This window comes from Phocoena sinus, chromosome 19 (assembly GCF_008692025.1).
Source record: "Phocoena sinus isolate mPhoSin1 chromosome 19, mPhoSin1.pri, whole genome shotgun sequence".
NCBI lineage: Eukaryota > Metazoa > Chordata > Mammalia > Artiodactyla > Phocoenidae > Phocoena > Phocoena sinus.
The window spans coordinates 25,502,723-25,645,486 of record NC_045781.1 but is presented as its reverse complement, the minus strand read 5'-3'; the positions used below and the strand labels follow the sequence as shown (position 1 = coordinate 25,645,486).

Sequence of the window (142,764 nt, the reverse complement as noted above, 5' to 3'; positions counted from 1 at the left end):
ATCAAATACTGCTTACTTTATATATTCAGCAATATGTCTCACACTTTTATTCCGTATTGACTTTGTATTTAAGTGGTTTCCATAAAGAAAAACAAAACTTCCAACAGTGACAAGGGCGTGAACAATTCCTTTATTGGTTATTCCTGAAAACAACCTTAATATTTCAAATGTTATCCTAAGACTGGAATGTGAAATAAAGAGGTGAGAAATCGCTGCATAAGTCATTTCCAAGTTCCATTTGTCAGAGGCGTGCCTGTAGCTCCCACCCTGTGCGTGCTCCTCACTGCTGAATGGTGCTGTGACTACAGTTGGACAAATCATTGTCAGAAAAGCACTGAGTCCTTCATTTAGCTATTCTTTGTTTCAAGCAGCAAAGTCACTATTGTGAAAAAAATCACTCAAAATGGGACTTACTAAGGGTACCCTGCAGTGCATTGTGAGGCCTGCAGCAGCTTTCCTGGACCTCCTATTTGTGCCAGCTAATTTACATGGGGTCAGGGTTGGGACTGAAGAGCTTTCTAGGAGAGAGCCAGGATCCAGGTTTGGGCATATTCAGGCCGTTAACTGGCTGAGAGGCTTGTGGCAGATGTCAAATCCTGAGACAAGAAGGGTCTCTCTCTCTCTCTCTCTCTCTCTGCCCCCGCCCCAACTCCTTCCTACCCAGAATCTAATGTCCTTCCTATTTTGAAACAACATCCCTTGTTCCTGGACTCTGCCCTTTACGTCAAAGGGCTCCAACCTTCTATTGATTCTATGAGCAACCAACGTTCTTCCCTTCCATTCCTCATCTGCTTAAGTTTGTCATCGCCCATTTCTGTTGTATGAAACCAGAACGCAGACTGAACTGGGACCCCGAAAATATAAATCCTCCTGAAGGAAAGAAAACTCTGTTGTTATAAGCCAAACTTGGCAACTGAGCCTGAGAGCGGGAGAGGAAAAATGGTTCTTACCCTGCTGGCTCTTATTCAAGCTCCTTCAAAGCCAGCCATTGTGGCAACAAGAGCTGAGACACCAGGGGCTCAAGCATCTCTGCTGCGGGTCCCTCTGACTCAGTCCAGGGGCTGATTCCCCTACACATTTCCTGTGGAACATGAGGCCAGCAGTTCACTGGGTGGCAGCCAAGGGGGGCCAGGAAAGGGGGGCCCAGACCAGCACCAGATAGTGGCCTGAAGACACAGGATACCCTTGAGGGCAGCTGCCTGAGTAGAACAGGGGGAGCGTGGCTTTCGCAGAGGGCCCAGGAGGGGAGGAAGTAGTGGCTCAGAGGCTATGGCACGAGAAGATTGAGCCACTAGGCGGTGTGAGTTGACGGTGAAGGAGAGAGGCTCTGGAGACAGCATTCACAGAGTTTAATATCAGCATGGCCACTTCCCAACTATGTATCCTTGAACAAGTAACTTCCCCTCTCTGTGTCTCCATTTCCTCATGTGTAAAATGGGATGATATTGGGTTGGCCAAAAAGTCCGTTCGGGTTTTCACAAGATGGTACAGAAAAACCCGAACGATCTTTTTGGCCAACCCAATATTAAATGTACTTGCGTCAAAGGGTTGTTGTGGGGATTAAATCAACTAATTCTTCTTCAGTGCTTGTACCACATACCTAGCAAGTCCTCAGTAAATGTTGTCATTAGGAGTGATTGATAAATGCACTCTTTTAGTATCTATGGTTCTATGGAGGAAGGCGGGAAGGGAGGAGCTAGCCAATCAGGGAAAGCCCACTAGATGTGTTAGGGTGACATCATTTGAACCCACAGGCTGGTGAAGCTTAAGGATATTCAGAACACCTGAAAACTCAGCTGGTTGCAACACTAATGCAGTCTAGAGCAAACGGAACTCTCACGCACTGGGATGGGAACATAAACTGTTTGGCAGCATCTAACTAGAGCTAAACATTTGCTCCTCTAGGACTCAAATATTATACACCTACATATACACCCAACAGAGATTCATGCATGTGGCCACCAAGAGACCCATGTAAGAATGTTCATAGAAGCGTTATGCACAATAGTCCCAAAAACGGAAGCTACCTAAATGCCCAGCAACAGTGGAATGGATAAATTCAACTGTGATCTCTATCTATCTATCAATAGGTAGATAGATATCACAGTTGAATTTATTTATTTAAATTAAATTACTAATTTATTTATTTATATATGTGAGACTATGTATATATAGTATATATAGTATTGTATACAGTCTCACATATATAGTGAGGAAATACACACACACACACACACACACACACACACACACATATATATACACTTCTTCAGTAATGAAAAGAAGCAAACTAAAACTATGCCCAACCAACAACATGGATGAGTCTCAAACATAATGTTGAGTAAAAGACACCGAGAAAGCACCAAAGAATGCTCACTGATGATTCCATTTATAGAAAGTTCAAGTTCACAACCAGGCAAAACTGATTTATGCTATTAGAAGCCAGGAGAGTGGGAGGTATCTGGCTGGGAGGGGACGTGAAAGGAGTTTCTGGGGTGCAGGTGCAGTTCTATTTCTTGATCTAGGTGCTAATGGGTATGCTCACTTTGTGAAAATTTATCATACTCTGATGATTTGTGTATTATCCTGTATGTACATTACACGTCAATAAAGATTTACTTTTTTTAAATGGCTGGAAAACGTTGCTTTTAATTAGTTCATGTTCAAGCAGCTTATTTGCTTCTCCCCATTAAATGTCAGGCATAGAGAAAGGAGAAGATGGCGAAAGAGTAAGACGCGGAGATCACCTTCCTCACCACAGATACATCAGAAATACATCTACAGGTGGAACTGCTCCTATAGAACACCTACTGAACGCTGGCAGAAGACCTCAGACCTTCCAAAAGGCAAGAAACTCCCCACGTACCTGGGTAGGGCAAAAGAAAAAAGAATAAACAGAGACAAAAGAATAGGGACGGGACCTGCACCAGTGGGAGGGAGCTGTGAAGGAGGAAAGGTTTCCACACACTAGAAGCCCCTTCGCGGGCAGAGACCGTGGGTGGTGGAGGGGGAAGCTTCAGAGCTACGGAGGAAAGTGCAGCAACAGGGGTGCAGAGGGCAAAGCGGAGAGATTCCCGCACAGAGGATCGGTGCCGACCAGCACTCCCCGGCCCGAGAGGCTTGTCTGCTCACCCGCCGGGACGGGCGGGGGCTGGGAGCTGAGGCTTGGGCTTCGGTCGGAGCGCAGGGAGAGGACTGGGGTTGGTGGCATGAACACAGCCTGAAGGGGGGCTAGTATGCCACGGCTAGCCGGAAGGGAGTCCGGGAAGAAGTCTGGACCTGCCGAAGAGGCAAGAGACTTTGTCTTGCCTCTTTGTTTCCTGGTGCGCGAGGAGAGGGGATTAAAAGCGCCGCTTAAAGGAGCTCCAGAGATGGGCGCAAGCCGCGGCTAACAGTGTGGACCCCAGAGACGGGCATGAGACGTGAAGGCTGCTGCTGCCGCCACCAAGAAGACTGTGTGCGAGCACAGGTCACTATCCACACCTCCCCTCCCGGGAGCCTGTGCAGCCCGCCACTGCCAGGGTCCCGTGGTCCAGGGACAACATCCCCCGGAGAACGCATGGTGCGCCTCAGGCTGGTGCAACGTCACGCCGGCCTCTGCCACCGCAGGCTCACCCCGCATCCGTACCCCTCCCTCCCCCCGGCCTAAGTGAGCCAGAGCCCCCGAATCAGCGGCTCCTTTAACTGGGTCCTGTCTGAGCAAAGAACAGACGCCCTCAGGCGACCTACATGCAGAGGTGGGGCCAAATCCAAAGCTGAACCCCGGGAGGTGTGTGAACAAAGAAGAGAAAGGGAAATCTCTCCCAGCAGCCTCAGAAGCAGCGGATTAAATCTCCACAATAAACCTGATGTACCCTGCATCTGTGAAATACATGAATAGACAACAAATCATCCCAAATTGAGGAGGTGGACTTTGGGAGCAAGATATGTTATTTTTTCCCCTTCTCCTCTTTTTGTGAGTGTGTATGTGTATGCTTCTGTGTGAGATTTTGTCTGTGTAGCTTTGCTTTCACCATTTGTCCTAGGATTTTGTCAATCCATTCTATTTTTCTTTTTTTTTTACTTTGAAATTTTTTCATAATAATTATTTTTTATTTTAATTATTTTATTTTATCTTATTTTATCCTCATTCTTTCTTTCTTTCTTTCTATTTTTTTCTCCCTTTTATTCTGAGCCGTGTGGGTGAAAAGCTCTTGGTGCTCCAGTCAGGCGTCAGAGCCATGCCACTGAGGTAGGAGAGCCAACTTCAGGACACTGGTCCACAAGAGACCCCTCAGCTCCACATAATATCAAACAGCGAAAATCTCCCAGAGATCTCCATCTCAACACCAAGACCCAGCTTCACTCAACGACCAGCAAGCTACAGTGCTGGACACCCTATGCCAAACAACTAGCAAGACAGGAACACAGCCCCATCCATTAGCAGAGAAGCTGCCTAAAATCATAATAAGGCCACAGACACCCCAAAACACACCACCAGACGTGGACCTGCCCACCAGAAAGACAAGATCCAGCCTTATCCACCAGAACACAAGCACTAGTCCCCTCCACCAGGAAGCCTACACAACCCACTGAACCAACCTTAGCCACTGGGGACAGACACCAAAAACAACGGGAACTATGAACCTGCAGCCTGCAAAAAGGAGACCCCAAACACAGTAAGATGAACAAAATGAGAAGACAGAAAAACACACAGCAGATGAAGGAGCAAGGTAAAAACCCACCAGACCTAACAAATGAAGAGGAAATAGGCAGTCTACCTGAAAAAGAATTCAGAATAATGATAGTAAAGATGATCCAAAATCTTGGAAACAGAATAGAGAAAATGCAAGAAACATTTAACAAGAACCTAAAAGAACTAAAGAGGAAACAAGCATTGTTGAACAACACAATAAATGAAATTAAAAATACTCTAGAAGGGCTCAATAGCAGAATAACTGCAGCAGAAGAATGGATAAGTGACCTGGAAGATAAAACAGTGGAAATAACTACTGCAGAGCAGAATAAAGAAAAAAGAATGAAAAAAATTCAGGACACTCTCAGGGACCTCTGGGACAACATTAAATGCAACAACATTCGAATTTTAGGGGTCCCAGAAGAAGAAGAGAAAATGAAAGGGACTGAGAAAATATTTGAAGAGATTATAGTTGAAAACTTCCCTAATATGGGAAAGGAAACAGTTAATCAAGTCCAGGAAGCACAGAGAGTCCCATATAGGATAAATCCAAGGGGAAACACACCAAGACACATATTAATCAAACTATCAAAAATTAAATACAAAGAACACATATTAAAAGCGGCAAGGGAAAAACAACAAATAACACACAAGGGAATCCTCATAAGGTTAACAGCTGATCTTCCAGCAGAAACTCTGCAAGCCAGAAGGGAGTGGCAGGACATATTTAAAGTGATGAAGGAGAAAAAGCTACCAAGATTACTCTACCCAGCAAGGATCTCATTCAGATTTCATGGAGAAATTAAAACCTTTACAGACAAGCAAAAGCTGAGAGAGTTCAGCACCACCAAACCAGCTTTACAACAAATGCTAAAGGAACTTCTCTAGGCAAGAAATACAAAAGAAGGAAAAGACCTACAATAACAAACCCAAAACAATTAAGAAAATGGGAATAGGAACATACATATCGATAATTACCTTAAATGAAAATGGATTAAATGCTCCCACCAAAAGACAGAGATTGGCTGAATGGATACAAAAACAAGACCCATATATATGCTGTCTACAAGAGACCCACTTCAGACCTAGGGACACATAAAAACTGAAAGTGAGGGGATGGAAAAAAATATTCCATGCAAGTGGAAATCAGAAGAAAGCTGGAGTAGCAATTCTCAAGTCAGACAAAATAGACTTTAAAATAAAGACTATTACAAGAGACAAAGAAGGACACTATATAATGATCAAAGGATCGATCCAAGAAGAAGATATAACAATTGTAAATATTTATGCACCCAACATAGGAGCACCTCAGTACATAAGGCAAATACTAACAGCCATAAAAGGGGAAATCGACAGTAACAATCATAGTAGGGGACTTTAACACCTCACTTTCAGCAATGAACAGATCATCCAAGATGAAAATAAATAAGGAAACACAAGCTTTAAATGATACATTAAAGAAGATGGACTTAATTAATATTTATAGGACATTCCATCCAAAAACAACAGAATGCACATTTTTCTCAAGTGTTCATGGAACATTCTCCAGGATAGATCATATCTTGGTCACAAATCAAGCCTTGGTAAATTTAAGAAAATTGAAATCGTATCAAGTATCTTTTCCAACCACAACTCTATGAGGCTAGATATCAATTACAGGAAAAGATCTGTAAAAAATACAGACACATGGAGGCTAAACAATACACTACTTAATAACCAAGAGATCACTGAGGAAATCAAAGAGGAAACCAAAAAATACCTAGAAACAAATGACAATGAAAACACGATGACCCAAAACCTATGGGATGCAGCAAAAGCAGTTCTAACAGGGAAGTTTATAGCAATACAATCCTACCTTAAGAAGCAGGAAACATCTCAAATAAACAACCTAACCTTGCACCTAGAGCAATTAGAGAAAGAAGAACAAAAAAACCCCAAAGTTAGCAGAAGGAAAGAAATCATAAAGATCAGATCAGAAATAAATGAAAAAGAAATGAAGGAAACGATAGCAAAGATCAATAAAACTAAAAGCTGGTTCTTTGAGAAGATAAACAAAATTGATAAACCATTAGCCAGACTCATCAAGAAAAAAAGGGAGAAGACTCAAATCAATAGACTTAGAAATGAAAAAGGAGAAGTAACAACTGACACTGCAGAAATACAAAGGATCATGAGAGATTACTACAAGCAACTCCATGCCAATAAAATGGACAACCTGGAAGAAATGGACAAATTCTTAGAAATGCACAACCTGCCGAGACTGAACCAGGAAGAAATAGAAAATATGAACAGACCAATCACAAGCACTGAAATTGAAACTGTAATTTAAAATCTTCCAACAAACAAAAGCCCAGGACCAGACGGCTTCACAGGCGAATTCTATCAAACATTTAGAGAAGAGCTAACACATATCCTTCTCAAACTCTTCCAAAACATAGCAGAGGGAGGAACACTCCCAAACTCATTCTATGAGGCCACCATCACCCCGATACCAAAACCAGACAAAGATGTCACAAAGAAAGAAAACTACAGGCCAATATCTCTGATGAACTTAGATGCAAAAATCCTCAACAAAATACTAGCAAACAGAATCCAACAGCACATTAAAATGATCATACACCATGATCAAGTGGGGCTTATCCCAGGAATGCAAGGATTCTTCAATATACGCAAATCAATCAATGTGATACACCATATTAACACATCGAAGGAGAAAAACCATATGGTCATCTCAATACATGCAGGGAAAGCTTTTGACAAAATTCAACACCCATTTATGATAAAAACCCTGCAGAAAGTAGGCATAGAGGGAACTTTCCTCAACATAATAAAGGCCATATATGACAAACCTACAGCCAAGATCGTCCTCAATGGTGAAAAACTGAAACCATTTCCACTAAGATCAGGAACAAGACAAGGTTGCCCACTCTCACCACTATTATTCAACATAGTTTTGGAAGTTTTAGCCACAGCAATCAGAGAAGAAAAAGAAATAAAATGAATCCAAATCGGAAAAGAAGAAGTAAAGCTGTCACTCTTTGCAGATGACATGATACTATACATACAGAATCCTAAATATGCTACCAGAAAACTACTAGAGCTAATCAATGAATTTGGTAAAGTAGCAGGATACAAAATTAATGCACAGAAATCTCTGGCATTCCTATACACTAAGGATGAAAAATCTGAAAGTGAAATTAAGAAAACACTCCCATTTACCCTTACAACAAAAAGAATAAAATATCTAGGAATAAACCTACCTAAGGAGACAAAAGACCTGTATGTAGAAAATTATAAGACAGTGATGAAAGAAATTAAAGATGATACAAATAGATGGAGAGACATACCATGTTCTTGGATTGGAAGAATCAGCATTGTGGAAATGACTCTACTACCCAAAGCAATCTACAGATTCAGTGCAATCCCTATCAAACTACCACTGACATTTTTCACAGAAATAGCACAAAAAATTTCACAATTTGTGTGGAAGCACAAAAGACCCCAAATAGCCAAAGCAATTTGAGAACAAAAAATGGAGCTGGAGGAATCAGGCTCCCTGACCTCAGACTATACTACAAAGCTAAAGTAATCAAGACAGTATGGTACTGGCACAGAAACAGAAATATAGACCAATGGAACAGAATAGAAGCCCAGAGATAAATCCATGCACATATGGTCACCTTATCTTTGATAAAGGAGGCAAGAATATACAGTGGAGAAAAGACAGCCTCGTCAATAAGTGGTGCTGGGAAAATTGGACAGTTACATGTAAAAGTATGAAATTAGAACACTCCCTAACACCATACACAAAAATAAACTCAAAATGGATTAAAGACCTAAATGTAAGGCCAGAAACTACCAAACTCTTAGAGGAAAACATAGGCAGAACACTCTATGACATAAATCACAGCAAGATCCTTTTTGACCCACCTCCTAGAGAAATGGAAATCAAAACAATAATAAACAAATGGGACCTATTGAAACTTCAAAGCTTTTGCACAGCAAAGGAAACCATAAACAAGACCAAAAAACAAGCCTCAGAATGGGAGAAAATATTTGCAAATGAAGAAACTGACAAAGGATTAATCTCCAAAATTTACAAGCAGCTCATGCAGCTCAATAACAAAAAACAAACAATCCAATCCAAAAATGGGCAGAAGACTTAAATAGACATTTCTCCAAAGAAGATTTACAGATTGCCAACAAACACATGAAGGAATGCTCAACATCATTAATCATTAGAGAAATGCAAATCAAAACTACAATGAGATATCATCTCACACTGGTCAGAATGGCCATCATCAAAAAATCTAGAAACAGTAAATGCTGGAGAGGGTGTGAAGAAAAGGGAACACTCTTGCACTGTTGGTGGGAATGTAAATTGGTACAGCCACTATGGAGAACAGTATGGAGGGTCCTTAAAAAACTAAAAATAGAATTACCATACGACCCAGCAAACCCACTACTGGGCATATACCCTGAGAAAACCATAATTCAAAAAGAGTCATGTACCAAAATGTTCATTGCAGCTCTATTTACAATAGCCAGGACATGGAAGCAACCTAAGTGTCCATCAACAGATGAATGGATAAAGAAGATGTGGCACATATATACAATGGAATATTACTCAGCCGTAGAAAGAAATGAAACTGAGTTATTTGTAGTGAGGTGGATGGACCTAGAGTCTGTCATACAGAGTGAAGTAAGTCAGAAAGAGAAAAACAAATACCGTATGCTAACACATATATATGGAATCTAAGAAGAAAAAAAAGAAAAGGTCATGAATAACCTAGGGGTAAGACCGGAATAAAGACACAGACCTACTAGAGAATGGACTTGAGGATATGGGGAGGGGGAAGGGTAAGCTGTGACAAAGTGAGAGAGTGGCATGGACATATATACACTACCAAACGTAAGGTAGGTAGCTAGTGGGAAGCAGCCGCATAGCACAGGGAGATCAGCTTAGTGCTTTGTGACCACCTGGAGGGGTGGGATGGGGGGGAGGGGGACGCAAGAGGGAAGATATATGGGAGCATATGTATATGTATAACTGATTCACTTTGTTATAAAGCAGAAACTAACACACCGTTGTAAAGCAATTATACTCCAAGATGTTAAAAAAAAAAATGTCAGGCACAGCACTAAGCACAGAGGGGATCCAAGGTGGCGCAGACACAGCCCTGACTCCTCAACACGGCACATGTGATTGAGCCTCTGCCCTCTCTGGTCCAAGTCCTTCCCTCGTCGCAGGCCTGGGTCTCGGGTTGCTGATTCCACAGAGGAGTTTTCCACCATGGGCTTGAGTATCGGAACTGTCAGAGCAGGCCCCTTATCCAGAGACACCCCCAAGTTTCCTATCAGCTCCTTCCCCTTCCTGCTCTGCACCCTCCTACCTCCCATTTACTGTGTGCCAGGTGCTGTGCTAAGTACTTTACATGGACGAGCCCCCACTTGAACTTCCTGGACCTTCTTCTGCTGGGCCCAGCCCTCCCCACACACCCCCAGGAAGAGAGATTGGAGTGGAATTCAACTTGGCTTTAAAAAGATGTGGTTTCATGCGCTGGTTCTACCTTGTCCTAGCCACGTGACTTGGGCAAGTCATTCCACCTACCTGAGCCTTTGTTCCCTCATCTGGTAAAGAAAATTCCACTGGTACCTACTTCACAGGGTCGTTGGGGTTACCAAGGGGGCTAATACATGTAAAATGCTTAGCACAGCACCTGGCACACACTAAATGGTAGTGACAATGGTCCAAATGTCCCAGATACACACTAATTTAAATTTCACAGGGAAAGGTCTCAAACAACAGATGTAAACAGCCCAAATGTCACAGTGAAAGAAAGTCTTAGCCAGAGGATGAGGGCAGAGGCACGGGCCCCCTTGCCTCCTCCTTGCCCTCTGAATCAATGACTTGGAGAATTCTGTTAGGAGGACATGGGGAAACAGGAATTCATGGGCATTGCTGACAGGAGAATAGACTGTGTAGCCAATCTGAGAGCAACTGGAGGGATTCAGCAACGTTAGGTCTACTTATGACCTGGTTCAGGGGTCTACAAACTTGCAGGCCAAATCTGACCAGACCCTGTCTTTGTAAATAAGTATTTACTAGAACGTAACTATGCACATTCACTTACATATGGCCTATGGCTGCCTTAGTGCTACAACGGCAGAGTTGGGTAATTGCAACAGAGCTGTATGGACCAAAAAGTCAAAAATATCTACTATCTCACTCTTTATGGAAAATTTGCCAATAGATACAAGTTTATGTGTAACTGAATCACTTTTCTGTACACCTGAAACTAACACAACATTGCTAATCAACTATACTCCAATATAAAATAAAATTTTAAAATAAATAAATAAAAAAAAAGAAAGAAAGAAAATTTGCAAACCCTGACCTAGGACGCGTTGACCCCACTCCTGCAGGGAGAAATCCTGCTGATCTGCACGAGATGCTCACTGTTACATTGCCGATTGGGGGTCCATCTCTAGGGACTCAAAAAGTAAAATGTAGGCAATACACAATGTGGAATAAAATTAAAAGCAAAGAACCAGATATACATACAGCAGTATGGGTGGTTCTCAATATTGGGCTGAGTGATAGAAAACCAAAAAATGAGAAATAGAATAATGAAAATAGCTAACTTTTTTTTTTTTTTTTGCAGTACGCGGGCTTCTCACTGTTGTGGCCTCTCCCATTGTGGAGCACAGACTCTGGATGTGCAGGCTCAGCGGCCATGGCTCACGGGCCCAGCCACTCCGCGGCATGTGGGACCTTCCCAGACCGGGGCACGAACCTGTGTCCCCTGTATCGGCAGGCAGACTCTCAACCACTGCGCCACCAGGGAAGCCCAACATTTTTTGAGCATTTAGCATATGCCAGGCAGTGTTCTGAGTGCTCCGTATTACCTCATTTAATCTTCCAGATAGTTCTATGACGTGGGAACAAATATACCATCCCATTTCACAGATGGAGACATTGAGCCACCAAATGGCTAGTGAGAGACAAAGCTGGGGTTTTGAACTCAGGCAGTTTGAGTCCAGAGCCTGTACTCTTAACTGCTACACTGTACAGAACACAGTACTTCTCTCTATATTAAAATTACGTACACCAAAAAGGTAAATTTTATGTGTATTTAACCACAATTAAGAATAAAAAAAGAAACACACATCCACATACAAAGCAACATTATGTGTTCAGGATGTTTACGCAACACGCTGAGAAGGCTGCCTCCCTGCTGGCAGAATGGGGGAAGGGATGAAAGTGACGTGACGCGGTGCGGGGGAGGGGGTATAAAACACAGACAAATGGTAGTAGCCTGCTACGAACTGAGACTCCATTCGGCGCACCTGAGATCCATACTGTCTTCAGCTTTAAGATGTTTAAAGAGAATTCTAGCACTCCCAGTCCAGCATGAGGGTCCGATCGCAGACCGTGCCCGGTGCTGCCAGCCGCCTGGTCCCCCACCCTCCTCGCCCTCACCTGCGGCCTGGCAGCTCGGTGGGCTGTCCCGGCAGCCACCAGCAGTGCGGGAACTGGGGCTGGCACAGGGGGCCTGGCGGGGCACGGCGGGCTGGCTGACTTATCGCGCCGGACAGAACAAACAGCGTGGGGCCTGACACGGGCCTTCCCCGTGGCCGCAGCGGGGCAGCCAGCTTTTTTTCCTGACCATCTTTGAGCTCGAGATCAGACACAGGGAAAGATTAAAACAAATATGAATTTAATCAAGGGATTCTGCTGTCCTGGGGTGGAAACAGGAGCCTGCTGACATAAAGAGGGGCTGAAGCGCTGGGGAGCCAGAGTTGAATCAAAGCTGCTTGCTTACCACTAACGGCTCAGATGATCCATATCATAACAAGAAAAACAATTATTTATTCTTTTTGATGTTGCAGCTCAGCAGCAACTTGCTTTTTGAAGAGAGCAAGGTCAAAACCAAGTTATTGTTTTTGCCTGAAACTTTGACAAGAGCTCTGAGTTCTTCCGTGTGACCTACTTAGATGAGGGATGTGGGAAACTTGGAGATGTTCATTTCTTCTGGGCCACGGATTAGGGCCTCCTTTCTTCTCCTGCCCTCCCTCCTCCTCTCCGTTCCTCGAGCCCCTCTCTTCCCGTTAAGGACCTGAATAAGATGTCCTGGGGAACACAGAGGCCGCCAAGCAAAAGTTGTCTCCTCCAGGAGAGTCTGAAGCCAAGCTCTCTGGATGCACTCCTCCGGGCCAGGCCAGAGAAAAGTCACCCTTCCACTGCCTGAGTCACTCCCCAGACACTACTACATCCCCAAAGGCCAGGGACACGACCAGGAACAAATCAGATGCGGCCCCTGTTCGAAGAGGGTTCACCTCGCATGAGAGCAACGTGATTAAACAACAGGTTATAATCCAGGGGATTACATCACCACAGGGGTTCCTGAGAAAACAGGCTCCTGTAATCCAGACCAGGGATCCAGAGGCACCCGCTCCGTGGAAATGGCATTTAAGCTAAACCTCAAGGATGAATCGAGGTTGGCCAGGGGAGGTGGGAGGAAGTGTTGGGGGCAGAGAGAAAGCAAGCGTTAGGCTAGCAGGTGAAAGAAAGTGAGTCCAAGGAACTGAAGTCACTTCTGCCCTGTGGGCATGGGCCTCCAGGTGTTAAGGGGAGGGGAGAGCCTGGGGCCTGGAGGTTGGACAGGGACCAGCTCCTGGGATGGGGGCGGTGGGGAGCTTGTTAGACCACAGCAAGGAGTTTGAGTTTCCTCTTCACTGAGATGCGGAGCCACAGCCGAGGCCTTTCAGCAGGCAGCAATGTGGCCAAGGTTGCTTCAGAAGGGGGGGTTGCAGGGTCACAAGACTGGAGATGAGAGGTGATGCTGGCAGGGGCCAGAGAGGTGTCAGGGGAGGTGGGGAGAAGTGGAGAGCTTTGGGAAGGATGCACAGAGGACCAAAACAAGACCCTGTGTGACCGCCGGAGAGAGGGGTTGGCTGCAGTGTCTGCCTTCGTTGCCTGAGAGGAGGCATGCTGGGCGGGGAGGCGGGGGAGGGGTGATAAATTACATTTTGAGCTTCGGCCCAGGTGGAGGCATCTGGTCGGACGCTTGGGTCTGGAGCTCAGGAGACAGGGGCCTGGGCATGCAGATTTAAGAGGACACAGCACCTGTAGACCGCATCGTCCCTGTCTGCCCTTCAGCCTTTAGCTGGTGCCTCCTTGGATCTGGACTTTGAAGTTGAAACCCTGGTGAGTCCCTCACACTGTGCCAAGCCCTGAGGGGAATCAAAAAGCACCATCAGACACAACTCCCACCCCATCAGATTAGTCTCGTTCAGAAGCCAAGAGGCATGGCACACCGTGTCCCAGGATGGGCTCCCCCGAAGCAGAGCCTGAGACAAGAATATGACTAACAGGGAAGTGGTCCCAGGAAGCCCCGGTAGGGACGTGGGGAAGCGAGGCGAGAGGAGAAGCCAGCCAATACGAGAGGGGTTACTGAGCAGGTGACTGCTGCTGTGGGCGAAATGGGTTCCATCCCGACCAGACCCCTGGGACCTGCCTGAGGGGTGTCCCACCCAAGGCGTAATGAAGCTGAGAGATTCATCCACCATTTGCCAACAGTCCTCCATTAAGGCTGCTCCTGGGACACTTCGGACCCGTCCCACGTGGGGCCAGTCACCCTCTGGCATTCAGAGAATGAGTTCAGATAGTTGCACAGTTCTTTGTGGTGAGAAGCCAGAAGTGGGAGCTGTGAGTAGCAGGGCATCCACCATGTCTGCTGCAGGCAGCAAATCACCAAAATGAGTGAGTTCCCAATAAATGAATGGATTTTTGCTATTTAAAAAAAAAAAAAACTACAGAGAGCATTTTCTCCAGACTCCCAACCACAAGAAGGAAATATAAGAAGGCATAAGAAAAAGCAAGAAATAAATATAATTGACCCCATTTCCACCCCATCGAGGGCCAGACAGAAGCCCAGAGAAGGACTCATCTGAAAATATTCAAGAGAAACACCTCCATATCCAGAGAACAACAAAATGGTTTTATTGAATGTGTTAAAGATGTTTACTACATTTCTTGCTCGAGGGAAGCAGGTAATGTTTCTTTCAACGCAGGAGTAGTATGCTGGAGGAGAACGGGGTCCAGAAGCTGGTGAGGGGACCCTGGAGGCTGGCATGTTGGATGCTTCATTCTTTTATTTTTTAGAAAAGTGAATTTTTTTTAATAAAAATGCAAAATTCAAGGTTTTTTTTAACTGTTAGATTTAACAGATATACAATTACTCTGGCAAATTGCTAGCAAAGTTTCTCAATGCTTATTCTTAATGCTATACTTATCTCCCCATGCACCAGTAACTGGCACCTGTCTAAGGACCATATGTTGAAGAGTACATATTGCTAAAGAGGTTGTATTATCTCATTTAGCCCTCGTAGAAATCCTACGATGTAGTTAATATTTCCATTCTACAGATGAGGAAACCGAGGCACAAAGCAGTTATCTTGCTAATGAGGCCAAATTAGATCCTTCAGCAGTCAATTAGCTTTGCAAAGAGGAAAATCTCTATTTTATAGCCGTGGAAGTGTAGCTCACCTAGTCATTGTAAAATTAAGAGTAGCTTAAGAAAAACAGGATGCTGCATTCTTTGCTCACAACTCTCCAGTGGCCCCCATGGCAGACCTTACCATTTCCACATCCGCTGTGGCCCAACTGGCAACTTCCAGCCCCTGTGCAACCAGAGACCCGGCCAGAAGTGCCAGAGAATTACCATCCCCTAGGGAATAGCCCCCCACCCCAAACAATGGACGGGGAGTTGGTGGGTGGTTACCCCAGCCCTTCTCCCCATGAGGTAACACAGAGGCCTGTGCTTCACGCCATTTCCAGCCGTCCCAGTGGTACTGAGCTCTAGGGGCTTGCCTTGGAAGCTGGCTTCCGGCCACCTTCCTTCCCTGCCTCACTTACAGAGGTGTGCTGAAGCCAGCTCAGACCAGCCCATGAGAACCCATTTCCCCCATCTCTTCCCATCTCCTCATTCAGGTACATCATGCCAGTAGCTTGAAATCAACCATGGTGGAAACATTTACACCATGAAAATTGGCAGACACTGGAAATCAGGGTGGTTTTTTTTTTTCCAGAGAGCCAGTTTACTAGCACAGCATGACTCCCCTATCAGTGTTTCTTGGCATTACCTCCCAGATAAATTAACTTGCGCCCAAACCCTTGCTCAGGTTCTGCTCCTGAGGAAACGAAAATGAAGACAGCTCCCCTGAGTCTGGAGACCGAGAATGGCCATCTGGGTCACACGGTGGTGTCACAGAGGCAGGAGGCCTTTTTCCAGTCCTTACATTATACTCCAGCCTCTTCTCCTGCAGGCCCTCCTTCCCTGCTACCCACACACCCAGCACAACACATCCCGGCCCCCTCCCTCCCAACACCCTCAGTGGACATCTGTTGTTTATACTCACTCAGTAACCATTCTCTTTCTGCTACTGACAGTGCCCTGGTTTTCTTTAGGGAAGGTGCTGATTTGTTTCCATGGTCCCAATTCTTCTCCCCTCTCCACATCTAAACCCTTCACCTTCGGACTTCATAGTTTATCTCATCAAAGAAGCAAAGTGTATATTCCCACCCCTGGAATCTGGGCAGAGTCCTGTGACTTGCTCTGGGCAATGAAATGAGGCAGAACGGATGGTGTGTCCAGTCCAAGCCTAGGCCTTATGAGGGATCACTGTTTCTCATCTTGTGACTTTGCTGTCACCCCGAGGAGGGCATTCTGGGCTGCTCAGCTGGTTCCAGGAGGAGAAGAAGAGAATATGGGAACAGAGGCATCCCACCTAACTGCCTCAGATAAGCCCAGCCCGAAGCAGAGCCTCCAGCCAAACCACAGACATGCGAGCAATAAACATTTCCTGTTGCAGGCTACCAGGTTCTGTGGTTGTTTGATACGATAGGGAACCATCCCCACCCATTCTCAGTCCACGTGGTTCAGGGGGAGAGAGAGCTGACCCCATCTCCCAGCTCCAGAAAGGACAGGTACCAATCAGTACACTCTGTGCCCCGGCACCCTGGCCTCAGTTGCTACTTCACAAAAGGGCATGTGATCCAAGCCAGGCCAATAAGACCCAACCCTGGGACATTTTCTGGGACTCCTGCAAAAGAGGCACTTGCTTCCCACTGGGGTTGCATAGGTGCTGGGATGTCAACCAGTTGCTGTGAGCAGACTTCTTGCCACTACAAAGGAAGTGGCTTCTGGAGAATGGAGCCATTGTGTGCTTGTGAACTAGCTCTCCTCCCACAAAGAAAAAAGAAGAAGAAGAAGGAAAGAAAGCCCTGGTTTGCAGCATTTGCCAGTTTCCATGATATAAATACTCTCACCATAGCCAATTTCATGCTACCAATGATTTAACAACACTGCCCAAAATTCCTGAATGTTTTACAGTTGGCTCCAGCACACGCCTGGAATGGAACCTATACCATGGAAAACAGAGCCAAAAGATGGAGAGATAGACAGTATCCTGGTGATATTATTTGAGCCTCTGGATCAAGCCGTGCCTGAAATTCATTAGCACCCTTAGACTTTACTCTCATGTGAGCCAACAACTTCCTTTTGTTTTTTAAGCCAGTCTGATTTGGTTTTCTTTTATTCGCAGCTGAAAGAAGACTGATTAATACACACCCCCTCATGCTCCTCCATGCTTCCATACCTTGAGAAATAATAATAAATAATTTAAAAAATAATAACAGTAACAAAGCAAGACTTTATTGAGCACCAACTATGTGCCAAGCACTTTATAGAAAAGTTCAACCTTACAAGACAGACATCATTGTGTCCACTTCTTAGATAAGCAAACTGAGGCATGGAGAGGAACTTGCCTTAAGGTCATCCACTTGAGCCATTCTGCCTCATGGGGGCCCCCAAAGCTCCAGACTCACTTCCTCTCGGCCGTAGGTCTACTGGAAGATAGAATTCCCTTTCCCTAACTCACAAAATAGTGGGCCTGAACTTCATTGCCCCAGATTGGGACAATGGGCATACTTGAACCATTTCCTGTGATCGTGGGATGGATATATGAGTTAGCTTAGGCCAGGGTCACAATCGATGCCCTAGGTCTGGGTGTGAGGTCAGTCCCACCCACACTCTACAGACTGATTTTGGAGGAGGAGTGGTTTCCCCAAGGAAAATGGGAACATTCTTACCAGAAGAAGCAAGAATGATTGCTGAACATAAAAGCAACAAATTCCCATGATATCCATATCCATTCTAGGCCACCATCCAACTCTAGACGGCCATTATTTCTCACACGGTCTCTGGACAACTCTCAACTTCATCCTCCCCATCTTAACTGTCCTCTACACAGCTCTGCATCTTTCCAATTCACTCCAAAAGAAAAAAACAAACACACACTTCAATGGCTCTCTGTTGTCTAACCCATAAAAAATCCAAGGCCCTAGACCTGAAACTCAAGACCTTCCCTGCTCTGACCCCAACAAAACTCTCCAGCCTCATTGCCTCCAGGTTTCCTTTCCCCACTTACCTGACATTTCATCCAAACCAAACTAGCTGCTGTTCTTCTAATCTATGTTTTCTCTCCTCTGAGCCTTTATAGCTCATGCATTGCCCTTCCCCTGGAATGCTCACCTGTTCCCCTCTTCGTTTCTCTGAGACCCTGAAATCAAGCCCATCAGGAGGGTTCATATTCTGCTGAATCCATGCCAACTCCAATTCTCCAGCCCAGCCACTCTTGCTTCTGACTCCCAGCCCTTCATCATCTGGTCCTCCTCAGCGTTCGTCTCCTGGTGTAGCTTCTCTGTTGAGGAAGCTATGAGTTCCTGTGAGTGACAGTAGCGTGAGCATGAGATCAGGCCTCCTAGGCAATCAAGCCAGCCTTGCCATTGATCAGGACTCTTTCAATTGCAAGAAACCCAAGTCAAACGCTTTAAGTGCAAACAGCGATTGGCTCAGCCATACACACACGCAAAATGGGGATACCTGCACAGCTGGATTCAGGGTTTCATTCTCTCTCCCCCCTTCCTGTGTTGTTTCTCCTTTCCCTAACCAGATGGCCTCATTTCCTCCTACTGTAGCTTCCTTTATGCAGCTGGACAAGGTGGTCTCTAGGGATTCCAGCTTACAGCATCCTTAGAACTTGGGTCTCAGAAGATGGAAAACCATCTTTCCTGACAATTCTGGCAGCAAAATTCGGGGTGGACTCTGGCCTGGTTTGGGTCCTATGACCCCCTTAAGCCAGTCGATCACTCTGGCCTGAGGAGTAAGGTTCTCTGATTGGCCAGGCCTGTGTCACATGGGCCCAGCAGGTGCCACATCCGCTCTAGAACTACACGGAATAGGCCCCCAGGAAAGAGGGCCTGTTGTCAGAAGACAAGGAGAGAGAGAAAAAAGACAGTTGACTTACCCCAATAACCCAACAACACCCAAGCAGGAGAACTGGTTCACAGTGTGGATTGTCAACTGGGTTGTTGCTGACAATGATGGCTGAAGAGATTTAGATGGGGACAACAACAGTAGTTCAGATTTGTTGAGTACCAGTGTGTGGGCACTATTCTAAGCACTTTACATATCATAAATCATTTATTCGTCATAACAATCCTATGAGCTAAGTACAGTTATTAGTCCCATTTTACAGATAAGAAAAGTGAGGCACAAAAAGGGTAAGTCATTTTCCCAAGGTCCCCCAGTTAAAAAGTTGAGGAGCCAGGATTCAAACTTCAGGAATGTGGTCCCAGAGCCTGTGACCCCCCCCCAATGTGCTTTACTGTCCACAAGGGGAGCTTGGTGGTATCAGGTGTGCACCATACACACAGGAGAGCAGGAGAAATCCACCCCCACACAGTTAGAACCTGTAATCTGCCCAAATTCTCCTTCATTAAAATAGCCCAGGGGCCTGGCAGGCCACTTCTGCCTGGCTCTGCCCCAAGGGAGGAAGAGCGATGTGACATGCCAGCCCTTGCCACAGCACCACCCCCCTCCCCCTCCAGCGAGCCTGCACCCCTCCGTATCCAGAGGTTCTCCACCTCTCAGCACCCCAAGCTCCTCACTCAGCAACAGGCGCAGTAGGGAGATGAGGCACCTGAAGTACTGGGAGGCTACGGGGACACAGGAGGCTACAGAGGCCCCAGTGTCAAGAAAAAAAACCAGAGCCCCACAGACATCATGGGAGAGGGATGGGGAAGAGACAGGCAGACAGACAGACAGACAAAGTGGGAGACACACAGGGAAAGAGCAAAGGCAGAAAGTAAGAGAAAGAGATAGGACTACCGCCTCCCTCGTCCACCTGTCAACACATCTAACTCTCCCCTCACTGGGGCTGAGAACAAGATGGGGAAAAAGGAAGACCTTTTAACACTAGCAGGTGAACGTTGGGCGGCTACTTTTCTTTAGTTTCAACTCTCCTCAAGTCTCAGACGCACAGCAAGAGCCTCCAGAGGAGGAGTGAGTAAAGACACGCCCATGGGGGGATGCCCCTCACTTGACCACACCCTGGGCAAGGGACCTGATGCTCAGGGAGCCCCAGGAACACCTCTCGGCCAAGGCTCCAGAGGCCAAAGCCCATGGACAGTGCGGAGGGAATGTGCCAGACCCTGTCCAACTCTCTCATCAGGTTCTGAACTCCCTTCTGACCCCACGTCACACAAGTCCCTCATTCTCACAGAATATCTGAGTCCTCCTGTGGAACATGGACTTGAGGGCTTGCTTGTCCCTAACCTGCCGTGTGACCTTGATTAAGCCCCTCCCCTCCCAGGACCTCAGTCTGCCACCTGTATAGTGAGGTCCCTTTTAGGGCTGGCGTTCTGGGGGGCCTGTGAGTCTGTCAGCCTTCACCAACCTTCAAAGCCAGTGATGCCTTCACAAGGAGGGCATCCCCCAAATGTCCACCCGGCCCCTCCCCTGGAAGCCCCCTTACACAGTCCAGTTTTCTGCCTCTTTCCTTCCCCGCCTATCAAATCTTAGCTGTCCCATTCCCACAAGGCCTTGCCTAGGAGCTGACCAACCATCCACAGGGACTAAATGGGAGGGGAGGCAGGAGCCGAGTGTAGCCCGGTGCACCCCCCTGCTGGAGAACACGGCGGCTGCACAGGACAGGCCTGGCCTTTTGGCTGATGGTGGGCATTTAAGACAGTACGTGCCGTGGAAGGACGTCTATAGGCTCCCCCACCCCTCTGAGTCCCCTAGAACAGCGGTCCCCAACCTTTCTGGCACCAGGGACGGGTTTCCTGGAAGACAATTTTTCCACGTGGTGGTCGGGGGCAGGGGTTCAGGCGGCAATGCAAGCGACGGGGAGTACAGATGAAGCTTCGCTTGCTTCCCCGCCGCTCACCTCCTGCTGTGCGGCCCGGTTCCTTGGTTCCTAACAGGCCGAGGACCGCTACTGGTCCGCAGCCCGGGGGTTGGGGACCCCCGGCCTAGAACAGGGCTGATCCCTAGCTGAGAGAGTGTGTGCGGGCAGAATCGCAGGTCAGAAAACCCCTCCCCGGGTCCTGAGAGACAAACCTTGAAACCTTAAAGAAGGGCGAGCAGGAAGGGAGGCTCCGTGGGCACCTTGCCGTTCTTCTCACGGATGACGGGCGTTGGCGGCCAGCGAGGGCGCTCGGACCCTTATGTGATGGAACGACGCATCACACAACACAGCCTGTGCCAAATGTCAGGCACGTGGCACAGCTCCCCGCCCCCATTCCCAAAAACCAAAGGCATCCCTTCCAGAGAAGAAAGAGGAGGAAGCCTCATCATTAACAGCGCTGGCGGCAAGGTAAAGGCACCCGCCCAGCGCACCCTCGCCCATAATTACGCCAGCCAGTCTTTCATCCCCACGCGCACGTGGAAAGTTTATTGTTGTATTGAGGCCTTTTTTCAGTCTTCTCTGCCTTTTATGCAAGGGGAAGGGTGCTGAGGGGTCAAAGCATCCTCCCCCAGCTCCTCTCCTTGCTTCAGTCCTTTTAGAAAAACACCCAAAGCCATAATTTGTCTTAGAATTTCTTTTGAAACAGCTACAAGAAAGACTAACGACTGCTCCTTTCCCTGTGTTTCTGATTCCAGCCATCCCTTTATCTGGCTTTCATTAGAGCCTCGGCCGCACCTCTTTTGTGGGAGAGACTTGAGGGAGCCGAGGCAGTTTCCCAGCCTCTGTGATGTTGCTAAAGATTAAAAAGGAGCTTTGAAGCTGCACCAGTTCTCTCTGCGCCCCCTCGGTACAGGACCTCAGAAAGACCCAAGCCATCTGGCAAACCTGACATAAAGACAAAATAAAGTGATTGAAACAGTCTCTTCAAAGCCACAATGGCAGATTTGTTGATTTGGGCGTTATCTTTCATGCGAGGCTCTCAGAAGTCACCAGAACACCTAGGTAATCTCAGGCAGGCCTGACTGCAGTGGATGGAGCCTTCCAGGCCGAGGCTCAGAGACGGGCCTGGCCATGCCGGGCGGGACTGAGGGATGGATGGAAGGCCGCTGGAGGTGGGCCCTGCGCCCCCAGGGAGACTCCACAGTTGGATCCAGAGCCAGGCCCTGGCAATGGTTTCCAGTTAGGCCTGCTCATCCGGGCCCCCCTCTGATGTCCCACCTCAGGAGGGGCGCCTGCCACCGGCCAGACAGAGTCAGGACAGGACGGGAAGGTGATGCGAGGCTGTCCTTAGCAGGAGGGGAGTGGCAGGGAGATGAAAGGCCGCTGCCCTAATTGCAACCGACAGCCCGTTAGTAACGCCCTGGCAGCTTCCACATCAGAACCTGCTTCACACAGCTCCTGGCTGGGTGAAACCCGGGCAGATGGCTGTCTGCCAGGGCCCTTGGGAGGGTCTCCATTGGCCGACTGAGCCTGGGACAAGCGAAAATCTGGAGGAACAGAACCAAAGGCAACTCTGACCCAATGCTGCATTAACACCCTGGCTGACATCCACGTAATCCAGAGGCTGGCCCTCTTGGGACCTCAGATGGCCCTCCTGCAAAAGGGACAGGGCCTACCCTCACAGGCAGAATTTCTCTTATCCTGTTGGGTAGCAGTGCCCAGAGACCAAAGCCTTGGTCATGGGTGTTCCACTGGCCCAGATGGGGAGCCTGGAGGAGCTGGCACCACAGCCAGTAGTACAAATGAATAGACACCCCCATCCACACTGACTTTCAGTCCAGGAATTTGGGAGATATCACCCCGCATACCCATTACTGATGCAACTTCAGACAAATCATTCCTCTCTCAGTGCCTCGGTTATCCTAGTAAAACCTGAGAATTGGAGCTCACCAGAGACATTCAGGTGCTGGGAAGAATGGGGTTCTATGAACATTCCTCAGGGGGCCAAGGTGGGGTCGAGAGAAAGCTGAGCGGGCAGTCCTCTGGGTCCCTGCTTCCCTGCTTTTATCTGTTCAACACATTAGGCTTCAGGTAAAATCTCCAGGCTTGTTTCAAGGTCCTGCTGATAAAAACACACATATAATTTAGAAGTCGCAGCTCTAGAGGGTCTCTGCTCCTTCCTTCTGACCTCCTTGAAGCTGTGATTCTAACTGGACCCTGATGAACTCAACTAAGAGCTACACTTCATTCTACCCAGTTTTAGAAAAATGATGAATTCGCAAAGTCTGACCATTGATCAACAACCAAGAATCTATGGAAGACCTACTCTGTACTTCCACCCAGGAGAATGTAGCACCTGCCTGTCTCCAGAAAAGATATCTAAGGGATGTCCACACTCACAGGGGGATGCAATAAACTGCCCTCTGTTTTCGAAACCACAAAGAGAGGGCTACTGGTCACGGGTCTGGGGGACAACTCGCCCATCCCCATCTTTCTTGACCTCCTCCTTCTGACTAGATGCAGGACTTGGGTCCCAGCTCCTCCTCCACTGCCCTGCCCTTTGCAGAGGGCCCAAGAGGAAATTTCTCATCAGAGCTGGCCCCCAACCACCCTTCCTTCTTCCTAGAAGCCCAGCTGGCCCTGGCGCCAGGATGGAGGCTCACAGCAGAGACTTCCTGGCATCTCGGCAGTGATGTGCCAGCATAAGATTAGGCTGTGTGTCCTCTCGAAGAGAGGGAGGAAGTCCAGCTCCCGGAAAGGCAGGGCCACAGAAGAGCACATGAGGGAGGGGGCAGCTGCCCAAAAACCCCATATGGGAGTCTTCCAAGTAGACAAAACATCTCTCCTTTTCTAACCATGCCTCCTCATCTTCTTTGTCTGGTGAACTCCTACTCATACTTCAAAACCCATATCCAATGTCGCTCATTCTTTGAAGCCCTTCTCTCCCTCATTTCACATGCCACTTCATACACACCAGTCTTAGGTAGCTCTGAAATTAAATGACAGTAATTTTTCCACAAAGAGGTCCTATGTCTGGAAATCAAAGAACCTCAGTTCAAATCTCAACTCCCTTATTTATCAGCTGTGAGACCTTGGACAGGTCTCTGAGCCCCAAGTTCTTCATCTGTAAAGTGGAGAAAATAAAACTTTTCCTCTAGGGTGGTTTTGAGGATTAAATAAGGTAATATACATTAAAGAGCCTGAAATTGTGTCCAGTGCATACAGGTATGCAAGAAAAGTGAGCTTCATTCCTTCCCTAGCAGAGGGTGAGCATCTCAAGGGCAGAAACCAGGTCTTCATTCATTCATTCATTCATCATTCAGCCATCATCACTGAGCTCCTGACAAGGAGCAAGCCCTGAGCCAAAAGCTAGGTTCTCCAGCAGGTCGCAAGACAGACACTGGCCGGATGCCCATCAATCTCACAGTTGGTCTTCTCCTCCATGTATCTCCAGCACCCACTTTGGCTGACGCTGTCCCACCCTTCCCAGGTGGTTGGCTAAGGGCAGGCCTGCAGAGTCCAGGATGAAAGCTGCCTGCCCACTAGGATTGTCCACAGACATTTCTCCGACACTAGACATCCGTTGCAGACAGATCCTTGTCTGAACACTCTTGGAAGAGAGAGATGAAGAGATGCCATCACCCCACTCTCAGGGAGCTCCTGGTCCGATGCGGGAGACACTCACTTCATCCCTGGGGAGTTTTCAGCCTAATGGAAGAGACAAATACATAGTTCTCGACCTTGAAAACGCCCAATCTGATGAGAGAGTCACATTTTCCTTGGGGAACTCCTAGTCTGAGAGCTGAGAGCAGACTCTCATTTTTCCCAATGGCAGAGACATATTTATCCCTGGACTGTAGAACTCCAAGTCTGATGCAGGAGACACATGGCTCCTAATCTTGGCCCAGTGTATCACTGATGGGGATGAGATTGTTCCTGTCACAGGAGGGCACCTCCTCTGATGGGAAAGGCAGTCTGTGCCCACAGATAGCTTGAGAGCCAGATAAAACAACATGCACGGAAAAAAGAGATCAATCTAGAGTCCCTTTGAAAAGCTAGCCGTGCAGTGTCTCTGTTTGTCTGTAGCCTCAGAAGTGATATTCCTGGCTCTGCACATGCACCATATGCTAATCCACAGGGCTGGACACAGATGACGCAGAATGGTCTGCCTCACAAGCATCCAGCCAAGACCCCTCGCCAGAATCCCAGCCAGAGCTGGCCTGAGGCCCCCATCGCTGGCATCTTATGCCAGGCTTGCCACGGGAGCCTTTCTCAAGATCAGGGACATCTGGGCTGGCCCAGCTCCCAGAGGCCACCGACATGAAAAGAGAGGGGTCGGCGGAAACGCCATCTGCACATCATAAAGCCTCTTGGTGGTTCCCAGAGGCTGTCTCCAGCTGTGGCTGTGCTGCCCGGAAAAGCAGAGGAAGGTACCAAGTGACCACGAGGGGGAGAGGGGGAAGGATGGCCAAGAGGAGAAAGCTGGGCTGCATTTCTTCCACCCAGCACCTGACACGCTTTGTAAATGAATGTCACCTGTTTGTCTCCCTGTCACTGCCCGGGACCACAGGTCATGCTTATCCTTCGAAGGTGACTTGGTGACATGCGCAGTGTACAGTAGTGGTCATGCACTCCGATTTTAGAGTTGTACTGCCTCGGTTCAAATCCCAGATCCACTCTCTAGGCGAGTGAATGGACCTTGCTGAGCCTGTTTTCATACCTGTACATTAAAGATAATAATCATCACACCCATAATCATGGAGTTGCTAGAAGAATTGCAAGAAATAATACACGTATTGAGCTGTACGCTTTATATTCGGGCACTTGTTATACTCTGATAAAATTTCATTATGAAAGAGGTAACGTGGGCTTCCCTGGTGGCGCGGTGGTTGGGAGTCCGCCTGCCGATGAGGGGGGCGCGGGTTCGTGCCCCGGTCCGGGAGGATCCCGCGTGCCGCGGAGCGACTGGGCCTGTGGGCCATGGCCGCTGGGCCTGCGCGTCCGGAGCCTGTGCTCCGCGACGGGAGAGGCCGCGACGGTGAGAGGCCCACGTACCAAAAAAAAAAAAAAAAAAAAAGAGGTAACGTGTGTCCCGTGCCTGATTTAAAGAAGTACTCAGTCACTACTGACTCTTATTATCATTGTCTTCCCTCCCAGATACTGTCCTGAGGCTCAGGAAGCGGGCACCTAAAAGGGGTGGAGCTGTTGGGGATATTTCATTGGCCACCCACCCCCAAGGCCTCGCCCCCAGCACCAAGGCTACAGCTGATTGGACAAGAGGTGGGACCTGGTCCAAGGGAAGCTAGATATTGGCAGTTGAGCAGAGCCTGTCAGATTCTCCGTGGAGAATTTGAACTGGGGTCAGTCTGTTAGGTCGTGTGGATCAATGGTCCTCTGAAGAACAGAGGAAGAAGACAGAGAGGAGGAGAAAGATACAGAAAATTGAGAACAGCAGAGATGAGAGAAACAAAAGGTTCGTAAGAGACAGGAAGAGATGGGGGGAGCCCCCGGTTTGGGGTTCTCACGTGATTTCCCAGTAGACAAATTTGTTCCGTACCTCCTGACTTTGGAGCCTGTGAGATGGATCCTGCCAAGAAGCACAAACACATGTGCACAAACACAAGAAGAGTACACACATGTGCACATACCACACACACACACCATACCCCATCCTACCAACGTTCACGCACTCCTTTTTACTTTTTCTTGACAATTCCCTCCCACATCTGAGCAACGTCCGGAATGGTAAATCTCAAAGGAGACTCATTTTGTTGAGTGGGTGCAAAAGCTGAGAGACGGAGATCAATCATTCTGGACAATAGAATTTTTGGAGAAGGCAGAGAGAGAAGAGAGGAGGTGGCTGGCTGTAGGAGAGAAAATACCGGTGCACAGAGAGATCTCATGGGGAATTTCATAAAGTGTCTGAACTGTGGTGTGTGATCCTAATAGCAAAACTTCATTAAAATCACCTCACTTGAGTAGCACGGACATATATACACTACCAAATGTACAATGGATGGCTAGTGGGAAGCAGCCACATAGCACAGGGAGATCAGCTCGGTGCTTTGTGACCACCTAGAGGGGTGGGATGGGAGGGTGGGAGGGAGGCTCAAGAGGGAGGGGAGATGGGGACATATGTATACATAGAGCTGATTCACTTTGTTGTACAGCAGAGACTAACACAATATTGTAAAGCAATTGTACTCCAAAAAAGATGTAAAAAAAAAAAAAAATCACCTCACTTGCCAACTCGGTCCTGCTCACCTCCGTGTCGGCTCCATTCTTGAAGGATCTGCCCCCCATGACTGGCAAGACAGCTGCTGCAGCATCTCCTAGAGCTGCATCATCCCTTAACCGTAGCCAACAGGTGTCTTGGTTTGGGTTCCCCCAGAAGCAGACCCCGAGAAAAGGATTTGAATACGAGTCATTTATTAGGAAGTGATCACAGGAAATGCTGGTAGGGGAATGAGAAAGTGAGCCAGGGAGGGAAAAGAAGCCAATAAAGGATGTATTACTGAGCTAGTTATCTCTGCAGGCGTCCAGAGCCTAATCTTACTGAGGAGTTGTGAGAAACAGGGTAAAGCATGCATCCGAAAGGGAATTGCAGCATTTATCTACCAGCCCCCATCAGCCATTGGTTGAGGGCTGCTCCAGGGCTGGGCCTAGGACTCCTTACATTTTACACACGAGGCACGCCACTCTCCTCACCCGAATCCCAGCCCTGGCAGCTCCCTAGTAGAACTGACTCTGGTACTTTGGCCTGCTGCACACACGAGCACAGTGGGCTCCAGCAGCCTGAGAGAGCCCTCAGGCAGAGTCCCAAACACTGGCAGTTGGAAGTTCAGCCAGCGTTCATGGAAATGGCAGATGCCAGGGGGCTATGGTGGAGGCACAGACAGCAGCTACACCGACAAAAGTCTCATTGTATCTCAAAGGTTCTGATTGGGTCATATGTTCATCCCTGGACCAATCACTGAGGCCAGAGTGATGTGCTATGCTAATTATATTAGGCATGGGGTGGGGTGGGAGGGGGGAGGTCGGGGGGCAGGCACATGAGAAGGTGGTGAGGAGGTGTTCCCTCTGTATTTCATTTAAATGGGTGAGGGTGGACCACAGCAGCCCTCAGCAATAAGGTTGATGGATGCTAGGTGGCCAGAAAAACAAATCACGCAAAGGACCACTCCTCAATCGCCAAGTTAATTGGAAGGTGAGAAGGTTATGTTTGGCTTGTCAAAAGCCCTTCTGGTCGAACATTTGAGCTGGCCACTTGCGCTTATCAGAGTATAAAGCATTAATTGAGTGCTGATTTGTGCCAGACACTGTGCCAGGCTCTGAGGAGGCACACACAAAAAGGTGTCACTTCTATTCTCTGAAAACTCCTGGGCAAGGGTAGCAGTCGGGGAGGAAAAGACAATGACTACTGTTTCAACTACCATCTCATCATATCTGTTCATGAGATGCCCCTGATTGCAATACACACAGTTTTTGTGAACCACCAAGCAAAACTAAAAGCCACCAATTAAATTATGTTACACCACGGATTGTAATTCCTTCCAATTTCAGAAATAGGAAATGTTTAAAAAACCCATCTTAGAACTGATGGATTACAGTAATATTTTCATAGTTCATACAGGGTTTTTCCCAGGCATTATCCCATTAGATGCTTTCTACAAACCTATCAGGGGTAATATCGCTGCTATTTCCATTCCATGAAAATGCACTCAGAGAGGTCAAGTGACTTGCCCAAGGTCGTTAAGCTACTAAATGGTCAGAACAAGACTCCACCCCAGGTCTGTAGCTGCAGAACCAGGATACCAACAACCCTGCCTAGCAAACTTCTTTGAATCCTGGTTCTTCTTTTTCCCAGATGTCGACTCCTCCCACCTCTGCTTCCGTGCTGCTCAAAACTGACAGGCAGCCCAACGAGCACCACCTCTTTCTGCTACCACCCACCCACTTGCCCAAGCTTGAGATATTTCCAGTCCTAGAACGCTTACTCCTGAGAATATCTTCAATTAGAACTTCTTATTAAAGGTTTTTATGATAGTTTCCTCACGCATATGCCTAAGTGGTCCCAGGCTGAGAACCAGGGCTGGGAGGAAGGTAGAATAGGCAAGGTCCCAGGACAGATGGTCATGCCGCACAATTACCACCAGAGGGCAGCTCTGCCTGGAGACAATGGTAAACAGGAGGTTAACACTAGAGGGCTGTCAGTGACTCCCATCCCTGCCTCAGAATAGCAAATAATAATACTTACTGCCAACCCTTACTAAGCCCAGCCCTGTCCTAAGCACTTTCCGTGCATCAACTCACTGAATTATCACCAATGTGGTTGGTACATTTATTACCCCGTCCCACAGATGAGGAAACTGAGGCTTTGAAAAAGTTAAGTAATGGGTCCAAGGTCATACAACTAGAAAGGCGTAAGTCATGTATCTGTTCTACTAAAATCTGAGCTTCCTGAGCTCAGGCGCTGTGTCTTGTTCTTGTCTGAGGCCCCACAGACTCTAACACAATCACTATTTGCTTAATGAATTCTGTTAAAGTGAGAGCCTAGGGGCTCAGGGGCTGTTGCTGCATTCCCCCCCTCCCCCCACCCCCGCACTCATCCCTGCCCCTGAAGGAGATCACTAGGCTTAGTTCAGGTACTACCTCATCTAGGTGTGCTGTCTCTTGGACAATGATTCTTAGAGCTTGTCCTGGCTCTGTTGTGCCAGAATCTCAGGATCCACAACTCACCAGTAAAAGAGAGAGTTTTACATTTTGCAGTGGCTTGGCAACTCTGAAGTCTCATCCTGTAGGTTGCTATCTTTGCCACTTCCAAGAGTTGCTGGCTATGCAGTTGTGGGGGCGGGGGAAGAGCACAGGTAATATGAATTTGTTCAGCAATCCCCACTGGGCTCCCGCTGTGAGCCAAACGCCAGGTAAGTGGCTTGAGGGAGACAGCAGTAAGTGTGACACAATCCCTAGTCCCCTCTTGGAAGAAAAAATCAGCCACAGCCAGAAGGAAGAAGACAGAAGGAAGTCCTGCCTACCCTAAGAGAGAACCCCAACTCTCTAATCATTTGGGCAACAAAAATGTATTATGCAGAGGCTAAGTGCCAGCTGCAGGGGATATAGCAGTAAACACAAAAGAAACAGAACAGCTCTTGCCCTCATGAAGCTCTCTGTCTAATGGGGAGACTGATAATAAATAAATATGCACTTGCAAACGTGATGTATTTAAAGGAAACAGGAAATGCAGAGTGGTAGGAAAGAAACTATTGATAAAGGAGGCTCATGTCAGCAGGGTTTAGGGGGTTACCTTTCTGAGAATGATAAGAAGGAACCCGCTGTATGAAGAATGTGGGAACAGCTTTCCAGAATAAGAGAACAGCATGTGTGAAGGCCATGCATTTAGAAGCATGTGGCATGTTTAAGACTAAAATTAGGGATATTGGGCTTCCCTGGTGGCGCAGTGGTTGAGAGTCCGCCTGCTGATGCAGGGGACACGGCTTCGTGCCCCAGTCCGGGACGATCCCACATGCCGCGGAGCGGCTGGACCCGTGAGCCATGGCCGCTGAGCCTGCGCGTCCGGAGTCTGTGCCTCCGCAACAGGAGAGGCCACAACAGTGAGAGGCCCGCGTACCACAAAAAAGAAAAGAAAAGAAAAGAAATTAGGATATTATATCTGGAGTACAACGGGTCAAATGGATTACAGCACAAGACTGGGTCAGAGAGGAGGGCCCAGGACAAAAGCTCAGGTTTTTATAATTCAGAGATACATGCACCCCTATCTATGTTCATAGCAGCACTATTCACAATAGCCAAAACACGGAAACAACCTAAATGTCCATCGATGGATAAATGGATAAAGAAGATGTGGTACACATATACCCTGGAATACTACTCAGCCATAAAAAAGCACAAAATAATGCCATTTGCAGCAACGTGAATGCAACTCGAGATTATCATACCAAGTGGAGTAAGTCAGAAAGAGAAAGACAAATACCAAATGATATCACTTATATGTGGAATCTAAAATATGGCATACATGAACCTATCTACAAAACAGAAACAGACTCATAGATACAGAGAACAGACTTGTGGTTGCCAAGGGGGGCGGGAGAGAGAGGGATGGACTGGAGTTTGGGGTTTGTAGATGCAAACGATTACATTTAGAAGGGATAAACCACAAGGTCCTACCGTATAGAACAGGGAACTATACCCAATGTCCTGTGATAAACCATAATGGAAAAGAATATAAAAAAAGAATGTCTATACGTGTATAACTGAGTCACTTCGCTGCACAGCAGAGATTGCCACAACATTGTAAATCAACTAGACTTCAATTTTTAAAAAGCTCAGGTTTTATTTTATTTTATTTTTTATTTTCTTGGCTGCGCTGCATGGCATGCAAGATCTTAGTTTCCCAACCGGGGAATCAAACCCGTGCCCCATGCTCCAGCGGAAGCTCAGAGTCCTAACCACTGGACGGCCAGGAATTCCCCCAAAGCTCAGGTTTTATCTGAGTGTGAAGGAAGGCCACCGAAGGGTTAGGAACAGGGTGAGGTTATGGTCCAAGCTAATCTGTGTTTGTAAGGTCACTCTGGCTGTCATGGGGAGAGTGGATGGAGAGTGAAGCAGAGTGGAAGCTGGGAAACATGGCGGCTCATGCTAAGTCAATGTCAAGGACACATAGATGAGGGGGTTATTCCCTCCTAATGGGGACATATGGGAAGGCTTTGAGGAGGGGATTTTTCCCCAAGTGAAAGCTCAAGAGGGCAAAAGAAAAAGGAGAAGGCTGCATTCCCCCTTCCAAGCTTTTTCCTCCTGAATAAAGGAAAACTTGTTTTTCCTTTTTCTGCCTCAGAAACTAGAAAGAGATGAGCATTCATCAATAAGTACCTTCCAAATCACCTACACGGAGGATTAAACAACAATTATAACAAACCATCGGCAGTTCCAAGTGAGAATAACCCAATGACATTATCAAATTTGGCATAAATAGACCTGGCTGAGCCTCACAAATTTTGTCCTGGGGCTGACAATGTCAGCAATTCCAAGTCTGATCCCCGCTGGCCTCTGAAAGACAAGATCACAGGAGAGAGAGAGGCAGAAAAAGCCTCCCTGGTTGCATTTCCCTGAGCAAATGGGCACATTTGCCTCCGGGATGAGCAGGGCAGTGTCAACGAAGCCGATCAGAATGTGATTAGTCAGGAAGAGTCTTTCTGCCAGCCCTTCATTGGTGACCAGCCTCATGAGAGCCAAGAGCTCACATTTTGTGAAACCTGTTGTGTTCATTAAATACCGTATGTTTCTGTTCAACCAGGTATTGCTGCCAGCCAAGTTTGCACAGCAACCTGCCTCCAGGCTGCATCCATCTCAGGACAGGTACCAGTCCCCCCCTGTTGTCTACATCCTCCTCTCACTGGACCCTCACAACAGTGGTCCCCTCAAGGCAAGGAGAGAAACTGAGTTTAGAAACTGTTTTGTTTTTGTTTCTACTAAATTGCTTTGCCTATCCAGCATCCATTCTCCAATCCTGTGGTAACAGCTCCCTAATTTTTCTTGGGGATCTCAACTTAGGCCACATGGTTTAGGTGGCACCGGCCTCCCACCCAAGTTCCAGGGTGGACTTACGATCTAGACTTGGCTTGTCATTCAAATCCACCACTCAGGGCCACCTCCCCCCCAACCCTGCCCCGTCATGGTAATTGGTTCAGAGTGGACACATGATCTAAATCAGTTCAATCAGATAACCCCATGACTTTTTGCTGGACCCCTGGGGGAAGGAGCATTCTCTTTTCTCTGAATTAGGATCTCTGAGGATGTCAGCGTGGAGCTGCTGGAGGCCATTAGAGCCTGTCTGAGAATAGGACCAGTGCAGAGCCAAGAGATAGAGAAAGCATGAATTTTTGACATCATTTGAGCTTCTGAATGGAGCCATACCTAAAGCACAACCTCATTAGGGGTGGGTTTCTGACACTGTCAAAAAAAAAGCATTCTGACTTTCACATGAAGGCTACAATACAAGGATGAAGACCAGGCATTCTGATTTCTAGTCCAGTGCTCTTACCCTATATCATGTTCCAGGTGACTTTATCCAACCACATATCCAAACTTGAATAATCTGTGTGGTTTTACGGTTTACTAAAAGATAAATGTTTTTAAAACAAAAACATCTGACCACAACATTGTTTAATCTAACTGAATCACAGAGCCTTGGGAGGATCCCTGGAGATCATATCATTGAGTGGTTTTCAAAGATTTTTAGCAACTTCTTATTTCAAATGAAATATTAAGCAGAGCTCTTGTGTGTAAGAAATAAAAGCAGTGTCTCTTTAGTGCAAATGTATTTTATCTTTTAAGTTAAAAGTTTTAACATTTACTTTTTTAATAATCAATGACCTAGGGGCTTCCCTGGTGGCACAGTGGTTAAGAATCTGCCTGCCAATGCAGGGGACACGGGTTCGAGCCCTGGTCTGGGAAGATCCCACATGCCGCGGAGCAACTAAGCCCACGTGCCACAACGACCAAGCCTGCACTCTAAAGCCCGTGAGCCACAACTACTGAAGCCTGTGTGCCTAGAGCCTGTGCTCCGCAATAAGAGAAGCCACCACAACAAAGAGTAGCCCCCCTAAAGAAAACCTGCACGCAGCAACAAAGACCCAAGGCAGCCAAAAGTAAATAAATAAAAAAATAAAGAAATTAAAAAAAAATAATCAGTGACCTAAATTTCAATGTGTTTGTTTCCAAGGTGTAAAAATTGGTTAAATAGGGAATCAATAGAGAAAAATCAATGAAACCAAAAGCTAGTTCTTTGAAAAAAAAATAAATAAATCAATAAGCCTCTAGTCAGGCTAAGAAAAAAAGAGACACAAATTACTAGTGTCAGAAATGAAAGGGGGGGTGGGAGGAATTGGGAGATTGGGATTGACACATATACACTATTGATACTATGTATAAAATAGACAACTAATGAGAACATACTGTATAGCACAGGGAACTCTACTTAATGTACTGTGGTGACCTAAACGGGAAAGAAATCCAAAAAAGAGGGGAATATGTATATGTATGGCTGATTCATTTTGCTGTACAGTAGAAACATAATATTGTAGAGCAACTATACTCCAATAAAAGTTAATTTAAAAAAAACAAAAAAGGAATGAAAGAGGGGATATCGTTACAGCTTGTACAGGCATTAAAAGGATAATAAAGGAATACAATGTACAACTATATGCCCACAAACCTGATAACCTGGATGAAATGGACCAATTGCTTGAAAGATGAAATTTGCCAAACTCACAAAAGAAGAAATAGACCATCTGAATAGGTCCATATCTATTAAAGAAATTGAATCAATAATTAATAACCTTCCAAAAGAGAAAGCATCGGGCCCAAATGGGTTCACTGCTGAAATCTACCAGAAATTTAAGAAAGAAAATATACAAATTCTCTATAATCTCTTTTAGAGGATAGAAGCAGAGGGAGTATTTCCTAACTCATTCTATGAGGCCAGCATTAGCCCAATACCAGCACCAGTCAAAAACATTATAAGGGGCTTCCCTGGTGCGCAGTGGTTGAGAGTCCACCTGCCAATGCAGGGGACACGGGTTCGTACCCCGGTCCGGGAAGATCCCACATGCCACGGAGCGGCTGGGCCCGTGAGCCATGGCTGCTGAGCCTGCACATCTGGAGCCTGTGCTCCACAACGGGAGAGGCCACAACAGTGAGAGGCCCACGTACCGCAAAAAATAAATAAATAAATAAAAAGAACAGCTACCAAAAAAATCTACAGCTAACATCATACCTAATGGTGAGAAACTCGAAGCTTTCCCTCTAAGATCAGGTACGAGGCAAGGGTGTCCCTTCTCACCACTCCTTTTCAACATTATACTGGAAATTCGAACCAATGCAACAAGACAAGACAAGAAAATACAGATTTGGAAGAAGAAATTGTCTTTGTTCACAGATTACATGATCATCTGTGTAGAAAATCTGAAAGAATTGTTTAAAAAGCTGGAACTAATAAGTGATCATAGCAGGTTGCAGGAATTAAGGTCAATATATAAAAGGCAATCCTTTTCCTATATACTATCAATGAACAAGTGGAATTTGAAATTAAAAATACAATACCATTTATACTAGCACCGCCCCTAGAAAAATGAACTACTTAGGTATAAATCTAACAAAATATGTACAAGGCCCATATGAGGAAAACTACAAAACTCTGATGAAAGGGATCAAAAAAGAACTAAATTAATGGAGAGATATTCCATGTTCACAGATAGGAAGACTCAATATTATCAAGATGTCAGTTGTTCCCAACTTGATGTATAGATTCAATGCAATCCCAGTCAAAATTGCAGCAAATTATTTTGTGGATATTGACAAACTGATTCTAAAGTTTATATGGAGAGGCAAAAGACCCAGAGTAGCCAACACAATACTAAAGAAGAACAAAGCTGGAAAACACAAAGAGACCTCCCTGGTGGTCCAGTTACTACTGGACCAGAATCCACCTTCCAATGCAGGAGATGCAGGTTCAATCCCTGGTCAGGGAACTAAGATCCCGCATGCTGTGGGCCAACTAAGCCCGCACGCCACAACTACTGAGCTCGCGTGCTTCAACTAGGGAGCCTGCATGCTGCAAACTACAGAGCCCACACGCTCTGGAACCCGCACTCCACAACTACAGAGCCCTGGAGCCTGCATGCCACAACTACAGAGCCCTGGAGCCTGCACATCACAACGAGAGAGAGAAAACACGCAAGCCACAACTAGAGAGAAGCCCGAACGCTGCAACGAAAGATCCCACGTGCTGCAGCTAAGACCCAACACAGCCAAAATAAATAAATAAATATTTCTTAAAAAATAGTTGGAAGACACACTACTCAACTTCAAGACTTACTATAAAGCCACAGTAATCAAGACAGTGTGGTGTTGATGAAAGTACAGACAAATAGATCGGTGGAACAGAATTGATAACACAGAAACAGATGCCTATAAATATAATCTACTAACAGGAGTAAAGGCAGCATAATGGAGAAAAGAATCTTTTCAACAAATGGTCCTGGAACAACTGAACATCCATATGTAAAACAATGAATCAGGACAGAAACCTTACACCCTTCGCAAAGGTTAACTCATGTTTCCTATTTGATCGAGGGCTCCAGGTTTATCTTTATCATGGCAGAATCTGAGTCCAAATGACTTTGCGGTTGTCTGCAATGGGCGCCGTGGCTTGGACTTACTGCACTTGAGCAAGCAGCTCCGAGGCCACAAGGGCAGAGGCAGCCCAGGATAGCTACGTGGACAGCTGTCATCTGCCACCTCTCTTTTGTTCACTCAGAGGCAGGCGGCTGGGGCCTCATGAACAACCCTGGAAGCTGCACCATCGACAGCCTGTCACAGTGAATCACCTCAGGCCGCTGCATCCCCAAAGAGCTGCTCATCGACCCAGCCTCAGCCCCCTCTGGGGCTCTCCCAGCAGCACAAACAGGCTGGTGCCAGGTAGGCCCATCCCTGCTGCCAAACTGGGGCACACGCTCCAGCTGCTGGGGGTCTGGGCTCGGGAAATGCCACCTCCCCCTTTTCCCCTGGGGACAGAGTGCAGGGCACCCCCAGAGCATCTGGGAGAACAGCAGTTTCCTGCTCCATTATATTTACTTGGGAAGGCTTTCACTGTGCAAGAAGCCTTTTCACTTACCCTGACCCTCATGCCAACAACGCAGGCAGCACAGGGCAGGTTCTGCCCATTCCTCACAGGAGAACACTGAGGCTCAGACAAAGAAAGACAAGAGAAGAAGTAGTAGCCTGAGGACAACTGGTCATGGGAGATCTTTTCCCTGCCTCACTGCTGCATTAGGGGGCTTTGGGGAACACAGCAGGGCAGAGGGGAAGGTCGTGGGAGCCCCTGATGTTCAGGCCTTTCAGTGTGTCTGGATCAGGGGGTCGGCTCCCAGTAAGCCTTTTTCATCTGGCAGCTATAAGGGGATTCCTGTAAAGGGTCCCCACCAGCTCTCCCAGAACTGTCCCAACCAAGGGAGACCACACTCTATCCCAGGGTCAGGTGTCTGGGACATTAGCTGTGTCCCAGGGCGCCCTCTCCACAGAGGCGCCAAGGTCAGAAAGAAGGCCCAGCTGTGGTGGGAGCCTGGCACACCTCAAGGTAATGAGTCTGCTCAGGGCCTGGCCTGCCCCGGCCTCAGTCCCACTGGGCAGCTGCAGAGAGGCCTGGGCCTGAGAGAGCCGGTCAGAGGCCATTTCCTGGGAATGCCACACCCCCCAGTGGCCAGCCTTCCCCAGTGCCTCTCTCCCCCTCCTCATTCTCAGATTCCCCCAGAGGCCACCAGTTACCTCCTGTCCCCAACTAAAAGACCCTCGGGGAGGACAGAGACGGGGGAATCATCTCACAAAACAGTGGTAATTATTCATTCCTTCATCCAACAAATATTTGAGGGCCTGTGCTGAGCCTGGCACTGTGCTAGGTGCAGAGGACACAGTGTAAGGGAGACAGATCCAGTCCCTGTCCCCAAGGAGCTGGGAGTCCAGTGGGGAGAGTGGACAAAGGCACACACAGACAGGTAACTGACACGTAACTCCACGAAGAGGAGCAAAGCCACGGGGGGCTGAGGAGTCAGAAGCCTGCTGAGGCAGTCACCCTGGAGCCCAGGATGGCCTGAGGGCAGGAGCCAGGCCAGGAGCTGAGGGGAGAGCATTCCAGGCACAGGGAAGAGCAGAGGCTGTGGTCCTGGGTGTGTCAGAACAAGTGAGGAGGCCGGTGTGGCCCAGCCACAGTGACAGGGGCAAGAAGTGCGGCTGGAGAGATAATGAGGCCAGATCAGGCCCTGAAAGCCAAGGTAAGGGTTTGGCTTTGACTCTGAGGAAGATGGAGAGGCACGAGACAGTTTTGAGCAGGAGAGTGACATTATCTGAATCACGTTTTTAAAGCATCATAGAATATTTTAAAATTAGCACTTCCCTGGTGGCGCAGTGGTTAAGAATCTGCCTGCCAATACAGGGGACACGGGTTCGAGCCCTGGTCCGGGAAGATCCCACAGGCCGCGGAGCCACTAAGCCCATGCGCCAAAACTACTGAGCCTGTGCTCTAGAGCCCACGAGCCACAACTACTGAGCCTGCGGGCCACAACTACTGGAGCCCACACGCCTAGAGCCCGTGCTCCGCAACAAGAGAAGCCACCACAATGAGAAGCCCGCACACACAACAGAGTAGCCACCACTAGCCGCAACTAGAGAAAGCCCGCACGCAGCAATGAAGACCCAATGCAGCCAAAAGTAAATAAATAAATAAATTTATTTAAAAAAATTAATGCTAGCAGCTGACATTTACTGAGCACTTACTCTACACCAGGTCTCACTCTCGGTGTTTTGATTCTGACTTCCACCCTCTAGCTGTGTAACATAGATAGCTCCTGTCTGGTCCTGATGCTGCCTCTGTAAGATGGACACGCTATCTCCTCTTCTGGGTGTTGCAGGGAGGACACTGAGGAAGGGTCCAGGCTGGTGAGTGCACAGCAGATGCTCAACAGGCGTCACAGCAGTTATTCATGCCCAAAGCATCAGGGGCTGTGTTCTAGGAATCTGGTAAAATGCATCAGGCCAGTCCACCTTGGAAGGAGAAAGCATCCATCCAGCCTCCACGACGGAGGTGCAGCAAACCAGGCTGCAAGGGAAGTGACAGAGGCCCACAGATGTAGGAAGGTGCTGGGTGGGACTAAGCAAGGTACAGAGCCAGACTTGTCCTCTCCCACTGTGCTCCTCCTTTTCCACCAATAAGGATGCACGAGAGAGAAGCTCCCTCTCCTTATGAGGGGTGACCAGCTGCTGGCAAGGAGCCTCCCCTTGCAGCCCAGGTCAGAACCAGGCCCCTACACAGGTCTCATAAAACCTGAAGTTTGGGGACTTCCCTGGTGGTCCAGTGGTTAAGCATCCCCCTTCCAATGCAGGGGACGCGGGTTCGATCCCTGGTCGGGGAACTAAGATTCCCACATGCCGCGGGGCAACTAAGCCCACGCACTCCAGAGCCTGTTTGCCACAACTAGACAGAAGCCCTCGCACCACAAGGAAAGAGCCCACATACCACAACTAAGACCCGACGCAGCCAAAAAAATAAATAAATACTAAAAAAAAAAAAACAACTGAAGTTTGGTCATTAGAGAGCTGATCCATCAAGTCAAGCAGTCATTTTTTTTTTTTTTTTTGCGGTGTGCGGGCCTCTCACTGCTGTGGCCTTTCCCACTGCGGAGCACAGGCTCCAGACGCGCAGGCTCAGTGGCCATGGCTCATGGGCCCAGCCGCTCCGCAGCATGTGGGATCCTCCCGGACTGGGGCACGAACCCGTGTCCCCTGTATCGGCAGGCGGACTCTCAACCACTGCGCCACCAGGGAAGCCCAAGCAGTCACCTTTTATTGGTCAACTTCCCCTTGTTCCATAACAGCAAAACTATTTCCGTTCTTCAACTTACCTTCTGATCCTTTTGAAGGCACAAACATCCATTTCTACACTTTTATGTGAGTATATGCATCTTCTTCTGGAATTGTTTTCATCTAACGCTACTCCAAACATGCGGGAAGGGACTTTGGAGATTATCTGACCCTCTTTTTGAAGAGCAGTGTGACCTAATGGTGAGAATGTGGGGTTTGGAGGTAGGCAGACAAGGATTCAGATCCCAGACAGGCGAGCTGTGTGACCTCGCATAAACCACCTGACTTCTGCAGGCCTCAGTTTCCTCACCTGTGGGACAGGGATAAGAGTGCTCTCCTCACCCACCTAGAAGAGGTTGAAAGGAGATGGCAGCATGGGCAACACTCCAGCCAAGTCCCCTGCACAGGCAATTGCTCAGTTTCTGTCATTTCAGTCCTTCTTATTGACATACGTAAGAGGCTCAGAAGGCTTATTTGTATAAACTTTTTATACAAATACCATATAACAAATTACACTACGACTTGGTGGTTTAAGTAGACATACGTTTATTATCTTACAGTTCCTGTGGGTCATGAGCCTGAGCATAGTTTCCCTGGGTCTTCTGCTTTGGGGTCTCTCCAAGTCTGTAATCAAGGTGTGAGCCAGGGCAGAGGTCTCATCTGAATGCTCCACCGAGGAAGGATTCACTTTGAAGCTCGGGTGGTTGTTGGCAGGACCAATGGCTCAAGGGCTGCTGGACTGACAGCCTCAGCTCTTGGGGGTGCTGGTTAGAGGCTGCCCTCCATTCCTTGCACGTGAGCCTATCCAAAATGACAGCTTGCTTCACCGAAGCGTGCAAGCCAAGAAGACAACAGAGCCGGCTAACAAGACGAAAGCCACAATCTTCTGGAACCAGATCACAGAAGTGACATCTCATCACTTTTGCCATATTCTGTGGTCAGAAGTAAGTCTCTAGGCCAGTCCACGGTCAATTGGAGGAAGTGACACCAGGAGGCAGGAATTTTTAGGGGTCATTTTAGACTCTGCCTGACTCTACAATGTTCACTTCAACTAGAATTTTCTGGTGCCTTTTAGGTGCCAGGCACTATCCTTGGGCTGGGAATAAAAAAGTAGATGAGTTGAGGTTTCTGTCTCCCAGGAACTTTCTTCTGTGAAGTGTTCTCTGCTTCAGGTTCTTACTCACTTTTCACTGCTGGGAATACTTTGGGACCTAGGTAAGATCTCTGTTGAGAAAAGGAGGGAAATTACTAACTCCCTAATGTAAATGAGTTAACTGGACCCTTTCCCTCCATCACAGGGCGCTCAGAGGGAAGACACACACACACAAACACACACAGAGTGAGCTAGTTCTGAGGGGCCTTTGCAGAGTAGTGGTCACTGTGCTGGGTGCTATGGACATAAAGGTCCTGTGCTCCCCAGACCAAACCCTGCCCTGGGGGAGCATACTGGGTGATGAGGAGAAGGCCGTAAAACTCACAGGTTCAGCCTGGAATGAGGCCAGACCCATAAGGGGAGCTGGCATAGCAGTTCTCCTTAAAGCAAAAACAGTTATAGCCAGTAGTTGAAAAGCTGAAACGAAGCTTTGCTCTATACTTAGGGGGCTTTGGTGGCTTGATTTCAGAGCAACAGAGGTTCCCTTCGCCAACACCTCTCTTGCTCCACTCTGATATCCACCTCACAGATGACAGAGAGGCGTGTTACAGAGAGCTAACAGACACAAACTCTTAGCCTTTGTGAAAAAGCAGCTCCCCTCTTCTAAAGGAACCTCATCTTCACTGACTAATCACTGGGGTCTGGTGGGGACTGCCAGTCATAGACTCTTAACTCCTCTTGGCCATAGGGGTGGACTTGGTATACAAGCTGGATCACTTGGTATCCAAGCTGGATGAATCTCCCATTCCCTTGCCTATAAAACATGTGACCCAAGCCAAGCCAGTCAGAGCCTTCCCCTGAAATTTTTTCCTGGGTGAAGCTGATAGGGAAGAAAGAGACCCATTTCCCAATTGGTCAGGATACAGCTGCTGGTAACAGTGTTTTCAGCCATGTAGGGGGAAAAAACTGGAGCCCAAAAAAATGGAGCCCAAGGGATGAGACAAAGAAAGAGAGAGAGACGTCACAGCATCAAATCCCTGGTTCCCATCTTTCTTCAGGTGACCTTTACTCCTGTCCTTCCTGGACATGTGACCCAATACATCTTTTTTATTTACTTGAAATAATTCAAACTGGATTTCTGTCATTATCCAACCATAGGGCTCTGAATTACAAGTCTACCATTTCACCACTGCAGTTCAGGTTAAAGCTACAGATCTTCCTGGGAGAAGCAATCCCAAGGTCCAAACTCTTACTCAAGTATAAATGATTAACGTCAGCTCCTTTCTTGAGAGCAAACTGTGATTACAGGTTTATCTGAAAACAAACAGGGCACTGTAACTCTAAAGGTAGAGACAATCAAGACCTCCTTCATCAGGTTCACAAGCTTATGATTCAGATTCAGAAAACCTGGATTTGAAGCCTGGCTCTACCGCTAACTGGCAACTTACTTAATTTCTCTGGGTATCCATTTCCTCATCTGTAAAATGGGAATAAGAATATTTCTGCCCTTCCTACCTTACAAGGTTGTCATGTAGAAAAATATCAACATCATTTTGTTTCCCTGCAGCCATAATCCCTGGATGTGCTATCTTAAACACACCTTAACATTTTATTCAGGTAAATGCCAGTGAGCAAAAATGTGAATAATTCATCTCACCAGTAAGGCTCAGCATCTAAGGATAAAAGTGAATGAGAAGAAGGGCTTAAAACAGGATTGAGGAGTGGACATCCATCTACAGAGCAATAGTGTTAGTCCGGACCCCCACTTGGTGTGGATCCAGATATATTTTCAACATTTTTTCAATCTAATTTCTAAATTTTCTTTCTTTTTAATTCAAAATAATTAAACATGCACATGAGAACCTTTTCAAGCCATACAGAGAAGCATAAAACTAAACCAATCCACTCCACCTCCAGTCCTATTCACCTGAGATAACCACTGTTAACAGTTCTTGTGTATCCATCACAGCCTTTTAATCCAGATGACAACATTTATTTCCATACATGCATCTTACCAAATACACTCTGCTCCGTACTTTGTTGATGTTGTTTTAATTAAGGTCTTGGAGGCCTTTATATATCATCACGTAAGTTTTCTGTTGTTGTTTTTTAAGTTACAATCCTTCAGTTACCGAGGTGCTGGATTTGCTGGATCTGGCATCCAGTACAGGGTTCAACAAATACTGCTAAAGGGAAGATAGAAGCTAGGGAAAGTGGGAAAAAAGGGAGGATTCAGGAAAGGAGGAAGGGTGATGAAAAGAAAAAGGAAGAAAGGAAGGAGGGGGCGAGGAGGAGGGAGGGAGGGAGGGAAGGCATCAAGGGAGGCAAGAAAGAGAGAGAGATGAAGAGGAAGGAAGGGAGAGTGACGGAGAAAAAAGAGAGTGTCAGAGCGGTGGGTCCCACCCTGGCCCCGCCCCCGGGCCGGACTCCGCCCCCGGGCCGCAGGCTGCAGCGCTACCTCCAGCCGCCAGGGGCCGCCACGCGCAGCCGGCCGCTCTCTGCGCGCGCGGCAGGCCCTCTCTCCCGCCTCCGCCGGCCGCTCGCCGACCCGCAGCCGCTCTCGGGCTCCGGCTGGGTCTCGCGCGCTCGGGCGCTGCTGGGTCTCTTCGTGAGAGGCCTCGCGCCGTTCGGCGCGTGCCGTACCCCTGCCTCGAGGCGCGGGGTCTCGTGGGCCCCGCTCCCGCCCTCCGCTCGCCTGGCCCGGACCGGAAGCGGCGCCGCACGGCCTGGGCCTGGCGAGGGGGGCGGGCACCGGGGCCCGGTCCGACATGGGCAAGAAGCACAAGAAGCACAAGTCGGACAAACACCTATACGAGGGTAAGGAGTGGGCCGCGGTGGAGGGTGGCGAGCCCGCGGCGGCTCGGTGGGGTTTTCGTGCCTTCGAGACTACCTTCGAGCGTTCGAGGCGGGCCGGGGGCCACGCCTCCCGCGGGCAGGACCGGACCCGCGAAGGGGACGCGACCCGTCTGAGCCGCGCAGACCCCAGGCTAGGGCGGCATTCGAACCCGGGACCCCCGGTCCGGGCGGGTCTCTTGTTGAGAGGTGTGAGGCGGCCCGGGAACGTTCGGGGCGTCCACTCGGCGAGTGCCCGTCATTCAACAGGTGCTTCGTGGGGCGCCCACTGCGTGCCCCGGGCCGCCTCGGCCTGTGCGCCTCCTTCTCTCCCGTCTAGCGGTCACTCTTCGTTGTGGATACTGCCCCGCGAGGGCCTCCTTTAATTGAAACCCTTTCCTTTCATTTTAAAGAGTATGTAGAGAAGCCCTTGAAGCTGGTCCTCAAAGTGGGAGGGAACGAAGTCACCGAACTCTCCACGGGCAGCTCCGGGCACGACTCCAGCCTCTTAGAAGACAAAAACGATCATGACAAACACAAGGACCGAAAGCGGAAAAAGAGAAAGAAAGGAGAGAAGCAGGTTCCAGGGGAGGAAAAGGGGAGGAAACGGAGACGAATAAAGGTAAAGGTCGTTGCGTTGCTTCAGCTTTGCAGGTGGTACCAGTTTCTGAGGGTTGCCGCCTCCCGCTGTCAGCCTTGCTTTATTTTCTTTGTGTCTAGTGAGATGCTGAAACGCTTGTAAAATCGGACTTGTTTTGAGCAGGAGCAGGGCAGAATAGGAACATGAATCATCTGAGTTTCAACAGCTCTGTCTTTAATTATACTCTTAGTTGTACTCACACATCAGGTGAGTGAGCAGCTAAGTCCTGATTTTCAGGAGCTGCTTCCTACCACTTAGGAAAGGTAAAAGTCATGCTCAAGAAAGCCTCAGTGTTCGAGGTTTGTGGAAAATAGTCATTTCAAAAGTAAATGGGGGGCTTCCCTGGTGGCGCAGTGGTTGGGAGTCCGCCTGCCGATGCAGGGGACATGGGTTCGTGCCCCGGTCCGTGAAGATCCCACAGGCCGCGGAGCGGCTGGGCCCGTGAGCCATGGCCGCTGAGCCTGCGCGTCCGGAGCCTGTGCTCCCCAACGGGAGAGACCACAACAGTGAGAGGCCCGCGTACCGCAAAAAAAAAAAAAAAAAAAAAAAAAAAAAAAAAGTAAATGGGATCTATTGGGATTCAAGTTTTGTTCTGAAATAAATACTATAATGCCAAATACTTAATGAACAACGTTCATATTTTAGAACAAAGTTTGAGTCTACTGATGAGATAATTTGATCAGAGACCTTTAAGGCATATGACACCAGTGATGAAAATAAGCATTTTCTTAACCATTTGCAGCTAATAGAACGTAAAAAAGAAAGTAGCTGCCATCTCTATATAAATAGTAGTAATAATTAACTTTCCTTCCAAGGATGATCACATACATACCTGGAATTGTCCTAGACTTCTTCGGCACTTCCCAAATTTAACCTGTCACGAAGTGACTTGTTGAATCAGTTACTGGATCTTGAAGCTAGATTTCTGTAGGTTTAGTCTTATAATTTTTTTTATATTTATATATACAACAGAAATGTTCTAGTCCCTGTGATTAAACACATGGGTAAGTCACTAAATCTTAGAGATTCTCTTTTTGGAATTTCTTAATTATATGCCTTTCTGCCCCAGTGTTTATTGCCTTTTGTCTAGATTGTGCCAATATATAGAACTGTCTAATTTTTTTTCCCCTAAACTATAAAAGCCATATATGCCTATGATTTTTTTTTTAAAGAAATTCAAGTAATACAGAAGTGAACAAAATGGAAGGGAAAAAGTTTTGCTCACTCAGGTACCTCATTTAATCTTCCTCTTCAGAGGTAACAAGTTTTGTTTCGTTTTTTTAAAATTATTTACTGTTAGGAGTAAGGTAATTCATGAGTAGGTTTGACATACATACACTACCATGTGTGAAATAGATAGCTAATGGGAACCTGCGGTACAGGGAGCTCAGCTCGTTGCTCTGTGATGACCTAGATGGGGGGAAGGGGGGGAGGGAGGGGATATATATATATATACATATAGCTGAGTCACTTCGTTGTACAGCAGAAACTAACACAGCATTGTAAAGCAGTTATACTCCAATTGAAAAAAATTACATTAAAAAAAATGTAAAGAGTACTACAAGGCTTTTAACATAAAAGCGGTGTCCTGCTCCATCCTGGAGTTTTACTTCCCAAACTTTTTTTTTCTTTGGATGTTTATCTCCATTTCTAAATGTAGGTTTATATTGCTGTTTACTGATTTATGTGTACATCTTTTACTGACATCCTGTTGCAAAAGATGAGAATTTAAATTAGCATCCTTATATTGCTTCACGCCCCCAATTTCCCTTCCTGCATTCTCCCAGTGTAGATACAGCTCAATATTCAGTGTTTATTTCTAATTATTCTTCACTGGAGACAAATGGAATATACAAATACAGATCTGATCTTGACCAGTTAATTAATTGCTTTCGTTTGTTTAGTTATCATGTACTAATTCTTCCCAAACTTCTAACAGATTTGTAAAACCCATCTGATTTCTGTTTTTCACATGGTCAGACACTTTCCCTTTTTTGGAAACATCCATCTTGCAGCCCTCTGTCCCCTCCTGCTCTAATCTGGACTAGCTGTTCTCTAGGCCTCCTTTGCATTCTTTCTGGATCCCATGTCTTCTTCTTGATTTACTCCTTTGTTCTGGTGGAGTCTTAACTCTACGAACTTCCTAAGAAAGCATTCATAGGAGGTAGATTTTTGTAAGTTCTTACATGTTTGAACATCTTTATTCTACTCCCATATACTCTCCTCATGTAGATTGATGGTTTGACTCAGCATGGAACTCCAAATTGGAAATTACTTTCTCCCAGAATTTTGAAAGCATTGCGTGTTGTTTTCTGGCTTCTAGATTTGCTGTTGAGAAGTCTGTTGCCTTCTGATACTTAGTCCTTTGTACATGACCAGTATGTGCTCTCTCAAAATGTTTAGAATCTTCCCCTTTATCTTCAGTAGTCTGTTGCACAACGGATATTCTTGCCTTCAGGTCTGAGATGTTTGCTTGAAGTATTTCTGTGATAGCTTCCTTCCCTCCATTCTCTCTCTTCTCTCTTTCTAGAACCCCTGCCATTTAGATGTTGGACTTCTGGACTGATCCTCTAATTTTCTTATGTTTTTTTCTCCTCTTTTTCCTCTTTGTTCTTTGTGTTCTACCTTCAAAGAGAGTTCCTAAACTTTGTCTTCTGGCTCTGCTCTTGAATTTTATTTCAGACCTTGTATTTTGAATTTCCAAGAACTTTTTCATGTTTTCTAACTGTCCTTGTTTTAATAACATCCTGTTCTTGTTTTTACATGCAGGATCTTTTATTTCTCTGAAATATTAATTGATGAGTTTTTTTGATATTTTTCTTCTAAGTTTTTTTTTTGTTCCTTGCACTGTCTCTATTTCCCCTCAAGTTCTTCATTTTATCTGGTCTCTTCCTTTTGTGTTAAAAGCATCAGTTAGTTATCTGTTGAGCGTTTGTAATCTATTTGTATTTAAATGTGAAGCACAAAAAGGCTGATTATATGCTTTGTGCCTAGACAAAGTTTGTCAGCTGATGGACTTCACTGTGGGCATCACTAAACAGAGACCTGATCATTTTGATTGGGAGCCGCCAAAGTTTTGTGCTTTTCCAGGTTTCTGGGGTTAGAACTTTTCTCAGAGGTGTCTCCCTCCTTGCATGCAGGGGGTATCTTCTCTGATCTGCAGACTTCTCTCCCAAGTGTGTTGATATCTTTCACCTACTGTCGTCTCTTCTGTACTCTTTTCCCACCATCATCTCGTTTAACTGGAAGTTGAACCCCTTTTAACCACTTCTGGGTTTAGTTCTGGCAGTTTCTACCATTATGCCAGCTGATATACTCCTACTCCTCTTTTCTTGTTTTATCAATTATCTCATCTTTTTATTAACTACATTGTATTTGGTTATATTACTGTACCATATTTTATTTTATATAACTTGTGAATGTTACAAATAATACTGCATTGAACCTCATTGTTCACATCGCTTTGTATACTTTTATAAGGATATCTTCAGGATAGGTTCCTGGAAGTCTCCCCCTCTGCCCTTTCTTGACGGTGGCTCTAAGTATCATTAGCCACCTATATATTTTTATTTCATTGCAAATTAACATGCTTTCGCATCCACAGTTTCATTTGGAAATAACACCCAAAGTAGGGCAGGGAGGTGGATGATTTCCATTGTACAGAAGGTAAAGTGGAAACTCAGAATTGAAATGAATTTGCCCAAGGTCCCACTTCCCCAGGACTCAGGGCTAGGGACTGTGGGATACTTCTGGGGTGTCACTGGTTCTGTAGAGCCTGTTTGGGTTATCTCTTTCCTCCAGGCTGGACTGGGGAGGGGGAAGAGGGGTTCCTTTGCTAGGGAGACTCCAGAAGGACACCTTTCTCTGAGCTGTACTCTGGATCTCCAGGGAGTTTTAGGAACAGCAGTTGCTTCTGGTCTTTTCTTGGGGAAAGTCAGCCATGTGACACCTGTGGGCCTGAAAGGGGCTAGAGTATGTGTGGTTCTGAGGGACTGGTGACTCTTCTGTTAGTTCATGTAGCAGGAAGGGGGAAGGGCACAAGAAAAAGATAAAACATGTCCTTTCCCTTTTAAAGTGTTTTTCTAAAAGGCATTCATAACTTCTGCTTATATTTCATTAGCCAGAACTTAATCACTTAGCCACCCTTGCTGCTAGGGAGGCTGGGAAATGTCTTAGTTTAGGGAAAGGGTTGGGGGCATTAAATCCTAATAAAAATCAGGAATCTTTTACTTAGGAAAATAAGGAGAAGATAAAGTTTTGGGAAAGCACAGATGTTTACAACACAAAACCCTGTAATTTCTCAAAGATGTCATATAAAGTTAAGTAATATTCTTCTTTTGAGTAGGAAGGCTCTGATTATACTAGTTTAAAATACCCCAACAGATAGGATCAGTATTGTTTCTCCCTGTAGAGCAGTGGTATTTAATACCAGCCACAGCATTAAAAGCACACCATGCTTTAGTTTTGTTTTTTTTTTTTGGGGGGGGGGGTGGTTTTTTGTTTTTTTAAGATTTTTTTGATGTGGACCATTTTTTAACGTCTTTATTGAATTTTTTACAATATTGCTTCTGTTTTATGTTTTGTTTTTTTGGCCACGAGGCATGTGGGATCTTAGCTCCCTGACCAGGGATCGAACCCGTACGCCCTGCATTGGAAGGCGATGTCTTAACCACTGGACTGCCAGGGAAGTCCCCATGCTTTAGTTTTAATCATACCATAATCTGCACAACACCGGTGTGTTGGCTTTTTTTTTTCTTAAACATTTGAATGCCAAGCAGGTGGCAAAGTATTTGCCTGCTGGCATAACTCTAGTCTTTAGAAATCAGAGTACAGTGATGTTAACTCTACAGCCAACATGGGGTCAACTATGTATTCTGAGCTATTACTGCAGTGTAGTAGAAATATTCTTTTCATATCATACTATTATATAAAGGATCATATGTATAAAGCCATGAGTATTATACTTTATGGGCTACTTCAGATATTTTCAAAGGTAACCTGACAACCCACTTTCCATTTATATGCTGACTTGAGAAGCTGATACCTGAACAGAATGGTACATTACTGCAGAAGTAAGGAAGCTTGCACACCGTGTGGAGAACTAAGAACAATAGCATGAAAGTGGGCAAATGTGAGGGTGTGTACAAGGGACATAAAGTAGTTCTGTTTTTGAAGCACAGAATACGTGAAGAGGAGTATGGGATAAGATCTGAGAGGCAGTTGAGATGGCAGAGTAGGGAGTTTGAACTTGAATATGTAAGCAGTAGAGAGTCAAAAACTTTCTGAGTGGAAGAATGATAAAATGTTGAGCCTTAGTAACGGTAATCTGTTAACAGTATCTAGCAGATATTGAAGAGAGTAGAGACTGGGTGTAAGGAGACCTACTTAGAAGGCTTTTTATTGAAGTAGCTCAGATGAGAGGTCTAAATTCTTTCAGTGAAACTCAGACCTGTTCTTCAGAAAAGCATAATCCTAACCCGAATTCTGTCTCAACAACTTTGCGAGTCAGCTTCAGGTTTAGATGCTCAAAGAAGTTAGGCTAGTCCCGTTGCTCGGGATGTTATCAAAATAAAATGACAGGTGTTTTTCTTTAAATTTTTTAAAATCATGAGCATTAAATATATAGGATATTATTCACAATGCTAGAGTTAAGTAAAATTTTGTTTTATTGATTTATTTTTTATTGATGTAACATTAGTTGATAACATTATATCAGTTTCATGTGTACAGCATTATATTTCTACTTTTGTATACAGTACAGCATGCCCACCACCAAAAGTTTAGTTTCCATCCATCACCATACAGTTGATTCTTTTTACCCATTTCACCCTCCTCCCGTTCCCCTCTGGTAACCACTACTCTGTGCTTTGTATCTATGTGTTCAGGGTTTTTTTGTTTGATTTGTTCATTTATTTTGTTTTCTTGTTTGTTTTTTGTATTCCACATATGGGTGGAATCATAACAATATTTGTCTTTCTCCATCTGACTTGTTTCACTTAGCATAATATCCTCAAGGTCCATCCATATTGTTGCAAATGGCAAGATTTCGTCTTTTTTTATGGCTGAGTAATATTTCATCGTGTATGTATACATATGTATATATACACACACGTGTGTGTGTATATATGCATCCTTTTTTTTCCATTCGTCCATTGATAGGCACTCAGATTGTTTCCATATCTTGGCTATTATAAATAATGCTGCACTGAACATAGGAGTGCATATATCTTTTCAAATTAAGTAAAACTTTAAAATTTTTATTTATTTACTTTTTTCGGCCGCGCCAGGCGGCATGTGGAATGTGGGATCTTAGTTCCCCGACCAGGGATCGAACCCACGTCCCCTACAGTGGAAGCGTGGTGTCTTAACCACTGGACACCAGGGAAGTCCCAGTGTAAGTAAGACTTTTAATGAAAATTTAAAACTTATTCATATACAATAAATTCCTGTTTTTATTAAACACTATACTAGGTCCCAAGGGGCATACATACTATAAAAACTAACATTTGAGTGTTTACTATATGCTAGGCATTGTTCTGATTTCTTTATATTTACTCTTTTAATACTTAATAGCTTTATGGGGTAGGTACTGTTAGTATCTCATTTTGTTGCTGAGTTAACTGTAAAGTAGCTTACAACTAGAGAGGAGAAATGAATGACTGTAATTGTTGAGCAATGTGGGAATTCTCTCAAAACACAATTCATTGACTTCTTTTGTATGAATCTGCCATACCCAAGGTCTCAGGGCTGCTATGGCTTATTTGGGCTGGCAGAAAATCCTCTCCGCTTTTTCCCATTTTGCTGTTCCCTCCTGAGGTGGTCCTCTTTCTTTTTTTTTTTTTAAATAAATTTATTATTATTTTTTTTTTGGCTGCATTGCGTCTTCATTGCTGCGCGCAGGCTTTCTCTAGTTGCAGCAAGCAGGGGCTACTCTTCGTTGTGGTGCGCAGGCTTCTCATTGCGGTGGCTTCTCTTGTTGCTGGCACAGCTCTAGGCTTACGGGCTTCAGTAGTTGTGGCTTGCGGGCTCTAGAGCGCAGGCTCAGTAGCTGTGGCGCACAAGCTCAGTTGCTCCACGGCATGTGGGATCTTCCCGGACCAGGGCTCGAACCCGTGTCCTCTGCCTTGACAGGCGGATTCTCAACCACTGCCCCACCAGGGAAGCCCTCTGAGGTGGTCCTCTTAATCACAGAAGATCTTCCCAGAGAAGAAAGGACTCTGACTAAGGGCATAAGAGTAGTGTTGGTCCTCTGATAGAAGGATTATTTATTTTTTTGTTTATTCAACAAATATCTACCAGAAACCTATGATGCACTGGACTCAAATGATAAATAAAATATAGTTCCTGCTCTGCAGGAGCTCAGAGTTGGGCTGGGAAATCAGACACAAAAGGATAAATAAACTTCATGGCCTGGTAAGTTCTAATAGAGGTATGAATAAAGTGTTCTGGGAGTCCAGAGGAAAGTGTTTCTCATTATGCCTTGGGGAAGTAGGGGAAAGCATCATAGAGGTAAGAGCTAAATTATGTGGCAGATGCAACGGAGGGCCAAAGATGAGGTGTAGCTTCAAAGTAATAAAACTGATTTTTTCAGTTGAATTCTAAAATCAGCTGTTAAAACAAAGCAAAGTTCTGAAATTGTTTTGTACACTGGAAGCATTATTTGAATATAGACATAGATATCTATGTATGTATACCTCTCCAACAAAAGTGACCAATGTGAAGGATAGTACCTAGAACTTCAGCTGTTACTTCTCATGCTTTCACGTTACCATTTCACGCTGTCTCTTGTGATTAATTAATTCTACAAATATTATGTATTAGGCATTATTGAGCTTGGGGGTACAGAGCTGAATAAGACTTGGGCCTCTGCCCACCAGGAACTCCAGAAAGAGGCAAATGTGTCTATGACATGCAATGAGTGTTATAATATTAATAATATGAGCAAAGATTTACTTCAGAGGTGTTATGAATTAATAAAATAACTTGCCATTGAGTCATGGATAAATGAGAATCTAGTCTGACATAAATGCAATGTGTTTGTAGTTATGGAAATAGCCACTGTTTTTCTCTCCTGCCTCAGACCTTCATACACACAGGATATTTACTCTCCCTGGAATTCTGTTCCCACCCCCAACCTGGCTAAATTTTCTCTCCTTCAGATCTCAACTCAGATGTTACTTCTTTATAGAAGCTTTCCCATACTTCTCCAGTCTAAATTAGATTCACCCAACAGTTATCCTCTCCTTGAAATCTGTTTGGGTTTCTTTTACTAAGTTGTTTGATGTCTGTGGCTTTTTACCCTGTTGGCTTCCTAAGGGCAGGGCTGTGTTTGTTTATCCACCAGTAAATATCCACACAGTAGAACCTCATTTATTTATTGAATGCATGAATGAATGAGTGTTCACCATGTGCTAGGTAGGCACTGTGCTAAACATTCACATACACTATCTTATTTAATCCTCAAAACACTCTTCTGAGGTAGGTATTGTTGTGTCTATTTTAGGGATGAGGAAATCAGTCCCCCCACAAAAATTATGTACTTGATCCATGATCTCATAGCTAATAAGTGGCAAAGCCAGAATTTGAACCCATTTTATAAACTGAAATTATAAACCCTCCTACCTGAAGTTAAATGGCTTTAGTATTTTTGTTCAGTTTTCTCTATGTAATTAGAAAAATAAACCGCTCTTAACCAGAACTGTGTTAACTTCCGGTTTTACGTTATCTATTACAAGTGACGTTAACAGTAGGGTTCTATAGTATTTTTAAATCATAAAAAAAAATTGGAAGGTAGGAATCAGAATGTTAGGTGGAGAGAGAACTATAGAGATCAGAGCCTCTTGTTTTACAGGTAAAACAAAGACTAAAACAGTGGAATAACTTGTTCAGGTTTACATTCTGGTAAATTAGAAGCTAGATCTCCTAATATCTAGTCTGGCAATAACATGTTACAATATCTCCTTTCACTTTAGGGTAGTTTCCAAGTATATGTTTTTTATATTCTTTTTTTCTTTTGGACTCTGGCCCAGAAGGCAGTATTCTCTTGCCATACCAAATAGTAAAGTGGTCACTGTAGACCAGTCTAACTAGATAAAGTTACCAGATAGGGGTAGTACAGAGACATTATACCTTCCTTTGGTACTTTTTCAGCTTTTCTGTTTCATGGTCATTTCACCATCTCATAAACTCTAAAATAAGAATCAACAGTTGAATCTCTATCTTGCAGGTGATAAAGAGGCCTAGTGAGAGTAAACGAGTGCCTAAGAAGGTCAGAGTGTGTTAAGGATGAAGCTAGAGCAAGAACTTGAGCCTCTAGACCATGTGTCAGCAAACTAGAGCAAGCACCACCTGATTCTGTAAATAAAGTTTTATTAGAACATAGCCACACCCATTCATTTACATATTGTCTGTGGCTGCTTTCCTGCTATACCAGCAAAGGTTAGTAGTTGCGACAGACATCATGGACCACAAAGCATAAATTATGCTACCTGGCCGTTCACAAAAAAAAAAAAAAGTTTGCCAACCCCTACTCCAGACTTCTTGTACTATGGCCTTCTTTCCACCTAGGAGAGTGCTTACTGCCTTTTCAGGCTGTCCTCTATCCACAATTTATGTTTAATAGGAAGAGATCTTGTCTCTGAGGGTCTTTTTTCCATTGAACAGTTGTTCTAAACCTGCCAACCTATAAAAGATTCATACTAGTTTTTCTGGGGAAAAGATACAAAACTTTCCTGAGTCAAAAATTGCTGCTCAGGGCTTCCCCGGTGGCGCAGTGGTTGAGAGTCCGCCTGCCGATGCAGGGGACACGGGTTCGTGCCCCGGTCCGGGAAGATCCCACGTGCCGCGGAGCGGCTGGGCCCGTGAGCCATGGCCACTGAGGCTGCGTGTCCAGAGCCTGTGCTCCGCAATGGGAGAGGCCACAACAGTGAGAGGCCCGCGTACCACAAAAAAAAAAAAAAAAAAAAAATTGCTGCTCCAAAATATGAGGCCATAAAAAAGATAGCAGTCAACTTAATGGAAACTGACATCAAGTGCACAATGAGTACAGTTTATAACATTGTTCTCTGGAGCTTCAGTCAGTCATATATTCTGTATTAGATGCTTTGGGCTCTGAGAATAGAATGTGAAGTTCTGTATCAGTGATACTCAAAGTGTGATCACTGCACTGGCAACACCCACATAGCCTAGAAACTTGTTAGTAATGCAGATTCAGAGGCTCTACTCTAGACCTACTGGATCGGTAATTCTGGGGACAGGGCCTAGTCATTGGTGTTTTCTTTGTTTGTTTGTTTTTTGTTTGTTTTTTGGTGGTACGCGGGCCTCTCACTGTTGTGGCCTCTCCCGTTGCGGAGCACAGGCTCCGGACGCACAGGCTCAGTGACCACGGCTCACGGGCCCAGCCGCTCTGCGGCATGTGGGATCTTCCTGGACCGGAGCACGAACCCGTGTCCCCTGCATCAGCAGGCGGACTCTCAACCACTGCGCCACCAGGGAAGCCCGTCATTGGTGTTTTAACAAGACCTTCAGGTGATTCTGATGCACACTGAAGCTTGAGAACCATAGTGAGACCTCAGAGTTTGCATTTCTAGCAGTTTCCCAGATGATGCTGATGTTGCTGGTCTGGGAACCACACTTTGAGAACCACTGCTCTAGATACTAGAACAAGAAATTTGGACATAGGCCAAGAAAATTAAGATCCCATTGAGAATCTTGAGCATAAAATAGACATTTTGGGACAATTTTACTATAAAATTTAATTTTTAAAATTCAAAGAACAGAGAATTAAAAAAATAAAAAAAAATAAAAAAAAAAAAAAAAACAAAAACTACCACCTGGATACCAACCATTCAGCTTTAACAAATCGTAACATTTTGCCTTTTGCTCGTATTTTTGGGTTTTGTTTTTTTTAAGAAATTAGAGTATAGACACAGATGAAGCTTTCTGTGTACCCTGCCAGAATCCATTCCTCTTCCTCATTCCCTACAGAGGACCATGAATTTGGTGTGCATCACATGAAAACTTGTTTTTATAATTTTACTCCTTCTGCATACGTTTGTAAAATACACTAATATATTTTCAAAACTTGCGTAACTAATCTGGTAATAATTCTCAACTTTTTCCTCCAGAAATTATGTTTCTGAATATAATACCTGCTGATACAGTGTAACTTCAGACTATTAATATTACTTGCTATGTAAATATGCCATAATTTATTAATCCATTTTCCTTTTAGCGGGTTGTTCCTAATTTTTTACTATTTCACAGAGTCCTGTAATAAACTTGCCACATGTGTACATGTACACTTGTGAAAGGAAGTTTCTCTAGGGTATATGCCCAGGAGTAGAATAGCTGAGAAGTAGGATAAAGGTAGCTTCAGCTTCATTAGATATTGTTTATTGTTCTCCTAATGGTTGTACCTATTTACTCACCCATCTGCAAGGTATGAGAGCCCCATTTCTCCACATTTTTATCAAAACTTGACATTTTTAGACATTTTAATTTTTACCAATCATAGAGATGTGAAATGCCTTCCAGTTTTTAAATTCATAATTCCCAGAGTTCCAGGAAGCCTGAAGCTAGTTTTCATGTTTCTTAACATTTCCAGTTTTTTTTCTGGGAATTACTTATGATACCCTTTACCCATTTTCTATTGGGTTATTTACCTTTTTACATGAATCTGTAGGTGCTCTTTATGTAATCTTTGCTAATACTTTGAGTTATTTGTGTTTCTCAGTCAATAGGCTAGTCTTTTAGCTTTATAGATAAGAAAATCCCTCCTCTCGAGTCATAAAGATTCTTTTACTTTATCTCAAGTTTAAAATTAAGTCTAATTTATCTGAAATTTACTTTTACATGTGGTATGAGGTGGAGATCTAATTTCATATTCTTTTTAAATGTAGATAACCAGTTGTCCCAGCACTACCCTTTTGTTATTGATTTGTAATGCCAATCTGTGATACATCGAAGACTTTTCTATGTGCATGGGTCTGTTTCTGGGCTCTTTGATACGTTCTATAGGTCCGTTTGTCCCTGTGTCAGACCCACATTGTCTTGATTATCACTTTATACAAATACTTAATATCTGATAAGACATTTTATTGTGACCTTTTTCAAAACTGTTCTGAATATTCTTGATGACTCACTCTTCAAGGTAGATTATACAATTGGCTTATCAAATTTCATGAAAAATCCTGTCTCGCAATTTTGATAGGCATTACATTTTATTTATAGATTACTTTGGAGCAAATTGACTATCTTTCAGTTCATGAACATGGTATATCTCCTTTATTCAGATCTTCCACAGTGGCCTTTCAGTAATTTTTCATAATTTTTCCTAAAAGGTATTGCTCATCTTTTATTAGATTTACTCCTGGGTATATTATCTTGCTTTTGTGAATAGTATTATTTTTCTAATTGGTTGTTTCTACCATATAGAAGCACTTTTTTTTTCCCCTTTGTGAACATATTATTCTCTCATTTTCCAGTAGATGGCAGTAAAATACATTAAGATTTCATTATTAATAACCTTTTCAGTGGTGTCTTCTTTTTTTCCACTGAAATTAAAATGATTTGTTTTAGAGGTATTGATTCTGGAGTATTTCTAAATTATCTCCCTTTGTTCCATTTAGGAAGATAAAAAGAAGCGAGATCGAGACCGCGTGGACAATGAGGCAGAAAAAGACCTCCAGTGTCAGGCCCCTGTAGGATTAGACTTGCCTCCTGAGAAGCCTCTTGCAAGCTCTTTAGCCAAACAAGAAGGTTGGAATAACTCTGAATTAACTGTCCTGAATGAGGAGGCTGAAATTATTTTAAAGATGGTAGCCAGGGAAAGTGACTGGGTTTTTAGCTTTTAAGTTAAAGTTTAAAAGCTGTTAAATTAAATTTTTTTTAAGTTTTCTTATTTATATCACTGCTTAAGAGCTTTAAATCAGCTTCAGTTTTAAACTTGATATTCTCATACTTTACCATATTTGAAAGATAAATGGAATTTCTCTGAGATATTTAATGATGGGCATGAGATAAGTCATATATAGAAAGAAAATAAGCTAAACAATACTCTCTAGAATCTTCCTTTTTAAAGCACTCTTTTCCTTTCTTCTTTACTTTAGAAGTAGAACAGACACCCCTTCAAGAAGCTTTGAATCAACTGATGAGACAACTGCAGAGGTGAATGTTTTTTCCAACATTTTTATAACATGGAAATTGAAATGGGAAATACAGGATCCAAACCACGTCTTTTTATTATTATTATTTGTTAAAGCCATATTTTATGGCCTGTATCCAAATGTACTTGATTTTAAAGTGGATGATAAATATTTTGCCTGGCAATAGAAGTACTCCAAGAGGCTGACTTCTAGATGTTCTCATTTGGTTTGTTTTAAATGGCAGCTTGCAGAGTGTTACTTAATACTCTTAATGGAAAATTTCTCCTTAATCTAAAGTAACTTCTGATGTTAAAGCTTTAAACCAGGATTAAACAGTATAGATATTTCCATTTGCTAATACATAAACACACCTTCTGTATGTTTGTGCAGTGCTTATCACTGCTGTCAATATTCAACAATTACCAAGTCTGGGAGAAGAGACAAAATGCCATAAATAAGATTTGTGACCCTCTCTTAAATGCAGAAATTTGTTCTAAAAATTACAATATCTTGATAACACTAATGTTAAGTTCTTAGAAAAGAATAACATGATCTTCATTAAAATATTTGTTTTGATACCTCTCTTTACTCAGAATTTGAATTCTCAGCTCAAAGACATTTACGTTATTGGCAGAGGATTCATGGGTATAGGGCATGCATTCTCACAGTGAGTTTTCTTCTTACCATGTTGGCCTTATATGTCAACCCCAGAACATATCATAAATAATTTTTTAAGGTAAAGCCTCTACTGCTATCTGTATTCAACACCAATTCAGCTTTGCAGTGAAAATCAGAAATTAGTGGCCTCTCTTCCTTTTTGGTGTTACAGAACAATTGAGATATTTACATCTCAAGTCTTTACACTTGAGTAAATCATTCAATCATTCATTACTTGTCCCAAAGGAGTGAACAGGTAAGTATTAAGCATTCCAACTCAATTAGAATGTATGACTATAAAGCATTTTGGCTACCTTTTAATTTTGTTTCTTACAACGTAAGACCGGAATGTAGGGTAATGACGTCTCCTTAAAAGAAATCTACTTATCAGGGTCTCTCTTAGTCTAAGGATGTTCACATTGCTCAGAACATTTTGGAAATTAGAATCCAGAGCCACATTTTTTTGGAATAGCCTCAGTGATTCTTCATCCTTGAGGCTCAGCGCAAATGCTGGTAAAGAATATAGTTGACCAAGTTTAATAATAGCATTTTTGGTCAAACCAAGTGGGACTCTATATTAAAATGACTGATTCTAGGAGGTATAGATAATTTGCTCTGAAGAGGCCCTCCAGAGATGCTTCATGGTGTTATTCACAGTAGCTTTCATGGATAATATGCATTTGGATGTATAAGTTCCAGACTGGGCTTTTTTGCTTATTCTCGGTACTTTTTAATCTCACTGCTTAGGCGTCCTGCTGGGAAGAACAAAGGCAGATTCACACACACCTAAATTCAGATTCCATCTCTGTATTTTATCAGATTTATGACCTAGAACAAATCATTTGACCTCTGAGCCTCAGTATTCTCATCTCTAAGTGAGGATACCACCTCCTTGATGGCTTTTGTGAGGATTAGATATAAAATACTTCAATTCCCTACCACTGGCCCTGGCATGTGCTAAATACATCTTTTAAATTGTTGCTATGCTTATTTTTAAATAATAATAAATATATTTATTTAATAATAACCATTTTTATTGATGTGATTATTTGGAGTAAGAAAGCTTTGATATGCCAGATTTCCAGAGGAAAATAACAGTCTAATGAACTAATCTTATAGAGCAGTGGTTCTCAACCCTGTCTATCCTGGAAATACCAAATTCAACCCTAGACAAACCATTGCCTGGACCACCCTCCTATAAGAGATTCTCATATAGTGGGTCTAGGGTAAGCCTCCCACCCCACTGGAATTTTTTTAAAGCTCCTCTAATGATTCTCATGCACAGCCAGAGTTAAGAACCTATGATGGAAAGCACTGGGTCTCAAGTATGGGTGTATTATGAGGACCTTTTTAATGTCAGTTTTTTGAGACCCCCCCCCACCTACACACACAGTAGAAGTTGTATCCATTGATTAAGAAAATATATATAGTCATCCCTTGGTATCCACAGGGGATTGATTCCAGGAGCCCCCGTAGATACCAGAATCCAAGGATGCTCAGGTCCCTTATATAAAATGACAGCAGTCCAGTGAATACAGTCAGCCCTCCATATCCACATTGAGAAACCCACGGATACAGAGGGCCAGCTGTACTCGTGAGGAAGCAACAGCTCTGTGGCCCAAGAGTCCAAGCCTAATTAGAAACCAATATGGAAGATTGCAGGTGTGCATTCATTGTTATTATTTCTGCTTTTTCCTCTATGATTGATAAAAATACATAGTACTAATCTTCCAGAGTACAAGATATCGGTTAGTTAATCTAGATTTCTTATTTTGTTTCATCTTTCCCTGTGTTGGAGATGCTATGGATTAATTAAACTGCATATTTAAAAGATTCTCTGTCTTAAGGGTACAATTTATATGTAAAGCATCTTAACCTTATTAAATAGTTAGTAGTCTTTAAAATCGTTACTTCAGTTTTCAGTGAAAAACGCATTAGCCTACTACAAATTCTACATCTGAAGGGTTTCCTCTGACTCATGCTCCTTGACCAGTAGATTTGTTTGTGGTAGAAATAAAATTGCCTTTTTCCTGTCTTCACAGGAAAGACCCAAGTGCTTTCTTTTCATTTCCTGTGACTGATTTTATTGCTCCCGGCTACTCCATGATCATTAAACACCCAATGGATTTTAGTACCATGAAAGAAAAGATCAAGAACAATGATTACCAGTCCATAGAAGAACTAAAGGTAACTCTAGTTACTTACCTCGTGTTGGAGAAATAGACTGAGCTGTGCTACAAAGTAACATATCTATTCAATTGAGAGTCAAACTTTTGGATCCTATATGTACAAAAATCCTGGCAGAAATCTGCACGTCTGGTATTCAGAATCTTTCTCAAGTTTATTTTGATACCTAAAATCTGTATTTTTTTGTCTTAGAAAACATCTTTGAGCTTGGTGATTAAAACACCAGACAAAATAAGCCATCTGCTGTCTTTTATTATTTTGTGGGTTTTGGTAAAATTTTTAATTTCATGCGTTCTATAAAATATTTTCTCAACCTTTAAAATGAAAAGATGTTTGATTTTTAATTTCAGATCAATGCAGGTAAAATGGATTTTTTTAAATTAAAGTATAGTTGATTAACAATATTGTATTAGTTTCAGGTGTACAGCAGAGTGCTTCAGTTATATATTTTTTCAGATTATTTTCCGTTACAGGTTATTAACAAGATATTGAATAGTCAGTATTTTAATGGAAGTTGATTTAGAGTAGTTTCTTTTTCTGTTTCTAGACATCTTCCTAATAGAGAATAAATTGGCTTGTCTAGAAATACTAAACAGAAGTTTAATTACATTTTCTTGGGGCTTCCCTGGTGGCGCAGTGGTTAAGAATCTGCCTGCCAGTTCAGGAGACACGGGTTCAAGCCCTGGTCTGGGAAGATCCCACATACTGCAGAGCAGCTAAGCCCGTGAGCCATAACTACTGAGCCTGTGCTCTAGACCCCACGAGCCACGACTACTGAACCCGCGTGCCACAACTACTGAAACCTACACGCCTAGAGCCTATGGTCCGCAACAAGCCACCGCAACGAAGAGTAGCCCCCGCTCACCACAACTAGAGGGAGCCTGCGTGCAGCAATGAAGACCCAACGCAGCCAAAAATAAAAATAAATAAATAAATAAGTTTAATTACATTTTCTAGTTTGATGAAAGTCAGTTGCTCCCTGCGTTCACTTCGGCTATACTTGTTTAGCATATTTTCTTCAACTTTGAGAAGAGAGAAATTTATAAATTACAAATAAAGAACCTACAAGCTACCAAGATGATACATATGCCTAATGTTATAGTTGAAGTTTTTTCCATCTTTAAATAGCCTTGGTATATATGTTGGTTTCAGAGTTATACTTTACATTTTAGTCATCCGAAGAAAAGGAACCATGTGTTTTCTTTTTTAATTTGCTCTGTACCAAACCATTACGAACTTAACTGGTTTAGATAATATCTATTCTATCTTTGTTTTTTCTGGTTGAACATTGTAGCGTTCACCTGACCTAAGGGCTAGACCCTAATCAGTTACAGAAGGAATATAAGACAGTAAACGTAAACGTTTACTTGGTCTCTTTTTTTTTTCATCCACGTTGATCGGTTGAAATTTATAACACTACCATTTAGTTCTGTCTTTACTATCAACTTGAATGTATAGATAATATTTCACTCTGAAAAACCTGAATTGTATTCAAAGAAATGGAAACTTTTCTCAACTTTTCATCTGGTGAAAATTAGTCTAGAACTGTTTATTTCAGCATATTTCGGACCTTATATATTGCTTAATGGAAAATTTTTCACAGTTTTTTTTCTTTTTGTGAATAGTTTTCCTTGGATCTTTTCCTTATGATGACATGAGGGAGTAGAAGTATGCCCCCTAAGTGTTTTTGAGATATGGTCAAGATTTATCATAATTGAAATGAACAAGTATTTTTAACTTTTTGGAGTTTTCTACATTACTACACTTTTTTCTCAGGAAAATTCAATAGCCCAATGTAGTATTTATTAGCTTATCCAGCTCATTAGGCTGTTCAAGGTTTTTTTTTATTATTACATGAAAAGTATGCAGAAAGGTCATTCAGCTTTATGAATGATGAAGTGCCATTACACAAAAGTCCAGTAAAACCTAGCACGTGGCAGTTAAGATTCATGGAATCTACAAATTGCCTTAACAGATCAGACCTGTAATCAGAATAGTCCAGTACTCTCTTGCCAGTTAGAGACCAATGGTCATTTAGTGTAATAGTCATCTAGTGTCTCCCCTCATTTGCTTCTCCTACCCCTAAATATATATTTAATAATTCTTAATGGAATGGAAGCTTTTCAGAATATCTGTAAAAGGGTTCTTAACCTGGGGTCCTTTGGGTAGCCATGGATGAGCCTTTAGGGGGACGAGGAACCTTATAAAATGACATGAAAATTTTGTGTTCACCTTTGTATTACATGTATGTACTTGAGGAGTGGATCCATAGCTTTCATCAGATTCTTAGGGATCCAGGACCTAGCAAAATCCTAACTGATTAGAGACTTGGCCAAGAACTGAGGAGCCACATATACTTCGTTTCATCTCCTTTAAATTTAATATCAAATTTATTGTGACCCTTGAACAGTCTTCTCATATGCTTTTAAATAATATTCAGTCTACCTATCTTCATTACATTAAGTGTTCTAAGCTGTCATCACTAGTTATTAAATAATGGGGCTTGAATGTTTCGTTTTAAATTCAGAGGAGGAGTTTGGGACTCAGATTATTTTTTGTTGGGTTTTTATCATTTTAACTTAGTAAGGCCTTGGCATAATCGCCCTCACATTTATACAATGTAAAAATTACTTAACCGTGAAAATATGCAGTGGGATTGAGTTCCCCAGCACATGTGCATACTTTGAAATTTAAACCAAAAGTACAGTTTTGATAATTTGCCTACTGCAGTTACATGTTGTAACTCTTTGAGGTTGTATGGTTTATTTCAGGTTGGCATGATTTTGCAACATTCTGCAAATTATTAGTTTGGCTTATAACAGTGTCCAAACACTTAAAAGAAAATTAGTGTAAATGTTTTGCCATTTTTGCTCAGTTAATTTGAATCTGGTAGGAAATATTGTGATAATTTAATATTGTCCCAGTTTTCAGTCAGGATCTGAAGTAAAATATTTAACTCGTAACTGGAGAATTAAGATGTTTGTTTTAAAACTAAGAATATTTTTTAATTAAGTACACAGTTCAAATTATTAAATATAAGATAGAAGTATTTTCTTCTAATTCTTTTTTTGTGCAATAAGATTGTACTGAAGAAACCCATTTTAAAATTTTATCTCGGGATCTAAAATTTATATAGTTACTATAGAATGTTTAAGAATTTGGAAAGGAATGTAGTAGGATATTTAAATTAATTTAGCAGTATTCGTTTTGTTAGTGCGTTTTATTTTTTTAATTTTTTTTTAAGTTTAAGTTTTTATTTTTTCTTTCCTTTTTTTTTTGGCTGCGTTGGGTCTTTCTTGCGTGTGGGCTTTCTCTAGCTGCGGCGAGCAGGGGCTACTCTTCGTTGCCGTGTGCGGGATTCTCATTGTGGTGGCTTCTCTTGTTGAGCAGCACGGGCTCTAGGTGTGTGGGCTTCAGTAGTTGTGGCGCACGGGCTTAGTTGCTCCGCGCCATGTGGGATCTTCCCGTACCAGGGCTCGAACCCATGTCCCCTGCATTAGCGGGTGGATTCTTAACCACTGTGCCACCAGGGAAGCCCTGTTAGTGAATTTTAAAACTTAATAAATTGCTGTTAATGTTGCTTAGTAAACAGTAAAAGGATGGGAGAGGGTTTTGTTGGTTTGTTTTTGTTTTGGGGTGTTTTTTTTGGTGGTGGTGGTTGTTTTTAATTTCCTGAAGACCTGCATGATTTCAAACAGGACAGGAGGGTACTTTGTTTCATTTTAATGTATTTCTCCCTAATATTTTCTCTGCAGGATAACTTCAAACTAATGTGTACTAATGCTATGATTTACAACAAACCAGAGACCATTTATTATAAAGCTGCAAAGAAGCTATTACACTCAGGGATGAAAATTCTTAGCCAGGTAAAGGAAATCCTTTGTCATAAATAATAATTGTTATAAAAATCTGTATCCGTTTGTTTTTTGGTTATAGTGATACAGGTCTAATACAGTACTGGTTTTATTTTATAGGCAGATGATATTAAAAGTAGGAAATATTAAATGAAAAAAATTTTTTAACATAGAAACGAAAATTAAAGCAGGAAGATTCTCATTTGGAATTGATAGAAATAAATATTGGCAGTCACTTGTAATTATTTACCTAAAAGGCTCTTGAGTTGGTATTCACCAGATAGACTTATATTGGCTGTGAAACAAACATCAACATGAATTCCAGGACAGGATAGATTACATGAATTATGAGACCTTTTAGAAGGAAAGCTTTCTATTTCCCTTTGTAGGGATGGAATCTAATGTTCTGGTGAAGCACAGGAACTCCTTCGAGTAGAAAGAAACAAAATACACAAATGAACGATAATTTGGAATTGTCTCAAAGCCACCTCCCCACAGGAGCAGACTTTCCTTTGAAGGATAAGAACTGTTGCACATAGTAAGGCATTTGACATGGGAGAAACGTGTGCAGAGACGCAGACACATCATCATCATCATCATCAAGCTTCATGAGGGAGCTTAAACTTATTCAAAACAGAGATACTGTAGATAGTGGCAGAAAGTGACGGGAGTCTCGTCTCGTCTCAGAGCGATGGCTGATGAATGACCTTGAAGGGCAAATTGAGGTGAACATGTGCATCTGCTGGGAGAAGAGGAGAGCTCACAAGATAAATCACGTCTTTCGAGGTTTTACTCACAACGCTGCATAGGATGGAAAATTAACTGAGGCAGACCTGGCACCTTATCACAGCGGGAAGTCAGAAGACTGAGTTCTAGTTTTAGCTCTTTTCCACTAACTTTTGGACCTTGGCCCACCCTGGGCCCTTTAACCACCCTGGGCCTCAGTGTTCTTATCTGTAGAGGAAGAAGGTTTAATCTGAGATCTCAAAGATAATTGCTAGCATTAATGTGCTGATTTTAGAAAGAACTAGAGTAAGGAGGAGATCAAGAAGAACAAGATGTGAGAGGGATTTTGCAAAGAGAAATGAGTGGGTATGAGGAGAAAGAAATCAGAATCAAGGGCTCGGGTTCAAATTCAAGGGAGTTAGAGAATAGTAGAAATGAGTCATGTGTAGATGCACATGGTTTTCCAATTTTTATGGTGATCATTTGTATCACAGTTTTACATTTAAAGAATTGCCTTGGTGCGCAGACGTCTTAGTGTCTGTGTGCTTGGCTCTGAAAGATTCTTGTATCCACTTAACGGAGGAAAGAAAAACATTTGGATTGATGTTCATTCTTGCACTCCTAAAATTTAGACAACATCAATTCCCACCCTTTCCTAGAGACTTGGGAAACTGTAATGTAAGCCAGTTACCCATCTTTGGCAAAATATGCAGAGGAAAGGGGAATATAAAATGTTTATCCCATTCCTTGCAGAAAAACTCAGAATCCAGAACCATATTCCAGTTTTAAAAACCTGCAAAATACTTGCTATTTTTGTATTTGAAGTAAAAGTGCACCCAACAAATGCAGTATTTAGTCACTCCAAAATATGTACATTGAATTTTTAGGATAAAGTTTAATTCGCAAACATAACATATCCAAGTAAAATTTTCAACTTTGATCTACCACTGTTTTCTCATCTTTAAATAATGTAGTTAATATAACATGTAAACGACTCCAGTATCTCTTGTATTTTATTGGGGATGGGATGGCTGGAAGCACAGGAAAGAAAACCTTTCTCTTCCACTTTCCCTTTTCTCTCTCTGTTGTCTTCCCTTTTTTCAGATCTCTTCCTGTTGAGGAGCCCTACGCATCCTGTGTTATAGCTTCCTGTTGACTGTTCTCTCCACCCTAGATGGGAGAGACCCTTACAGTAGTGATTTTTAAATGTTTAAATTTAGACCTTCTGAATTACTCTTTTAATAGCACATCTCCCAAGAGAGCCCAGTACACCCTTCCGTGAATGGTGTCTTTTCAAAGATAACTGTTTTTGAATTCAGTGTAAAGATTGTAGAGCAGTCATTCATCATTTTTTCAGTTACACACAAGTAGTGACTATTAGGTGACTATTAGTAGATGTGTTATTTTTATAAAAAGTGGACATATGCAGAATAATTCTTTTGATTTCCCAAATACTAAATGTTGCATTATAGTATAAACAGTACTATTCATAGCATAGTGGCTTTGGATCAGACTAATCAAGGTTCAGGTCCTGGCTGTGTTATTGAGACTCTGTGTGATCTTACGCGGGCCATGTAACCTTTCTCAGCCTTTTTCCCATCACGTAAAATGGCATAACAGTAGTACTTACCTTATAAAATTATACCTGCTATGTGAGTGAGCACTCAGTAGGTGTTAGCTATTACTAATGGCAAAGAATCAAACCCTTTGGACATTTGTAAAATTGAGAATAAATAAACAGTATGCTGATTTGGAGACATTTTAGTTACCAAAAAAGAAAGACATTGCTTTCAAATTAAAATTAATTAAACTCAGTTTTTTTCCATGACTTGTGTTGAAATTTAGAAAATTTCTCTAATTGAATTATTTTAATTTTATGCATATTATGTTTTTCTAAAAATCTGAAAACATTATTAAATGTAGGTTCTGCTTTATAAAACTCTAGAATGGAAATTAAAAGGTTACTGAGAACTTTGTGATCTAAGCCCGTTCATTTAACCAGCATTTATTGAGTGCCTACTATGTGCCAACCTCCATTTCAGGTGCTAGAAATAGATGAGTTAAGAAATGGCTTAAGTGACATGCACAAGGGGAAACACAAATGGCCAGTAAATGCACACAGAAAGAATCACACACTAGTATTTTTTAAGTGTGTATTAAAATAAAACCTGTTTTTAAAAATCAAATTAGTAATTTTTTTTTAATGGTACTAATCAGTTTGCCAGGGATTCAGAGAAAATTTCAAACACTGGTGAAACTTTCAAATACTATTAATTGTTACAGTTTTTCTAGAAAGCAGTTTGGTAGTACACATCAGAAGCCTTAAAAATACTCATTCCCTTTGACCTAGTATTTTTACTCCTAGTATTTATTCTAAAGAGATAGAGATTCCTGGAGACTTTTATTTATAATAGGAGAAACTTGGAAATAAGCTAAATGTCCAGTAAGGGTCGTTAATTAAACCATGAGACGCACATGGGATGAAATATTATACAGTTGTTAAGAATATTTTATGATACAGAAGGGAGATACTTGCAGTTTATTAACTGAAAAAAAAAAAAACTTTGCTTGTTACAAAATGAACATTATAATTCCAATTTGCTAATATGTGTAATGCTTAGAAAAAACTAGAATGTTAAACCTGTTAACACTTTTCCTCTCTGGATAATAAATTAACAAGGTATTTATTTTCTCCTCTACCCATGTCTTTGTCTACCATAAAATATATTGCTTAAATAGTTTTAAGATTATTTTAAAATTATAGTCCAGTAAACATAGGGTTCACTTCTTGAGGCTCTCAGTCTGTACTGCTAATACAGCAGAGTATGATGAGGAAAGTCCCCATCGTGAGAGACAAGAGGCCTGGTCTGTGGTCACTGGTTCTGTGACTTTAGGTGAGTCATTTAGCATTTCTGGGCTACACTGTTCTTATTTGAATGATCTCTGGTCCCTTCCAGTTCTAGTTTCTATTATTCCACAGAAGTCTTCCCTGCTGTTGCTGTGCAGCCCTGAGGAGACTGCAGTCCATATTTTATCCAGTGACAACACTCAGAAATAAAACGCAGAATAGTCACTGGGAACAAATCTGCCTCTTTAACATTTGTCCAGAAACCTCAAGTCCTTAACCACCATGAAAATTTCACAGCGTATCAACGCAGTGGAAAATTCAGCATGTTTCACAAAACAGAAACAATACTTCTTTGGTTAGAACATTATGCACTCTGAAAAAGAAACTAGGCTAGCAGCCTTGTTATTCTCCTTGAGGCATGTTTTCACACAGAGAAAAATGCCAGAATCATCATTGATTATCCCAGGATACCAGAATGTAAGGGATCTTCAGATGTTCACATGCTCTAGGTTTTAAATACCTGATAATTCTTAAATTTCAGAAGATAAAATCATTCTGTTAAACATAAAACTTTAACATCCTATTAAACTAAATTTTACTTTTTAAATTTAGTACTGCAAAGAATACTTAGTATTTATTCACACTTTCTCTTCTGTGAACTTTTTGATGATGCAGCAAAGTTATAGAGCATTCTCTTACGTTGGAAATTATCTGCATTGAAGGAATAGACTTTATTGTCCTGGTTCCTAAATATTCTACTCTGTTGGTATGATTACATTTAATTGTTTTTCTTCCCTAGTTAATAACAGGATAAGTGCAAACTCTTGTGGAGGAAAAATGCATTACTTTCAAAATGAATGACAAACATTCAATAAGAATATTCTTGAATATTTTTAGGAGAGAATTCAGAGCCTGAAGCAGAGCATAGACTTCATGGCAGACTTGCAAAAAAGTCGAAAGCAGAAAGATAGAACAGACACCTCGCAGAGTGGGGAGGACGGCGGCTGCTGGCCAAGAGAGAGGGAAGACTCTGGAGACACTGAGGCACAAGCCTTCAAGAGTCCCAAGAAGGAAAATAAAAAGTAAAGAATCTTTGGAATATTAAGGTTAAGCTGTCTTTTTCACACCAGTATCGGGAGAAAATACTGATTGGGGGCCTGCCTTGGGTCCATGGTTGGTTGGGTTTTGTCCTGAAAGTCCATTTTGATGATTTGATACCCTTCTTCTCATGCAAAGCATTATATGGAATTGTCCAAACACAGTTCAGAAAATAGTTCTGAATGTCTATTCTGTATGAAAGTAGTTTTAAAACCAGTAAATTACCTTTAGGGACTCATAATTGTCTGTGAGTTTATTTTAGTAGAACTCTTTGTTTAAGAAAAAAGTGTATTCATTATTTCATTCCACAAAGGAGTTGAGACCGTACTTAAGGCTAAGTACAGTTAAAGCTACCTTCTAAACAGATGGGCTATCACTGAGATGTGTGCATGTTTTCCACTCAGTGCCAGCTGGTAGGAGCAGTAATGAGCCACTGGTCCTACTGGGCAGCAGCTGGCATGGCCGGACGCAGTCGTGTATATCCTGCTCACACCACTGCCTACTCTGATGCCCAGCACCTCGCTGTCAACTCCGGGAGAAGGGTTTAGTTAGCAGTGTGCGATTTCTGCTGTCATAATGCAAAGAAAGTAAACTTGTGACAAGTTTTTGTTATATTTCTAAGATTTATACATTTTAAATGTACATTTATTTTAATTTTAAATATTGAACTTAATAAATACAAATTGTGTGCCCCTCCCCCTTTAAAACATATTTGAGGTGGAGTTTCATTTTTGTGAATCTTCTAAGAAAAACGTTTAGAGCAAGTAACACTGGACACAAAAAGGGAGGGAACTAGCCAACTACTTGGTTTGCCTTACTGTTGGTGTGTTATTAGGGCCCCTTACCAGGTCATTAAGGAACAAAGTTTTAATTGGTGTCAGTAGTGCAAATTTCTCCACTTTAGTTGTATTCATATTTGGAATTACATTTTAATGTTTTCATCTTATCTTTTTTTTTTTTACTTAGTACTAATGTGTGTTTTCAGGAAAGACAAAGATGTACTTGAAGATAAATTTAAAAGCAATAATGTAGAAAGAGAGCAGGAGCAGATTGACCGCATTGTTAAGGAATCTGGAGGAAAGCTGACCAGGCGGCTTGTTAATAGTCAGGTGATCAAGCTTTTCCTTTCGTTTCATTACCTACTGATTCGGGTTGTCTGAAACTTACAGTTTTTAAGTTGCTTGTGTCCTTTTAATCCATATCTGCCATAGAGTTCTTAAGGAGAACACTCACAAAAAGAAAAAGTAATAATATACTTGGTTTGTAAAGTATATAGTATTATCCTGTTACTGGATAAAGGGATTTGGGTTTGTTCGTTTTTTTAAGTGATGTTAATGTGTTCTAAAGTTGGAAAATGAACCACAGACTTAAAGCTTACAAAGAAAACATTTATGTACTGGTCTTTTCAAGTCATATTGTATAGCACGTTGGTTCTAAAACCAAATGAATTAATACATGACTTTGGGCAAGTCACTCCCCTTCCCTGGCCTTCAGTATCCTTTTTTAATAGAGTGAACAGAACTCGGTGACCTTAAGGACCCACACAGCTCTTCAAAATTCTGAGATTTCTCTAACCTTCATTTCTTTAACCCATCAACACCTGTGTGCATGGAGACAGGTGTGAAAGTTGATATCTGAGTATAGTGATGATCGCTACCTGTAATATTAGCTTGACTAAACTAAGGTAAGGTTTTCTGATGAGCAGCATATGTACATATGGTATATAAAACTGTTCATGCCATTTGAATACTTTGGGTCATTGCAGTGTGAATTTGAAAGGAGGAAACCAGATGGAACAACAACATTGGGACTTCTCCATCCTGTGGATCCTGTTGTAGGAGGTAAGTTCACAGAATTAGACTGTGCGTGAACTTTGAACTTGATGCTAATTTGGAAAAGAGCAGTAACCCGGGTTAACATTTTAAAGCAACAAGTCTGAATATTGATAAACCTAACTGTATCATCATCCATAAAGAACTTGGCTAGGCATCGTGTACTTCATACTAACAGCTAGCCTAACTTTCTTTCATCCCAAATAAGTACTACAGTTCAAGTTTTCTTTAAAATATAAAGTGCCTGGAATATCATACCCACCATTAACAAAGCCAAAATATTAGGCAGTCATTTCTAGCCCTGGTTTTAAGAGACTCTGGTACAAAGGCTCAGTTATTTCTTGAAGTATCTCAAAACCCTCAGACTATGGCATAATAAATTTAACTTGACTTTTTAATTTCAGGGAATAAAATGAATATATATGCCATGTAGTACCTTAATGAGAATGGAATAATATATAGTTAATGACATATCTTTCACTGTGGTTGATAGAAAGTTTACAAAGGTTGGGGATCACTATTTTAGAAACTCAAGTCATACTTACATTTTCTCAAATGATATTTTAACGGAAGTAGTATAGGGAATATTTTAAACCTTGATGTAAGAATGGGAAATTTATGTCATTCATCTGAGGGGGGAGAATCATGTGATAAGCATGAGAATATTTTATAAATATCTGTTTTCATACTACCATTAGGAGAGAGTTAATTGGAGATAACAAAAATGAATAATGACAAAATTCCTGCACTTCAGGAAATAGTCTCCATTATTTATTGTTCGCCATGAGCAAGACACTGTCTTAGGAGCTTGAGGTGGAGCTAGGTGTAAAAAGGGAGCAAAACAGGAAGAGACAAGTCCCCCTTACGTTCTGTGGAGTGGGGAAAGGAGGACACAAACAAAAAGAATCATGTAAAGAGATGGCAACTTGTCCACCATGAATCAGTACATCAGAGGAACAGAGCGGCAGAGTAGTAACAGGATATATCTGTCTCGTGTCTGGGGGGTCAGAGAGGGCTTCCTTAAGAGATGTTTAGGTTGATCCCAAAATGGTGGGTAAGGGATTGGGGAATAACAGGTAAAAAAAACACCTTGAAGCAGAGAAGAGCTTGGTGCATTTGACGCAAGCCTGTCAGTGTTCTCTTTGAGCATTGCATTCCACTCTTGAAATGCTGAAGGAGAACGTTAATAGCCTCCTTACTTAGAAGAAAAGGAACTGGTGCTACGTTTTCAAAACAAAACTCATTTATTACTTTTATATGAACTTTCCGTACGAACTTTTTAGGGTCTTGTGTCAAAGAAGATGCCACAGGGGAGAAAAAGAAAAAAGAAAATGCCACAGGATTGAGAGCATTGCTCTCTGTAGTATAGCCGTGATGAAAATTTGGTGATGCAGCTAAGTTGATTTAGGTCACACCTTAAGATCTGCCCCTTTCTTTGTACTTGGGGTCTGGTCTCTGCTCTTGGTCTGGTTTTCTGGATTTCCTGCTTCTGTAGGCATTATCAAATGTGGCCAACGCTGACCTGACTCCTCACACACACACACAGCAGCTCCCCCAGGAGGCCAGTTTACTGGTTTAAGGCAGAAGATGTCCCTGGCTCAGCTCCATCCTCCTGGTTGGAGGCACTAGTACCAATTAGGACATCAAATTCCAGAAGATCTGATTTAGGTGTTTGAAGTTTCTCACAAGTGCGTTTATTTTATCACACTGATCACATGTGGCAGTAGACTCTATTCCAGGGTGGTCGTGCTACAAAAATCATCTTGTCTCTTCTTCAAGAGAAAGTGTCCTTTCTGTTGGAATTTGTTAGAGACCACGTTTTCTCCTGATACCATCCTTCTCAGTTCTTATGCTTGTATCACAGACTTCTAGCATCATTACAGGGGTTCGTTCCTGGTTTACAGACCTCACATCTTTAAAGACTATTCTTCCCTGCAGTGCAAGTCTGCCTCAGATTAATTCAGATTCACTTATCCTGAATATATTATGAGTTCTTGTCTTTAATCATGTATTTTCCCTTAGTCTTTTACTTGACCTTTTCTACTGGTTTACTTGCATCATCTTAACATTAAAAGATCCGACCTTCAGGACTTCCCTGGCGGTCCAGTGCTTAAGACTCCACACTCCCAATGCAGGGGCACAGGTTTGATCCCTGGTGGGGGAACTAAGATCCCACATGCTGCGGGGTGCGGCCAAAAGAAAAATTTTTTAAAAGTCCATGTTTAGAAAACTTTAAACATGTTTTTTAAAGTGAAGTGCAACATGATTATAAAGAATTCCAGGATGCAGTAGAGTATAATGAAAAGGACCAGATTTTGGTCCACGTACGTTCCTGCCTTTCTAAGCTCAGATTTTCTTATGTTAAAAATGGGTAGAGCAAGGGCTGCCCAGAGTCACGTGGATGGCATGAAGCAGTGTGCGCACAGACGCTGAGTGAGAGCACCATCTGGATCACTGCCACATGAGCTGCCTCCACCGTGCTCACTCTTATGTTTTAGAACCAGGCTACTGCCCTGTGAGACTGGGAATGACGACTGGAAGACTTCAGTCTGGAGTGAATACTTTGCAGGGGTTCAAAGAAGATAAAAGGAACAAGGTAACTCCAGGTAAGGCTCCCACATGGTAGTCAAGTTTTTTCTCTTCTTTCTCAAGGAGCTGAGGAAAAGAAGCACTCTCTTTATGGTATTTTTGCAACATTAATTAGCTATTTTATTAAGAAACTGAAAAATCAGTATTTTTTTTTCTAAATTTATTTATTTTTGGCTGCGTTGGGTCTTTGTTGCTGTGCGTGGGCTTTCTCTAGTTGTAGCGAGCGGGGGCTACTCTTCGTTGTGGTGCGCGGGCTTCTCATTGCGGTGGCTTCTCTTGTTGCGGAGCACGGGCTCTAGGCGTGCGGGCTTCAGTAGTTGTGGCATGTGGGCTCAGTAGTTGTGGCTTGCGGGCTCTAGAGCACAGGCTCAGTAGTTCTGGCGCACGGGCTTAGTTGCTCCGCAGCATGTGAGATCTTCCCGGACCAGGGCTCAAACCCGTGTCCCCTGCGTTGGCAGGTGGATTCTTAACCACTGTGCCACCAGGGAAGCCCCTGAAAAAATCAGTATTAGTATTCAAAATGAGTTTTGTTATTTCTTTTTTTTCCTCTCTGCTTTGTGGGCAAAGATTCACCTGAGTTGTGACTTCACAAATACATGTTTGGAGAAAATGTTTACCCTAAATTTGTATGCCAGTCAATGAAGTAGCAAAGTTAGAAGGGAATGATCTTTAATAAACAAAAATATAGATTGACATACAAGTTAAAGAATGGTATTGTGGTTTGTGTGTGTGTGTGTGTGTGTGTGTGTGTGTGTTTTTATCAACAGTGTTATACTTGAATTATGGACCCTACAGTTCTTATGCACCACATTATGACTCCACATTTGCAAACATCAGCAAGGACGATTCTGATTTAATCTATTCAACCTATGGGGAAGACTCTGACCTCCCGAGTGATTTCAGGTGAGTCACCAGTTCGTCAGTATTCTGAGTGCTACGTTGTCCTAAAATACTGATATATGTAAGTGATCTATTGATAGACTTACAGAGTTATTCAAATGGTAGAAAATGTGTTCAGTAATTTTTTTAATTGACAGTAATTAAATAGACCCCTAGTTATCATCGTTCTTTAATAGAGACCATATATTTTAAAGAAAGAATGTATCTCCCTAATATTTTCTGATGTTGGCATCTGTAGTATTTTAATTCTTACAAAAATATCTTTTTAAAGATGCTTACTAAAATTCAGGAGCTTGTTGCTTCAAAATGTTGACGTGCCACCTGCTTTACTGTAACAGTTTTGTGTGTCAGTGAGTTGTTCCAAATTTGATCAGTTTGGGAAGCCACAACCCATTTTCCCCAAGATCAGAGGTAGGACATGATTCGATTCCTAATGCAACCCACATCCAAGCCTGTTTGACCCGTCACGTACCAGTAGACCATTGCAGTTACACTCAACTATCCTTTATTGTTTCTGTGGGAAGATAACTTTGTGTTCTTATTTAGGATGTTGGGTACTTTGCATCCCATCAACATAATGAAATGTCCTGATTTACTGGGATTCTGGCTTGGGGTGAGACACTGAACTCGGGTTATTCCTCCTTGGCCCTGGCACTTTGTTAACTTCGTCATATGTAAGAATTTAACCCAATAGATTAACCAGTCTCCTGGTGTTCTGACAAAGGGGGGATTGTTCACTTTTATATATGTATGGTGGTAGTGGCGGCAGTGTTTTTATAAGGCAGGGGTCCTTAGTCAGTGACTGTGGTTTAAGATCAAGCCATTTGTATATCCTTTAGACCTCTTCTCACCAGCTTGAATAAATTCTTTCTGGGTTATTCATCCATGCATTCCACATACAGGCATTGCAGGTGCCTTATTTTCCAGGCATTCGTCTAGATACTGGGGATTCCCCTGGGAAACAATGCTGACAAAGACCCATGCCCTCCTGTCAGGTGGTAACAGGTGTTTTGAAGAAAAGTAAAGACGTAAAGGAAGATAGTGCTAGGATTGGGAGAGGGGTGCTGTTTTAAATAGGGTAGTCAAGGAAGGCTTTGCTAAGTGAACATTGAGCAAAACTGAAGGAAGTAAAGAAGCAAGCGTTGCTGCCACCTGAAAGAAGAACATTCCAGCCAGTGGAATAGCTGTGCCAAAGGCCTGAGGTGGGAACCTGCCTGACACATTTAGAGACCAAGAAGAGCAGTAAGGGACAGGAAGAGTAGGGGAAATAACTGGTGGGAGTAGATCTTTGTAAGGACTTGGCATTTTATTCTAAGTGAGGTGAGAAAATATTGGTGGCTTTTGAGCAGAGTAGTGACCAAGTCTGGCTTATAATTTTAAAAGGAGCACTATGGCTGCTCTGTGGAAAACAGATTGCAGGGGGGCAAGGGAAGAAACAGAGGAACAGCTGTCATAATCCAGATGAGAACTGGACCGTGGGAGTGGTGGCTGAGGTGCTGAGAAGGGATCAGTAGTCAGCCAGTAGGATTTCTTGACTCACTGAAGTGAGGTGTGAGAGAGCAAAGTCAAGGAGGACTCCAGGGTTTTAGACCAAGCCTAAAAGGATGACATTGCTCTTTACTGAGAAGGGGAAGATTTTAGAAGGACTACTTCGGGAGGAAGATCCAGCAACTCAATTTTGGACATTTTGAGCCTATTAGACCTCCAAATGGAGCTGTCCAAAGAGTGTGGTCCAAACTGGAGGTGTGACTTTTAGAGTCTTTTAGTATATGTGAGAGTCCTGAGGTGAATACGATCACCTTAGGGAAGAAGTGAAGGGGAGAAGCAAAGAATTCCACAGGCTGAGCCCTGATCCCCTCCACCACTGAGGTCTTGTTTTTCTTTGAAGTTTTCCCCAGGAGCATTTCCTTTTCATGGTGTTCTTGGTATTGTTTAATTCTCTTGTGATGATAACTTGATCACTGGTAAATATGTAAATACAGTGTTGTGTCCAGATGGAAAGTTTCACATCATGGGGTATAAATTTAAGGGCATCTAATGAAACAGTTGGCTATGATAGGAAGGTTACGCCAGTGGAGATGATTTGTATGAAAGTGACTTTCCCAACACACTCTCTTTCAGCATCCATGAGTTTTTGGCCACATGCCAAGATTATCCATATGTTATGGCAGATAGTTTACTGGATGTTTTAACAAAAGGAGGACATTCTAGAACCCTGCAGGAGTTGGAGATGGTAAGAATGCTGCTAAAGAAACAGTGAGTTATCATTGGCCCTCGGGTGTTAGTCATCAGTGTTATGAAACCATGGGATTTACCAGTGTGACAGCTGAACTCCATTCCGCTGAAAAGACAGCCCAGCCCGGGTGGAGACCATGGGTGGAGGACAATGAACGGAAACGCGTAACTCGGCTACCAGGGTCTGTGAGGGCCAGAGGGTTGTCTTTATCTCCTCATCTTGGAAACGTAGGAATCAAAAACGGGGTTATAACTCAGAAGTCAGCTCGTGTTCTGTGCCCCAACAAAAAAGGAAGTCTTGCTCGCTGGCTTGACATTAAGTTGACTAAAATGATAGGGAATGTCCTTTTCCTTATTACATAGTAATAATACAGTGGTGGAGCCTCAAGTAAAAAAGTAACAAGCTTCCTCATTGCTGTATTGTATTAACACTTGTAAACTAGCTCCAGTTCAGTTGGACATAGTTCATAATCTGGGATAATTCAGAGACTTGGCTCAAAGATTAAAACCAGAAAGTGTTCCTTCAGTGTAGAGGAGAGTTGGTCTCCAGAATGTCCTTGTCACCATAGTTAGAGGAACCCTGTATCTCCTGGGGGTCATAACTCTTCCTGGTGGCTGTGACTGTAGTTGCCTTGTCCTCTGCCCTCGCTGTACCTGTGGCTGCTGGTCCTTGGGTGACCTGTCAGCAAAGCTGAGTCAGCGCCTGAAGTTCAGTGAGAACTGCTGTACAGTCTTATATCTTAGCACATAAACTGCATTCTTCACATGACCTAAAAAACATTCAGCTTTACATCAATTCAAAAATATTTTTACTATACCCTTCCCAGCAATTAACCTGAACTAATTAAAAGTCTTGAATTAAAATTGCATGTCTTTCATTTTGTTGATATGGCGATATATTTCAAATTTAAAGTTCCTCTGCCCTTTGATCCAGCAGTTCCTCTTAGAATTTATACTAGCAAATTAAGATAGAAGTTATATATAAGCAATACAGTGTTTATAATTTTTTAAAACTGGGAATCAGTTAAATCACAGTATAACCTTTCAAGAAAAGATAAGAGATCATGACTGATTCTTTTGCATGATCCATGTATTGTTCATATATGCAGTATCTCTGAAGACTAGGATTATGGGAAGTTTTCATGTTCTCTATAGCATTTGAATACTTTACATTCTCTGCTGTCTGCAAGTGTTGCCTCTTTTTATGCAGAATACACCCTGGAGTACTCCTATCTTCTCTTTGTCAGAGATTTCAGCCACCTATTGCTGAAAATAAGGCTCCATTTATTTAGGTCCTTGTATGCTATTTACCAAGTATCTTCTTAAACATGTACGTTGCTTCTTGATTGGTCATAGAACTGTCAGTCTTAAAGTCACCAGTAATATGTACTCTGGACTCACAAAATACTCTCAAAATGCTAGTAATTATATCTAATTCATTTTTGGTTTAAAAAATTATATTTTGATAATTCTTATTCCTTTTATCTTGCCGTGAAACTCTTGATGTTTTTCTATTTTCCTTGATATTTGCCTTTTTATATGTCTTTTAATAAAGTGTTTTTCTTTATCCTTATATAGTCATCTCCTGAAGATGAAGGCCAAACTAGGATGCTTGACACAGCAAAAGAAATGGAGGTGATTATATTTTTTACTCTTCATAAGAAATATTTAAATGGCGAATAAGCTAGAAAGCCTAAATGATAAAGCTTTTATTTTAAAAGAAAAATATTTATCGAGTGTCTCCTGAGATCGAAGAACTTTTTTTGCCTGTGGGGAATGTAGTAGCAGCGAGTGCAGTAGATAAGCACGCATGTAAACAAGGGAGCCAAAGCCAATTACTGTACAGAGTAAATGTACATGTTGTGGGAACGCAGGTTGGGGAAACCAGCTGCTTTGGACAGCTGAGGAGATCCTCACAGAGGGACTTCCGGATGAACTGGGTCTAGAAGGATGAACAGGGTTCCTGCAGCACAGGGCCAGGTGTGTGAAGTGGGTAGAACTTCATGTGTAATGACCTGAATAGATCTGAGCAGGCAAGGCACATGTGCAGAGCACCCAGAAAGTGAGTGACCACAGGGTACCTGGAGAGAGGAGGAAAGGTATTGAGGACCAAATGATGACGAGTCATATATGCAGTGCTTAAGAAGTTGAGATTTTAGAAGTTAGACTGCTGTGATCAAATGTGGAGGCGAGAGAGGGGCTGGAGGGAGGGGACCAGTGAAAAGCTATGGGACTTTACGCTAGTTAACTTTTTGCTTAGATAACAATACAATGGAAGAGAATGAAGGTGTACAATAAAGAGAAATACAATAGAACTAAAATTGACAGGACCTGCACGAGGTAGTTATTAGTATTGTTAGCTCATATTCGACATACAGGAAAAGGAGCACACCTTTGCCAGGGGAAGAAATTTCACTTGGTTTCAGGGCTGGTGAGTGTGATTTGAGACATCAGTGGAGGTGTGGACCTGGAAGTCATTGGTGTCAAGGTAGAATTATTGTAGGTATTAGGTGACTGAGATTGTCCAGGCAGAACACGTAGGCTGGGAAAAGGCCAAAGAACAGAACCTTGGAGAGACCAGTAGTTAAGGTGGGAAAACCACGGAAGACTAATGCAGGAAAGAGTCCAGCAGTGTCAGATGCTGCACAGAAGCCCAGTAAGAGGAGACCAGCAGGTGTCATTTGTAACCTTAATCAGAGTAATTTCAGTAAAATGGTGGGGACAAGATAAAGGTACCGTGAGTTAAATGACTGGAGGAAAACTGGGACATTGAAGATCAGAGAGATGTAAGCTCTTTGAAGGGAAAGAAAACTTGAAGATGTGAGATCAAGTAAAGACAGATGCAAATGTAGATGGTACTGACAAAATCCTGTCATTTTCCAAGAAAGGTCATGTACTTGGTGAGCAGGCAAGAATGAAAGAAAGCTTCAGAATGGGAAAGAAAGCTGGGTAAGAAGTTTATTGATGAGAGAAGTAAGGGCCCAGCCGAAATGGCAAACCATAAGTATCAATATGTACCGATACGGTTTTCTCCGCCACGCACTTTTAGCCCGTATGTCGGTAGAGAAATAGATGTTCAGACTGTCCGAGCTGAGAGTGCAATACCAAAGTATAAAAGGAACCATTAACTCTTGTTTACTCATTGTCAGGATTGATCTGTTCCTAAAAAGCAGTGTTGGGGTTATGGAAAACTCCGAGTCTTGTGATTCCAAAAATAAAACTCCACCCTTTTTAGGATTTTGTTTCTCCCGTGCAATACTACAGCCTGGCTTTGGGGCCTGGAGGAGACCCGGGAAGTATCTTATTATGATCAAGATCTACCACAGGGGAGTGCAAGTGTATAGACTGAAACACTGCCTGTGAGCCTCAGAAACTGCAGCCGTGTCACAGTCACCAAAAGCGCTTCACAGTGTCGGCAGTAACGAGGCTTATCTTTAGAGTGGTGATGAAACAAGTGATGCAGATTGTGTAAGACACACCATTCCATTACCAAGAAGTGTGATTTATGGACACTTCTGCCAGGATTTGGGAATGGCATTTTAAAGGTTTTTATAGGCATCAGAATTATAACTCTACAGCTTGGCTTACAAACACAAGCCATCTTCTTAATTTCTCATTCTAGCACTGCCAGGGCTTAGCAAGCTCAATTAATCTTTTTTTTTTAAAGCAGATTACAGAAATCGAACCAACAGGGCATTTAGACTCCAATAATCAAGACAGGCTTACAGCACTGAAAGCAGTAGCAAACTTTGGAGCTCCAGTTGAAGTTTTTGACTCGGAAGGTAAGTGTCTCCAGAGGGTTTGAAGGAAATACTTCATGACACAGGCAGTCAAGATTTAATGTCACAGTAGCACAGACTAGCATAGCCATTCACTACAGGAACATCTTGGCTGGCCATGCTTCAGTGGAATCGTAAGCATGTGTGTGGTGGTGCTTTCATTTGAGGGGGTCACTCCTTTGAGGAGAGAAGACTAACCAATAAACAGCAAAGCCCCAGAGCGCAGAACTCGTTTACTGCACAAGGCCAGACGCAAGTATGTCCGTGTTGTCCTTAGTAAGTCATTCTTCTTACCACACAGAAGCTGAAGTGTTCCAGAGGAAACTTGACGAGACCACCAAACTGCTCAGAGAGCTCCAGGAAGCCCAGAATGAGCGTTTGAGCACCAGACCCCCTCCCAACGTGATCTGCCTCTTGGGTCCCTCATACAGAGAAATGCATCTTGGTATGTTGTACCTCTGGTAGGAGAATAAGGGTGCTTAAAGGGAAAATTTCTGAGTAGTGATACCACAGTAAAGTAACACTGAAGTGAGTACCATGGACAGTTTATTTTTTGCCACTTATATATTTATTGGGCTTTTGTTTTTTTTCTTTTTTAAGTTATCTAAAGGAACCACATTTCAGTACCCTGAACTGTCTTTATGTTGATTTTTCTTTCCAGCTGAACAAGTGACCAATAACCTTAAAGAACTTGCACAGCAAGTAACTCCGGGTGATATTGTAAGCATGTACGGAGTCCGAAAAGCAATGGGGATTTCCATCCCCTCCCCGGTGGTTGAAAACACCTTTGTAGATTTAACAGAAGGTACGTGCCCTGTGTCCCCGGGAGAGTGGAGGGCTAATAAGTGTGAGTAAAAGTAAACATTGGTCTTCCCCCTCCAAGTAACATCTGAAAGGTTTTGTCTCTGCTGTTAACATATGAACTATTTAGTTTTCTTTCCATCTTGTCTAAGGAATAAAGATTTCACACATTTGCCAAAAAAAAAAAAAAAAAAAAAAAAAAGCCACAGTGATGCACCTAGTCTTTAACCTTGAACATAGTAAAGAAGGGCTATCAACAGTTACCCTTTTTTTACCGTCACATACCTTTTCTAATTAAAAGGAAAAAAGTACTGAATGAAGGGGGTTTTTTCTTCCAGATTTTGAAGAACCGAAAAAGACTGATGTTACTGAGTGTGGACCTGATGGGATTTGAAGCTAACTGGTATTTGATTATATATTATGTATATATTTTTTTCATTCTTAACTTGGAAATGCTTTTTCAGAAGATACTAAATATTTGTAAATTGTGTTTTTAATTAAACTTTGGAGCAATTAATTTTAATGTTCCAGAGATTGGACTTCTATTAGGTAATAAAGCTGAACCTGGGACTGTGAGCTGTATTGTGCATATCAGCTAAGTTACCCCGTCACCTTTCCCTGGGGCCAAATCTGAGGATGAAATGATAGAGAAAAGCTCAAAAAATAGAACAGCCTTTTTATGACCATCCATTAAAAGAAGTTCCCCAAATAACTGAAATCCCTCATTTTGCCACATTTGCCGTACTTCTCATTAAGGAAATCATAACCAAATGGTTCCTGACTTACCAGATTTCACCTTGATGATTTATTCAAAAAGTGGCCTTGTGAGGAATGAATGATTTTGACCTGTTGCCATACTGAGCAGAGAGTGGGTGGGAGTGGACCTGGGCAGAGTTCTTACAGAGCAGTGATAGTGCTGCTCCCTTATGTTTCACAGGCAGGACCATGACTGAGAAACTCTTCTTTAAAATCCCCATCCAATGAGATTTTCCATTGTTATGCCATGAAAACAAATACACTTAAAATAACTGTAGAATTTACTAGTGTGTCCCCTGTATACCTGTTGGGAATGATGTCCTTATGTAGAAGGATTAGGGGCTTCCCACCACCACAGAAACAAAACAAACAGAACATATCAGGAGTTTCATAGCACTGACTTGTCTAGTGTTCCTTTTTGGTTTGTTTTTGCCATTTGTCAGAGGGTTATTTGGAACTACAGTAAAAGGATAAGCCAGGTAAGATAACCAACTAAATCATCCATGAATACATAAGGAAATCACCAAGCTTAAAGGAAAGTTTACGTTTCTATTTACTGTTTCTCACAGGTTACCTATGCTTCTGCCATACACCCTAAACTAATACTCATCTACTTTTACCTGAAATGCAAAGGTCAAGTGCCCGAGCAGTCTGATGACTTAAGTAGGAGACGACGATGTGGTCCTCTTCTATAACCAGGCACTAGACTGTAGCCTAGTTCAGTGAACAAATTAAGCTTAAGACCCTACTCAGACTGCATGGAGCCCTTCTATAAAACATCCGGGCAGGAAGCTATTTTATTATTTTCTTGACTTTGAAAACTAACACTTAACAAGTAGGGTGAAGGAAAATTGAATCTCTCAAGAGAGTTAAGATGACCTAATCTTTCAAAAACATACTTGAAATCATATGCCAAGAGAATTAAAGAATCAGTCCAAATATGTATTTATCAAGTCTTTTTAGAGTTTGTCTCTCAAACATAATTCAGGCAGTAACCGACTCAAACTTTAGATCTACTTAGCTAATAAGGTAAGTTCCCGAAGACCAAGAAAACATTTAAATTCAGAACACCGTAGGAATCAGGCTCCCTGACTTCAGACTATACTACGAAGCTACAGTAATCAAGACAGTATGGTACTGCCACAAAAACAGAAATATAGATCAGTGGAACAGCTTAGAAAGCCCAGAGATAAACCCACGCACATATGGTCACCTTACCTTTGATAAAGGAGGGAAGAACATACAGTGGAGAAAAGAGCCTCTTTAGTAAGTGGTGCTGGGAAAACTGGACAGGTACATGTAAAAGTATGAAATTAGAACACTCCCTAACACCATACACAAAAATAAGCTCAAAATGGATTAAAGACCTAAATGTAAGGCCAGAAACTATCAAACTTAGAGGAAAACATAGGCAGAACACTCTATGACATAAACCACAGTAAGATCCTTTTTGACCCACCTCCTAGAGAAAGGGAAATAAAAACAAAAATAAACAAATGGGACCTAATGAAACTTCAAAGCTTTTGCACAGCAAAGGAAACCATAAACAAGACCAAAAGACAGCCCTCACAATGGGGGAAAATATTTGCAAACGAAGCAACTGACAGACAAAGGATTCATCTCCAAAATTTACAAGCAGCTCATGCAGCTCAATAACAAAAAAAAAACCAACCCAATCCAAAAATGGGCAGAAGACCTAAATAGACATTTCTCCAAAGAAGATGATATACAGATGATTGCCAACAAACACATGAAAGAATGCTCAACATCGTTCATCATTAGAGAAATGCAAATCAAAATTACAGTGAGATATCATCACACTGGTCAGAATGGCCATCAAAAAATCTAGAAACAGTAAATGCTGGAGAGGGTATGGAGAAGAGGCAACACTCTGGCACTGCTGGTGGGAATGTAAATTGATACAGCCACTACGGAGAACAGTATGGAGGGTTCTTAAAAAACTAAGAATTACCATACGACACAGCAATCTCACTACTGGGCATATACCCTGAGAAAACCATAATTCAAAAAGAGTCATGTACCACAATGTTCATTGCAGCTCTATTTACAATAGCCAGGACATGGAAGCAACCTAAGTGTCCATCATCAGATGAATGGATAAAGAAGATGTGGCACATATATACAGTGAAATATTAGCCATAAAAAGAAACGAAATTGAGTTATTTGTAGTGAGGTGGATGGACCTAGAGTCTCATACAGAGTGAAGTAAGTCAGAAAGAGAAAAACAAGTACCATATGCTAACACATATATATGGAATCGAAGAAAAAAAGGTCATGAAGACCCTAGGGGTAAGACGGGAATAAAGACACAGACCTACTAGAGAATGGACTTGAGGATATGGGGAGGGGGAAGGGTAAACTGGGACAAAGTGAGAGAGTGGCACGGACATAAATACACCACCAAACGTAAGGTAGGTAGCTAGTGGGAAGCAGCCGCATAGCACAGGGAGATCAGCTCGGTGCTTTGTGACCACCTGGAGGGGTGGGATAGGGAGGGTGGGAGGGAGGGAGACCCAAGAGGGAAGAGAGATGGGAACGTATGTATAACTGATTCACTTTTTGTTATAAAGCAGAAACTAACACCCCATTGTAAAGCAATTATACTCCAATAAAGATGTTAAAAAAAAAAAACTGACAAAAAAAAAACCTTAGGACATCAGGTTTTCCAAATTGCTAATTTAATCTCTGAAAAGCTAAACAAAGGAGAAACACTGGTGCTTTATAAAAATGAAATTATAACATTTTGAAACAAATGTTACAGGTCTATAAATATTCAGTATATAGAATAACCCCTAGTCATTTGCATGTACTTTCTCAAAGCATATTTCTGTACATATACACAATGTATACAGTGGTTAATGATCTTGTCTTTTAGGAAATGTTCTTAATAAGTAAACCAGAAAACTTCAGGTGTGATTTTCAGTAGCATCAGTGAGGCCACCTCAGTAGGAATCTGAAGCAGGTCCCTGACCCATAGAGAACGTCAGTGTTAGGAAAGATACTTGTCATAAAGCAAAATGACACCTGTGAAGAAATGACTTGGTAATTGGAAAACAAATTTTTGAAAAATAACTAAGTGATTTTTTATGGTCAGTTACACACTATGATCTGATCATCAAAAACTCAAAACTTAGGGACTTCTCTGGTGGCGCAGTGGTTTAGAGTCCGCCTGCCGATGCAGGGGACGCGGGTTCGTGCCCCGGTCTGGGAGGATCCCACATGCCGCAGAGCGGCTGGGCCCGTGAGCCATGGCCGCTGAGCCTGCGCGTCCGGAGCCTGTGCTCCGCAACGGGAGAGGCCACAACAGTGAGAGGCCCGCGTACCGCAAAAACAAAACAAAACAAAACCTCAAAACAATATTCTTATCTGAGCACAGTGAAAGAAAAATACATACATGGTAACCAATTATTTTTTAAAACTCCCAACTGGGATTTCTTTGCCAGAGGAAGAAAGTAATTTGCATATTGCAAGAGCAGACGTATGCCCACCTCAGAGAGGCCCAGCACACTGATGTGTGTCTACACCATTTCCGTGACAGAACCTTCCTGACTTCCCAGGAGAGCCCTATTGAGCAGCCCTGGTCACTCCTGATTTTAAGGGTATAGATCTCAGCATAGTACTTAGATGAAGAATTGGTGTGTAAAAAAGGCAATTTAAGTACAGCTTATTTCCCTTACCAGCGTTTTCACAATGAAATTCCTTTAGGCCAGCAAGTTCTTGTGATTTATTCCTACCTATTCCAGTTTCATGCGGAGCATCAGAGCTGCCACTAGCCCACCCAGCTCCCAACAAGACACGGCACCAGCAGGCAACAGCTTGGGCTTCAGTCCCCTCCCTGCCCGTGGCTGGGGTGCCAGCTCACCCCACAGCCCTCCGTCCCAGGCAGACCTGGCTGCTCAGTCACCTGTCTGCAACGTTGTGTAATCTTCTGAAGCCTCGCGTATGCAAGGTTTTCTGTATAATTTCAGGGGAGTTCATGGATGACTTCTGGCTAAGAATTCCTGCTAGATAGTGAAATTCAGCTGTATTTATCAGAAACCCCAGGGATACCGTGGTTATGAGGCAATGACGTCAGTTCAGAAAACGGAAAGGGCAGTCTGGTTATTATTATTCCTCACCTTGAAACAACATAGGTAGACTTCTTTCCATTCTTTTAGAGCTAAAGTGCCGTAAGACACCACCTCACAGACCTGGCGTTTTCCCTTGCCTTGATTCATTCAGTTGAGAACAAGGACATCTGAGCGCCTGTGAGAGGGCTGGCCTCCCAGATACAGGAACCTCTACACGTGCTGATGCTGAGTAGATGCTCTTAGTTTTGAAGCTCTTCAGAGCTAGCTATGAGGACTGAAGGAAAGGAAGAACTGCAGGCTGTCCAGCTTCTCTCCACACAGACTCCATTCCTGTCCAGTACAAAGCTAAGACAGAGTGGAAGGTTGCAGCGGGTGCTCGAAAATGCATGAGTCGTCAAGGAAGGGCTAAGAGCTTACACCTTATTTTCTAGGCTTTTCTCATACTAAACCTAATCTCAGAGTTCTGGCTTCAAAGTTGTTTGATTCAAAGCCAAGGCTGGGACACTCCTTGCCTTCCTGCTATGAGCCGCATTCCTCTGAGCTCCATCCCACAGCTGAGCTGATCTCATACGCTCACACTGGACAGTGGTCCCACTTACGTGTCAGTGGTTACAAAGGCAGAGACTACGCTGCAGAGAAGATAATTTGTCTAGCATCTCAGAAGTCATTTAAAGGATAAGAAATACCTCCATTAACAATGTATCCATTTAAAACAGACACATACCAAAGATGACAAGAAGTAAGAAGTGACCACTGGGGGGTTTTCTCCCAATTGCTTGAAACCATTTATAGATTTAAAACGAGCACCCTTTCAACTCTCTACCAGAATGCCTGTATGAGAAACGTGGACTCTTCTAGCTGTTCTGCTGGGGAGAAAGGAGTCTCCACCCATCCTGGACAAGAAAAGAAAGACGAGTCTCGCCTGTGCAGCTCACAGGCCAAGGGGGAGTAGGGGTGGGCAGGGGCCTCCAGGTCATGCTCTGAGGTCTCATCCACAGCACCTGGGGGGATGAGGGTCTAAAACTCACAAATGAGCTGTTCCCTGCTGTGCTGGAGGCCGAGTTGCAGACTCCCGGCAGCACAGAGGTTCTGGCTGCCCGTGTGTAAGGCTTGGTGGTCGCCTCAAGCTGAGAAATCCTCTAGTGCCAGTTCAAGGAAGCCATGCACAACCACCTGCTAGGGGTGGTAATGGCCAAACCCTTGGACTGCCTTTGTGACCGACGTGGGGCTGAGCCTTCCCCCTGGCTTGCTTCAGGGAAGGAAATCGGCTTCCAGCACGTTCTGCACCTACCTGAAGCCCTCAGTTCAGCCCCAACCCTTGAAACTTGGCAGTATCCGTACAGACAAAGTAAGTGCGCAGTTCGCCTTTGCCTTTGACGTTAATCAGTCCGCGGCATTCACAAGAGTAACCGAGTCCCTGGAGGATGGCACACGTCTCTTCAGTAACCTGAAAAGGAAAAGAAACCTGTGTCTTCAGAAGCAGAAAGAAAATCTGCTGTGGGAGGGATGAAGAGAAATCGGCCGACGGGGTCTGGTTTCCCTCAAGAATTCTGTGGCTAGAATCCCACAGCTGACTGATGCCCAGGCTCCCTCACCTCCGGGAAGTTCTTTCCCCCTTGGGCACAGGTTTCCCCAGGTGAGCTTTTACCTGGATTTTCCCAAGTTCTCCAGTGCTCTCCATTCGACTGGCAACATTGACCGTGTTTCCCCAGATGTCGTACTGAGGTTTTCGTGCCCCAATCACTCCAGCAATCACGGGCCCATGGTTTATGCCTAAAGAACATGTTTGCAGTTAGCAGATCATAGAGGCAAAGCCTCAGGCTTATAAGGCCACAGAATCCACCCGACAACCACAGAAAGCGTTGACAGAACAACTGCAATGAAGGTTGGAAGGGTGCTTCCTGAGTCTGACAGGAGGTGGTACTTGGGATGGGAGGAGAGCGCTCCCTGGGCAGTTCTTTTCCAGACTGTGCTGGATGTGAAACCTGAGTCCACTGTTAACACTTCTTCTATCTACTAATCTCTTGAGCACGGACCCTGTTAGCTAACAGTGACCACTTAGGTTAATGATTTTGCTTTGTTCTCAATGTATTCAAGGTCACCTCTTTACAGCCAGGGATTTGGGCTTTCCAGTCCCCGTAGTGATACATTCCTGTTTACTTAAAACTTGCCAGGGTAACTTCATAAATAGTAGGCAAAGAATTCTTATTACCCAGTCACTGGGGTTTTAAGATCAGAAAGGGATTTCTAAAACTTTTCATAGCAGACGGCAGCATACACCGGACTGAGAGTGGATCTGCCAGGAGGCGGGAGCTGCACAGCCCCACCCGGAGCTCAGGCCCAGCCCGCCTTCCCAGGACCTCACCAACTCGGAGGCGGAAGGAGTTGAAAGAGTGCCGGTTGATGCCATCCAACTTGCTCATCAGGGCGGTGCTGAACTCCACCATGATGCCGATGTGGGCGTGCTGCCGCTCCAGGTCCTGCAGGACAGAGCACTCCGTGGGGCCAGGCCCAATCACACCCCGTCTTCCTGCCTCCACCGGCTGTCAGACGGACGCTCCAGAACACCCTGACCTGCTGAGCGCTGTGTGCCAGCCTGGGCATGAAACCCATGGGGGACCACTGATGGGCAGAGATGTACCGAGGCTCCTCCACAGAGGGTCTAGGACCTGCTCCCCCACCTAAGCTCCCCTCCTGATGAGGGGCCGCCTGCCCCAACCCCTCCACCAAAAGGCTCCCTCAGGCTGAGCCATGAGCTCCTCTGCCCTTCCCTCAAAGGAGGGGGCACAGAGAGGTGTCGGTCTGGGGCTGTCTTGAATTTCCCCGCATCTGGGGCTGGGACATGAGACCACCAGATTGCCTGGGTACCTGGTTCTCGTGCCCTGAGGGGATGCTGAGCCCTGCAGCTGCCATGTACGTGCTGCCGATGGTCTTGATCTTCTCCACACCACTGAACTTGGGCTTTAACAGCAGCTATAAGACGAAAGGAAGCAGGCCATACAACACAGCTGCAGCCCAGGCCTGTCCCAGGTTCTGAGAAGGGTGTAGGATTCTCTCCCACCACCACTCCTAATGCAAACATTTCTCATGCGGGGCCCTTCCCACCTGAGTTCACACCTCCGCACAGGTGGGGACACAGCCTCTGGGTTCTCTCCCTGCTGCTCCCTCGGCTCTGTTCCCTGACATTCCCTGTCTCTTCCATTCTCATCTGGTCTCATTCCTGCGAAGGAGCAAACACCCCGCCCAACAGTATCTACACAGGAATGTCGATTATTTGCAGCTAAGAGTTAAGCCCAAACTGAGCGACTCCCTTTGAAACAGGTTGCTAGCATGGGCTTAGTGGGAAATCAGACTGTTCTACAACCTAAACCTAAGCAAGCTGCCCCTCACAGAGAAGATAAATTACATCGTGACAAAACAAACAAGCAAACGTGTAGGTACGTTTTATAATTTGTGTACCATGTGTTCTCCCCAAGGGCGCCGCAGCACACGTGTTCAGTGGGCGCAGGGTGCCCCCGGCCCCACCCTGCCCTCTCCAGGCTGTGTGGAGGGAGGCCTTACCTCATCAAAGTCAGCTATGATCTCGTTCAACAGGCGCAGGCACTCCAGCCCTTCCTTATTGACGTCGCACTCCGTGTAGAATACTTTGAAGTCCGGCACGGATGCAAACATGACACACACGCAGTCATAGGACTGATGGTACCAGTCCTGGATTGGGGGTGGGTAGAAACATGACCCTGTGGCCACCAGACCTCGATGGGGCAGGTGGCGGGGGGAAGCAGACGGGAGGCGATTCCTTGTGCTCCAGGAGCAGATGCTGGCTGAACATGGGACTCGAGTGGGGGCCGTTACAAAATAGGAGATTCCGAATCAATGTGTCGGGGAGGGTCAGACTCAGGTTGGTTTGGGGCTCCTTTAAGTACCCTGGGTCTGTACAGCTGGGCTTGAGAACCCGTGGGTAGCAGAAGGTAACAGGAGGCCTGGGATCCATGCCCACTGGGCCCGAGTTTCCATAGATAAAAAAAACTCTCTGCTACACAGAATTGGTAAAAATGCATGTTTTCATCAACAGATGGTCCAGATTGCAAATACCTGGACATCTGATCCTTGCAACCGTCCTGCCAGCCGAGTACTATCAGCCCCATTTTATAGATGTGAAAATCAAGGCCCAGGGCAGTGAGAGATCTTGTCCACAATCACACCTGAACCCTAGTCTCCGATCCAAAGCCTGTGTTCATACAGCTAACACCACACATGGTCTGGGCACATCAGTGAGGCCTAGAGCCATGGAAACCAAGTGCAGAAAGCACCTTGTAGCTATAGCACGTCCCTCCACGGGACTGCATCTGTACCCAGTCTCCCTGTCCTAGTGACCGAGCCCCCTCTCACCCACACCTCATTTAACTTGTCACCAATGAAGTGGGCGGCCACATGGGCTGGCAGGACATTCTCTAGAAGAAGGCGGTTCACATTCTCCATGGTTTCAAACTCCTCGTGTTCCTTCTTGAACTTCTTCTTCCACAGACAGTCCAAGCGGCAGTAATAGTCAATCTGCGGACAGAAGGGAACATCGGTGTCCCAGCAGCAGTGAGCGAGGGCAAAGCGCACTCGTAACCCTGGGGGCTACGGAGCCGGCCCATCAGCACTGCAGCCTGTGCCCCTGGCAAACGTCCCCAACTCAACAGCCACTCCCCAGTCAGCCAAGTGACCCACAGGATTAAATGTCACTCGTGTCCTGATGGGAGGTAAGGACACTTGCCCAGGACCCCGACCCAGGGGACCGGAGGTCCCCGAAAGACTGCAGTCCTGTGTGCTGCTCCAAATCTGAGGCAGCCCCAGCCCCACCCCCGGCCCCTCCAGAAAGAGGTACAAGCAGCCAGGTAGAGCTAGGGACGCAGAGGGCGCCTCCTGGGCCGTACCTGTCTGGAGAGCATGATGAGGGTGGTGTAAAACAGGACCAGGTAGAAATTGATCATTGTCTTCAGATCCCATGAACAGGATGGGGAGCTGCCGGATATGAGGGGAAAGGCAGGCGTCACCTCCACTTCCGCCCAAAGCCCCCCACATTCAGGGGATGGCACGAGGCCCAAACGCAGGGCCAGCCCATGGGAAAGTGAACAAGATGGGAGATCGTTGCCCTTGGAGCTCACATTCTCGGGGTTGGCAAACAGGACGCTTCAGGTTGTAAAGAAAAGGGGGACGTTCAGTTGACAGGGAGGTGACATCTGAGCTCACACCTGGGTCTCAAGGGATATTCGTGGCGAAGTCTGAAGGAAAGCACTCTAGGCAGGCAGGGGAGCGGCCACAGGCCTTGCAGGTCGGCAGAAGCAATGTGCAGGTGCAAGCCAGATCCACGGGAGCACACCTAGTTCTGGGTCCCCAGGCTCCGGCCTTTTAGTTCAAGGGGAGCCAGGCCCCCGCTCCTCAATCCACTTGAGGCCCAGAGCCCCCCGAACCACACACACGCCAGCCCCTCGCATCAGTCTGGGAAGAGACCAGAGCCAACTGCCCTCTCCAGAGCTCTGGAGACCCAGGACATGGCGCAAAGCAGGGGACTGGGCTACAGCTGAAGCCTCCGCCTCCCGCCCCCAGGCTGGCCTAGAGACAGGGTCACCCAGGTGGCCTCCTGGGACCAGGGACACCCCCTGCAATGAGTCACACTCAGCTCTGAGTGCTGCAGACCCAGGGCCTGAGCCTATCACTTCCCCTTCTGTAAAGCGGAAACCATGCCACCTGCCGGTCCAGCCCACAAGGTGTCCGGTCCAGAGGGGACTGTGAATGCAAAAGCACCTTAGTTTGAAATGACACTAAGACAAGACAAAAAGTGCTACGATGGGCCACAGTCGAGACAGGCAGTGGGCAAGGGGTCCCGGCAGTGTGGGGTCTGAGCCCCACCTGAGGGTGCCATTGGTCTTGGTGAGGTTGCCCAGGCTGTAGCCACAGCAGTCCCACTGCCAGCACGGGGAGATGTTGAAGAGCACCAGGTAGGCCACCAAGGCCACTGTCAACAGCACGACCTTCAGCTCCAGGCTCATCCGCAGGAAGACAGAGCAGGCGATGAAGGCCAGGATGCAGCTGCAGGTGTAATACTGGGGAGACGGGGACGTCGGTCACCCCACCATCTCCTGTCACCAAGAGGCACCTCCCGGATCAGAGGTCACCCAAGGGGGGGACACCTTTAGCCACAGAGGAATCCACGAAGATCCAGTGTGTCTTCAGCATCACTCTCCTGCCTCACTGACCTCCCTTAACAAAGAGCAGGCAACGGAATCTAAAACTTTCTATATTATGTTGTTTTTAACTATATTTTTACTTCCACTTATGGCAAGTGAACTCAAGGAAAAAGAAACGCAGTAAATAAAAATGCAGGTGCTGGGGAGGCTGTGACAAGGTCCAGGCAGCGATCTGAGTTCTGCCATGAGCCGGTGCCCCCCAAAGTGCATCTCTGCCCATGTTACTCTCCCGCTCAAGAGCACGCTGTGGCTCCCTACTGCCCCCAGAATAAAGACCAAGCTCTTCGCCCTGGCACTCATGCTCCACTGGAGCTGGATCTAGCCTACCTCTGGCTTCATCTCCCAGTCCTCCCCCACCCCCTCCCCGTGACACGACCACCTGAAACCTACTGTGCCCACTACCTGCCTTGGCTTTTTTTTCGCTGTCCCCTCTTCCAACCCCCGTCCCATAACCTCTGTGTCCTTTAGAGACCAGCTCAAATTCACCACCACCCCCCTCAAGTCCCGTCGTCCTGTGCGGGAGGGTTGCTTCAGGCACAGCTTCTGGTGTCAGCCCACCTGGGCCCCAGTCCTGGCTTCCGCCGCCTATGAGGCAAATCCGTCGGCCTCCCCGCGACCACTCCCCCATCCATGAAGCGGAGATCATGACGAGCGTGTCAGGAGACACACCACCAGCGCAGGGCGCTTCCCACCCTCTCGCCTTGGACCCAGGCGCCAGCAACCTGGACCCCTTAGCCCACCCAGCCCTGCTCTGTCGCCTCGCCTGGGAGGGGGGGGGGGACTCGGCTCTTCCATGCCCATGGCTCCAGTGCTCAGTGTGTCCTGAGCACGCAGGGACAGGCCGAGTGAGGGCACCAGGAGCCCGAGGGACACACTCAACCGGGGAGGAGCTTGCACAGGGTCCTCTCCCAGCTGCTCACGGCCCCTGGGCCCGTCTCGTTCTCCAACCGGGCAGCCCTGGGGCCGGGAAAGGCATCAGCGGCTACGGAAAAGACAGGGTCCCTGTGAGGGGTGGTCCAGGGGCTCCAGGGTCTGCCCCGGCTGAGCGGGGCTGGGGACCTGGAGCGCGGCAGAGGCAGGGCCGGGGACTCCGAGAGCGCCATGGGCATCTCCTGCACAGGCCCGGCTCTAAGCCTGGCCGGAGCCTCTGTGCCCCCGACGTCCCACAGAGCTGGCGGCTTCACTGCGGGAAGAGGAGCCCAAGGAAGGCACAGGGACGCCTCCCCAGCGCCGACTCGGGGCGGGGGCAGAAGCTGGGAGCAGCATTTTCAGTTGAGCCCCTTCTCCGCAGGTGACGCTGAGGGAGGTGGTCACATGAGTCCCCTAGTGCAGAGGACACGGAGATGGGAGAGACTCTGGCTCTAAATGTCGGAGCGGGGAGGACCGGGTGGGACAAGTGCTGTCTGAGCCAAAGCCAACGAGCCCGGCCCGAAGAAGCAGGGCCCAGGCATCCCCTCACAGCTTGTACCCAGGGCTGCTCATCCCCGGCGAGGAGACTGGGGTCTCAGAGAGGCTGAGACAGGACCTCCTCAGGGGAAGGAAGAAAGACCGGGGACGTCAGGGACGTCAGGACGCCGTGGTGGCCCTGTGGGGTCGGCCATGTGAACACTCTGGGGGCCCCCAAGTCCTCATGTGACAAACAACAGGTGAGGAGCTCAGAGCCGCCAACGGGAACCTCACAGGGCTCTGGATACAGTCACACCAGATGGGCTTTTAGGCAACAGGATTATAGGATTCTAGAATCGCGGAAGGTCCACCAGGGGTCAAAGACTGCTTCTCACCATCCTCCCCGGAAGCGTAGCAAGGCCTGAGGGGTCTTTGCCAGGCCTGCCGTCCCCGCCCCGCAGAAACCCACCAGGTTGACGAATAGCGACGGCGAGCAAGCTGCCGATGGTCAGGACGGCCAGGGACACCCGCAGCAGGGGCTGCGGTCCTCCACACTCTCGGCGAATGGCTCGGAGGAGCGCGCCCCGGGCTGGGCAGCACCTCTGCGGAATCACAGTGTCATCACCACAGCACCACCACCCTGAGGTGGAGGGAGGAAGCCCGCAAGGAGGCCTGGCCCGGGGGCCCACAGCCCCAAAGGCCCGCAGAGCGAGAGCTTCTGAGAGCTCTGCTGGGCAGTCAGGGGTGCTGTGCCCCGCACCGGCCCAGAGCTCAGGACACGTGTGGTGCGTAGACAGAAGGGACAGGCCCCACCCTTGGGGCTGGGGACAGCCACAGCCGCTCAGCGGGACTAACTAGTCACACAGGACTGAGGGCCCTGGGAGAAGCCTCCAGACCGTGCTCCTAGGCCTGGAGGGGCAGGGGTCACAGGGCCGGGGCTCGCCACCACCACAGCCCCGACACCTGGTGGGCCCCGGCCTGCCCGCCGCCCAGTCAAGGGGGCCTCCCCACTCACCAAGAGCTCACGGGCAAAGCACAAGCCTAGTAAACAGCCCGAGCACGCAGGCTACCAGTCCCAAAGGACAACACCCAGAGCCGCCATCCTGGGAGAGGAAGGAAAAACCTAAGTTCTGGGGGACCCCCTGCCCAGGGACCAAGCCACCGCATGCTCCCCACCCCCAGCACCTCAGTTCACCTTCTCCCCCCCTCCCAAACGGCTACTCTGCACTCAAGCCCGAAGGGGCACACTGCACACCGTGGTCCAGCTGCCCCACGAACAACACACAAGGCCTGGCCGAGACACGAGGACCAAGGTCAACATCACGCCCGCTTTTCCGGGCCAAGTATACAAGAAATAACTGGTTATACAGCCTTCAGACTCTTGCCCGGCACACAGGCACCATCGAAAAGCGTTCCCTATTTCGTCTTTATTAAGCACATCCTGAACCACGATCCTAGTGGATCCTTTGGCCTAACTACCCTTCCAGAAGCCCTCCAACTGGCTGACCTTCCTACCCTCCCTGTGACCTCAGCCCCCTGTCCCCGCCCCCAGCAACAGAGCCCTTTCGCAGAAGCGTGAATCTCAGCGGTTCCTGTGTACTGGCCACACACCCTGGATAAGGCATTAAGCCCCCCGGGCCTCAATTTCCCACACCTAAGAGGGAGGTGGTAGCAGCTACGGTTTTAGGAGTCTGCCCTTCTAGGACTCCAAACACCTAAGGCAACAGTCTCAAAACACTGAAATGCCTGAAGGGCCACACAGAAAACAGGTGACTTTGAAGGCGAGAGGCATCTGGGAGTGGGGAGGCCTGCGGCTTGAGTGTGCAAGCATGTTCAACTAACGCTAAAACTAAACGTTGGCAACTCCAGGTATGGGGGCCACGGTGCCAGGTCCAGTTTCTGGGGCTCTGACGCCTAAAGGTACTAACTCTAACAGCCAGCCCCTTCCTGCGGGTCTTCTGGTGGGATGTGCAAGGTCACCACCCCTCCTAGCCTGACCCCAGTGTACCTGACCATCCGGCCCACCCCCCACTGACCTGGGCATCAGCAGGGCATGGACGAGCAGGATACAGATGAACACAAGGCTGGCACAAGCGAAGTAGTAGCGGGCCCGCGGGATGGGTGCCAGGCGGTACTGCGGGCGACAGAGACTGTGAGGGGTGGCCGGGCGGCTGAGGCCCTGCCCGCGGGGCAGGCTACTTGCTCTGACCCCTCCTAGGCTCCACCCTGGCTCGAGTTAATCATCTCTAAGAAAAGCCTTACACCCCCTCCTTGACTTCCTCCCCTCCTTGACTGTTACATCATCACCGAACAAACAATTTTCATCTGTTACCATTCTGCAGTCTCTCTTTTATATTTAGAGGTGATACCTTCCCCTCCCCCACCCCGCCCAGGTCTCTGACTTCATTTCCAAGGTCCCTGTAAAGCCCGCAGCCCAAGGTGGGCGAGAACCAAATGGGAGCTCTGGGGCTGCTGCGACTGGGGCTAGTGGGGGTCCTGTTCTCACCCCAAACCGAGGAGCACGGCCAGGCCTGAGCCCCAAGCCGTCGGGCGGGGGGCCTCTGCTGCCCGCCCCGCCACACCCAGCACCGTCTCAAGATATCAGCCCACAGGGCTCCTGCCGCACATGAGCAAACCGAGCCTGTCCAGGTCTCACAGCCAGCAGGTGGCCCGCCAGGCGGCTCTCCTGGTGACCACACCTGCCTCCAGACCCCAAGCTCCCCACACAGGGAGCCCCCAACTCAGGGAGACCCCCAGTCCTGGAGGCTGAAGCGGCAGAGAGGTCCCAGCACCAGAGAGCCGTGGGCTGGGTCACTCTCTCAGGCCACACCTGAAGCCAAGACGCCCCAAACCTTGGGGTCCGTGACATGGGTACCATCGCCCACCTTGGCCTGCAGGTGAGGGCAGAATGACACACGCGTGCCTTGGACGTTGCCAGAACCAGCAGACCCTCGAAAAATAAGTGAACGGTCACTAGTGGGACACAAGCATGGTGTTACAGCAGCCAGAAGGGGGAACCGGTCAGGCCCCGTCAAACTGATACTGAGTTTGGGGGGCTTTTTCCTAAAACGTGCAGAGCCAAAGGTACACGCTGGCCCCTATCAGCACTGGCTGAGGTTTGGCATTTGAAGGGAGCAAAGTCTCCCAAACCCAAGTCGGGGAAGCACTAACGGGGGTGTCAGGTGCAGGGGCGAGGCCAATAAGAAGAGAACCCAAACAGGCTGCACTGAGCCCCGTCCTCACCCCAGTGGCAGCTGGAGCGACTCCCCAGCGCCCTCCCTGAGCAGACCTTCTGGGGGTGTTGGCTGCCCTGTGGCCAGCACCCGCCCCCCCACCCCAGGCCTTGTTGCCCCTGTTCCTGGGGCTGCTCAGAGGTCCTCACCTCTCGCTCGAAGCCCTTCTCCAGGAAGATGGGCCCAAAGGTGTAGAAGTCATCAGACCTGGAGCAGCAGGGTCTGTGGGGTGGAGACACAGGCAGTGAGAGGTGGCGCCTGGAGGAGTCGGGGGGAGGGCGTGGGGGGCCACCCTCAGGAGGCAGCACCACGGACACAGCCACGGGGCATGAGGCACAAGGCGAGCACAGGTCTCGGAGCCTCACCTCGTGGAGCTGAGGCCCTCGATGGCTGACAGCATCTCATCATCATATGAGTCATCCTCTGACCGCCCCTTGGGGGACGCACTTCTGGAATCAGACACCCGCAACGGCATCAGCCCAGGAACCTACATCTACTTGCCCAGAGGCAGGGGTGTGGACGAGATGACTCACCCAAGTGGGGTTCCCAGGTGCCTGCAGGAGGTCCCAGAGCCTCGTGCAGGATGGAGGAGGGACAGGCGGGTCCCATTGAGGCCCAGAGAGGACAAGCGAAGGCCCAGCATCACCCAGCCAGAAGCAAAGGGCAGACCCCCCAGGCCCCGGTCCAAGGTCTCTTCCACTAAACCCCAGGGTTCCATCACACCAACCCCACTGACCCCACTACAGGGTGGGTATACAACAGCCACTCGATCATTGTAAAGTTTTGGTTCCTAAAAACACTCTGACCCAAGCCATGGCGAAACCCATAGTCAGGGCTGGGCCTTGTGGAGCTGCCCTCCTGGACAGAGGCTGGTCAGGGCAGCCTGCCTGGAGGAGGTGACTGGGGCAGGACTTGGCCAGGGAGGCAGGAGACAGGGCACAAACCTGTCAGGGGTCCGGTGGCGCCGTAGGGGAATGGCCTGGAAGGGAAGGGAGGGGGAGACGGTTATTCTCCAGGACCCGGGGCCCTGATGCGCCTCACCGGTCTGGGTCTATCATCTCTGGCACTCTCGGATGCAAGGACTGTCCAAGCTGCAGGCACCCAGAGCTGAAACTGAACTTGGTCTGGAGAACCAGGAGGCCAGGGACATCCCCCGCCACCCTGGAGCATTCTCCAAATGCCTTCACTTCCCCAAGGGCCCCAGGAGGGAGCTAGGGAGGGCAGAGCCTGGAACCATCCTGCAGGTGCGGAAAGTGAGGCTTGGCCGGAAGGACACCCTTAGCGGAAGGACACCCGTAGCATGTGCTCTCCCGCTCCTGCCCGCGGCCCCTGCTCCCAGCTCTCTGGGAGGAGAGGTCCTACCTTGGGCCTCCGCCCGTGGGGCACAGGGGTCTCGCTGCTGCTCACGTTCTCGCGTTGGTTGAGGTGTGCGAAGGGCCGCGCCGCCCCCCAGGACTCGAGGTAGCGGGTCATGCGCACGGAGGCCCGCATCTTCAGGGTCGCGTCCCCCTTGGACTTGGTGAGGTGTAGGCTGGGCGGGGGCGGCTGCTGGCTCTGCGGGCAGACGCAGACACGGCCTGTCCCACCCCTCCCCTCTCAGCACGGGAACGGCCCGCCCCCATCCCGCTCCCCCAGAAGTGCGACGCTGCCCAGAACGCTGGCGCATCTGGCCAAAAGGGAAAACGGCAAAACAGCTGCTGGGTCTGCAGCCCCTCGGGGACTGGCGGGAAGCCCAGTGGTCTCCCTGGCCGGGCACCGGGGAGGCCCCAGCTCGGGGCCCTGTCCCTGCCGCAGGCACAACTGTGCACAGCCCCTCAGGCCCTTCTCTGCCTCCCCAGGGCAAGAGGTGGGGTCAGGCCCCAAGCCCGAAGGCTCCACTTGGCCCCTGAAGCTCCCTGGGTCTGAAGGCCCATCGGCCCCTCCCGGTGGACGCACCCCAGGGAGATGGCACCCAGGGAAGAAGCCACAGGCATCCTGCCCTGCCCACCCACATGTGGCAGCACACGTCGTTCGTGTGGGAGCAGCCAGGAGGAAGGGGAATGCTGGCCAACCCAGGGCTGCTCCCCACGGGGCAGCATTCCAGGGAGTTCCACTCGTACAGCCCCCAAACCACAGCACGGGTCCAGTATCTGCCACAAGCCTGCCGCGGCCATGCCAGGGACACGGTGGCTTAGCCAGGCCCTGAAGGAGGGGCCCAGCCCTGCTGCCCTCTGCCCCAACCCCCCGCCAAGAACAACAACCTGCCTGGGACCATCCTCAGCTGGCGAGGCCGGACAGGACTGGAAAAGGGGGAGGGAAGAGAAAGACCCCCGAGGCCACCAGGGACAAGTTCGGGCCATCTCGAGGCCTGTTGAGTCCCTCTCATCCCCTCACAGCCCTGCCCTGCAGGAGTCCCAGTCTCTGGCGGCTCCCACGAACACCCACACAGACCAACACCTACTGCCACAAACACTCGTCAAGCCACAGGCAGCAGCTTTCCTGGAAACTTCTTGCCTCCTCCTAGGACAGAAACATTCTTAAACTCTGAGCCATGTCTGTCTGCCAGGCCAGAGGGAATGGCATGGAATTCAGTCCTTGTGAAGAGAGTCCCGGGGTCCTGAGAGCGAGCTGCGCCTTGTGCTGAGTGACCTGCCCTGGGGGTCTGGGGAGGTTACATTTCTCTGCCTCCCCCTCCACCGTCAGCAACTCTTGCCTACACGGCAGCCAGCTCTTCAAGTTCAAGGTCACTGCCACTTCTCTCTTAGGGCAGGGAAGCCAGACACTGTCCCTAAAAATTAAACGGGTCCTGGTGATCCATCAGTTCTGAGCAAAAACGCATCTGTTGAGAAGCAGGGCCCAGGGAGGGCACCTGCAACCTGCACCGGCCACGGGCCCCCTACCAGCCACCTCTGGACACTCCTCCCTTGGGGCACCTCACACACACGTAAGCCTACAGAAGCCAGAGCTGGGAAAGGACCTCCCCACCACGCCTCGGCACGGTGCGCGCAGCACAGTCGTGAGAAGAGATGAGGGCGGTCTCTGTGCGCAGAAGGCAAGGTCTCCAAGTTACGTCGCTGGTGAAGCAAAGTTCACACTGGTGGAGGCGCTACCGCCAGCTCAGCAAAGAGGCCAGAGGAGTCTTTCCCCCTCTACTTAGATGCGCACAGACACCTCTCACCACACGGGTCCCCGTCAGGGGGGACGTGCCGGCGGCGAACAGGGATGCACGAGAAACTGTCTATAGCACACCCTTCATGCTTTTTGAATTTTCAACTATGGGAATGAATAAAATTAAACAAAGGCGGGGGAGGGTAGCGTTGCCAGATAAGACAGGGTGCCCAGTAGACCCTGCATGAGACACTCGTACTAAAGCCTTCTCCCTTGTTCATCTGGAACACGAGTCTGACTGGGCGCCCGCAGTCATACCTGCTGATCCGGCGGCCCTGCGGGGTGGGTTACAGGACTACGCCTGCCACCACCTCGGGGTCAAGGGCTCTGCTTCACTCGTTCACAAGCTATCTGGGGCCCTGCTCTGTACCAGGCGTTGTCCTAGGACCGGGGGTTGAAGCCTGGAGAAGAGGGACCCCCACCCGAGCCTGCCCCCGTGGAACTCACACTGACAATAAACAGTAAAAAGGCTAAACAGCAGCATTTGGGACAGAGGGCTCTGGGCGGAGGGGGCAGCAGTGACAAGGGCTCTGCAGTGGAAAGAGCCTGGCAGTGGAGGGACAGGAGGCTGGCACAGGGCGGGGGAGGAAGGAAGCGCGCGGGGGGGGGTGGTCAGAGGAGTGGGCGGGGCCCAGAGCTGCAGGGACAGGGCGAGGGGCTGGGTGGTTTCCACGATAGTGGGCTGGGAGCAGCCCCAAGGTACCAGGAGGGGTTCCCCCGATGCTCGCTCAGCATGGCTGACCCACCTAGGGCGCACTGGGAATGTCGGCAGGATGAAGCCCGAGGGTGTCGGGGGAGGCTCACAGGCGGGCCCACGGCTGCCCCAGAGACCGGCAGGCGGGCCAGCCCCGAGGACGGCAAAGGCCAGAGTGAGACGGAGCTGGAAGGAGCCAGCCACTGCCAACATTCTTGAGCAAGCCCCAAGGATGATTCACCGAGGGCCCAGACGAGCTGGCCTCCCACGGGCGGGAGCGAAAGGCCCCTGCCGGCGCAGGCCCGGGGCCCACGGCCCAGAAGCAGGCTCACAGCCTTCCCCACCACGGGGTCCTGAAGGGAGTGGGGCCAACCGAGAACCTAGAGGCGCCGGCCGGGCGGGCGCACGCGGCGGGTCAGAGCCCAGGACACACAGGGGCTCCCACCTATTGGCCCCCTGGCCATTCCTTGCTTCCCTGACTCCCATCCAAAGCGTGTTTTTAAAACGCGTCTTTTGAAAATCTGGACGATTAGTGACAACCTCATGGAAAATAAACTAACAGTGACTATTGTTTCTAGAACGTTTATGATGCACCCAGTTGACGGGGAGGGCTTCACTCAGATTAGCTTTTTCTCCTCTTGAGGTAGGGGCCGTTGTTATCCCCGTTTCATAGAACAGAACACTGAGGCCCAGAGAAGTTGTCCCTTGGGGCCTAGACCATGCCTAGTAACGGGGCACTGCCTCCTACCCCGGGCGGGCCCCACCTCTCCCTCCACGGGGGCCATGCCCCGGGCGTGGGCCCTGCTCCCAAGCACAGCCCCAGCGCCGCCCCCCAGCCTGCCGCGGCTGAGCCTCGTACCCGGGGGTCTATGACCAGGTAGGTGCGGATGTTCATCTCCTTCAGGTAGGGGTCCCGCTGCTGCCCGTGCCCGTCCTCCACCTCATACGCCTTGTCCAGGTGGTTCAGCGTCGCCTCTGTGATGTGCACCCGGCTGGGGGAGACGAGAGTCAGACAGCAGCAGGGCCCAGCGAGGGCAGACACCCACGCGGGGGTGCACAGCAGGCAGGGCTGAGCAGGCCGGAGCCTGGGCGGGCTCCCCCACCTTCAGGCCGCTGATTCCCTCTCTGACCCCATGCTGATACCCCACCACCGCAGCCCAGAGTCAGCCCCAGACCTCTGACCCCACCGCCATCCAGCTGAGCCTCACCCAGGGACTCCAGCTGCCTCCATCCTGTTGGCCAGGGACACGTCATGGGACCACACATCATACTGCCACTTGCGCAGCCCGATGACACCGCACAGCACGTTCCCCGAGTGTATGCCCACACGCATGCTGATGTCCACGCCTGTGGCCTCCCGCACCTGCCTGGGGCAGAGGCCCGTCAGCCCACCCCAGCCAGGGCTGCTGGCGGGCCCTGAACCCTAGGACAGGCTCAAGGTCCCTGGTAGGGGGTGTGGCACGGGGTGGGGGCAGAGCAAGGGTGCGGGGAGCGTATGGGAACAGGGCAGGCCCAGCTCACAGAAGAGAACGTTCTCAGCCTGAGGGGGCTGCCTCCTTGCAAGGGGATGAGCCCCCCATGTCTAGGAGTGTGCAAATGGATGTGGCCGCCCCAAGCTCAAAGGCTGTTAAAAGGAGGAGGAATTCCAACTGTCACTGGTCACGGTGGCTCCTGCTGGAGGCCCTAACATACAATCATTGGGTGTTACCCCTGCCTGGCAGCCCCAGCTGGAGTCTGCAGAGGGATCCAGACACTGCCCCAAACCCAGCAGAAACAAGGAACATGGGGCCAGCCCTGGAGGGCCTTACACACCCCCATCTCTGGGAACTGGGAGTACTGGGGGTTGCCAGCACCACTTAGTACAAGGAGCCCCAACTTCAGAGTTCCCTGGGGCACAAGGCACCCCCAACACGAGCAGGCCTCCGGGTCCCTTTGATAAGTGCGTGAGGGCCTGGGCAGCAGCCGGTGCCACGTATCCGCCAACGGGCTCGGGACAGACCGAGCCTGCCAGGGTCAAAGCCAGTGGGAGCGGAGGGCCCGCACAACCTCCACATGCTCCAGGGAGGGAAGGAAGCCCCAGGGCTGTGGCACCAGCCCGAGGTCACACAGCCGGTGACGCAGAGCCAGCCTGTGACCTGGACCGACTCCCTGACGGGGTTTTTTTCTGGTGAGACTTCAGGAGGACAAGCCGGAGCTGGGTTTGCGCGGAAGCTGTGCGCTGCCCGGCAGCCCAGGCGCGCCCGGCTCTGCCCCGAACGCTGGGCCGTTTGGCCAAGCCCGCCTGGCCCTCCGCCACCCGCTTGACCACCACAGACCACGGCTGCTCGGGGCTCCAGAGAGCCTTGTGGGGAGCTGGGATGTTGGTGGCAAGGAGCCGCAGGAGGCTGAGGGCTAGTCCCCCAACTCTAGGGTCTTCACAGGGGGAACAGGAAGGAGACGGAGGCCTGGAGTCCAACGCTGCGTCTGCCAGCTCCCCTGCTGCTGCAAAGGCTCAGCCTCCGGAGAAACGGAGCCCAGCTGCCCCTCCTCATGGCCCTCAGCTCTGAGCTTCTGAGACTCTCTGGAACTCGGAGTCCCAGTGGGCCCAGAGGGAGGGATGCAAACACACTGCTGAGTGGTCCAGGTAAGCCTCCTGCGCCCCTGGAGCCTCAGTTTCCTCATATGCAAAGCAGAGACAATGCATTCCCCAGCATGCCTTGGGGAGCAGAAGGGGCCCGCCGGGGGAACAGGCCCCAGTGCCCCAGGCTTGTGCGTGGTACCTACTTAATGGCCTCACACATGTCCAGCCCCATCTTCACACAGTTGCGGGCGTGGCTGGGCAGGGACACGGGCAAGCCTGACACGCAGTAGTAGCAGTCGCCCAGGATCTTGATCCGCATGCACTCGTTGGCCTGAGGGCAAGGGGAGGCCTGGTCAGCAGACGGCCCAGGGGCCGTGGAGCAGGCATGCTGGCCACCTCCCCACACCCTCCAGAGTCAACCAGGCTCTCTTCTGGCCAGGGGCTTTCTCCTGGGGCACCAGCCACCAGCAGCTGCCTCTGGGCCCGGCAAAAGGACGGGGAACACGGGGGGTCTGCAGGAGGAACCCCAAGCAGGTGTCAGGGATAAAAGCAAGTGTTACCAAGGGCGGCCACCTGAGGGTCTCTAGGGAGGTGCTACCTTTGTTTCATTCATCTATGCAATGTTTGAACGTCTACGGAGTGCCCTGCTCTGCCCCAGACACTGGGACACAGCTGTGAGCAAAACAGAAAACAATCCCTGCAGCCAGTGGCACAGCTGGACACTAAGCTACATAAATAAAATCTGTAGACACCCATGATAAGTGCTATGGAGAAGGAAGAGGAAGTTCCCAGGAGGCCAGGAAAGGCCGCCCAGTGAAGGTAACATTCGAGCAAAGTCCTAAAGGAACTGAGGGAGCAAGCCATGCCAGTATCTGGAGGAAGAGCGTCCGGGCAGACGGAAGCAGCATGTGCAAAGGCCCTGAGGCCAGAAGGGTGTTTGAGACATAGCACAGCAGTCAGTGTGGGTGGAGGGGAGAGAGTAGGAGGGATGAGAACAGAGAGGCAGCAGGTGCCATAAGCTATGGGGTCAGCAGGTGTCAAGGTAACCCAAGAGATGACTCTGCTGCTAGGGATACAGGGTTTGGGGAGTGGGGGAAGAACAGAGATGAAAGATGGGAGTGGGGAGAGAGGGTGGGGTCACGTAAAAAAAATGCCCCTGGAGGGGAAGGGGAGGCCCAGGTAGGCTGTCTGAGGTTCCATCTGAGGTGGTGCTGCAGCTACTTGACCCTCCATAAGCCCTTAGCAAAGGTGGCCATACATATCAAGGCCTTGAGGGTGGGGTTTAAGGGAACAGGAAGAAGCTGCCTACTGGGCTCCAGTGAAGCCTTGCCCCAGCTCCCTCCTGCCTTTTCCCAGAGGGCTGGCCCCTAGGACCAGGGTACCCTCTGTCTCCAGATCCAGTGCCCACTCCCTGGCATGCCCACCAGGCCTGTGGGTGACCACCCAGCGCCAATGACCAGGCCAGGCCCCATCCCTCCCTCGAGATCCCCTACCCGCCAGGCCTTTGTGAGCAGTCCCCTTCCTAAGCCCTCCTCCAATGACCCATCTGAGTGTGTGCCAGTTGCTTCCCGGTGTGCTCCGTCTGGCACATGCTGAGTTCTGAATGGCCTAACGGAGGTGGGGGAGGACAGTGCTTTCCTAGAAAGCAGCAGAAGCTTGGCGAGGGCTGGGACACCCAGGCACAGGCTCAGGGCACCGCTGCCCTTATCTTATCTCCTCCAGAGCCAGGCGCAGGGTAACAGTCTGGATCCAGCCCCGCTGTCAGGGATTTACAGGAGGCCACGTTCCCCAGGCTGCTCTTCCCCGCGCCTCTGAGACTTACAAACTGGAGAAGTTGTGTGAGTGTGTTGGGACAGAGAATGCCTGAGCCCAGACGCAATGCGGACACCTCTGAGAGGAGGCCCTGGCTCTCACCAGGAGGTTACAGTTCTGGAATCTGATTGCTGATAGGAGAAAAGGCTGGGACCAGCTCTGCCTACTGTGTCTGCCCAGGGACTGGACACTCTGGCCTGAAGACTGGCACCTGCCATAGCCTCCCTCTTCTCATCTATAAAATGAGGCTGCCTCCTGGGCCTGCCATGGAGAGCGGGCTGTGTCCAAAAGGGCAAGGGCAGGTCCTTGGCTTTGTGGCAGGGGAAGAGCCAGCTGTGGCTTTGCTTAGTGAGGATGGAGCCTGGGCCCACATAAGGCCCAACCTCTAGGAACCTCCACCAGAGAAATCATGAAGGAAGGAAGCTCCTAAAGGAAGGCTCCCGGCTAAACAGACCCTCAGAGTCACACAGTCCACAGTACCCAGCGGGGACAGCTCTCCAGAGCACCCCTGGCCAGTGGTGTCCAACTGTAATTTGGTTACCTCCTGTGACGGGAAGCTCATCTCCTGAGGTGGAGCCTGCTCCTGGTGAGGTAGTCCCTCCCAAGATTGAGTGCGAGGCCAGAACTTGTTCCCATCAAGTTCTGAACCATCGATTCTCTGCACATGGAGTCACCTGGGAGGCTCTGAAAAACTCTCATGGGTGCGGGCATGGGTACTGGGGTTTTACTTAAGCTTTTCATGTGATTCAAACACGCAGCCAGGACGGAGAGCCACTGCCCTAAATCTTACACTTGGGTCTCTACTCAGTGGCTACCACTTCCAGGAAGCCTTCCTGACCACCTGAGGCTGGGCTAAATAAGCACCCCCAAGTCCTGCCCCCTGTACCCCTCTTCCAACCACATAGCACGTAGCCCGGGAGCAACTTGAGGGCAGCCCAGGGCTGCTACTCAGCAGGTCCCCGGACCAGGTGGTAAATTAATGAATAACTGAGGCTCCTCCCCAGCCCCCTACACACACCCCTGGAGCTGGGTGTTGCTTGTGAAGACAAAACAGTGAGATCTCAGCTCAGCCCTCTTTGGTCTCCAGACCAGACTCCTGCCTTGGCTGAACCCTGGAGGCTCTCCTTGCCCAATGCCCTCCCTGCTTGGCACCTGCTATGCTCCCCAGGGTCCTGAGGTCAAATCCCACTCCTCAAGTCAGCCCTCAAGTCCTTGAATGTCTGACCCTGTGACCATGCTCCCTGCCAACACACTCTGTCCCACTCACACTGAGCCACTTTCATTGCATGGACACACAGAGCTTTCTTCCTTCTCTAGGTTTTTGCATATGCTGTTCCCTCTGCCCATAACACTGTTCCCTTTCCTCTTCAGTTTCTTTTTAGGTTTCTCAAACTTTAATGTGCAGACTATTCACCCTGCAATCTTGTCAAGAGACAGATGCTGGGTGAGGCCTGGCATTCCACAGTCCTCCCATGCTCCCGGGTGAAGCTGAGGCTGAGGCTGCTGACCTTGCGTAGTGAGGATGGAGCCGTCTCCTCCTCCAGGCAGCCTTCCGGAGTCCCCCTCTAAGCTCATGAAGCCCAGTGCATTCCCCAGTGTGCACTGACAGTCTCCCCAGAGGCCTCACACTCTGGGGGACAGGATCCTGGCTCAACCTCCACTTTGACGACGGGGCACTTGAAAGCTTTGCTGACTGAATGCTAAAATGCGGCCCAGGCCTCCCCACACCCATCTCAGCACAGCGCTGGACACAGGACACGCTGTGGATGCGGTGGGAAGGGCTCCTGACTTTACCATCAGCGGAGGGGAGGCAGCACAGGTCAGTGGGCTCACCTTGGCGATCTGGTCGAACTTTCCGAAGAGCTCGTTCAGCACCACTACCAGCTCTTTTGGGGAGCAGTCGCTGGCCAGCTGCGTGAAGCCCACGATGTCAGCATAGAGGATGCTGGGGGTAGGGGGGGCCAGCAGGAGGGTCAGGGCCAAGAGCCCCGCACCCAATCACCCCTGCGAGCCCCCTGCCGCCAGGGGTGGGAGAGAAACCCCCGCCATAAGGATGGATTAAAGTTCCAGAAGCTTCACATCAAAGAAAATGAAGCAAGCCCCAGTTTGCAGGGGCCCTCCGGAACCCCCAACCCCTTTAGAGCCTCACCGCAGATGACTGAATGGAGCCCTTACAGGTGGATTCTCGGGCACCTGGGAACTTCTCCCCTTCCCTATACCTGGATTTCACCTCTGTGCAGACTTCAGAGCTAAAGCCCTGGTAAGATGTGACTGCACGCTCCCTCCAGCTGAGCTCCACACCCAGCGCTTTCACACATCTAGTCCTAACGCTGCCCTTGTAGGAACCCCTTTCTACAGACGAGCAAACTGAGCCCCGGGGAGGTTAAGACTTGCTGGGAAGCCAGAGCTGCATTTTGCACCAGATCTCCCCGCTCCTGAGTCTACAGTTCTGGACCATCCACAGCCCAGAGGCAGCAGGCCAGTCTCGGGGGTAATGCTGAGCCTGCAGGCAGAGGACCAGGGTGGAGCTCACAGTGCCCACATCTGCGCTTCACTCAGGTCAGCGCCGCTGAGGAAGGTTCTGCAGCCCCTTCAAATCAGTCAAAGATGGTGTCAGGACTGGGGGGTCCCTGGCGGTCACCTGGGTGGGGCTTCATCTCCTTTTGGAGGGCCTGTGCCCCTTTGAGAATCATCTGAAGAGACCCCTTTCTTCCCCACAGTCACGTTCGTGCAGAGTTTGACAATTTTAGGGGGCAGTGGATCTCCCCCAATACTAATCTAATCTGCCCCCCCCCCGGGGGAACAAGTGGGAGACTGAGGCCCAGGGAGGGGTCTGGATTTACCTCTCCCCAGTCCCCGTGCGGGCTGGGACCTGGGCCTACAGGTAGGAGGGCAGCGGGCCACCTGCCGGGGCCGCCCTGGGAGACACGGTGCATACGGGCCCGGCCAGCCACCCACCTGACGTTCTGGTGCCGCTTGACGTAGAGGCTGTGGAAGTTGTTGTCGGGCAGGTAGCGGCGGTCCCCGCGCTCCTTGAGCCGCTCGATGATGGCCAGCTTCATGCCCATGGAGATGTGGGCAGGCAGCACGGACAGCAGCAGGTTCTCCTGGCACGTGGGGCACAGGCAGGGCGGCGTCAGGCCCCGGGTCTCCATCCTCTCTGCCCTCCTGCCCCTCTGCCCACCACGTGCCCCACTGCTGCTGGCCTACACCCTGCTACCAACCCGGCAGGCACACACCCTCCCGCGTCCCCAGCAGCCCCCGGGATGACACCAGCACAGGTGTCTGGCCAGGTGCCCCAGGCGCCTCACCATGCTGTTCAGTGAGCACATCCTCAGAGAAAGGATGCAGGGCGTGGGGCCCGGGGGACAGCCGGGGGGCCGGGCAGGGCCAGACGGGTCCCCACCTGCTGGCGCTTCTCGATGCGCAGCTTACGGCGGATCTGAATGCACTTCACAGTGTAGGTGAAGAGGTCTCGGGAGGCATCCTGCATCTGGTGCTTGTGGAAGGCGCCCGTGAGGTTCCCGCACAGGAAGACCACAGCGTTGGCCAGCAGCTGCGGGCGGGCCGTGGCGGGCTCAGCATCAGGCCTGGCCCGTGCCCCAGGACACCGACTCCCTTGGTGGGCTGGTGACGGCACCCCCTCCCCGATCCCTGGCCTCCCAACCCACTCGGGCTGCGGCCTCCCTGGGGTGGGCAGGCAGGGAGACAGGTTCAGACTCACTGGTCTCCTAGACTCATTGGTCTCCTAGTAGGTCACTGTGACCCCAGGACCAGGACTCAGGCCTGTCTCAGCATCCGCCAGACATTCCCTGGTGTAGAAGGGCTCAGGCCCCAGAGACCAGAGCAGCCAGCCGCTTCCAGGGCGGCAGGAGCACAGCCCCTCGCAGAGCCCAGAGGGAGAGCCAAGGACAGCCACGGAAGGCACAGGGCCAGGCTGGCTGCCCAGAGCTCTGGCCCCCACCTCCCAGACCAGACACCAGGCCTGCTCAGGAGGAAAACACAACTGCGCGTCACCACTAACTGTTCATAATCACTCAACGCAAAGGACACCAGACGCGGCGTCCGACCCTGTGCAGATGGGGCTCTGGGCTGAACGAGCGAAACCTCGGGAATGGGGCCTCACCCAGCAGTGGTGCGCTGGACCCAGGAAGGAGGCCCGAGGGTCAGGGCTCGAGGGGGGCGCTGAGCCTCCGGGGACCCCAAGCCAACAAAGAAAAGGCTGCAGGGCAGGGCACCTGCCGACTTGGACGAAGCCCGGCCTCGAGGCCACCCGTCGGCAAACACCTCTGTCTCCGAGGCCTCCAACTCACCCGCTCCAGCCTTGGCGGCCCTCGGCCCAAACCAAAGCCCCACCCAAGGCCTTAGCAGGCCCCGCACGCCCAGACCCACACGCCCCTCACCTGCAGCCCTACCCGGACGCTGGGCGTCGTGAAGGCCCCCATCAGAGCGCCGAGCACCAGGAGGTGGGAGGTGCTGGAGACGACCCCGGCCACGACGGCACCCCGTGTGCTGAAGGGCAACAGCGTGTACACCACGAAGACCACGAACAGGAAGAAGGGTACCTGCACACAGAGGCGTCATGAGCGCGGCCACCACGCCGCCCCCGCCCGGGGCCCAGCTGGGGTCACTCCGCAGCCCCGGCTCGCGGGGACGGCCCTGGAAGCCTGAACTCTGAGGCTACGCCCCCCTCCCCGCGCCCTCGGCCCTCAGGTCGGCCCCTTCCCCCACCCTGTGTGGCGAGAGGCAGCGACAGACACAGGATAGAAGGAGAAAATGATGCCCAGCCAGCATCATCTCCTACAAGCTGATTTACCATCTGGGGCTGAGGCTGAGCCTCCGCCGCCCTCGTGACCCAGCGAGCTCTCGCCTGGTGCCCACTGCCCACGGCCCTCCCTCCGCAGGAACGGTAGGTAACTACTGCCGCCCCCAGCAGCCCAGCTCACCGGCCCCGCCCACGCTCTGAGCTGGCCCCTGCTGCTCCCCCCCCACCCACCCCCAACCCGCCCGCTCCCACCCCTGCTGGGAACGGCACCCTCCCCCGAGCTTCCCACCTGCATGGCTTGCCCGAGCCTCACCACACCCCAGCCACAGGACCCAGCCCCAACGGTCAGAGCCGTCCCCCTCCCCAGTGACAATGACCGTCCAGGGCTGGGCCCATGCCCCAGGCCAGCCAGCGCAGCTCAAGCTGGTTGAGAAAGGGCTGTCTCTTTCAGCTGGCCTGTGTAGGCTGGTGGACGGGCAGCCCGGAGGTGCCGCAGGCACCTCTGTCCCGAGCTGGGGGTGGCCTGACAGGGAATGAAAGAGCACAGAGGAAAGCAGAGCCGGGAGAGCTCGGGACCTGGCCTTCCTGCTGAAGCCCCAGACCAACCCCTGGGCCCCTCCCGGCACGTGAGCCAGTCTGTGCCTTTTTGCCTCTTTGAGCTGGAAATGTGTCATTTCCAGAAAGAGCACAGCCAGACATTCAAGTGGACACTCTTCTCCCACCTCACCCCCATCGCGTCAGCACAGGCCTGAGAGAACAAGATCAGGCCAGGGCCCATCTCAGTCACAGAACCACAGCCCGGAGAGAGGGAGGGGCCCGTGGCTGGCACGCCCAATGCGGCCCGGTCTCCAGAAGGGATCTGATGCCCAGAGGGGACAGGAGCTACCGAGTGCACAGCTGGCTGGCAGCACCCAGCCCCCAGGGGCGCCAGGGTCCCCTGCCCTGTTACCTGCTCCCAGTCACAGGCCTCCTTCATCCATGAGTCAAACACCAGCACGTAGCCCAGCGTCACAAGGCAGGCCCAGATGAGTAGCGCCGAAGCCCTGAGCCACCGGCGGACGAGGCACTCAACATACACGAGCGCGTAGAGAGCCACAAACACGGCAAGCGTGAAGAACGCCGTCCCCAGGACAGCCTGGTGTCTGGAGGGGTCCTGGGGGGAAGGGGTGGGGGGTGAACACACACAGAAATGCCATAGCTTTCCCCAGCGGGGTGCCACCTCCTCCAGAAAGCCTGCCAGGTTAGCCTGTCCAGCCTGCCCTAAGCAAGGTCACTTGCTGCTTCCTCCACGTGGGTGGTGTCCATCCTCCCTCTAAACATCAAGTTCTTTCTTACCTCAGGCTTTGTGCTGTTGCCTCTGCTAGGGGTGCCTTCACCACCACCTTTCCCCAGTCACTTGTGGGGCCCAGCCCTATGACGTTCTCACTCCCCACCCCTCCCCCTCAGGCGTCCCCCGGGGTCCCCAGCAGCTCTGTGCACACCTGCAGGGCACAGGTACAAGAGCACAGGAGCAAAGCTGTGCAAAGCCTCCTGGGGGAGAGGCCAGTGTTCCTAACTCATAAAGAACGAATGCATGTTCATGAGGAAATACGACCAAAGGCATCCCAGACAGGGGAAGAGCTGAAGGAAAGGTACAGAAGTGTGACACTGTGGGGAGAAGGTAACAGGCAAGACGTTCACAGGGGGACAGCACCTGGTTTCCCCCAGAGGCCCGTAAGCTCCATGAGCACAGAGACTAATCTGGGGCCAGCACCCAGTGGGTGCTCAGTAACTATGTGCCAAATGACAAAACAAAGGCCCTCGGGTTTACATCCACAGAGATACAGGCAGCACCGTCAGAGCACCTACTGGGTGCTGGCCACCTTACACATATCGCCCGGCTAACAGCCTGTAGTCTCTGATGTTTTCTTCTAGAACTTTACTGTCCCATACGGCCACCACTAGCCACATGTGGCTATTCAAAATTAAATTTCCAATAATTAAAGATAAAATTGAAAATTCAGTTCCTCAGTCACACTAGCCACGTTGCAAGTGCTTAACAGCCACGCAGAGGTCATGGCTATAGCAGGACGAGGCCTAAGGCAGAGATAATATCAGTGGTGCCTGCTGTCTTAAGAAGGATTCTGAGACATACACCCCCCCCACCCCGGCCAGCTCCGTGAGAAAGAGTGCTGGGATTGATGCATGATGTCTGCCACGGGACTGGAAGTGGGAGCGGTGATACACAGGCCTTCAGTAAAATCAAAGTCCATTGTGGAGAAAAGTGAGGGTAATTTATTTGGCCAAATTCATGTAACATCTAAAACCACCCCAGACTTAAAAATTAAAATAAAAAATGTGTCTTCCTCCAGCCTAAATATGCTCCATAGCACTTTACAGATGCAGAAACTCAGGCTTTAAGAAGATAATGACTTGCCCAAGGCCTCACAAATACAAAGCATCAGAGCTGAGACCTGGAGCCCAGGGAAACGCCCACGGGCTGCCCCCACTCACCCCGTAGCTGAAGGCGATGATGATGAGGACGGCGCAGGCAGTGATGGCCACCAACAGGAGTGTGAGTAGCAGCGGTCCATGCTGGCTGGTGAGGCGGTACTTCTCGTAGAGCGTGTCGTGGTTGGGGTCCTCCTCGCCCTCGTTGAGGAAGTAGCGCCCCTTGGCCGGCATCCTCCACCTCTCGCACACCCGCCCAGCAGTCCACGCAGGAAACCCCGCAGCCTGGGGAGCATCTGTCTGCCGACACCCACCCCTGTGCGCCTAGGCCTCTGGTTTCTCCGAGCCTGGCAGGCGGAGCGGGGCAGGAGTCCCCTCAGCCAGCAGCTCCATGGACACACGGGGCCTGCACTGCTCCAGCTGCCAGGCCTTGCTCACTGCAGAGCCCGCATCCGCTTTTGCATCCAGGCCCGAATGAACAGACATGCAGGGTCCTCAGCTCTGCAGAGACACAAAGCAGACCAAGATTTGACCTGGACTGGGAAGGCTGGCATCGGGCGAGAGCAAGGCCAGGCCTCATAGCCCCAGGTCTGATTTATCAACCTTAACCAAACCTAACTTATAGGTCTTTAAAGCTTGGCCCACCCCAAGGTCATAAAGCTGGTCTCCTGTGTTTCCGAGAACTGCGCGGTCCGATACAGTAGCCACTAGCCACATATGACTATCAAAAATGTAATTTAAGTTTATTAAAAATGAAATTAAAAGTTCAGTCCCATATAGAGGCTACTTGGAGAAGATAAATGGTGGCAGGAGGTGGCCAAATCTACGACGTGGGCTAGTCAACAACAGTGGTACCCAGGAGAGATCCTGGAGGGCTCGTTAAAACACAAATCACTGGGCTGCATTCCCAGCGTCAGTAGGACTGGAAGGGGCCTGAGAAGAAACGTGCATTTCTCACATGTTCCCAGAAGACGCTGAAGCTGCTGGTCCACACTTTGAAAACTACTGGCCTACAGGACAAATAACCCGTTATTAACCAGTCAGTACCATGAGAGAGAGTGGGGATGTTACAGAATAAAATAAATTTAAAAGGCTTACAAATCCAATGCGATATAATGGACTTTACCTGGATTTTGATTTTTAGAAAGCTGCAACTACAAAAAAAAATGTTGAAACGACTGGTGAAATCTAAATGTGAACTGAAGGTGGGATGAAGTTAATAAATTACACTTAATTTTTTTGAGTATAATAATAGCTTGATGATTACATTTAAAAATTTTGAAAGTTAAAAAAAAAAATGTCAGCCACACGAGTCACATTTCAAGGGCTCAACAGCCACACACAGCTAGCGTTTATTACATTAGGCAGCACAGAGATAGAGCCCTTCTATTATCCAGAAACTTCTACTGGAAAGCACTGCTCTAGAAGTTTGAATAGTTTACTTTCACATGTAGGTCTCCGATCCATCTCAAGGAATTCTTGTGTATGGTGTGAGGCAGGGACCAAGCTTCTTTTTTCTGAATGGATATCTAATTACCCCACCAGACTTTCGTGGAGCCACCATCCCTCCTTCAAGAGTTTTAGTGGAGGCACCTTTGTCCTAAGTCAGGTGGCCAGGCACGTGAAGTCTGTTCGCAGGCTTTCTTCTGTTCCAATGGCTCTTGTGCAAAGACCTCACTCACTCGATTACTGGAACTTCTCAATGAGTCTTGTGTCTCAGACACTAACGCCAGCTTCACTCAGAGCATACCCCTTGCATTCATGTTATGTTAAGCTTCCACGTAAGACTGAATTTTTCTAAAAGGGCCCACTGACAAGAATTTAAGAACCTTGCAAGCTCCGCTTCATAGATAAGGAAACTGAACCTCAGAGAAGAACACGGTGGACCCTTTATGACAAAGTTGAGAGCGGACCCCAGGCTTGCAATGCTTAGAACCTTGCAAGCTCCGCTTCATAGATAAGGAAACTGAACCTCAGAGAAGAACACGGTGGACCCTTTATGACAAAGTTGAGAGTGGACCCCAGGCTTGCAATGCTTAGCCCAGAGGGGCTCCCTCTTTCCCCAGCACCATTCATTTATTTGCCCATTCCTTTATTCCCAAACAGCTCGTTAACCATGCCTATGGCACACCAGGCCCATTATATCTCCTGTGTGTCAGGCTAGCTCTCTCTCCCCCTAGGACTCCCAGTCTCCAGGGAGAGAAAGTTACCAAAACAATGTGCAATCCCTAGATGTAGTGATTGGGGCTTGGGGTGGCTGACACATTCCCAGCAGGAACCTTGTGTCAAGGGAGCAGCCCTGGACCAGAAGTCCAGGCCCCCAACATCCTCCAGGCCTGCATCAGCTATAGGAACCAGGACAGGGCAGGGGGCAGGGAGGTGGTAAGATATGGGAAGGCTCAGGGCAGACACAAAGGGTGCAAATGGCCACTGGTGGAAGCTGTGAAGGAAAGTTGGTCCAGAGTCCCCAAAGGCAAAATAGCAGGGCACCCAGAGTCCCAGAGTCTGAGTGAAGTCCCCCAGTGAGTGCCAACTGCCTTGAGTAACCTTGGGGCCACCTTGGATCGGGAGTCACCTGTGGCACTATTCCACCTGGGACCTCCTGTTCCTGAAACCCCAGGAACAAAATGGAAAAACCACATGTTTGGGGGTGGAGGAAAGGGCTGTTTGCCAGGAGTCCTGGCCCCTCCGCTCCTTCTGGGCCCAGGCAGGTGTCTACAAGCCTCGGCAACTACCTGTTTAACCCAGGCAACCCTGAGGGGGTTGGGCCAGGACTGCCAAAGTGTGCAAAGTGCTTGGACAAAAGCTACAAATCTGATTTCTACGTGAAATACTGATTTCCAGCTGTTGCCAGCTGAGTTCTAAAATGTGCTTGGTGCCAACAGCCAAACCGTGGAAACACCTGGATACCCATCGACGGATGGATGGGTGAAGAAGATGTGGTGCATATGCACGGTGGAATATTACTCAGCCATGAAAAAGGATGAAATAATGCCATCTGCAGCAACGTGGATGCACCTAGAGATTATCATGCCAAGTGAAGTAAGTCACACAGAGAAAGACAAATACCAAATGATATCACTTATATGTGGCATCTAAAACATGGCACAAATGAACGTATCTACGAAACAGAAACAGACTCATAGATATAGAGATCAGACTTGTAGCTGCCGGGGGAGAGGCGAGGGAGAGGGATGCACTGGAGTTTGGGGTTGGTAGATGCAAACTATTACATTTAGAAGGGATAAACAACAAGGTCCTACCGTATAGCACAGGGAACTATGTCCAATCTCCTGGGATAAACCTAATGGAAAAGAACATAAATATATGTGTAACCCACTCACTTTGCTGCACAGCAGAGATTTGCACAGCACTGTAAATCAACATCACTTCGATTTAAAAAAATCTGTAAAATTTGCATAGCGCAGCCCACTAGTTTGCCACCTCTAAAGCTATACTCAGCAGTCTTTGTTCCACAAGAGGCATTTTTTGAGTACTAACCATATATGCCCAGCCCTGTGCTAAAGGGGTCACAAAACAAGGTAAGGTCCCTGCCCTGAGAAGCCCCCACCCCCGGGCACGTGTAAAACAGCTGTCATGCTGTCACGCCAGGTGCCTGCACATCCATCTCCACTCTCGCCTTCATAACCTGCTAAGGACAAGGTGTTACAGCCATTTCCCAGATGCAAAACTGAACCCAGAGAGGGAGCGTGCCTTGCCTCAGATTACACAGCTGGAGCTGGTTGGTAGAAGGGCTGGGATTCAAACCTGAGTCTGCCAGCTTCCAAACCAGGGCTCCTTGGCCCAGCCTCACTGTCTTACTGAACTGAGAAAGGCTTCCCCATGGAGCTCCTTCCAGAAGCAGCAGGTCCCAGTGACTGAACCAGTTGTCAGAAGTATACACAACACTGCCTGTCCCTCCGGCCTGGTGCAAACACCAGTGCACCGGGACTGCCAGGCTGAGAAACCCCAAACTCCAAGGAGCCAAGGCAACTCCCCACAGCTGCTCCATCCCCCAGACAAAGCCCCCAGAGCAGAGCTGTGGGTGGCCAGGACATGCACAAGTGTGCACGCACGCGCGCGCACACACACACACACACACACACACACACACACACCATGGAGCCTTTCACCCCCAGATGCCAACCTGCCCTTCCAGGCACACAAAGCCGGGCTGAGCCAGGCATGGAGAGAGAGGGATTAGTGGAAGATTCCGAGAGTCTTGGGAACTCAGGCCTGGTAAACACTCTTCTTTGGGATCTAATTAGGCCACTTCCTGGGCAACGGCAGGCGGGAGAGGAGGCAGACAACGGGCAGTACTGGGCACGGAGACTAGGCCCCCCAGGGACCCCGTCCAGCTCCAGCAGAACGAGGCAGGGCTGGGAGGAAGGGCCGCACTTCTCCCTCCTGCAGACAACCCAGCACCGAGAGGCACCTGCACAGGCCAGCTCCTCTCCAGGATGAGACCCAGAGGCCCCTCTGTCAGGGCAGGTTTCAAGGCCCCTCTGTCCAATCTCCAGTTCTTCTGCCAGTTGCCAACTCAGCTGATAACTGGGAGGGCCCCTATGAGGCCCTGGATGAACCCCTTTGCCAGGTCTCCAACAAGTGTTGCCGCAAGCTCAGCTCGCAGGCCTCGGTGATGGGAAGCTCATCCCCTCTCGGGCCAGTCTTCTCCAGCACTGGGCGCGGCTCTGACTGTAAGTCCGACCTGAGGTCAAGCCAGGCCCTGCCTCCCTGTCACTCCCTCACCCACACCCCGCGGGTCCTTTGTGAACTCCAAAGACACCAAGAGCAGAGACATTGAGGCCCTTTTACCTGGAGAGGCTGGATTCCCAGGGCTCCCTCACCGTCACTCACACCTCACAATAACTCTGGCAGGGGAGCAGCCCCGTCTCACGGAGGAGGGGGACCCCAAGGGTCCAGTTGGGAGGGTGTTTCCCGCTTCTGCTGGACATGGTCCTCTCCCCCTCTCTCAGCCCTGGTTCAGGGGCCACATGACCCAGGTCTGGCTCATCAGTGCAGTCTCTCCAAGCCGCAGTGACTGGTTTAAAGATGCACATGTGACCAAAACCATGTCAGTGAGAATACTCTTTGGGACGTTTGCTGGCCCACAAGGAAAAGATGCTCTCTTTGCCTGTGGCCTAGAACTGCTGGCAGCCACCTGAACCACCACAGTAGACAGCTCACCTGAGAAGGAAGCCCACACGGAGGAATGGTGAGAGACAGAGCCCTGAACATACCCGCTGGGGCCCCCAGATCCAGCTCTGTCTGAGGCTCAGGCAACCCCCAGGTATTTCCTCCCAAGGCATAATCAATACCCCTCCCAGCTGAAGCCAGGGTGAGCTTCTGGCACTTGCAACCAAGAGTCCCCAGGTCCATGTTGGGCCCCCTGCCCCAGTCTGCTGTGTCCAGAAAGCCCTCGTGGTCCCTTGATGAGTCCAAGTCGGGAGAAGTTAGCTCAAAGGTGAGAGCGGGCCCCTGCAGACGCAGCCAGTCCTGGCTAAGACCTCCTCTGGAGGGACGCCGGCCAGGGAGGGGAACCCTTCACCATCCCCACCCCAGCTCATACCTCTGTCACCGTGTCCCAAACTAAGCAGGGCAGCAGGGGGCCCAAGGCTGCAGGAGGAATTAGGGAGCGGAGGGATGTACTTAGGTGGAAACTGATACCGGCGGAATCAATCTCTTCCCCCAAGCGATCCTGGTGGACTCTGTTCCCCGCAGCCGCAGGGCCTGTGACTGAGCAGGACAGACCATCACAGAATCTACTGACTGCTTATTGTGTACCCAGCACTGTAGTCTCTCTAAATCTGCACCCCTGCCCTGTAGGTAAGACTGCTGTGTCTGTTTTACGGATGTGGGAGCTGAGGCAAAGAGAGATTCAGTTACTTGCCTGAGGTCACAAAGCTAGTAAAAGAGAGCTGGGATTTGAATACCGGCCACTCAGGGTCCTGCCCGTCACCCTCCCAGTGCTGACATTCAAAGAGCCCATAACATCTCAAAATGCCAACCCCTTTCTGCCCTCCCCCTTCAAGGCCCCAGACAGAGGGTGGGAGGCAAAGTGGACTCCATCAAGGTACCTCCCTCTGCCTTCCAGGGGCAAGATGAGGCAGCCATGCCAGGGAGCCTCCTCGAAGCCAGCAAGATCCAGGAGGGCCTCTTCCTCCAGGAAGCCCTCTGAACTACCCCATACACACCGTCTTCTCCCTTCCCTGCAACAAGACAGGACTGGGGTCTTCTTGCCAAATACTGACAGGCGGGGTCCAGGTTCCTCAGCTAGAAGAGCTGCTGGAGATAGGGTGCTGGGACCTCGAATTATGACTGCAGGACTGGGCCCTCAGGGGTGCTCAGGAAATCCTTCCCCAGCGGGACTGGCTGATCTGGCAGCACCCCCAGCCCTACCACACCCCTGGGGGAGTTCTAGCCCACCCCAGCTTTCACAGACACAGACAGGATACCCACTTCCTCACCCAAGCAATACTGGCAGGAACCCAGCCCGGCTTCCTCTGGCCCTGCCCTGGCAGGCCCCGGAGCTGTACAGGGCCTGGTGGCCCCAGAAAGAGGAAGTGGGGCCTCGGGGTGTGAAGCGGGGCAGGCAGGCAGGCCTAAGGAGAGGAGAGGGCCCACTCAAGCCCCTCAGGCCGGACCCTGTACCCACGCCCTGCCCAGGTGACGGTACTGCTGCAGCCAGGAACCCACCAGCACAGCCTTGCCCCCTAGGCCAGCCCAGTGCCTGGTGGGCTGAGTCACTGGCAGACTTTCTGTTTGCTGAGGGACTCATGTTAATGCCACCTCCCTCAGGAGACCCAGAGCTCTGTGAAGGAGAGCCACCAGCCCTGGCCTGGCACCTAGGGGCACCCAGAAAACCTCATGGGACTAAGGGCCTCCCCAAGCCTTAGCTTGTGCCGGGGCCTAACCTCCCTCCCCATACCATTCTCTCCTGGACATCTGCGCCCCTCGGGAGGCCTTCTGAGACTTCTATCAAACATCCCCGCACCTGCCTCACCAAATCGTGGTGGGATTTACGTCTGTGTCCTGCAGCTAGGCCCTGGCAGATGCTTGTGGGACGGTCAGATGGATGAGCCAACCAACTCGAGTCCTGAGTCAGGCAGAAAGGTGGCAGAGAGCAGGCAGGGCGGCTTTGGTGAGGGGGCTGGGGGGCGGGCATTAGGGCGGAAGATGATGAAAACAGACAAAAGGGTCTCCCCCAGAACCGGAAGTACCTGCCGCATCACACCTTCCCGCAGGTGAGCTGTACCTGGAGGGAGGAGGCCTGGGTTCAAATTCCAGCTCTGCTACCCTTGGCCATAGGAGTGGCAGAGTCTCTCACACTCTGGGCCTCAGTTTTCTCATCAGTAAACTGAGGTGCTGATACCCAACTTCGGGGGAGAGCGAGGCGCAGGTCGTCACGGCCAACAGGCCAAGTTTGTGAGGACAAAATAGCAAATGCGCCCAGAAGGAAGGCTCAATTCCCAGAGCTGAGGAAGCCCAACCATGAGGTCCAAACAGGAGAGACAGAGGTGCACGGGGGGCAGAGCCCCTAACAACCCTCCACTTTATCTCCCCACCCCCTGGCGACAGTCTGCAAAGCCACCAGGCAGGAGCAAAAGCCGAAGCCCCCAATAGCATATGCCCCCAGACAGCCCTGCTCCCCAAGAACTCCCAGGCTGACTCTACCCCAGCCTCTAGGGACCACAAGCTGTCACTCAGTCTTGGGGTCTAGAGACCTGTGTTCCAGTCCCAGCTCTGCCACTAACGTGTTCTGTGACCCTTACCTGATCCGGGCCTCGGTTTTCCCTCTGCCAAAGGAGATGGTTATGTCAAATCTCTGAGGCACAGCTCTGGGCTGGGCTAGGAACGAGGTTAAATCATAAAACAAAGAGAACTGAGGAAAAGCTGAAAAGCCTGCGTGTTGCCATCTGGCCCCAGAGGGCTAATTCCAGGGGTGGGGTAGGGAATTGTTCTTTGCTCCTGAAATCCTCCCTTCCACTCTTCCTCTGGATTAGGCATAACCCTAGTCAATCTCTCCTCTAAAACACAAATACCTTGTCACCCCTCCCCCGCAAGGCTCCAGCCGCCAAGGATAATAAATCCAGTTTGCCATCTCCTGTGCCAATTCTAATGATGGTTAGTAATTGCCTGGGAAGAGTTCATCTATTCATTCCCGCATCTTGACAGAGATTCACACATTCACTCCTTCAGCAGATGTGCACTAACACCTTCTATGTGTCAAGAGGAAACTCAGCTCCAGGCACAAGTTTTCAGAAGGCAGAGACCTTGGTGCCCCCTTCCCCCAGGTGTCTGCAAAGGGCTCTGCACACAGGAGGTGTTCAGGCAACAATGTTTACTAACTGACCAACTAAACAACCAGGTTCCCATATTGGAAAGAACAGCTATATCTTCCCCCAACTCTTGCCTGAAATTCCACCATTAGTTATTCATTCCTTTGAGTACTATCTTCACTAGGCTCCCCCTTTAGAATGAAAACTTTCATGCCCATGTTTCATTCCTGATCCCTTTCCCCTCGATAACAAAGAACAGAAAGGGGAAGTCTAGCTGGCCTTCAGGGACCTCATGTGGTGCTACTTCTGCCCAAGATGGCAGAACACTGGGCTTCCCACGGCCCACCCAGACAGTGGTTCTGCTGGTGACAGAAGATTTAACCCAGAGTAGCCACTGTCCTGGAAAGAGCAAGAAAGATTTAGGTTTAAGTCTTAACTTCTGCACTGCTAAGTTGCCTATTTAAAAAGTCAGCAGAGCCCAGAGGAGGGAGAGAGCTGGAGGCATAATTTATACCAGGATGATTTCCAAAGAGCAAGAAACCATGAAAGAATTCTCATATAATGCTGTAGTGAGTAAGTCCTTTCTAACCTGACACAAAACCTAAAAGCCACAATGAAAAGACTGATAAATTCGATTACAATTAAAAATTCTTTTTCTACATAGTAAAAACTATCAAAAGCAAAATCAAAAGATGAGCAAGAGATTATGGAGACATTTGCAATTTTTATCTCCCTAAAGAGCTAATCTCCCTCATATGTAAAGAGTTCCGACAAATCAAAAAGAACAATAACCCAGTAGAAAAATGGGAGAAGAGGATGAACAGAAAGTTCACAGAAAGACAATACAAATCTCTTAAATATTTGGAAAGAAGCTGACCTCACCCATAACAAGAGAAATGCAAATTAAAAATACTATGGAAAGCCATTTCTACCTACCCAACTGGCAAAGATCAGAGCATTTCATAAATCTGTGTTGGCTAGGCCGGGGGCGGGGGGGGGGAACAGACACTCACGCTCACCCCTGGCGGGCGTGTGATTCAGCACAACGTCTGGGGCAGGCAGTTTCATCATATCTAACAGACTCACTAATACACACACACACCTTTTGACCTAGCAAACCTACATCAGGTAATTTATCCTATAAACACTTTCACGTGTGTGAAATTTGACATATGTACAAAATTATTCATTGCAGCACTATTTGTAATTGCAAAACACTGAAAACAACATGTGTTATCAGTCTGGGGAAGATAAATCACAACACATTCTTACAGTGGAATACAATGCAGCTATCAAAAAGATGCAGCAGCTTGAACCATACTGTGGAAGGGCATCCTGTGAAAAATGCACATGGTGAAGGTCACGCCTAGTATGGATTAGGACTGAACCAGGACACAGAAACACCAAAACTGCTGCTTTGTCGGAGTGAACAAATCTTACTCCTCCTCATTTTCAGTTTCTATTTCTATTGTTATAATGTAGCTTATGCAATTTTTTTAAAGTTTTCAGTAGAAAAAACAAGATCGACCATGTACATATAGTGCCTATCGTTAACAACACTGTATTGTATATTTAAAATATTTTCAAGAGACTTCCCTGGTGGCGCAGTGGTTGAGAATCCGCCTGCCAACGCAGGGGACATGGGTTCAATCCCTGGTCCGGGAAGATCCCACATGCTGCAGTGCAACTAAGCCCGTGCGCCACAACTACTGAGCTTGCACTCTAGAGCCTGCAAGCCACAACTACTGAAGCCCACGTGCCACAACTACTGAAGCCCGCGCGCCTAGAGCCTGTGCTCTGCAACAAGAGAAGCCACTGCGATGAAAAGCCCACTCACCGCAATGAAGAGTAGCCCCAGCTCGCCGCAACTAGAGAAAGCCTGCATGCAGCAACAAAAACCCAATGCAACCAAAACTAAATAAAAATATATTTAAAAAAAATTTTTTCAAGATGGTAGATTTTATGTGTTCTTATCTTAAAAATAATAATGATAAACTAAAAGGGGGAGGAAAATTTAGGCTGTGAGGGACAGGTTTATGGCATGGATTGTGGTGATGGTTTCACGGGTGTATACTTATCTCCACACTTACGAAGTTGTATACAATAAAAATGCACAGCTTTTTGTATGTCACTCATACCTCTATAAAGGGTTTTTTAAATAAATACATAAAGTAAAAAATAATGACCCTAACAGAAAAACTCAAAGGGCAATATAAAGCGACTGATCATTGAAGTGACGCTCTAAGTTTATTAACATGGAAAGATGTGTTCCTGGCATGTTTGTCGGGGTGTGTGTGTGTGTGTGTGTGTGTGTGTGTGTGTACATATATAAATATGTATGTGGGGACTTCCCTGGTGGCACAGTGGTTAAGAATCCACCTGCCAATGCAGGGGACACGAGTTCGAGCCCTGGTCCGGGAAGATCCCACATGCCGCAGAGCAACTAAGCCTGTGAGCCACAACTACTGAGCCTGCACTCTAGAGCCCGCATGCCTAGAGCCCGTGCTCTGCAACAAGAGAAGCCACCGCAATGGGAAGCCCGCGCACCTCAAGTAGCCCCCGCTCGCCACAACTAGAGAAAGCCCGCGCACAGCAACAAAGACCCACTGCAACCAAAAATAAGTAAATAATTGTTTTAAAAATATTTATAAAATATGTATGTGAATACACAAAAAATAAATAGAGCCTATAAATGAAAGAAGAAGAAAAGGAAAACAAGCCCCAGGTCCATCAGGTCTAAGACGCATGACCCTGAAAGAGTTACTTATCCTCCTCGAGCCGCACTTATCTCATTTGAAAGAAAGGGAGAATAACGTTCAGACCACCCAGGGCTTTGAGGGGATTCAGTGGAGGTGACGCAAGCAGAGCACGGTGGCGGGGGGCGGGGAGGGGGCTGCACCTGGCACAACACGCCAGGTCAAGACGACAAGTACTACCAAGTTGGCAGAAAGGGCCTTAAGGGCTGTGGGTGGGCCCAGAACCTGCCCCTTCCCCTTCAGCCCACTCTGTCATGAGCCTCGGCACCAAAGAGGTCAAGGCATCCCGGCCCCCTCCCTGCTCTGGAAGTGGCCTAGCCTCTGGGGTGGATACAGCAGTGTCAGCACCTTGGGACTGCTTTCTGGGGTACAAGCAGCATCAGCATCGCGTGGGCTCACACGCCCACGCAGAGCCTAGCTGGACCTCAAGGGAGCAGCTGTCCACTGGGTCAAGGAAAGCGGGAAGGTGGGCCTGAGCCAGAGAGAGCTTCCAGGCAGCACGGGGTCCTCACCCCAAGGCCTCTAGGGCTGTGGAGAGGAGAGGAGAGGAAACACAACGCCCGGCCCTCCAGACACGCTCTGCACACCCTGAACCCAACTGGGAGACAGAGGGCAGGAAACCCGACGGGAGGCGCCCCTGCCATCAGCCTCCAAGCACCTGCAGGGAAGAGGCAAGGTCCTTGCATCCAGACCCCCAGGGCGGGTTAGGGGTGCTCTCCCTCTGTTTCCAGCCAGGGGAACCAACTCTGGGATCCTAAGCTCCTCGTCCAAAGCCTCCTGGCTGGGATTCAAACTCAGAGCTGCCCACTCCAAGGCCCAGACTCCTTCCTAACCCTGCGTCTGCATTTCCTGAGGTGTGCCCTGCCCAACGGCAGGGCCGTGTAAAGCCACACGCACGCCAGTTTCTGGTCACAGGCAGTGCTGGGCTTCGCATTCTCTTCCTCCTTCTCTAAAGATACCCTGTGCACACTAGCAAATTCAAGGTTCTGAGAAGTCCTGCAGGAAAGCAAGCTGCTGAATTAATGAACACAGCTAAGCATTTCCCAGTCTTTTTGGTTCACGAGGCCCTTTTTGCATTAAATCTCTAAGGGATCCTCTTGGGGAAATGCTGACTTTGGCATCTCCAAGACTCGGCTCAGGGATCCTCCCCCAAGAAGACTCCCTGGGCAACTGTGGCCCACAGAGGCCACGATCTGCCCCTTTTCTGAGAGCCTGGGAGCTCCCTCAAGCTGGGCCCCGACTCCCCCGCCTCCACCTTCCCCTGGGCTGGGCTGCGTGGGCGCACAGGAACCAGCCCTGACCTTGGCCTTCAGGGTAGCATTCGGGGAAGACTGGAGGAGGCCCTGCCCTAGGGCAGTTTTCAGCTGGGGAAGCAATCTGCCCTGGGGAAGAGAAAGTGGGAAAAGGCACTAAATACCAACCAGGAAAGACCCTCCTGTCATACTTCCTGCCTCTCCCGCACAGGGCTGCAAAGTGCCCCCTGCCTCAGTCTCCCCACCTGCCATAAGCAAAGCAGTGCGGGGGACAGAGACCTAAGGTCCAGCCCCGCTCTGCCTCTCGCCCTCTCTGGGCCTGATTCCTCCAGGGGCAGGGAAGGCCCCCAGGGTGTGCGAGGTCCCTTCTCACTGAGACTACCAGAGAAGCTAGCCACAGAGAGGGCAGCGGGAAAGGCACATGGAGAGGCACCTCCACGCAGAGCTCAGCAGGCCCTGTCGGGGCCATGGCCTCCCCAGCACCCGTGAGGCATCACTGTCTATCTAGTCTGGCTCCCAAAGCCAGTGCCTCCCCATGAGGTCCTCCCTCAGACTCCCGCCACACCAGCCACCAAGAGTGCCTGGCCCTAAAGACCCCCCTTCCCCAAGGCTTCCTGGGGACTGTGCGAGGTCAAAGGGGCACATGGGGGACAGGGGCGGGAGGGCTGCCTGGTAAAGCCCAGCCCAGAGCCCGGAAGAGCCCTTCTGCAGGGGAAGCGGCCCCAGCCGACCTCCCCCGCACCCCTAAAAGCCCGGCTTCCGGAGCCACAAACACAGGGGCTCGGGAGCCCCTCCCCACGGCTGTCCCCCCAGTCCAAGCTCCCCATTCCTGCCTGGGCACCCCTTCCTTCCAGGCTCCGCTGGGCACAGGAAGTCGCCGTGATGGAGGCTCAGTCTCCGGCAGCCGCATGCCCCCCAAACCCAAGCCTCCCCTGGGATTTTCCACCAGGGCTCCCCACTCCTGTCCGCGGCCCCAAAGACAACGAGCCCCGTCCTGCTCACCCCCAGCCAACCAACTCCTCCAGGGCTTCCTGAGACCTTCTCCTCGGCTGTGTGATTTGACTTATTTCGGTTCCCCAAATAAGCCCCACCCTTTTGTCTCCAGGCTAAGACAGTCTCAAAGCACTGCCTACCTCCCCACCCCCAAACGCCCTCTGCCTGGCAAACTCCTACCGGCCCTTGAGAGCCAGGCTGAGCTGCCACCTCCTCCAGGAGGGCTGCCCAGCCTTGACTCAGTGCCTGCACTTCCCACCACAGAACAGGGCCCCTGGCCTGTCGCTGCCTGATCACGTGATGCCTCTACCAAGGCCGATGTCTGGCCACGCGCTGCCCTGCTTTCAGGACCCAACAGTGCCTGGCACATAGCGGACACTCAAACCCCAAATTCACGAACTGAGTCAAATACAGCCCGCCCTGAACCGCAGGGTCTGGCCCCCAACCCTGGGGTCCCTAGTCCCATCTGCTTGAGCTTTGGCACGTCACCTGCCTCTCAGGCCTCGATTTCTCACCTGAGCGATGGGGACGAAAACACTCCCCCACTCCCCGGCCTGTTCTGGCAGTGAAATGACCTCGTGGCTAAAAAACTCCTTACAAATCCAGAAACTTCGCACATGAAAGGAGGCCAACCTTGCTGTGTTGTTTCTACCACAGGAAAACAGGCCCCAGCCTAAGGCTCCCGTGCTGCCATCCAACAGGTGCCCACTGGGCTCCTGCCCTTGCCAGGTACCAGGTGAAGTGCTGAAGCAAACAAGATGGACGCAGGGTCCCTTAGGAGCCCATGCTGCGGGGAGGGAAGACACGTGTGCCAAAGAAGCCACACGAGGCAAAGAAATGCCAGGGTGGGAGAGGGCCCAGCCTCTGGCCGGGCAGCCTAGTGGTTGTGAGCACAGGCTCTGAGACCAAACAGGGGAGAACCCCAGCTCCACATCAGAGGAGCTGTGTGACCTGAGGCACGTTAATTAACCTCTCTGAGCCTTGGTTTTCTCATTTGTAGAATGGACTGGTGATGGTACCGAATGCCCAAGGGCCTCACACAGAGGCTGGCACACAGGGAGTGCTGCTACGTGGGTCCGCCCCAACTGGCTCCAAACAGGAGGGGTGGGCCTGAGAAACTCTGACATCACTCCCACCCCATCATCTCCAGCCGGCCCCAGGAGAGAGAGAGAGAGAGAGGAGGTGGGCCTTGGGGGGCAGGAACACGGCCGAGGACTAGGGCACCCACAACAAAGACCTCAACAACAAAGACCTGGGGGACACACTGCGAGTCCCAGGGGTCTCAGCCTCACTTTCTGTCAGCCCCCAAAAGGCAGCTCTTCTCTTCTCTTGGTCCTCTGCTCAGAAAGCAGGGTCTGACAAAGGGATGCCGGGGTGCCAGCCCCTGTCCCAGGCCTTGCCTGGCACTAAGGCACCCCTTCCAGGGAGTCTGAATATTTCAAAAGAGGACACTTCCCCATTAGCCAAGGACCCCATTAAAGCAACGCCTCCAGACGACTTATTCAAAGGGCACCTCCTCCCCCAGGCGGATGGGGCCCGAAGGAGAGGCCAGGGAGTAGGGCTTGGGCAGCAGGGGTGGGCGGGCCCGGGAGGCCCCTGGCCCGCACAGCAGGGAGGTGCGCAGGGATAAGGTCAGCCTGACTACTGCAGAGATGAGGAGAGAGACCAGGAGGAGAGGACGACCACCCCCAAATCCACATCCCCCACTGAGCGAGGCCAGGGAAATGTGCCTCCAAACAGCCCTGACCAGGAAAACACACTCGCCCCGGGGCTCTGGAGCCCTCTGGGCCTCAGTTTCCCCATCTGTGCAGAGAAAGGCTGCAGCCCTGGATCCTGGGCCTCCCCCTGCTCGGCCAGCCAGTGATGCCAGGAACCGTCGACCCAAGTCAGCTGCACCTGAGGTAGTGAACCAAGCCACTTCCAAGGGCAAGAAGGCCTGGATTCCTGGAAGACAAAGAGGCCTCCGGCAGGTACTCTGGGTCCTGAAGGTGGGTGGTGGCACCACTGACCACACACCACCATCACCCCCGGGGGGCCTCACGACGCCCGAAAGCCAGGCCTGCCACACTGCCACCCCCAAGTGGGCACGAGTCCCCCCTGGGTCATCCACCCCATCACCTCCAGCCCAGCTCAGAAGAAAGCAAGAGAAGGTGGGCCTTGGGGGCCAGGATCACGTCTGAGGACCAGGGCACCCACAACAAAGGCCTCAGTTTGTTTCTTTTTCCTCAGGCACAGCTGTAGGGTAACAGAGCTCAAGGCGGGTGGGCAGACAGAGACACAAAGAGGAGGGTGTTCCTGGTGCACCCAGCAGAGCCCAGGGGGAAGGGGGAGGCTGCCGAGTAGAGCAGACACACTTGCACCCCGTCTTCTCCTGAGCCCGAGGACCCCTGAGGGGGTGACACGAGGCAAAAGGGGGCTCGAGGTGGAGAAGCACTCAAAGGGCAGAGGGGGCAAGCCGACCTGCCGCCCAAGCCAGGGGGCGGGCCCGGAGTGCCTGAGACATAGAACTGGGGGCGGGCGGGTGGCTCGCCAACACGGCGAGGGGGGCAAAAGCCAGGAGAAGGGGTTCAAACGTGACACCAGACAGGAGGAACTCACTGACATGTGTGTAAGAGGAACCCAGGAACCCCACGGGCCTCCTCTCCAGGGCTGCCCCACCCCATCTTCACAACAGGGTGGGCTCAGGTCTATCCCCCAGCACAGCATTTAGTGCCCCAGAAAACGCCTGTGAAATACCCTCATCAGAGATCAGCACATGCAGGGAGAAACGACGATCCCAGGCAACACGGCGAGAAGGGTAACCAAAGAGGGAATGAGGCCACCTCTGCCCAGGGCTCACGCCCCACCCCATCCCGACACCTTGTCCTCCTTCGAAGGCTTGGGGTGGGTGTGGGCGTGGGGAAAGGGCAACCCAGGGAACGGAGGTACTTCAGCCCAGCAGGTCTGCGCCCGGGACTGGGCAATGCCCCAGCCATGACGCAGCCCCTTGTGAAATGCGTGGGAGCGGCAGGTTGAGCCCGATGCCAGCGGCTGTCAGGTGGGCACCGTGCCACCCTCCTTGGGGGGTGTTGGCAGGAGCCACAGGTGGGCAAGTGGAGACTCCGCAGGCAGGCTCAGCTGGGAGGGTGGGGGCAGAGCTGGAGGACCCCTGGAGGGGCTGGCAGGATTCCACACACACAGGCTGGGGGGCTCGCCACTGCCAGGGACCTCTAGGCCTCGGCTTGCTGGTCTCAGATGCCTGGGGAGCATTTTTCACGCATTTAACTTTCCCAGCAACCTGCCTGGGCGCTGCCATTTACAGATGAGGAAACTGAGGAATAGAGAGTCAGTGATTACCCCAAGGGCTACCGGCTACCAGGGAGGCCTCTCAGTGACACCCCTCAGCTGGCCCTACCCATCCTCACCTCCGAGGCTCCCTTCCCTAGGGAGGTCCACCCTCCCACCCAAGGCAGGACGGGGCAGTAATGACAAACACCTCCACTTGGGTAGTGGCTTCTCTGTGCCAGCCGTACCACGTACATCCCTTCGTTTCATCCTACAACTACCTGGCACGTTGGGTACCATGAGCAGCCCATTTTATAGATGCAACAAACTAGCTCAGCCCCTTGGTCATCTCGCACGCTGCCGGGAAGAGGCACAGTGCGGCTGAACCCAGGCCATCACCCAGCTCTGCCTGGAGACGGGCTGGACGCGGTGACCTCCAGAAGACCCAGCTCCTCTGGCGACTGTTCAGACGCCAAGGCCTCATTCACTGAGCCAGACTAACTCCCAGCTCTTTCTACACAGGCCTTTTTAAAGGCAGTAAACCATCAGCACTTCCCTCTCATCCCTAAGACCCGACCCCACAAAAGGCTAGAATCGGCCACTCGGACTCAGGTGCGCAGTGTGACCCGCTCTGCCTGCTCCCTCAGGGGGCCCTGGAACTTTCCCGGGCGAGTTAAGCACTGCCCTTGGCCTGGGCAATGGGATGTGGAAAGCTGACTTCTGCTCAGTGCGATGTGCCCAGGACAGGAGGAGCGAGGTGAGGGACAGGCCACCGGCCACCCCTTCATGACCCCTGGTAATGGTGGGATGGCAAGTCATGGAAAATGCAAAGGGCTGGGTCATCCACCTCCCCGCTGCGGCAGGACTCGAGCACGGGTCCAAGAACACACGGCCCAGCTGGGGCGCGAGCCCTGACTCAGCCCAGCCACCCCGCAGCGGGGACAGGCAAGACCCTCCGCCAGGAAGGCTCCCCCGCACCAGCGCTCCAAAGCCACCCAGAGCCCCTGTTCAGCTGTGCTGCCCCCCACCAGCCTCCCCAAAGGCACAGCGTCCCTACCCAACCCCAGGCCTCGAACGCGGCGGCTCTCCGTGAGAGGTGGTATGTGCAAGTGGACGCCCCCGGGGACCGACTCCCTGTGTGGCCCAGGACGAGACGGTGCCCTGCTGGCCTTGGGCTTCTCGAACTCCGTCAACTGGGGACAGACGACACTACCACACAGGGTGGCGGGGAGGCAGGGAATGGGTTAGACCAATAGTTACAAACCGTAAAGGGGGGTGCACATGCCCAAAGTGATGTCAAGTTGGGCCTCTGTCTCCTCTTGAGAAGCACCTCTGGCTTGTGTGGAAGCCCCACTCCTGCCCCGTTCCCCACCCCCTACCCCCGGCTCACTGCGCCAGCCCCCAGCCCCGTAGGGCCCATAGGAAGACTGCCTCTCCCGAGACCCACTCCTGGCAAAGAGGCCCCGCGAGACCACCCTCACCCCCGACCCCTGGGAAAACGGCCGCCAGTAAACAGTCACTTCTTTTCGATGAATGACCACTGGCGACTTCCCCCCAAAGCTCACACCTTCCCCACTGAGGGCAGAGAATGTGCACAACGTGAGCGTCCCCCCCCTACACCAGGAGCCTGAGCGTCCCCCCTACACCAGGAGCCTGAGCGTCCCCCCTACACCAGGAGCCTGAGCGTCCCCCCTACACCAGGAGCCTGAGCGTCCCCCCTACACCAGGAGCCTGAGCGTCCCCCTACATCAGGAGCCTGAGCGTCCCCCCTACACCAGGAGCCTGAGCGTCCCCCCTACACCAGGAGCCTGAGCGTCCCCCTACACCAGGAGCCTGAGCGTCCCCCTACATCAGGAGCCTGAGCGTCCCCCCCTACACCAGGAGCCTGAGCGTCCCCCCTACACCAGGAGCCTGAGCGTCCCCCCTACACCAGGAGCCTGAGCGTCCCCCCTACACCAGGAGCCTGAGCGTCCCCCCTACACCAGGAGCCTGAGCGTCCCCCCTACACCAGGAGCCTGAGCGTCCCCCCTACACCAGGAGCCTGAGCGTCCCCCCTACACCAGGAGCCTGAGCGTCCCCCCTACACCAGGAGCCTGAGCGTCCCCCCTACACCAGGAGCCTGAGCGTCCCCCCTACACCAGGAGCCTGAGCGTCCCCCCTACACCAGGAGCCTGAGCGTCCCCCCTACACCAGGAGCCTGAGCGTCCCCCCTACACCAGGAGCCTGAGCGTCCCCCCCTACACCAGGAGCCTGAGCGTCCCCCTACATCAGGAGCCTGAGCTTCCCCCCCTACACCAGGAGCCTGAGCGTCCCCCCTACACCAGGAGCCTGAGCGTCCCCCTACACCAGGAGCCTGAGCGTCCCCCTACATCAGGAGCCTGAGCGTCCCCCCTACACCAGGAGCCTGAGCGTCCCCCCTACACCAGGAGCCTGAGCGTCCCCACCTACACCAGGAGCCTGAGCGTCCCCCCTACACCAGGACCTGAGCGTCCCCCTACACCAGGAGCCTGAGCGTCCCCCTACATCAGGAGCCTGAGCGTCCCCCCTACACCAGGAGCCTGAGCGTCCCCCCTACACCCAGGAGCCTGAGCGTCCCCCTACATCAGGAGCCTGAGCGTCCCCCCTACCCAGGAGCCTGAGCGTCCCCCCATACACCAGGAGCCTGAGCGTCCCCCCCTACACCAGGAGCCTGAGCGTCCCCCTACACCAGGAGCCTGAGCGTCCCCCTACATCAGGAGCCTGAGCGTCCCCCCCTACACCAGAGCCTGAGCGTCCCCCCTACACCAGGAGCCTGAGCGTCCCCCCTACACCTGGAGCCTGAGCGACCCCCTACACCAGGAGCCTGAGCGTCCCCCTACACCAGGAGCCTGAGGTCCCCCCTACATCCAGGAGCCTGAGCGTCCCCCCTACACCAGGAGCCTGAGCGTCCCCCCTACACCCGGAGCCTGAGCGTCCCCCTACACCCGGAGCCTGAGCGTCCCCCCTACACCAGGAGCCTGAGCGTCCCCCCTACACCAGGAGCCTGAGCGTCCCCCCTACACCAGGAGCCTGAGCGTCCCCCTACACCAGGAGCCTGAGCGTCCCCCCTACACCAGGAGCCTGAGCGTCCCCCCTACATCAGGAGCCTGAGCGTCCCCCCTACACCAGGAGCCTGAGCGTCCCCCCTACACCAGGAGCCTGAGCGTCCCCCCTACACCAGGAGCCTGAGCGTCCCCCCTACACCAGGAGCCTGAGCGTCCCCCCTACACCAGGAGCCTGAGCGTCCCCCCCTACACCAGGAGCCTGAGCGTCCCCCCTACACCAGGAGCCTGAGCGTCCCCCCTACACCAGGAGCCTGAGCGTCCCCCTACATCAGGAGCCTGAGCGCTCCCCCCCTACACCAGGAGCCTGAGCGTCCCCCCTACACCAGGAGCCTGAGCGTCCCCCCTACACCAGGAGCCTGAGCGTCCCCCCTACACCAGGAGCCTGAGCGTCCCCCTACCACCAGGAGCTCTGATGCGTCCCCCCTACACCAGGAGCCTGAGCGTCCCCCTACATCAGGAGCCTGAGCGTTCCCCCCTACACCAGGAGCCTGAGCGTCACCCCCTACACACCAGGAGCCTGAGCGTCCCCCTACACCAGGAGCCTGAGCGTTCCCCCCTACACTCAGGAGCCTGAGCGTCCCCCCTACACCAGGAGCCTGAGCGTCCCCCCCTACACCAGGAGCCTGAGCGTCCCCCCCTACACCAGGAGGCCTGAGCGTCCCCCCTACACCAGGAGCCTGAGCGTCCCCCCCTACACCAGGAGCCTGAGCGTCCCCCCTACACCAGGAGCCTGAGCGTCCCCCCTACACCAGGAGCCTGAGCGTCCCCCCTACACCAGGAGCCTGAGCGTCCCCCCTACACCAGGAGCCTGAGCGTCCCCCCTACACCAGGAGCCTGAGCGTCCCCCTACACCAGGAGCCTGAGCGTCCCCCCCTACACCAGGGAGCCTGAGCGTCCCCCCTACACCAGGAGCCTGAGCGTCCCCCCTACACCAGGAGCCTGAGCGTCCCCCCTACACCAGGAGCCTGAGCGTCCCCCCTACACCAGGAGCCTGAGCGTCCCCCCTACACCAGGAGCCTGAGCGTACCCCCCTACACCAGGAGCCTGAGCGTCCCCCTACACCAGGAGCCTGAGCGTCCCCCCTACATCCAGGAGCCTGAGCGTCCCCCCCTACACCCAGGAGCCTGAGCGTCCCCCCTACACAGGAGCCTGAGCGTCCCCCCTACACCAGGAGCCTGAGGCTCCCCCCTACACCAGGAGCCTGAGCGTCCCCCCTACACCAGGAGCGCTGGAGCGTCCCCCCTACACCAGGAGCCTGAGCGTCCCCCCTACACCAGGAGCCTGAGCGTCCCCCCTACACAGGAGCCTGAGCGTCCCCCTACATCAGGAGCCTGAGCGTCCCCCCTACACCAGGAGCCTGAGCGTCCCCCCTACACCAGGAGCCTGAGCGTCCCCCCTACACCAGGAGCCTGAGCGTCCCCCCTACACCAGGAGCCTGAGCGTCCCCCCTACATCAGGAGCCTGAGCGTCCCCCCTACACCAGGAGCCTGAGCGTCCCCCCTACACCAGGAGCCTGAGCGTCCCCCCTACACCAGGAGCCTGAGCGTCCCCCCTACACCAGGAGCCTGAGCGTCCCCCTACACCAGGAGCCTGAGCGTCCCCCTACATCAGGAGCCTGAGCGTCCCCCCCTACACCAGGAGCCTGAGCGTCCCCCCCTACACCAGGAGCCTGAGCGTCCCCCTACATCAGGAGCCTGAGTGTCCCCCCTACACCAGGAGCCTGAGCGTCCCCCCTACACCAGGAGCCTGAGCGTCCCCCCTACACCAGGAGCCTGAGCGTCCCCCCTACACCAGGAGCCTGAGCGTCCCCCCTACACCAGGAGCCTGAGCGTCCCCCTACATCAGGAGCCTGAGCGTCCCCCCCTACACCAGGAGCCTGAGCGTCCCCCCTACACCAGGAGCCTGAGCGTCCCCCCTACACCAGGAGACCTGAGCGTCCCCCCTACACCAGGAGCCTGAGCGTCCCCCCTACACCAGGAGCCTGAGCGTCCCCCCTACACCAGGAGCCTGAGCGTCCCCCCTACACCAGGAGCCTGAGCGTCCCCCCTACACCAGGAGCCTGAGCGTCCCCCCTACATCAGGAGCCTGAGCGTCCCCCCTACACCAGGAGCCTGAGCGTCCCCCCTACACCAGGAGCCTGAGCGTCCCCCCTACACCAGGAGCCTGAGCGTCCCCCCTACACCAGGAGCCTGAGCGTCCCCCTACACCAGGAGCCTGAGCGTCCCCCTACATCAGGAGCCTGAGCGTCCCCCCTACACCAGGAGCCTGAGCGTCCCCCCCTACACCAGGAGCCTGAGCGTCCCCCCTACATCAGGAGCCTGAGTGTCCCCCCCTACACCAGGAGCCTGAGCGTCCCCCCTACACCAGGAGCCTGAGCGTCCCCCCTACACCAGGAGCCTGAGCGTCCCCCTACACCAGGAGCCTGAGCGTCCCCCCTACACCAGGAGCCTGAGCGTCCCCCCTACATCAGGAGCCTGAGCGTCCCCCCTACACCAGGAGCCTGAGCGTCCCCCTACACCAGGAGCCTGAGCGTCCCCCCTACACCAGGAGACTGAGCGTCCCCCCTACACCAGGAGCCTGAGCGTCCCCCCTACACCAGGAGCCTGAGCGTCCCCCTACACCAGGAGCCTGAGCGTCCCCCCTACACCAGGAGCCTGAGCGTCCCCCCTCCACCAGGAGCCTGAGCGTCCCCCTACACCAGGAGCCTGAGCGTCCCCCCTACATCAGGAGCCTGAGCGTCCCCCCTACACCAGGAGCCTGAGCGTCCCCCCTACACCAGGAGCCTGAGCGTCCCCCTACATCAGGAGCCTGAGCGTCCCCCCCTACACCAGGAGCCTGAGCGTCCCCCCTACACCAGGAGCCTGAGCGTCCCCCCTACACCAGGAGCCTGAGCGTCCCCCCTACACCAGGAGCCTGAGCGTCCCCCTACACCAGGAGCCTGAGCGTCCCCTTACATCAGGAGCCTGAGCGTCCCCCCTACACCAGGAGCCTGAGCGTCCCCCCTACACCAGGAGCCTGAGCGTCCCCCTACATCAGGAGCCTGAGCGTCCCCCCTACACCAGGAGCCTGAGCGTCCCCCCTACACCAGGAGCCTGAGCGTCCCCCCCTACACCAGGAGCCTGAGCGTCCCCCCCTACACCAGGAGCCTGAGCGTCCCCCTACACCAGGAGCCTGAGCGTCCCCTTACATCAGGAGCCTGAGCGTCCCCCGTACACCAGGAGCCTGAGCGTCCCCCCTACACCAGGAGCCTGAGCGTCCCCCTACACCAGGAGCCTGAGCGTCCCCCTACACCAGGAGCCTGAGCGTCCCCCCCTACACCAGGAGCCTGAGCATCCCCCCTACACCAGGAGCCTGAGCGTCCCCCCTACACCAGGAGCCTGAGCGTCCCACCTACACCAGGAGCCTGAGCGTCCCCCCTACACCAGGAGCCTGAGCGTCCCCCCTACACCAGGAGCCTGAGCGTCCCCCTACATCAGGAGCCTGAGCGTCCCCCCTACACCAGGAGCCTGAGCGTCCCCCCTACACCAGGAGCCTGAGCGTCCCCCTACATCAGGAGCCTGAGTGTCCCCCCTACACCAGGAGCCTGAGCGTCCCCCCTACACCAGGAGCCTGAGCGTCCCCCCTACACCAGGAGCCTGAGCGTCCCCCCTACACCAGGAGCCTGAGCGTCCCCCCCTACACCAGGAGCCTGAGCGTCCCCCCTACACCAGGAGCCTGAGCGTCCCCCCTACACCAGGAGCCTGAGCGTCCCCCTACATCAGGAGCCTGAGCGTCCCCCCTACACCAGGAGCCTGAGCGTCCCCCCTACACCAGGAGCCTGAGCGTCCCCCTACACCAGGAGCCTGAGCGTCCCCCTACACCAGGAGCCTGAGCGTCCCCCCTACACCAGGAGCCTGAGCGTCCCCCCTACACCAGGAGCCTGAGCGTCCCCCCTACACCAGGAGCCTGAGCGTCCCCCCTACACCAGGAGCCTGAGCGTCCCCCCTACACCAGGAGCCTGAGCGTCCCCCCTACACCAGGAGCCTGAGCGTCCCCCTACATCAGGAGCCTGAGCGTCCCCCCTACACCAGGAGCCTGAGCGTCCCCCCTACACCAGGAGCCTGAGCGTCCCCCTACACCAGGAGCCTGAGCGTCCCCCTACATCAGGAGCCTGAGCGTCCCCCCTACACCAGGAGCCTGAGCGTCCCCCCTACACCAGGAGCCTGAGCGTCCCCCCTACACCAGGAGCCTGAGCGTCCCCCCCTACACCAGGAGCCTGAGCGTCCCCCCTACACCAGGAGCCTGAGCATCCCCCCTACACCAGGAGCCTGAGCGTCCCCCCTACACCAGGAGCCTGAGCGTCCCCCTACATCAGGAGCCTGAGCGTCCCCCCTACACCAGGAGCCTGAGCGTCCCCCCTACACCAGGAGCCTGAGCGTCCCCCCTACACCAGGAGCCTGAGCGTCCCCCCTACACCAGGAGCCTGAGCGTCCCCCTACACCAGGAGCCTGAGCGTCCCCCTACACCAGGAGCCTGAGCGTCCCCCTACATCAGGAGCCTGAGCGTCCCCCCTACACCAGGAGCCTGAGCGTCCCCCTACATCAGGAGCCTGAGCGTCCCCCCTACACCAGGAGCCTGAGCGTCCCCCCTACACCAGGAGCCTGAGCGTCCCCCCTACACCAGGAGCCTGAGCGTCCCCCCTACACCAGGAGCCTGAGCGTCCCCCTACATCAGGAGCCTGAGCGTCCCCCCTACACCAGGAGCCTGAGCGTCCCCCCTACACCAGGAGCCTGAGCGTCCCCCCTACACCAGGAGCCACAGGAAAACTCCAGGGAGCCCAGGGCCCACCTGGAGCGGGACGGCCCGCAGCCTGGGCAGAACGGAGGGCGCTCAGACGGGCCTTCCAGACTCCGCGCCCCGCTGGACGCCCCCACTTCCTGTGGAGCCAGTCCCACTATACTTCCCCTTAAGTCTACCCGTTTCATTTCTGTGTCTTCTCCGGCCTTGTCCAAGGCAAAAATACGTGCATGAAGTCACAGATCCAATGTCCTGTTTCCAAATTTTTTTTCTGAAATGTATGAAAATGAACACCTACACGTGAAGCCTGTTCACCCACATCCAGGCTACACCGTCTGAGGAGCAGGGTCCCCACCCCGAGAAACGCTGGTCTGGTCACCCCCTCACATCGTCCACCTGCACGTCTGTGGCAGAGAGCCGGTGACAGCCCACAGTCACACAGCCATTCCAGGCACCCGTCCAGGCCTTGCGGACCGGGGTTCTGTCTCCCAGAGGCCCAGCCCAGGCCTCTGCTTTCCCAACCCCCTCCCCTCCCGCTCCCCTCCGGGCTGGCCAGGAAGGAAGCCCCCAGGGCCAGCTGTCCTGAACCCCATGTGATGACACGGACAGGAGACGCCTGATTCGCCCTGTGTCTGTGCACGTGTGTCTGGATGAGTGGGCAGAAAGACCCACTCCCCATGGTCCACACTGGTGGTCCCAGGACCTCGGGCTAGGAGGACTTGGAGGGAAAGAGAGACTGTTCCATTTTCTTGAGGCATCTTGGTTCTTTGCCTCATGGGCATGCGTCACTTTCAGGGTCTGGTTTTTGCTTATTCTTTTTCAATCTAACAACATAAATTCAGTTGCACTTCCCCAGTTAACTTTTACTTTCATTGAGAAGAGTAGTGTACTTGTAAATGTAAAATTACAACCCTGTAAAGAAACTCGGGCACCTGAGAGACAGTCACGGCAGTCTAGGTGGACCAAGCCAAATAAACACCACCACAGTCATAACAGCACCTTCCGGTCAGGCCGGGAAAAGCCGGTGACAAGGCATCTCTTTCTCGTCCAGAAGCCCCCCCACCTTGCCGTCTGCCCAGCAGCCTCCAAAGCCTCCCCTACCTCCAGTCCAGACCCTGTCCATCCACTCCCAGGCTAGGCCCGCCTGGTGGGGAGGGGCGCTGCCCAGCGCTCCCCTCAGGCCCAGGCCACTAGGACACATGGTGCCCCAGCTCCCCTCCCCACATTACCTGGCTCTCCTCCAGGGCCCCTCGGCAGCTGGGCCAGGGTCAGAGCCAGCGTGGAAGCGGCCGCCGCCTGCCCCTCCTAGGCCAGTGTCCAGGCTCACGCGTGTGAAGGCTCGTTCCACCAGCTACCTAATGAGAGTGAGTCACATCTGGGACCCACAGCTTCCTGCTCTGGCGGTGGGGGCAGCAGAGAGCCTCACGTTCAACCCTCAGCTCAGGGCCTCTCGGGGTGTGTAGTGGGGCTCTCCCAGCCACAGAGAGCCCTCAACAGGAGGGGGAGAGCTGTCAGGCCAGGCTCCTGACTCCAGTGACTTCATGGAACTTGGAAGCTTTAAGCTGGAACCATTTTCAAGAAGTAAAAAACAAAACAAGGACCAAAAGCCTGCATGAGAAGCCCAGCGACAGCTGATGAAGGCAGGGAGTAAACGCCTCCCTAATGAGCGATTAGAAGCAAGGGCGGCCTGGCAGGGAGCCGCACCCTGGCTCCGCCACTCACACAAGGCTCTGAGCCTCAGCTTCCCCACTGGGATCATGGGATGCTCAGCGGTGAGGCAGGAGACTAGGAGGGACTGGGAAGCAGGGCGCACAGACCTCCCAAAACAGAGGGGGAAAGCACCTCCTGGTCCTCAGGGAGCCCTCTGAGCATGAGACATGGGGACCTGGGATCATCTTCTACCTTTTATCCTGACAGTAAACCCTACTGTTCAGTAACAAAGTAGGGAACGGTGTCCAATTTTCCCAGCTGACACGTCCTGCCCTCCCCAGGTCTCCCTTCCAGCTCTTTCCTCAGAGGAAGCAGACTCTTCTCTGCTGACCTGCTGCACCCCGAGGCCCAGCCCCCCGGCACTTGACACCTCACCCCTCATACCAACTGCGAGGTCCCAGCAGGCAGGACCTGTGCACACAGGCTAACGCACCCAGGATCACTATTTAAACACTGACTGTGTGCTGGGCACCATGCACAGCCTCATGAGGAGGTCCCGCTATTGTGCCCATTCTATAGAAGAGAAAACTGAGACTCAGGCTACCCACTTGCCCAAGCACACACAGCTTAAAATAAAAAAAAAAAGGCAGAGCCAGAATTCAAACTCAGGTCTGTCTGACTCTATGGCCTAGGCTCTCTCAACCACTCATATCATGACCCTCCCCAGGAGCAAAGAAGGGCTTCCCTGGAGACAGGCTGATCCAGATCCCACTACGCCCTGCTTGGCAGGTGCCCTCGCCCGAGATCTCCAAGCCCTGGCACTCGGTGCTCCCAAACCTGCCAGCGAAACTTTCCCAAAGGAGGGGCAACTGCGGGCTTTCTCAGCATCAGGCAGGGAAGACTGGTTTCTGTTCGCTCAAGGTGCCAGGCGCAAAGCACAGCCCCACCCTCTCCTGTTCCACTCAGCAGCACCCGCCCTCCTCCCCATGGGCAGGACTCCTCTCTGGTGCTGGGGACACAAGCGTGTCTTGGACACAGCGTGCCCACCACCAATGACATGGCACAAAGATCTGGGAGAAGCGTCCGTGAAGGCAAGATATGTGGTCCGGAGCTCAGGGGAGAAAGACCTCACCCACCTGGGGGAGGTTCAGGGCCTCCCTGAAGAAGGGGACCCAAGAGAGGGTGTCCCAGGCCCGGGAGATGGCCCAGCCAATCCCTGACTGAAATAGTGGGCAAGAAAGAATAAAACTGCGGCAAAAACAAGGCAGACACGGTTGGCCGTCGACCAAGAGACAAATAACACTGAGCTCTGAGCACATAGTTTGGCCCCATTTGACAAACCCAGATGTCAATCCCTTTCCCCTTGGGAAGAAACCCCGCAGCACCCCAGCGTGTTTCAAACTCCAGGCAGATTTATGAGAGGGAGTGTGGGCACGGAAACCATCAATACTACAGTCACCACACCCCGGAGAGGGGTCTGAGCAGTCAGGTCTGGCGATTCACCCCCAACCAGTCCCTTGTCCCATGAATGTGGGATGAAGAGGCTGACAGCTCTGCAATCAGAGTCCCCATCAAGTGACCTCGGCCGCTCAAGGAGCCCATCTGTAAAGTCAGGACAACATCATCCAGCTCCTTGGGAGGCTGTGAGGGTTAGTGAGAAATGTGTATAAGGCACACAGTAAGTGCTCAGTTACAGCTGAAGACAAGGGAGGCTGGGCAGAGGGTGCTCTCTCAGTTTTAAAGCCTAGATCCTGGGCTTCCCTGGTGGCGCAGTGGTTGAGAGTCCGCCTGCCGATGCAGAGGACACGGGTTCGTGCCCCGGTCTGGGAAGATCCACATGCCGCTGAGCGGCTGGGCCCGTGAGCCATGGCCGCTGAGCCTGCGCTCCGCAACGGGAGAGGCCGCAGCAGTGAGAGGCCTGCATACCGCAACAACAAAAAAAGTAATAAACCCTAGATCCTGGCTCTACTGTACACCTGTCCTGTTCAAAGAACGTCCATGGCTTCACGGTACCTCCTGAGTCAAGTCCTGGCTCCTCCTCTCGGGCCTCCACACCTGGCCCAATTCGTCTTTCCATCCTGATCTCCTTTTACCCCATGATCCAGCTGCCTCACCCTGCTATACCTTGGCTCAAGCCTTTCTGCCACCAGGAATGGTCAAAATGCTACTCATCCTGCCAAGACAAGTACAGACGCCGCCTCTTTCAGGAAGCAGTGCCCCATCGTCGCCCCCTCCGGGCCACAGTGCCACAGGCCTCTCCTTAGAGGATATACACTGTTACCTTCCTTCTGTAGCATCCATTTTCACTTCTAGTAACAGCTCCCTATTCCTGTGGAGAACCAGCCCTTCAGGGGTGGGCTCCTGATCAGTGTTCACTGAGGAACGGGCATGTGACTCAAATGTTGAATTCTGGGACTTTTGTTGGAACTAACTGGAAAAAGGAGATGCTCTCATTTCACTAGGCTGGGAGGATATGAGCTGCAAGCTGCTGGGCTCATCTAGGCCACAGTGGTAGTCAGCCTCCAATGACCCTCGCCTCCTGGTGTTCACGCCCTTGTATGGTGTCCTCCCATATTACCTGGGCGACCAACAAAATACTGCAGAAATCACATGTTTGACTTCTGAAGTCATGAAGAATACTTTGGCTTCCACCTTGCTGCCTCTTGGATTACTCCCTCTGGGGGGAAGCTAGCCAACGTGTCGTGAGACACTCAAGTGGCCCTGTGGTGAGGAACTGAGGCCTCCTGCCCACAGCCAGCACCAACCTGCCATCCATGTGACTGAGTCACCTCGGAAGCAGATCCTCCAGTCCCCGTCAAGACTGGACTGATGCGCTCTCACTGTAGCATGCCGACCTGATCAGGAGAGACAGGGGGGCACCTCCGCTCTTCCAGCAGACCCACCCATCCCCAGTACCAGGCACTTAGGAGGCCTTCACGACATCTCTGCCAAACTGATCTGCACCCAGAATCTCCTAACAAGAACATAAGGCAGAAACACAGAACCCACTCTGTGCAGACAGCAGCACTCCCCCTGCCTGGGAGGACAGAGCAGTCTGGCTCAGTAGTGGTGTCAGGTCTGCTGGCCCCACTCCTCCAGGCCCCCAGTTCTTCCACGCTCTGGGCCAGCAGATCCCCGAGGAGACAGCCTCACCGAGGCAGGCACAGCCTTGTGGTCCCGTCACTCACCCTCCTCCCAGAATGATTTTTTCACACTGGGGGGAGGTGGGGTGCATTCCAATGCAGTGACTCACCTCTGGCCCCTCTGCCATCATCTCTTCCCAGTCGACTGCAAACTCAGGGATGTGCTAGGATCCCTTCCTTCCCCAGGCTGGGAACATATGGAGATGCTCTGGCTCACTCCTTCAGTCCAGAGAAGGGGCCGACTGAGGTCATGCAACCAGTTACAAGTTACAGGATGGAACAAAGGCCTTCACTCCTAATCAGTGGTGGTCCTAAGGGGTGAGATACAAAGCCACTCCAAAAAAACACATGTGTTAATAAGTAAACAGCACCTTTGCAACCAAACTCAGCTCCCATACTTAGCCACCGCCCCTCCTATGCAGAAATCTAAACAGCTGCTGCTTGTCTCAGTTAGAATGCCAGACAAGGAAGAATGAACCACCCCGCATCATGCTGGTGGCACAGCCTTCCAGAGGGCAGGGGGCTGGCTCCCATGACCCCCATGGCCCCAGCCTCTGCCAGGCCTCGGGGACAGGGCTTTGGAGAAGGAAAGGGGCAGCCCAGGTCACAGTGTGTTGAGTAACTGCAGAGAATCCTAAAAGAACAGATGTGAAAGCAACTGCCCTGCCAACCAAAAGTCCTTATTTCCTTTGAAAAACTTGGCAGCTGGGCTACACCAGCGGCCGCCTGTCCTTCCCCACACCCCGTCTGGTGTGAACTACTGATGGACAGGGAGGAAGACCATGACCCTCCCTACAGATCCTGGGAAGGAGGTTATGGAGGTGCCACGAGGTGAAAACAGACCTTTCATTCAACAATATCACAGATTTACGTATATTTTTTAACACAGAGGAAAATCCGGAAAAATATACTCCAAAACTTAGGAGTGATTGCTAGGTGATAAAATTTAACACAGTTTTAATTGCATATTTTCTTGTTTATGCCTGTTTTCCAATTTTCTCTAATGAAAATATACCTCCCATGTAATTAAAAGATAACAGGGAAAAGCAACTACTATGAAGAAAAAGCAGGAATAAGGAAAAACAATGGCCTGAGACTGGAAGGTCTCCACCCAATGCCAAACTCAGCACCACCTGTAACCAAGTGAAAATGGAAAGTTTTTATGATAATTTAAAATATTACTACCTTAGGGACTTCCCTGGTGATCCAGTGGTAAAGAATCCACCTTCCAGTGCAGGGGACACAGGTTCGATCCCTGGTCAGGGAACTAAGATTCCACATGCCGGGGGGCAACTAAGCCAGCACGCCACAACTAGAGAGAAGCCCGCATGCCACAACTAGAGAGAAGCCCGCATGCCACAATGAAGAGCCCGTGCCGCAACGGAAACATCCTGCGTGTCGCAACTAAAAATCCGACGCAGACAAAAAAATAAAGAAAATAAATTTTTTAAAAAACTACTACCTTAAAGCCACTGAAGATCACAAAAAGAGATTGAACCAGACAATGTGAGCCCCCCAGTAGAAGTTTGCAACCCCATTTCCAGTGTGCTCTTGTGTGGAAAAAAAGTCAAAACTAAATTAGATCAAGGCTCCAGATACAACTACCAAAATCTATAGGAGGTTCGGTGGATAAAAACACATTAAGCATTACAGGGAGCAAAAAAAAAACATGGCACGAGAGAGAGTGAATGAATATCAATCATACAGATGAAAGAAGACTTGAGAAATATATCAACCAATCTCATTACACAAACCTCATTTGGACGCTGATTTTAAAAAACTAAAATAATATATATATATTTTTTGACATGTACGAAACAATTGGAAATTTGAACACAATACACTGCATGGATAGCTATGATCTTAAAGAATATTGTGAAGTT

At 49.4% G+C, this 142,764-nt stretch overlaps 2 protein-coding genes and 1 long non-coding RNA gene across 5 annotated transcripts in view; 1 reads left to right on the top strand and 2 right to left on the bottom strand.

Moving 5' to 3' along the window:
• The first annotated feature begins 42,972 nt into the window (after window positions 1-42,972).
• Window positions 42,973-81,153, top strand: BRD7 (bromodomain containing 7). Of its 3 annotated transcripts, none has more exons than XM_032611893.1 (17): window positions 42,973-43,271; window positions 43,700-43,908; window positions 56,556-56,685; window positions 57,036-57,093; window positions 59,771-59,915; window positions 63,671-63,781; window positions 68,241-68,425; window positions 69,427-69,550; window positions 70,207-70,282; window positions 72,772-72,879; window positions 73,630-73,765; window positions 75,884-75,995; window positions 77,576-77,632; window positions 79,668-79,779; window positions 80,078-80,221; window positions 80,438-80,581; window positions 80,916-81,153. In XM_032611893.1, the coding sequence occupies exons 1-17, from the start codon at window positions 43,223-43,225 to the stop codon at window positions 80,969-80,971; spliced, it is 1,956 nt and encodes a 651-aa protein (XP_032467784.1). In that variant the 5' UTR covers window positions 42,973-43,222; the 3' UTR covers window positions 80,972-81,153. The 3 variants fall into 3 exon arrangements, with proteins under 3 accessions (XP_032467784.1, XP_032467783.1, XP_032467786.1); XM_032611892.1 differs by having other exon boundaries at window positions 79,665-79,779; XM_032611895.1 differs by lacking the exon at window positions 72,772-72,879 and having other exon boundaries at window positions 79,665-79,779.
• A 2,857-nt stretch (window positions 81,154-84,010) lies between these two features.
• ADCY7 (adenylate cyclase 7) lies at window positions 84,011-125,083 on the bottom strand. Its single transcript, XM_032614810.1, has 27 exons — window positions 124,975-125,083; window positions 114,948-114,988; window positions 111,748-112,185; window positions 110,204-110,407; window positions 108,893-109,054; window positions 107,896-108,045; window positions 107,448-107,596; window positions 106,323-106,434; window positions 102,881-103,008; window positions 101,326-101,484; window positions 100,977-101,109; window positions 97,639-97,830; window positions 97,221-97,255; window positions 96,642-96,725; window positions 96,426-96,498; window positions 95,052-95,177; window positions 94,059-94,109; window positions 93,513-93,645; window positions 92,540-92,639; window positions 91,320-91,514; window positions 90,344-90,431; window positions 89,820-89,975; window positions 88,986-89,132; window positions 88,293-88,397; window positions 87,790-87,904; window positions 87,073-87,197; window positions 84,011-86,871 (listed from the first exon to the last, which is right to left on the bottom strand). Exons 3-27 carry the CDS (start codon window positions 111,916-111,918, stop codon window positions 86,725-86,727), a joined length of 3,240 nt encoding a protein of 1,079 aa, XP_032470701.1. The 5' UTR covers window positions 111,919-112,185; window positions 114,948-114,988; window positions 124,975-125,083; the 3' UTR covers window positions 84,011-86,724.
• Window positions 125,084-142,651: 17,568 nt separating this feature from the next.
• The window catches only part of LOC116743474, a 7,752-nt gene continuing 7,639 nt past the window's right edge, over window positions 142,652-142,764 (bottom strand). The window contains exon 3 of the long non-coding RNA XR_004346786.1: window positions 142,652-142,764. This exon is cut by the window's right edge and continues 105 nt beyond it. This is a non-coding gene — a long non-coding RNA (uncharacterized LOC116743474).

Excerpts from the sequence above, each read along its gene's own strand:
- BRD7 (XM_032611892.1), top strand. The coding sequence starts at position 43,223 with ATGGGCAAGAAGCACAAGAAGCACAAGTCGGACAAACACCTATACGAG. Across the intron at positions 70,283-72,771 it reads TGTGGATCCTGTTGTAGGAG|AACCAGGCTACTGCCCTGTG; the intron begins GTAAGTTCACAG and ends CTTATGTTTTAG. Across the intron at positions 73,766-75,883 it reads GACCTCCCGAGTGATTTCAG|CATCCATGAGTTTTTGGCCA; the intron begins GTGAGTCACCAG and ends ACTCTCTTTCAG.
- ADCY7 (XM_032614810.1), bottom strand. The coding sequence starts at position 111,918 with ATGCCGGCCAAGGGGCGCTACTTCCTCAACGAGGGCGAGGAGGACCCC. Across the intron at positions 95,178-96,425 it reads AGAAGGGCTTCGAGCGAGAG|TACCGCCTGGCACCCATCCC; the intron begins GTGAGGACCTCT and ends TGTCGCCCGCAG. Across the intron at positions 87,905-88,292 it reads CCTCAGGGCACGAGAACCAG|GACCTGGAGCGGCAGCACGC; the intron begins GTACCCAGGCAA and ends TCTGTCCTGCAG.